Source organism: Apium graveolens, chromosome 7 (genome assembly GCF_009905375.1).
Source record: "Apium graveolens cultivar Ventura chromosome 7, ASM990537v1, whole genome shotgun sequence".
Classification (NCBI taxonomy): Eukaryota; Viridiplantae; Streptophyta; class Magnoliopsida; order Apiales; family Apiaceae; genus Apium; species Apium graveolens.
Window position 1 is genome coordinate 3,108,802 of NC_133653.1, and position 144,179 is coordinate 3,252,980.

The 144,179-nt window shown below is 33.1% G+C and overlaps 8 protein-coding genes and 1 pseudogene across 9 annotated transcripts; 5 read left to right on the forward strand and 4 right to left on the reverse strand.

The window, feature by feature from the left end:
- Positions 1-3,326: 3,326 nt before the first annotated feature.
- Positions 3,327-5,159, forward strand: LOC141672126 (xyloglucan endotransglucosylase/hydrolase protein 2-like). 2 transcript variants are annotated; one of them, XM_074478620.1, is made up of 4 exons: positions 3,327-3,513; positions 3,851-3,951; positions 4,056-4,270; positions 4,668-5,159. In XM_074478620.1, exons 1-4 carry the CDS (start codon positions 3,342-3,344, stop codon positions 5,092-5,094), a joined length of 915 nt encoding a protein of 304 aa, XP_074334721.1. In that variant the 5' UTR covers positions 3,327-3,341; the 3' UTR covers positions 5,095-5,159. The 2 variants fall into 2 exon arrangements, with proteins under 2 accessions (XP_074334721.1, XP_074334723.1); XM_074478622.1 differs by having other exon boundaries at positions 4,077-4,270.
- Positions 5,160-10,213: 5,054 nt separating this feature from the next.
- LOC141674022 (uncharacterized) lies at positions 10,214-14,979 on the forward strand. Its single transcript, XM_074480749.1, has 6 exons — positions 10,214-10,469; positions 13,127-13,191; positions 13,302-13,576; positions 14,059-14,130; positions 14,211-14,273; positions 14,659-14,979. Exons 1-6 carry the CDS (start codon positions 10,372-10,374, stop codon positions 14,701-14,703), a joined length of 618 nt encoding a protein of 205 aa, XP_074336850.1. The 5' UTR covers positions 10,214-10,371; the 3' UTR covers positions 14,704-14,979.
- Positions 14,980-18,190: 3,211 nt separating this feature from the next.
- LOC141671405 (RPM1-interacting protein 4-like) lies at positions 18,191-21,551 on the forward strand. The gene is made up of 4 exons (XM_074477643.1): positions 18,191-18,526; positions 19,701-20,255; positions 20,897-21,073; positions 21,160-21,551. The coding sequence occupies exons 1-4, from the start codon at positions 18,521-18,523 to the stop codon at positions 21,193-21,195; spliced, it is 774 nt and encodes a 257-aa protein (XP_074333744.1). The 5' UTR covers positions 18,191-18,520; the 3' UTR covers positions 21,196-21,551.
- An 815-nt stretch (positions 21,552-22,366) lies between these two features.
- LOC141675308 (uncharacterized) lies at positions 22,367-24,862 on the forward strand. Its single transcript, XM_074482026.1, has one exon. It carries the CDS (start codon positions 22,949-22,951, stop codon positions 24,737-24,739), a length of 1,791 nt encoding a protein of 596 aa, XP_074338127.1. The 5' UTR covers positions 22,367-22,948; the 3' UTR covers positions 24,740-24,862.
- Positions 24,863-25,262: 400 nt separating this feature from the next.
- Positions 25,263-28,226, reverse strand: LOC141671404 (uncharacterized). Its single transcript, XM_074477642.1, has 3 exons — positions 27,511-28,226; positions 26,138-27,219; positions 25,263-26,023 (listed from the first exon to the last, which is right to left on the reverse strand). Exons 1-2 carry the CDS (start codon positions 27,979-27,981, stop codon positions 26,605-26,607), a joined length of 1,086 nt encoding a protein of 361 aa, XP_074333743.1. The 5' UTR covers positions 27,982-28,226; the 3' UTR covers positions 25,263-26,023; positions 26,138-26,604.
- Positions 28,227-32,811: 4,585 nt separating this feature from the next.
- LOC141672314 (putative nucleoredoxin 1) lies at positions 32,812-36,099 on the reverse strand. Its single transcript, XM_074478885.1, has 4 exons — positions 35,710-36,099; positions 34,279-34,770; positions 33,657-34,154; positions 32,812-33,504 (listed from the first exon to the last, which is right to left on the reverse strand). Exons 1-4 carry the CDS (start codon positions 35,965-35,967, stop codon positions 33,001-33,003), a joined length of 1,752 nt encoding a protein of 583 aa, XP_074334986.1. The 5' UTR covers positions 35,968-36,099; the 3' UTR covers positions 32,812-33,000.
- Positions 36,100-42,164: 6,065 nt separating this feature from the next.
- On the reverse strand, positions 42,165-46,178 carry LOC141673109 (uncharacterized). Its single transcript, XM_074479843.1, has 3 exons — positions 45,894-46,178; positions 45,578-45,693; positions 42,165-44,793 (listed from the first exon to the last, which is right to left on the reverse strand). Exons 1-3 carry the CDS (start codon positions 46,176-46,178, stop codon positions 42,165-42,167), a joined length of 3,030 nt encoding a protein of 1,009 aa, XP_074335944.1.
- Positions 46,179-122,177: 75,999 nt separating this feature from the next.
- Positions 122,178-124,518, forward strand: LOC141673110 (uncharacterized). Its single transcript, XM_074479844.1, has 4 exons — positions 122,178-122,335; positions 123,295-123,379; positions 123,519-124,169; positions 124,252-124,518. Exons 1-4 carry the CDS (start codon positions 122,178-122,180, stop codon positions 124,366-124,368), a joined length of 1,011 nt encoding a protein of 336 aa, XP_074335945.1. The 3' UTR covers positions 124,369-124,518.
- Positions 124,519-125,585: 1,067 nt separating this feature from the next.
- LOC141673111 (ruBisCO large subunit-binding protein subunit beta, chloroplastic-like) lies at positions 125,586-139,178 on the reverse strand (annotated as a pseudogene).
- Positions 139,179-144,179: the final 5,001 nt, after the last annotated feature.

Sequence of the window (144,179 nt, forward strand, 5' to 3'; positions counted from 1 at the left end):
TAAATATTAAAATTAAAATTAACCGTAAATAAAATGACGTAATACCTTTACTTTTTTGGGTTAAATGTATCCACAAAGATCGAAAAAATTATTACATCCATGGTTAAAAACCTCTTGCAAGAGTATGTTATGCGGGTAAATTTATTTTTATTTTTAAATATTCGAACTATTGACCTCTCATAAGAGAGACAGAACTAATGCATCCAAAAAAAGTGTTTGAGGTAAAAATGTTTTATTAACGGAGTAAATCCGGTGTTTTAAAAATCCCCGATTTTTAAAAAAATCCCCGATTTTTAAAAAAATCCCCGATTAATCCTTAAAAAATATTTGGCCGATCTATTTTTTAAAATCCGATTAATATTTATAAATTAATTTTGAATTATATATTTCATTATAAATAAGGTAAATATATTAAATATTATTAAAATATTTAAATATATCCGATTTTTGTTCCGATTAATCCCCGATTTACCGATTAATCATTAATCAATACCTAAACCGATTAGTACCGATTACCGATTTTTACAACCACGAGTAAATCTAAGAAATATGCCGTAGTTGACTTCTGACAAAGGACATGATGTACAGTCAAAGGTGAAACTGTCTCAAAAATGGACCCACTTTCGTTACACGGATTCCGAATGGACTGCGTTGTACTTGTGACCGGAATATATCATTTTTTATTGGACCAGGTACCTAGAGAACAGGCCTGGCCCAGATGCAATGTAGTAGAAGCCCAAGTAGCCCAACACAGCAATGTCCACCTCATTGAATTGCATGGATCTGGCTGTTTAAAATATGTCGGCGTATGCATCTTTTCTCATCACTCAATTATCTTTTACAAAAAGGTAAATACGTACGAAACTGAATATCTATTCAAGAAACCAAAGCTTTTTTGTTACTCCTTCCGTCCCAAAATGATGTTCCTATATTGACTTTTGGTACTGTTGACGTTAAGCGATTGACTACTAATTTACGTCTAATCTATAATATCAAACATAGTCATAAGTGATCTCGTTGGATTCGTATTTATCAGTACTTTAATACAGTGAAATTTTTATATTTAATACTAATACGAATTTAAAGATATTAACGATCAAAAGTATGCATTGGCAAACGTGTCCAACACAAAGAGGAAACGTTTTTAGGGACGGAGGGAGTAGTTATTTACTTTAACATCATGATATAGACATACATTCTAGATGCATTGCGTCTCAAAACCAAGGATTCATATTTTTATGATAGTAATTTGGTTTTGATATATGGGTTATCTGGTTATAAATTTCGGAAATTTAAAATATTCGGTTGAGGTACCGATTTGTGATTTATCGGACAAATTTTAAAAAATCGGATGATTTATCGATAATTTATCGGAAAATCAGGCAAATTAATTAGGCAGATGTTTATGACCAATTTTTTAGCAATTTATCAGCAATTTTTAAAAAATCTGTCGATTTTTATAATAATCATGAATTTTATCATATTTTTTGGCGGATAGATTTAATATTGAAAAATTTTGTGAATCCAAGAACGGCGTCGTCGCTTAATGCACTAGTAGTAATTTGCTGTCCGCAAAAATTATAATGAATACTCCATCCGTCCCAATTTATCTGTGATGTATAAATTTTTGTGATTATACTGAACCAATTTTGTTCAAAAATTCCATAAAGTTTATAATTAAAAAAATGTATAAAAATTATATCATTAGAAAGTACATGTAATCTATTTTAATATGTATATTTCAGTTTTTTAAAATAATAAAAATTTGATATTTAATTTATGGTCAAAATTAGGTCAGTTTGACCGCAAAAATTGAAACATGACAAATAAATTGGGACTGTGTAATTGATTATGAGCAATAGTTTATTATAAACTAACTTATTTCCAATGTTTTAATCAAACACTAAATATTGATCACTTGTTTGTTTTTTTGACAAATATGGCTTATAACCTTACAAATGAGTATATGTTCTTATAAATTTTCTATTGATCACTTGTTTGATTATATTGATATAACCAACTTTAGTGAGTTTTTATAAATGGTAAAATAAGAGAAAAGTGCGCCAATATCAAACTCTTTGATGCAAAAAGCAATCTAGCTATAAGCATTCAAGTTAAGCAATTGATTAGGGTTTCCTCTTATGTGTAAGAAACATGAAATAGTGCAATTCACAGTAGTACACAAATTCGTTCTCCACGCAGAGATTAATATAATTACAACCTAGCAGGCTAAAGAATTTGTTACATTATTCCAACTTCCAAGAGTGTGTCGATATGGTTTTTAAAGATTTGAGGAAAATATATCATTTTTAACATTAAATGACAATTTTAGGCAAAATATTAACGATATAGATTGACGTCCAAAAAAAATTGAAATGCTCAATTTTAGTTAATCGTCACGCATGGGAAGAATTAACGGTAGACAAATTTAGTTTCAAATCCCGACTAAGGCTCCGCTTGAGAGTGCTGTTACAAACTGATGTGCGGTGAGAAAAAGTGCTGTCAAAAAATTTAGATAACTGTTTGAATTTTTTTTAATTTATGCATATGTTGAGATATAATATATAAAAATAATATTTTTGAGAAAGTTTGATGGTGAAAATAACAGCTTTTTTCAAAAGTATGGGGCTGTTTTTGCTAACAACAGCATTTAGACCAAAAAAGTTTTTCTAGAAAACAGCTTTTAGAATTTACCAAATACTTTTCTGACAGTTTTTCAGCAAAACACTGTTGTAGCTGTTTGCAACAACAATAACAAACAGGGCCTAAATCGAAAATTTTATAGATTTTTTTTGTCAAATTTTGAATTTTAGTTAAAAACTAGCGAACATTTTATTAAACCCCGGTTAGTATCCAACTATATTGAGGCGGGGAATCGAACCTTAATCCTTCCGGCAGCCTAAAATTTTATATCATATTACGTAATCGACTCATCTAAAATCTTACGATATTAGAGGAAGTGATTTATTTTTATATGTCTCATCTTTCTGATGTAATTTGTTGCGCCTTGGAACTTATATATCCAAGTCAAGCAAGTGACATGATGTTTGTATAATCCTTTTTTTTATCTAAAGTTATAAATTATTACAAGTTTACTTTTACAAAATTACCAATTAAGCCTAATAATATTGTGCATGAGCAGGAAGACAACAAGTATATAGAGTTTGTTACGGAAAGGTATATTTGTATAACGTGTGGGAAAGGTTTGAAGGGATGATGATTCACAACTTCACATTCTCATTGCTTTCACACCACTTAATTTGTAGTTTCACTCGTTTTTTTGTATATAAAGCCTCCAATTAAGGCCAAGATATGAGAACTACACACATACATATGTACAAATGGATTCGTTATTCTTTGCACTGATCATTCTTGATCTGGTAATTATTACTGGAGTGATGGGCGTCCAAGACAAAAGATTCGACGAGAACTATGCTGTTACATGGGGAAATGAACATGTTAAGTTTGTGAATGAAGGACGCGATATTCAGCTTTCAATGGATCCATCCTCAGGTGAAGTTCAACTACTTAGATCTCATGCATGCAGAAACAATATTGTCATGAGTTCGTGAACTACTTAGATATCTCTCTCTCTCTCTCTCTCCCCTCTCCCTCTCCCTCTCTCCCACTCTCTCTCTCTCCCTCTCTCTCGCTCCCTCTCTCTCTCCCCCTCCCTCTCTCTCTCTCTCTCCCTCTCTCTCGCTCCCTCTCTCTCTCTTTCCCCCTCCCTCTCTTTCTCTCTCTCTCTCTCTCTCTGTCTCTCCCCCCCCCTCTCTCTCTCTATGTCCCTCCTTCCCCCCTCTCTCTCTTTCCTAAAACACTAATCAAATATGTTACTATTACATTACAGGGGCAGGATTTGCCTCAAAGCTGAGTTACAGAACAGGGTTCTTCCATATGAGAATAAAGTTACCTGCAGGAGGCTGTGCAGGAGTTGTAACAGCTTTTTATGTAAGCAATATAATTCTATTCAATCACCTTTTTCACTTTCCAATTACTCAAGTAATTGAAACTCTCTACTAATGTCCAGAGCTTTATGATACTGCTAAGGTTAGAATGTATCTGTTTACATGCAGCTACATTCACATACTAACAAACACGATGAGCTGGATTTCGAGTTCTTGGGCAATCAGAAAGGTAAACCGATCACGTTACAGACAAATGTGTTCTCGAATGGACAAGGAAATAGGGAGCAGAGGGTCATTCTTTGGTTCGATCCAACTGCAGATTTCCATAACTATCAAATTCTGTGGAATGAACATCAGATCGTGTAAAGAACCATTAACCTTTACTTATATTTATAAATTCATACATGCTCCCTCCGTCCCATTCTCAATAATCGAAGTTTCGTCAGTAAAAAATTGAAAAGTCAAACACGTTCATTTAAGTGGAACGTTTCAAGAAAAAAAGCTAAATACGACCGAAAAAAGTCAGTCAAATTTAGCTTAATTCAACCGCGCGCGGTCGAATTTAACTAAATTTGACCGATTTTGAATCAGTTGTAATAAAAGGAGTCGAATTTAGCCGTGTCCAAAGGATTCGACCGTCTGTGGTCGAATTTAACCCGGTCGAATTTAAATCAGCTGTATTTAACCTTGTTTTCTTATAGTGAACGGAGGGAGTACTATATAATCGATATTTTTTAACTTTTGATAAATTTCGATCAGGTTTTACGTGGACGATGTCCCGATTAGAGTGTTCAAGAACAACACAAGCATTGGAGTAAACTATCCATCACAAGCCATGAAAATAGAAGCAAGCTTGTGGAATGGAGAGGACTGGGCAACAGATGGAGGCAGAACAAAAATAGACTGGTCTCTGTCACCCTTTAGAGTTCAGTTTCAAGACTTCAACATTGATGGCTGCTCTGTTAGCACTGGATATCAAAGACGAAACAAATCAATCACCACGAAGAGTACTGATCGGATTTGTTATTCATCTGAATATTGGTGGAATGCAGAAAAATACAGAAACTTGACTCCCAAGCAACAAGAAGAATATGAAAACGTCAGGGCACAATACATGAATTATGATTATTGTTCTGATCGTAATAGATATCCTGTACAGCCCCCAGAATGTGAATCAAACATTTGAAGGAATTAAGTTTAATACTTTAATTAATGGATTTTATTTATATAATAATTATTTTAACTTTTAATAATGTGGTTTCAATCTGTCAATAGTGGATTATACATCCTTCATGAAAAATCAGTCGAATTAATATGATTAGTTAATAGTAATATAGTTTACAAAATTCTGGTCCTTTTTACTAGGGAATGATATTGTTAGATTTTTGAAGTTCACGTTCATATTTCAATGACCAGGCGAGGTATTCCAAATAAAGCTTGCAAATATTTACCGATGTAGCATAATTACACAACCCGGGTCAAATTCCGAGTCTTTTTCGAAAATCGGGTCAAGTCCCGATTACGAGTCCGAAATAAGTCGAAGCAAACTGTCCCGAGTGCAGCCAACTTGGGTTACGAAAAGCCCACCACAGGCCCCCAAAAGATCATGATTTGTTGGTGCACATAGTAGTAGTACTTTGCCTTATAAACTGAACAGAAGTCCCAAATATCCTCGATGTGGGACTCGGGTGTTACAAACTCCGCCACTTAAACTCCTGACGTCCTCGTCAGGCCCGAACAGATAGCCCATAGGACCAAGAACATACCTCTCTAGTCATTGTGGGATAATACCGGCTGGCTTTGTGTCCCCGCCTCCGGCAACTTGACGCATCAAGCTTTCGAGAGTCGGCTCTGATACCATATATGACAACCCGGGTCAAATCCCGAGTCTTTTTCAAAAATCGGGTCAAGTCCCGATTACGAGTCCGAAATAAGTCGAAGCAAACTGTCCCGAGTGCAGCCAACTTGGGTTACGACAAGTCCACCTCAGGCCCCCAAAAGATCATGATTTGTTGGTGCACATAGTAGTAGTACTTTGCCTTATAAACTCAACAGAAGTCTCAAATCTCCTCGATGTGGGACCGGGGTGTTACAATAATACATGATAAATTTTAATCGAGGCGAATATGTATTCATGCGTGTTCCCATATTATTTTGTAACTAAGGAAATTGCCATCTTCATATTAACATCTCAGAGAAAAAAATTGAGATGCATGTGTAGTATTCATCTATTTCAAAATGTTTAGTTTATATACATGAGAGTATCTAGTCCATTATATATTGATAGAGAATTAAAATAACTTTAATTTTGTAATAAATATCGCATTAATTAGGCATGATTTGATCCGGAAAAAAGTCTGACTAATAAAGCTCGATAATTAATATTGTATTAATTTGGCTCTATATGCCCAAAATTATGGTCTGATCAAAACCCAATTAAGTTAAATGTCTTGGCCTACTACTTTACCAAGAAAAGGCTTGCATAAGGCCCACAAATCATGAATTTATTATAAAATTTGTAGGTCATAAATCAGCCAAAATTACAGCTGAGAAAATAATTCAGACTCAGATTCAAACTCTTAAAAAAGTAGTTCTCAAGCAAGACAGTGTTAAAAGAAAGCAAGTACCTACTTTCTATGACTTCAAAATCCATTTTAAATCAGAGACTTGTCCAACCCTAACCTAATTCAAAGTTACGGATACCTATGTAAGGTGTCTCACCCCATAAATCAGAACAACGTTTTGGAGTACAGCTATAAGCGTCACAATGACCGAAAAGGCTCTACAAGCTACAAGGCCACCACCTAGAGCGACATTTTAGACTTAATTCTCGAAAAAGGACGAATAAGTCACTACGTCCTTGGTGAGCCCTTATCGCCATAGCTCTGAGGACATCATCAAGAACTACGTTTTGGCTTGATACTTGGCATACACCAAGGTACATAGGCATCTTGTGAGAGTATATTCAAGCCACGAAATACAAGTGTAACCATTAAAACACGAAATTCTCAAATCATGATATTAATTATATGTAATAAATCGATCTCAGAATTTTATCCACAACATATATGTCGTATTTTTTTTGAAATCTAAAATAACTCATCCTATCTTTTCTAGTATCTTTTTTAAGGAGTTAATTATCCAATTTTCTTTCTTTGATTCACCATCACCATGAACATAAAATTGAAAAACTTGTATTAAAAGAAAAGGCTTTTTAAAAATACTTTGAATATAAAGTTAGAGCAGAGAAATAATCTGTGAAGAAAGCTTATGATGTATTGAAAATAACTATGATAGGGGGATAAACGAGGATAAATGAATTGTCAGACCAATTAGTTCACTCTTATGAGACATATCGATGTTTCTCGGAACACAAAAGTAAACTTTTTGAAGAATATTGATGGTTCGTGTGATGTCCATAAAGTTAATTAGAAGGTTCATCCTGATTATGTTGTCACTATTTTACACTCTATCACGTAAATTTGATGCTCAAAATCAGTTAATTTGGTATTATAGTAAAAATGGTAACTATAATGTGAAATGTGAGTTCAAGGTGGTACCCACGAACAAAAATAGAGTTTCGATTTCAAATGAGAGATGGAAGAATAAGTAATGGAAGATGCGCCTGAGTTTGTCACTGATTTTTAAAATAAAGTTATTTTTTGAAAGTTTTATAAGAACTGGCTCCATGTTAATGACATTCTGTTAAAAGGAGGTATGAATATTGAAAGCTACTGTCCTTTTTGTAAATGTGATGGTGATTCCATATCCCAAGTGTTGTGGGAGTGTAAATATGGTAAAAGTATTTGGAAAAAGTTTGATTTTTATAAAAAAAAATCTCCAAATCTTATTACGAATGATGCATTGAGTTTTTGTATGAATCTATTCCAGTGCATATAAGATGGAGTTTCTAAAATTTATTGTGATTTGCAGTATTATCTGGTTCTAACGTATAAGCATTTGAATGGTTTGCAGTACCCTTGCTTTTCGGATCTCATTAAAATGGGTTTAAGTTTTGTCCCTAACATATCGCTCTCCAATCCGGCATTCCAATTTGTTCTCAGTAAAAGTGATGTGATGTGACATTCCTCTTTACCAGATTCAGTTCTTGTTAATTGTAATGTTATCGTGCCTGAATGCAAATCTGATTGTGGTTTGGGATTTGTTGATATTGACAACAGATGAAGGGTTCCATTAGCGTAGGCTAGATATTTTGCTGGATAATTTTTCGGTGTAATGGCTAAATCAATGGCGTTATGATGTGGATTAATTTTGACTAAAAATTAATTTCTCCGACTATTACATTATTGTTGATGATATCTTAGCCGATTCTTCAAATATTGTACTAAGGTCTTTTATTCTCCTCGGTCAGTCAACAAGGTAACTCATAAGATTGCCAAAATACAATCTAAATAGGCGTATACATGAGTATTGATCTAAAGAGATCCATAAAAACTTTAAATACTAAATTATTTTCAAAATATGAATTTTTATTAAAATTAATTTTCAAAAATACGATATACAACTTTTCGAGTTCAAATATAGGTTAAAATTCATTTAAAAAAAATATTTCCAATTGATTAGGGTGACATACTTTGCATGCACTCTTGTATATTCAACTGTCTTGAAAATTAGTTGAACAAATGTAATAATAACTACAATTTATCGAGGCGTGCAAGCTGGTCTGACACCCGGTTATTAAAAAAATTAAATAAACGTGATATTTTATTTTTATATGACAGTTCATTAAAAAACTGAGATACATCGTCGATATACATGGTTGAAATCTATTGAGAACCCCAGATTAAGTTTACTTTCCGAACCCGCAATCAACAAAATCAATTAAAAACAATTTTGCAAGCAATTAAAATCAACCAAAAATTCATAAATAACTCATCAAATCAACTCAAATACAAATGACACATATCTAACCTATCGTTTTTAATATTCCCGAGATAGAAAATGAACTTATTAGTTCAACAATGATGTATTCGACATAATTTCAATACTGTTGTAACAGGTTCTAAAAAATAATTTTTAGTTTGAATTTTTTTAGGTTTTGTATTTAATTTATCGAATCTGAGATTGATCAAAACAAATACCATTTATTTATCAAATATATTAAAATTTTAGAAATAGATTTTTTTAGCCAAAGTCATGTTTACATATTGTGGAAATTAAAATTAATTGATTGAGTTTCCGATTTACGATCTATCACAGATTTTTTAAAAACTCAAATAATTTATCAATATTAATTTATTGAATGTGTCAAATATTCGTGACCTATTTATCGTGCTTTTTATATAACATAGTGTATAAATTTATTTAAAACATTTGACCTGATTGGCACAAGTGAATCGAAAGGCGCATTGAGAAATCTGGGTTTCCATTTCTAAACCAACCCGTATCTCAAAGTCCAAATTTGACTTCTCAATATGATTTCTTGATATTCCTTGACCCGTGACTCATAAAATATTTTCAATCTACATCATTATTTTTCATCAAACTGTTTATCTTTATTCTGAGACATGATCAGACTTGATCTTCTTCTAGAGATTTTTCCAAATTTGTTGGTTGTTTACTGCAAAATACTTCAGTCTAGTTTTTTTCAATATTTTTACATACGATACCATTACAGATTACATAAAAATTACAGGTTAACAAAATCTTAGAATATCAATAATGACCTAGTCATGTTATGTTAAATCATGTCTTACATAACAAACTGATATACATGATTGAGATCTATTGGGAAACTCAAATTAAGTACACTTTATGAACCAACAATCAACAAAATCAACTAAAAAGATTAAATAAGCAATAAAATCAACCAAAATTCATAAAATAACTCATCGAATCAACTCAAACACAAATGACACATATCTAACTTATCGTTGTTAATATTCTCGAGATTGAAAATAACTTTTCAGTTCAATAATGACATATTCGACATATTTTCATTAATATTGTAACATTTTCTAAAAAATAATTTTTATTTCATTTTTTTGAGGTTTTGTGTTTAATTTACCAAATCTGAGATTAATCAAAACAAACACCATTTTATATTAAAATTTTGAAAATTAATATGTTTACATATTTCAAAAATTGAAATAAATTGATTGAGTTACAGACATGCAACCTATCAATAATTTTCAAAAACTAAAACAATTTATCACCAATTTATCAAATTTATCAAATATCAATTACCTAGTTATCGCGATTTTTTGAAAAATCGACCCATTTCCGTAACTATACCGAGATATAAAAAATGTATTTAAAGTATTTAACCCGATTGGCACAAGTGACCCGAAAGGCTGAAATATTGGGTTTGCCTTTCCCCTTCCAAACCAACCCGCATCTCAATTCGCAACACCAATTTCACATATATATTATCTCTCACACACATAATCATATTCAAAAGATCAAATTAGGGTTAATTGGTTCAATCAAAATTCAGTTAAGAATGTACGCCGATCGAGAAGCCGGAGCCGCTAAGGTTTCAATCAAAGACCGTCTCAACATCGACGATCCCGGTCGCCGTCGTCGTATCTCCGGCAAGAGGTTCGCTAATCTTTAATTACTGTTATAATTACTTGTATATGATTATGTTCTTTTAATTGCTTAATTGTGTATGATTATTGCTGGAGTTTCGCAAATGAGTGTAAAGGTGCAAACTTTATGAGTTCTGTTAATTTCGGATAGTATGTGAATAATATCGGTAACGTGTGATTGTGTAATTGTTGCCTAGTTTATTTTATGATAAAGAAAAGAGTCTATTGTCAGTACAATTTTTTTTCGATACGGTGGATTTTCTTTGCTAAGTTGGGCTACATTGCTTAATGAGTGTAAAGGTGCATACTTTACAAATTCTGTTAATTTCGAATAGTATTTAAACAAAACCCGGAAAGTGCCATTGTGTAATTTTTGCCTAGTTTATTTTACGATAAAGAAAAGAGTCTATTGTCAGTACGGATTTTTTTCGATAAAGTGGATTTTCTTTGCTAAGTTGGGCTACACTGCTTAATGAGAGTAAAGGTGCATACTTTACGAGTTCTGTTAATTTCTAATAGTATATAAATAGTACCTGTAGCTTGCAATTGTGTTATTATTGCATCGTTTATTTTACGATAAAGAGAAGTGGATAATGTCCGTATGAATTTTCGATGTAGTGAATTTTCTTTGCGGAGTTGGGGACTTGGGGTACATTGATTAATATATCTGCGTAGATAGACTGTATGGAAAATGTATCCATTTATGATTACTTGTTCCTAGGGTTTGAATTTGTGTAATTGTATTATTGTGTTCTTTTTAGTGCCTAATTGTATGTGATTGTTGTTGGAGGTTTGCAGGCGAGAGTAAAGGTGCGTACTTTACGAGTTCTGTTGATTTCGAATAGCATATAAATAGTGCTTGTAACGTCTGATTATGATATTATCATGTCATTTATAAAATTTATTCTCCGTTATTTAGCAAAAAAAAATAATTTATTCTCCGTTCGAAATATTTTAGGTGTAGTGGACTTGACCTACATTGCATAATTTGTTTGTTAGTGTATAGAGTATAGACTGTATATAAAATGTAACCACGTGGTTATCTTGAATAATTTTGAACACAATGTCACTGTTAGATGTATAATTTGATTTTGATGTTTTGTTAGGTTATGGTACATTTTAAATGTAATCTTAGTGTCCGCATGTAATCTTCTTTATCACTAGTCTCTTTTTCGTTCTTGTTGGTTTCTTTGCTCCCTCTACGAAGATAACATTTTTTTGTTTTCTAACTATTTTACATAAAAGTGTTGTTTACAGAGTTCCTATATATTTTTTTTAAACTAGTCATATGCATATATCATTCCTTATGCTAAAATAAACACATGTTCGTCAAATGTAGCTGAGAAGAGTCGAAAGTTGTTTTCATTGGTCATATAGATCATAAAGGTTGATTCTTTGACATTAATGATTTACTTATAATTTTAGTTTAATGTTGTATTACCTTTTTCTTTATGGACTTGACCTACATTGCTTAATCTTTGAATTGGATTATATTTAAAAGGTAGTGAGAGGCCGTAAAGTTGTTATTCTGTCGAACTGCTAATTGTTATTAAAGTACCCCCGGTGTTTATCTACAATGAACTTTGCAACCACGATATTTGTATGTCATCTTTAGATATATAACCTGATATTTTGTGAATTATGATATTTGTTTTGTGTAAACATGGCGTCTGTAATAATTCTTCTTCTCAATATTCTATTTCTCGTCCGCTCTTGCTCCTTCAAGAAAACAAAGTTATTCCTCTTAATGTAGAAGTGTTAACTTACAAAGTTTCTACTATTAGTTAGTAATAAAAAGATGTGATGATGGCTTTTCCCAAAAAGAAATACCACATCTCCTAGCCCAGTAGTTCGACAACTACTATCACTGCTGTTGCCGACGGGGATCCTCCAATAGACCATATATCATGGAACAAATAGGGTTGATAGGCCCAACCGTTTTGCTTGAGCTTTTAATCCTTACCAGTCCCGACCAACCAGTGAATGGTGTGTTGACCTCATTTAGGCAAGACATCACAAACCCCTTTTAGGAAGCTACTTAGGGAGATAGCGTTTACCAATTCACTTTTTTTTTTACTTTCCCGCTGCCTCTGCTTCGCAGATGGGAGAAAGGCGATAGATATCTAAAGAACCCTGTATTTCTTCTAGAGGATCTCCTAATTGTTCCAGAACAATAAGAAAGCTGACTGATGAGTGCCGATTTAGCCTTTTTCTAATGGCTATCATGTGGAGCTCAGCTAAATATGAACATTTTTGTTCTCGGCTAACTACGTAATCATAGTTTAAGTGTAAACACGTGTACGTCAAATGTAGCTGTGAAGAGCTGGGAGTTAGTTTCATTGTCTTAAAAATCATTAAGATTAATTGTTTCACATTAATTATTTTCTTTTTTGGTTAAATGTTATATTTTATGTTGATATGTGAATTTTGAAGTGATCTTTTAGTCTTTACTGATGCTTAGTATTGGTACTGAAAGCTGAATCAGCTATATCTTGTTTGTATTTTGTTCATGAGTTTGGGTGGATAAGATAATACTGACTACTGAGATTATAATTTAGGATAGACTAGGAAGATTTGGATTATTCCTATTACGAGTTTATAAATTAACTGGCAGAGAAGGACAATAAATACAGATATTGAATTTCAACCTATGTTGTTCTGCTGCAGACAGAGACAGGATGATGACAAATGGGAACATGATCTCTATGATCGTAGAGATCCCCAAGTTTCAAGTAAGTTCGTTCAAGTATATTTGCACTGCCCACCTCCCCAATATACTATCAGTGTTTTGGACTTTCTAAAATACATGTAAAATATTTTATATATTTCTCATCCTTGACAGATAGCAGAGTTGGTGCCACTGATCTTCGTTTGAAGCTTCAGAAGAGAAGTATTCAAAATCACACCGGAAATGGGTCTGCCCAAGGAGGTATAAGGGACCTGCGTGAAAAGCTCTCAGGTACAGTATATTCACAACCAGCGGAAGCTGCTCGAGCAAAGCCAAGAGTGGTTACTGAGGGCCCCAGACCGGTTAGGAAAAGTGTCGTAACTGAAGCCTCTGCGCCAGAGACTAAAAAGGTTAACAACACAGTATCGAAGAAAAAGGCTGAGCAAAAGGTGTGTCTATATCAGTTTCACCCTATCTTATAGTAAATGGTTTTTCATTTCCTAAGCAGTCTTATTAAGAGGTGATTAAATTTTGAGATATATTTAATTGAATACAACTCAATACATTTTGCAAATCACTTGACTGTTGCACTCAAATCATTTTAACATGTCTCTTCTTGTTTCTGCCAACTTATCAATAGAATTCTTGGTACTTTTGAGCGCCTTCTTAGATTTAAGCGCCTAAAGTTATGTTTAGGAGTTTTCCAAATGTCAGTTTTGCTTCTAGCAGTACTATAGCTATATCAAACTTTAAGTGCTTCAGAGTAGAATTCAAGGCAAATTAACTTTTATGTAGCATCTTTTCTGGCTCATGCGTGATATTATATGCAGGCTATATGTGATAGATTACTTTTTGATCATCCACTCGTGAAATTATTCTATTGAAGTGCAGTGCTTTTTCCAGTATCTTAACAAGCTCTATTTTGCTGCAGTTCGAGTCAGTGGACAGTTTCCTGTTCTCCCTGGGTCTAGAGAAATACTCAAAAAAATTCAACGCAGAGGAAGTATGTAAACTGTTGTATATTTCTGCTCTTTATTTGTGTTCTGATGACTTCCCTTTTTTAACAACCATCAATTTTTGCAGGTTGATATGACCGCCCTTTTACACATGAATGACGAGGACCTTAAGGTTATGAGTATACCAATGGTGAGTTACTGCAATTTGAAATGTACAGCTTGATGCTTGATACTGTTTTTTGATTAAGTGCCGAGGAAACTTAAAAGTATTAATTTACATACATGCACAATCTTGTCATAAACTGTGGTTTGATGCTTTTGTGGTAGAGGACTAGAGGTAACGAATGTTCATAGTTGTGTAAAATGCACAAAAGTAAGCACCATACCTTACAGTGTTTTGACGGGGGTGAAAGCCTCATGGGGTATTATATTACTTGTTGGTCTCAAGAAATTTTTATTGGCATCACTAACATTCTAGTTGTTCATAGTTGTTTTCATATCCCGATTTATTAGTATGTCACTTCCACTTTGATTCAATTGCAGTTTGTTTTAGTTCACTTCTCTTTATCTTACAGGGCCCAAGAAAGAAGATACTTCTGGCGTTGGATTCCAAAGTCTGATTTTAAACAGCGGAGGTTCTTTCATTTGCTTGTGTAAATCCTCAAAAGGCTTTGGTAGCAATGTCCTTGCATATCAGCAAATCTCTGTCTTAAACTGAAGGTTCAAGCCTGAATTCATGTAACATTTGTTAGTGACTTTTTCAGTTTTATTTTGAGCATAAATAGTGTTCATTCGAGCAGGGACTTCAACTTCTCCGGGAGCCGTGGCATCCCAGATTCCCCAAGTACTCGTTAGTGCTAAGCTTTATTATTTATATCGAGAATTTAATTTTTTGATTGTACTTTTTAATTACATAAAAACAAAAATAGAGCCAGTTGCATAATGCATCCTTTGAGCTGAGTGCCGGCCCTCATAAATTAATAGAGCACTTGCACTTGCAAGGATTGCTTTTATATGGCCAAGTAGATAGTAGATTGAAGGTCACAAATGATTTTTTTTTTTTTTTTTGCTAAATTACAAATGAAAATTTCAATAATTGGAGTCACTAGAGATGTAACTAGTGGGGATCATTTGCAATAAAGACCTCTTAGTTAGAAATGTCAAATATTTGTATCCATTGCTTTAAATAGGGTTGGCTAGAGAGTTTTTGGGTTGGGGATGGGTTTAATGAAAACTATTGCAATTTTTTTGTCAACTCAAATTCTCAAATTATATTTGAAAATTAAATTTGTCAAGCTGATTAATCCGAACTACCTATTTAGCCTTCGGATAAGCTAGTTAATATAGTTAAATCTCGATAAATGAATATTTAGATCTGTAAATTAGTTCATGCATTTGTAAAGAAGAAAATTATTAATTTGATTTGACGAAATAAATACTTGTTAATTGTTCATTTATCAAAATTAAGATCAATAACAAGTTTAACAATAAATAATTAGTCATGATTATATATTTCGGAAATCGGAATCATTCAGTTAAATTATCGATTTGTGATTTGTTGGACGCTTTTTGAAAAATCGTTTAATTTATCAGAAGTTTAGTAAATCGATAAAATATTTTTAACTAATTTATCCTTGATTTTTTTAAAAAAAGACCGATATTTATAACAGTTGGACAGTAATGAATTTTAATCTTCATCGGAATCTATATTATACTATTATAAGCGAAACATGGTTTCGTTTGGTTGGTTGATTAACACCTTCGTAAAGGGTTTGTTAACACCTTCCAATTTTTTTTTTAAATAAATATGATTTACTTAAAAAATTAAATCATGTATCTAATATAACTATAAACACTATGAATTATTATCCAACATAATTTCTAATTGCACTCAACTTCTTTCTTAGCAGAGAATCAAACACTTCTAAAATTAATTTTTATTAATTCAAATTATAATATAACAAAATAATTAATAAATCGAGCATTTTTTATTTAAAAAAACATCAAATCATCAACATCTACCATTATTATTCAAGATTCACACTTTCCTGTAGCCTCTCCACCCGTGCAACGAAACGTACTATAGATTGCAGTATGACTTTTTAAAATTTTAACTATCTAAATTTTAAATCTGTCAATAATATAATACATACAAAATAATACGTAAATATTATAATAAAATAATAAAAGTATAAATATTATAATCAGTCCATGCTTCGTACTAGTTATAGCTAATATTACTGACATGTCTACAATAATAATAGTAGTGGTACCACAACCTTTTAATGGGACCGGAGATGAATAAAATTGAACGGCAAAACCTGAATATTTTGATATAAAATAAAGCAGAACAGCCCCAGCTAACTTATCCCCTATGCACATAATTTATGCACAGTGTAAACTATATTTTTAAAAACCCTGCTGGTGCTAGTTGAAACTTTGGAATGAGTTCTTTAATTTAACTTAGGAGTCGCTCATATGACATCCAGGACGGCCATCCGGTCTCATGATCGAAACTAATCGGTTGAGATACTAATTTACTATTTATCGGATATTTTTCAAAATTTAAATGATTTATCGATTTAATCAAGTATTTTCGGCCGATTTATCGATTTTTTTTTAAAAATTGAACGATTTCGATAACCATGCCTAGAACGCAATTCGATTGAACTTTATAACTCAGTTGTTAAATTTCCGAATCCCGGTTTTTAGTTTACTATTAATAGCAAATTTATGTTAAGTCTCGATTAACATCCAAAATTTATCGAAAATTCTGGTTAGTCTCGGCTATTTTCGTTTCGTGTTCCGTTTTAGACACACGGTACACGAACTGATTTTGTTTTAAATTTTTACGACACGAAACACGAAAGTATACGAAACAAAAATACACGAACGACACGAATGGTCAGCTGCAGTTTAAACAAATAACCATCTGCAAACAGGACAAGTTGTTGAGTAACCAGCTCATCTAAAACCTTAAGGTGTTAGAGGAAGACCCCAATAGGATCATATATTTAACACTCCCCCTCACTCGAAAGCCCATTTATGGGTCGAAGAGTGGAACACCGGCACCCATCTTTGGGGTATTAATTGCCTTTAGTGTCCACAATTTGGGGGTGGCTGGGAATCGAACCTTAGTTCTCCCGCCAGCCTAAGCTCTGATACCATGTTGAGTAACCAGCTCATCTAAAATCTTAAGGTGTTAGAGTAAGGCCCCAATAGAATCATATATTTAACACAAGTGTGAAACAAGCATGTTTTATTTGAGATATAAAAATGCTGATGCACAGAGAAAATATAGTTTAAACTAAAGCCATCAAGGAGATTTTCAATATATATATATATATAATATAATTCGATAGTAACACATGAAATTGAAACCATGAATTTGAAGTTTAGACTTTTTTGCTCATAAAAATAGAGTCAAAATTGTCAAAGTCTAATGAAAAGTCAAGAATCAAGGCCTCAATCTCTTCACAAAGTTGCTAACAATATGAATGACTATGAATAGTTAGAGTTGTTACCTGGAAGTTGGAGCTGGACCCATGAAATTGCTTACAAATTTTTACTTGTGCAAATTATAATCCTTGTTAGCTTCCTGGAAATAACTCCTCTTAATTCAACCTGTGTCAAAATATTGAAGCGGATGCTACACGATCAGCCGAGTCCGCGCTAAACGAGCAGAGTCCGAGCCGAACATACAAAAAACTCGGTCCGGCTCGCTTAATTATCCGAGCTCATTTTTATATTCATTATCGACTCTTTTAAGAAAACGAGCCAAGCCGAGTTAACTTAAACGAGCCGATTCCGAGTTTTATCCACGAACGGCTCTGTTCATGTAAAGAAAATCACGCGCTCACAAATTTATTTGATATTTCAAAAATCGTCAATAAATTATAAATTAATAGCTCATTTTTTTATTTACAATTTTCACAAATCTTTTATTTTTGATATAGCCAACAAGTGAGTCGCTAAAATTTTAACTAAGAAGAATACCGCGTAAAAATGTAAAATTTTATGTATCCAACTTTGGACACAAACGGATACTTTGCAGTTTATTACAAGTAATGGTAAGGTGGGAATAGTTGGTAAGAAATTGAAGGGAAAGTAGTAAATAAAACAGAACAGGAAGAAGAAGACTAGTACACAGAACATCAAGATAGAGAATCTTAACTTATATATAAACAGAGAGAGACAGAGAGAGAGAGAGAGAGATTAGGGAGAATAGTCAAACACAAATGATACAACCGGTGGCGCCGGTCAGACTTTAATAAACCTCCCAAACCCAACCCACCCTCTTCATTTCTGTGGTTCATCCTTTGTCTTTCTTTGTTTCTTCACAATCTTTATTTTTTTTAGTTTTCTTGATCATATTTTATTATCTCTGCTGCTTGCTTTGCTTTTTCTGGGATTTGATCACATCTTTATTCACTAAACATGACTGTAAGTAACTTCTTTTCTTGCCTTTGACTATTTTTTTTTATGATGTGTATTGTCATGATTTTAGATTTTGCTCAAGACTTTTTGTTGTGTTATGTTTAGAATCTTGCATGGTGTGCTTTGTTTTATATAGGGTTTTTATGAATTGTGCTGTATGTATTTGTAATTAGCTGTGTTGAATTATATGAATTGGTTTTGTTTTGTTTGTAATAGAATTCTTGATGAATTTTAGGTATAAGTTTTAGTATGTTGTTTTGTGTGTTGAATGATTTGGTGTTTTACTAAGAATTGGCTATGATTTATGAAAGAAATCTACAGTAAGGAGCTTGAGAAACTGACTATTAAGCCAGTTATTTGATTGTACTTTGGATCTTTATGATGTTGTTCCGTTTGTAGAAGAGTTATGAATTCGTGATGTAAAGGAATTTTTTGTTGATGGAATGTTTGGTTTCTCATCCGGTATTTGAATAATAAGTAGGTGGTTTCCGAAGGTTAACTTAAATTTGTGAAGTGAAAACAAGCATGCACAATTTATGCAAATTATGGATCTGTAAGAAAAAGCTTCTGTGTTGGAGTTCAAATGATAGCCGAACCCTATGAACATAGTCTGCATCACTGTGTTCTTATTTTTTGTATCTCTTAGTAGCTAGGCGGCTTCTAACTGAATGATATTAGTCGTTCCCTTGAATCAATTGTATCTTCTAAAATGTAACTTAAAATCTCACATCTTTTGTGTTATGCAAACATATGTTGTGTAATTGCTTCCATATCTGTACTTGCAAGTTTTATGGTGGCGTATAAAATTAGGTTGAGAAGCTAAGGTCGTTTTTCAAATTATAGTTCGTGTATATTTGTTTCTATTCAACGGCTAAGAACTCTCTGAAACACAAATAAATTGATAGATGACATATTAGTATATATGTTTCTGATTAAATGAGGAAATCTCATTAATTGAGAAGCCCCTTTTCACATTGTTTGACTTATTTAAGGAAGCTATTCTCTTATAATAACTTTATTATTAGCAAAAAGTAACACAGTGATGTTCATGGTCTACAATGATACTAATCTTAATCATACACTGGAATTTGTAAAGATTCAGTGTGGCATGTTTTTGACTCTTTGTTGGACTGAATATGTTTTAAGTATTATCATTATTGACTTATTGTTTTGGGTGCAGCAACGTCCCGTCGTACCAAGGTTTGGCAACTGGGAAAGCGAAGATAATGTTCCTTACACAGTTTACTTTGAGAAGGCGCGCAAGGGTAAAACTGGAGGAAAGATGATAAACCCAAATGATCCTCAGGAGAATCCAGACCTGTTTCCTGATTCAGTTCAAGAGCCACCAGCTAGAGCCAGACGTGCACCAGAGGAAATAGTAGGAGGGAAGGAAGCTAAACCTGCAACACATGAGAGGCAATCAAGCAGGGAGAGCGCTGATCCTAGGCAGTACCATGATGCTCCACCCCGTAATGAAAATACTGGTCGTCGAGGTAGTACGGGGTCAGCGTATCAAAATCGAGGAGGCCATGGATCAGGTTCTGGCCGACCTTCAAGGGCAAGTACTGGATCTGAGCATAGCATTGATCGATCACCACTTCATCCCCAATACCAGGCAAAACTCGCTGGGAAAGGCAGCTCATCTCCTGCTTTGGAAGGCAAACATTCTTATGATAGTAGCCATGGTACACCTGGACGATCAAGAATGAAGCCAGTTTCTCGAGGAGATGAATCTGTAAGTTCTTCATAAATTTTCTATTTGCCTTTGGATTTGTTTGTATTTTTATGAAAACCCTTTGATCCACTTCATGAGTACTGTTTGTCTATTTTCTTGATGTTTGATGAAGGGGAGAGTTTTGAATGTTGAATTCTTCTTAATGCTTTCTCCTTCCCCTTCTTCTCCGACTCCCTCTAAATCCATCATGATGTATCATTATAAGTCTTTACTAAATGTATTTTGTAAGGACTCTTCCATGTGTCACATATACACAGTATACATTACTGTATATTAAAGAATTCTTCCCTACACAGTATACCATTATGCTATCACTTACTTTCAGTATACTTTCACTTTATTTCAACTTGCTTCTCAAATATAATATGTTCACATTCCTTACAGCTTTAGCTTCCTTTCTTCTTGGCTTCATTTTTTGTGTCTGTACTTGTGCGTGTACAAGGTTGAACTTAAAGTTCTCTACTGAATGTGGATTCATATGGTTGTCTTCAAAATCTCTTTACTGAGCTTTCTATCTAAAGTGCTTGGCTACATAACACAGATAACGGAGTTCTTAAAAATTTAACACTTGTAGAAGCTGTATTAATACCTGCCTTCTGTGACAGATGATCAATAACAATTTTACTATTTTGTCATGCTAGCCCGATAAAGGTGCTGCAGTTCCTCGATTTGGTGAATGGGATGAGAATGATCCTGCCTCTGCTGACAACTACACCCACATTTTCAACAAAGTGCGTGAGGAAAAAATATCAGGCACACCAAATAACATAGCTTCAGACCCATCTTATGCCAACCGAAGAAAACAGAATGACCACAAGGTCCGTCATACAACATATCTTCTCCGAACTCCTAATTGTTTGCATCTACTGACCAATTTTTTCTTCTTGCAAAATTTTCCCTGCAGTCCAAGAGCAGCTGTTTTCCATGCTTCGGAAAGTAAGGGCTTAAACTCCAAGTACGTTCCACCTAAAAGGCGTTTGGAACCTGTAAATAGCTCTTAAAGTCTCCGTCCGCAACACTGCTTCTTTCAAGCAATATGCTGCTGCATTCTTTGGTATATGATTGTGCACTACTTTTTCCCCTACACCACCATACAATAAACAGGCCCCTAAATTTTAATGTTTGAACCTTCTTGTTCCCACTTTTTATTTTGTAAGGTTTTAATTTGGCTTCAACCATTTGTCTTTTTTCTAGTAGTACCAGTGTGTAATATACATATTCTTGTTTCCTCAGTTGCAAGTGGCTGAAAGAGAACTGGAGACATATTCTTTTATATTCATCATCTTTTTTGTATAATCTCTTGCCTTCTTCCTAGTCATTTAAAAAACACAGTTTCATTAAAAAATTATTCAGAAACACTTATTATGTAGGAACTGCACTATGTGCAGTAGACAGTGGACAATGAATTGTATGTGGCACTGTCCTGGTGTTAGAAGAAAGACTTGTCACTTGTACACATGGTTACAGATTTCGGAAATCGGAACTATTCGGTTGAGTTACCGATTTGCGATTTATTGGACGATATTTAAAAAATCAAATGATTTATCAACAATTTATTGAAAATTAGTCAAACCGGACAGATATTTTTGACCGATTTTTAAGCGATTTATATTTGATTTTTTGAAAAATCAGCCGATTTTTATAACCATGCTTGTATGACTCAAATAGGGAAATCACATATAGAAATTCAGTTAAAATGTAAATGATTTTGATCTCTAAATATGGCGCTGACATGTACCACATATAGAAATTCAGTTAAAATGTAAATGATTTTGATCTGTAAATATGGCGCGACATGTATTTAAATTCAGTTAAAATTTTATAAATAATTTTGATCCCTAAATATAACGCGTGTCGCATATAAATTCAGTTAGATTTCTATACATGTATTTTGATCATTAGATACGACATGACGCGAACTCAATTCAAAATTGGTAATAACAGAAAACAACATACTTCGTATTAAAATTATTTATCAATTTTCAATAAAGACTTTGCCATAGCAAGAGCCAATAGATGAGACATTTTGCTTGTAAATTAATTTTCAAAAGGAAAAAAAATGAAAGAAAAAGTGTAAAGCAGTGTTTGGATGATGTCATTGTCAACGTCTTGAAAAACAGATCTGAAATCAAAACCTAAACCTAAAATTAATTTTGCCCTCTTTCACCGCCAAATTTTCGCGGGCACCTCAAAATTTTAAAATTTCACTCAATTTTCAGCCTCATTTTGAATCAAACCCCTCGTTACATTCATATCTTTCTCATTTTCTATTATTGTACACAGTACTCAGAGAGAGAGAGAGAGGGGGAGATAGAGAAGAGAGAGAGAGGGAGAGAGAGGGAGATAGAGAAGAGAGAGAGAGAGAAGAGAGAGAGAGAAGAAAGAGAGAGAGAGAGATTAGACCAGCCCTTAATCAATCTAGAGAGAGAGAGAGAGAGTGGGTGGGAGAGAGACTCAGATTAGTCCAACCTTTTAATCAATCTCCTGAGGTAACTCTTTGATTCAATTTCTCTTTAATTACTATCCCAATTGCATATAAACATGATTTAATTATAGGGTTGTATGTGTGTTTAGGGATTGGTGGTATTTTAGGGGTTTTGATTTGATTTTAGGGATTGTATATGTGTGTGGGATGTTATATTGTTAGATTTTGATTCTTGATTGAAAATTAGAGAAGCCCATTTCGAATAATTATGGTGAGAGAGCAAAATATCGAAACTTTTTACAGTAAATTGCGGAAATCTGCGCTATCTTCAGCTTCTTCCACTCCTTTACTTATATTTCCTTCGACTTCTGATGTCGATTCGCTTTGTGCTTTAAAGATTATTGGGCATGTTCTTGAATCTGATTCGGTTAGGTATGCGTGTTATCCTGTTTCGACGTTTAAGGAGATTCATAAGTACGCGGGGTCTAGTTTGAGTAGTGTGGATGAGGACGAGTTTGTTACGATTTTGTTGATTAATTGGGGGTGTCATAGGGATTTAAGGAAGGTTCTTGATGTGGGTCCAATGGCGCGGGTTTTTGTTGTGGATAGTCATAGGCCTATTCATTTGCATAATTTGAGTGATTTGAATGAGAGGGTTGTTGTGTTGTATACGCGTGATGATGAGCATCAGGCGGATTTGGCGTATGATTTTGATGTGTCGGCGTTGGCTAATGCTGGTGATTTGGAAAGTGATGATGAGATTGAGGAAGAGGAGGATAGTGATGAGGAGGATGTGAGTGATGGGGAGGAGGAAGAAGGGAGTGGGAATAGGAAGAAGAGGAGGGTTTCAGATGAAGGGGAGAAAGATCCCGTTAAGCTTTATAGGAAGTTGAAGAAAGAGTATTATTATATGGGTACTTTTCATGGGAAACCGTCTGGGTGTTTGATGTATGAATTGTCTCATCTTTCGAGGAAGAATACTAATGAGTTGCTGTGGTTGGCTTGTGTTGCTTTGACTGATCAGTTTGTTCATGAGAGGTTGACAAATGAGAGATACCAAGCTGGGGTAATGGAGCTTGAACAGCATATTAATAGTTCTGGGAATTTGGATGGTGTTCATACAGTCACGCTTAAGGATGGAACAAAGGTTTCTGCACCAGATGCATCAAGAATTGCATATGAAGATGAGCCAAGGCTAATGTTGTTACAGGAATGGAATTTGTTTGATTCAATGCTATGCTCGTCATACATGGCAACCAAATTGAAGACGTGGAATGACAATGGGATGAAAAAGCTTATGCTGCTTCTTGCTCAAATGGGATTTTCTCTTGAAGAGTGCAAACAAAAGTTTCAGTACATGAGTATTGAGATCAAGCGCAAAATGAAGGGTATGTTCGAGCATTTTCTGCCAGAGTATGGCCTTACAGATTTTTACTATAGAGGTTTCTTGCTATTACATGGCTATAGTTCGAAGATATCTGCAGCTGATGTTGTGTATGGAGTTACTGCCCTATTAGAGTCTTCAGTAGAATCAGATGGCTCCTGTGCTTCCAAACAGTTTGGCGTGGCTTATGATTCCTTGTCCTTAAACAAGCTTGATAAGCTGGCAAGTGGAATGCAACATGCCATTAAGATACAAAGGGCAATTCTTAGACAAGGAAGCACAGCAATCACTAGGAAGGGTTCAATCAGAAGTGGCAGTAAATTTAGGTGGGTAAAGCTTGAAGATTCATCTGATGCAAAGCTTTTGGGGTATCCTCAGGCTTTAACAAAATTTGGGTACTTTCTAATGGATGCTTTGCGGGAGAAGGGAGCAAAGATGAAACCTCTAATATGTGTTTGCTATACTCATGAGAGAACTAAGGTACTGATGGTTGGAGTTTGTGGTAAACCCCGACTTGGGGCAATTCAAGGGAATGCATTCGGGATCGCTTTCAGAAATGCTGCCGAGGAGACTGGAGCTGAATTCTTTCACGAACTTTTTGAATCATCATGGCTTGTTTTGGATGCAGTCGCTGTAAATTCATTCATGATTAGGTTAACAGAGAAACTATGGTGAAGAGAGTCTCTCATAAGCTTATTTAGATGTAACTGTTTCACTTTATCTTTAAAGGGTTTGTTATGTATTTGATAATTGACATTTGTTTGTTTTTCTTCATACCAGCAACTTTCTTCATTTTAACCCATTTGTGAAATTCTCATATGGAAGTTCAAGATCTTGTCCCATATCATATGTAGGGTATCTATCTTTTTTTTGCTAAGCTGCATATGTATATTAAGAAATAGTAAAGAATGTTCATAGGTTGATCCTTGCTCTTGACATACCACAGAGAGACCTATCTATAAGCAATCTAAGGAAATAGATCTTGAATAGAGAGCAAAAAAAGGGCAAAACAACCAAGCAGAGTCAAGCTAACCTGCTTCATAATCCAAACAGAACTACAGAGTCTACTTCATAAAACTGTGAACTACTTCTCTGAACTGCCAAATAAAACTTTCATTATGGTCATGTATGCAGTAGGATAGATATTGCATAAGGTCTGAATGATTTTCACTGAGGTGCTTAAGTGTGGATTAGGCTTAATCTGTAAACCACACAACTAGGGTCTTTAAGCTATTTGCTTAATATACCTCTCAAACCAACTACAACATTCTTTAAGCTATTATAACTATATTGTGTACACAATGCAAAAGACTTTTGAATGAGCAGGCACTGAAGAATGTCTTGAAACATGTGGTAATCTGACATCACTCTTGTATTTCATGAAAAGACTATTTTCAGAGTTCTTGTAACCCTTAATAACTAAATACATATAAATAGCGCCATCTGACTGATTTAGCCATAAATCTGTCTAAACTTTAAAGAGCCGATCTCTACCTCTGCAGGAGAGTAAAAGAGGTTTTCCAAGTCCCATCCGTGCTCGTCTTTTAGTTCTTGATAAACCTCATCATACATATCAGCCTGTATAAATGGTGGATACTGAGAGACCAACTTATCATTGGAAGCTAAGTCTGATCTTTTTGTTTCTAGGTGCCCATTTACCCCGAAGGCTGCAATGGCAGGGAGGTGTGCAGATATGGGAAACACACACTGGAACAACGAAACTGCAACCTCTGGTTTAGACGAGTGTACCACCCAAGGCATTTTCTCGACAGTGCATGAGAAGGAAGTAGATTCTAAATTCATATCCAAATGAATGTAGATAATCTCGAAATCACCATCAGGTGGCTTGTTAACATACGCGTTCCTTATTGTAGACAAAAACGATTCCCACTCACAATTATGAGTCCCAAACAATAACAAGACGCGTCTACCATTGAGGTCTGAAACAGGGATCGCCTCCTGCTAGGCAGATTATTAGTACATGTTTCAGAGTATGTTTCAATAAAATAGTATATGATAATAAAAATAAAAACTATAATCATGCTAGATAGTTCTCACAAATAATGACAGTACCTCACTGCCTTGTCTATGTAAAATAGACTTGGACGAAAAAAATTCCTTCAGTACTATGTCGCCTTGTTCCTCCTTTGCCACCTGCACAGCGTTTTCTATGGTAAACGGGTAGGCATCAACTCCAAAGAGCGCAAGGATGTGCAAGGCAAAAAAGCTGACAGGAAGATGCTTATCGCCCTTGAGAATAACTAGATCACATGCTCCAGACGAACGGTACTTGTCCTTAAGGTTATTTTGGAAAACTTTATGCAAGTAGCGACACTTAATAGAGGAAAGAATGTACCAAGGGATACTACATTCAAGCTGGCTGCATTCGGCTCTGATCCATGACCAGGACGAATGGTACGATGTGATGATGGGAATTAAGACAAAATCATCTTTCTTATCCTCGCAGATACGTTTCAACTCCTCAAGGATAATACGAGATGGATATGGGTTCAGCATGTAAAGACCCACAGTCTTATTTTTCAAGTCAGAGGTAGGTATCTGCAAATATACACAAACACGAAAGGTGAGTCACAACATAGGTCAGTCACAACATATAATGATGAATCTGTGCCTTGCAAGCGAAATGGAAAATGTTTACTTGCCTTGTCTCCTTTCGGTGAAATTACATGAGCACCCAAAATATCAGGCAATGCTAGTTTGCCATCGATGATTTGAGAACGGAGTTTGGCAGCATCCTTGCCTACTTTCTTGATCTCTTCATGGGTAAAAGGAAAACCTAAGACACCATAAGCATTGATGTTGGTTCTGGCATTGTGAAGACACAATGAGCCGTCCTTGTCAAAAAGAAGGAAACACACAGGGCCTGGAAAGTCAAACTCCTCCGCAAAGACATTGATGGTTCTCTCATCCTTTGGCAAGACAGCAAGCCAAGGCATATAGATGAAGTGATCAGAGAACGCGTCCTTGTCGTCACCAAGCCAAAGAAACACAATCTCAAGCTTAGATTTGCCGTAGAATTGGTAAGTTTCTATCAAGTCAGGTATGATTTCTGGACAAGTAACTTCCACATCGTGGACAAATTCTCTCAAGAGATGGACAATAACAAATTTGCCCCTGAGTTGTTCAACATCAACCTGAGAGGAGAACACCATTAAAATCTACAAATAACTCCTCTAACGCTAATAATCAACGGTCTGTCTAGTGTGTACCCATGGGCACATGCTAAGAATTGTGATAGATTAGTTGTAAAAATTTGTAAAAATTTGATTGACGGAGATTTTTGTGTATGCGAGGGATCCATCATTATTAATGAGTTTTCCACCAATCAAATTTTTACAACTCATCTATCACACATGCTAAGAAAAATCCAATAATCAATTACAAAAATTTACAACTTATAAAATAAACTTAGCATTGAACTTTACCTCTTCACCTTTTCTAGTGTACAGGTATTGTGTTTTCGCGGCATCGAAAAGATGGAACAGGTTAGTGTTGCCAAATTTATCATACCCCCATGGATGATAACTTTTCTTTAAGAGAATATCTCTGACTGACTTCGCTGGACTGTCTTTTTCCGGAGACTCCTGTGGTGGTGGTGGTGGGGGTGGTCGTGGTGGTTCATATTTACGCTTCCCGTTCTGAATCTGTGCATCCATCTGTGCATCCATCTGTGCATCCATCATCTTTCTCATCCATTCAGTCTTACATGTATCAGCATCAACCTGTGCATCTTTTATTTTTTCCACCCATTCGGCCAGACATATATCAGCATCAGTCTGTGCATCTTTCATGTTTTCCACCCATTCGGCCAGACATATATCGGCATCAATCTGTGCATCTTTCATCTTTTTCGTCCATTCAGCCATACAAGTATGGCATCTTTCAGTAAGACTCATCCTTCGATTTCTCAAAACCAATACTCAACCCTGATTGTTTGTTGATAACATTGATTATACTGCCGCACACGGTGGGACTGGGATATATATATATTTTGTTCAAGGTTTTCAGTGCGTGTTTGGCCTATGTGCCGACGAAGGGTTGGTGTAATGGTTCACCTCTTGTACCGGGAGGTTGGGAGTTCGAATCCCCGGCGTATGCGTGTTTAATCGATTAGTAACAAAAAGATAATGGCATATCTCTATGATACCAAGCCCTAATTATATAGGTTTAATTTGATTATATTAGAATTATAATAATTTGATTTTATTAGAATATATCAAATTGGATATGAAAAGGGTACTAGTGATGCTCTCAGTGAAATAATGTCTTTCAGGATTCTTAGAGCAGCTCCAATGCTGCCCATTTGGGTGCATTGGGACACGAGAAAAAGAAAATGGGCTGGTCACTTTACATTTCATGCGTTGGAGCATATCCACACAAATGGGCACGGCCAATCATCTGGTCATGACCAACTCTGCCACTTTATATATTATAATACCTGCTTTTGCTTTTTAAGTTTACGTTAGTAATATTTTATCAATTCATTCAATTTGCTAGTGCCATATGAACGTTACATTTCTAACGTATATATTAAACGGTTATATTTTTTTCCTATAAATAATCAGCTCACAATTCATAATTTTTACTTCATAAAAAATCAAAATTATATAATATAATATAATATAAATAGTCTACAAAATTATATCTAAACAATTATTATAATATAAAAAATAAAAAGCTGTCTAATGCAAAGGTGAAATGGGCTTCCCATTATACATGATTGGCCAAATTTAATTCACTGTCCAGCTTTGCATAGGTGGACTTGAAGTGGGACCAGTAAATATGGGCAACAGCATTGGAGCTGCTCTTAAGCTCTAATTTTATTTGTAATTTTTTAAAACTTAATGTTCCTAAATCACATCTCTAAAGTTTTTATATTGCGGAGAATTTTCTTTTTTCGGGTGATTTTACTTTGGGCACCTTGTGCAGGCTCTCCTGAGGTTTAGGTTGGTTTGTTCTAAAAAATAGCCAATTTTTTTAAAAATTTAATCAAAATAGTCATTCCGAAAAAAGTGGCCAATTTTAGGCGATTAAATACTCCACTGTTAGTTGGGTATTCTAATTTGTATAAGATATTCCATTGGGAGTTGAGTGGATATTTCATATATGGGATACTCCACTGACAACTGGGTATCTCATATAAAATGAATACTCCACTGACAGTTCGGTATCCCATCGGCTAAAGTTGGTCAACTTTTCAGAAATTGGTCATTTTTGTTAATTTTGTGTAAAAATAGGCTAAATTTGATCTTCACCCTGATTATTTGGCACGTAAGCACAATGAATGAGCACCATCCAAGGAGGGGGTGTCACATATGATTAGGGGAAAGAGCCCAGGTTAACAATATTTATTAGCTGAGCAACACGATGTCGCTGAGGTACTAATGTAATGCACCTGCTTTCTGTGTGTTACTTAGAAAGATCTGGAATAGTATTAAGCGACGTAGTTATGCTCAGCCAAATATAAAAACCTGGCTTTGTGAATTTGCATGAATTGCTTTAATGTGATCCAGGGAGTTGCAGCCCTGCAGACGCTGTTTTTATCACCAGAGGTATTGAGAAGCTGAAGCTTTATGTTTGAAAGAAGCAATGTTATGGGCCAAAGACAAGAACTTATGCAAATGTGTTTTTGAAACTGATTCACAGATTCTTGCAAAAGCTTGCAAAGGAGTGGGAGGAAGGTCGTATTTTGATACAAGATTGTGTTGATTTATTTCAACACTTTGATGAAGTTTTATGTTTTACTCATAGATCTGCGAATGGGGTGGCTCATGCGTTAGCGGACGGCTTATTCTACATCAGATTTTCAGAATGGTATGTTAATGCTCCCGATTTTATTCATCATGTAATTTGTTCTGAAGCTTTATAAGAAATGCAAGTACGACTATTGTAAAAAAAAAACCCAACCAAGGTGCGTGATGTGTTTAAATAATGCAAGCACATTCAATATGAACTCTTTTTACATATTATAAAAGAAAGCCAATCAAATATCACATTATAAACTGAAATCCACCTAGTGACATGCAGATCAAATAATTCCAAGATTTTTACCTTTAAACATCTTTGATTCCAAGATTTTCTATGTGTGTTAGTGCTGGTAATTTACACAGTTGCTTTTATCGTCAATTTATTTAATTTTCTTTTAATTATCTAAATTAGTTTAATCTTCTTTGCATCATTATATCCTGATTTTTCTGACTTAAACTTTTAAATATTCAGGAAATAATATACCATATGCAAAAAGCTTCACTGGCCTGAGTTCGTATTGAATGTGTTTGTAGTATTTTAACACCTCGCTCACCTTGGTCGGGTCAATAATCCCAGCAGCCATCAAATCTTCTTAGTTTCCGGTGGCTGCATTATATCCATACTTCTGATCGTCTAAGGTAAGTACCTGGATTGCAAAATTTCGTGTAAAATGAAACGTACTACATCATAAAGCAGGAAAACCTAATCGAAATGAAAAATAAAATTAAAGCCAAAAGGTTTCAATTACCTTTTCACTGACAACATTTCCATTAACACCAGCATTTTTGGCGATTACCTTGAGAGGATAGCTTACAGCACTAACTGCAGCTACGTCTGCCAATTCACCATCTTCAACCTGAAACTTCATCATTAACATTGTAAGTTCTAACCATCACATATAATTTTAACACCTTCAGCGATAAGACCTTGTGCAAGAACAACAGATGTTGTTATCCCATTACCAGCCAAGTCATTGATCTTCGCAGCTCCTTGCCTCACCAAGTTTGCACCAATGTTTCTTCCAGTTTGACACGAAATGCATCCGATATAACAACACTTTGTCAACTGATTAATAAACTAAGATCTCATAATCCAGAAAAAAAACTACATGTGCACACATCATTTAGGTAGGACTATAATTTCATAAGCAGGCAGGTAAGAACTATCCTTAATATATCCATCAAAGGTATCAACCTATATATATACACTATGAAGGTTTTAAACAATACAAACAAGGTATTGATAAAATCATACTTTCTTACATTGAGTGCATGCTTAATAGCTAAGTTACCCGGACGCGGGTACGAGTGTCGGATACAGGTGCAAATCCAAGTGCCGGACACTTAGTTTTTAGAAAAATAGGATTGGTGGATATGGATCCAAAATTGGACACAGTTGCGGGGATTCGGCATATAATCTTCCCATTAGCGAAATTATACCTACTTTTTATACATTACATTTGTAAATTCTTGTCTTCTACCACATAAAGTGAGCATATATATATAATTGTTTATGTCGTATTTATAACATAAATTAAATGGATAACATGAAAATAGTAATTTATAGACATTCCTCCCAAGAATTAAGAGGATTAAGTTGTTGTGAGGCCTTATAAATTATTTTGAACTAGATTTTTTAAGATTAAAGTGTCCGATTTTCATACAAGGGATCCGACTCAGATCCTATATCCACACCCATGTCATCTCCGATGGACACGGGTATGAGGGCAAAATTGAAGAGTCCGGATCAATTAGCTTACTAGTTAAGGCAACCTCCCCCTGCTGATAGATATGACAAACTGTTAGATTTCTCTATTGGACTGCGCTGCAAAACGTACCACAAATACTTAGAAATATGCCCCAAGGAGCTGGTGCTTACTCCCTAATGCATGTAGGTGAATTCAGAACCAGACCAGAGTCACTCCCAGCTAATTCATAGTATTGGGTCCAGGCTCATACACAACAAATCACATATAGATGGAAGTAAGTTGTAGACATTCCTAGCTATGCCGAGTAGACCTGGCAAATCGGATAACCGGATCGGTTTCGGATCGGTTTTACTTTCGGATTATGATACAATTGAAGACCATTCGGATCGGATCGGATATGATTCGGTTCGGGTGTAATTCGGATTAAAAGCGGATGAAATTCGGATATAAATTCGGATATAGATGGAATTAAGTTGTAGACATTCCTAGCTATAAGAACCTCTTTTCCACACTCACATTACCCATGATCAGTACCACTGCCCATCTTCTTTATAGAAGAAAGTTCAAAATTTTCTTTTCTATTTAATAATTCATAATATCTATATTTTATTTTGTTCTGCCTTCTTGATGTTTTACCTATATGAACTATTTCCTTCTGACAAAACAATCTGTTCAACCCTAAAATTTAGAATTCCATATGACAGAATAATAGAATTAGATAGAGCACTAATTTCCAGCATATAAATTCCCATCTTCACTAATCTAAGCAAATTAACCAAATCCCAAATGCCACAAATTATGCAATTCACAAACAACAACCGATACTTTATGAGCCGTAATTAACCGGGAAAAAATAAACGAGACAAGAAGAAATAAAATACGGGAACAGATCATGCAATTACCTTGGACAGCCAGAGTCATGCAATTTACCCACATAATCCATTTACTCATCCACACTAACCCCACAGGCTGGTTCGGACCGCTCATCTGGCCACCTCTACACACAGCTCTACACCTACTACAACTCTCGATTCTCAGTTTTTAAACCTCCAACTCTGCATATGAAACCAGGCTATGCTAGCAAATTAATCTAAACACACTCTAGATCATCTTCTTTTCATCCTCCAGTTCCAAATGTCAACCCTAACAATCACAACTCACAAAGAGCAAAATGGGCTTTTCACAAGTATGGGCAAAACTATCATTTAATCTGATTAAAATGTCTCATGAATTTAATAATTAAAATGCCTCATGGGCCATTATTAATATAATAGATTCCGAAAGCCAATCAAGACAAGAACAGAAACACATTATAATAATCGCACATAAAAGGGTCAAACGCATAAAAGTAGTACAAATTTCCTTACAGAAATATCCTCGTAAAATCAATATTGTTTTAGTTTTTGCTGAACCTAAAGACTTTGATATCTAGATCCATATAAGTAGCCATCGGACTTTATTAGCCATAAATCTGTCTAAACTTTAAAGAGCTGGTCTCTGACTCCTCAGGAGAGTAAAAGAGGTTTTCCAAGTCCCATCCGTGCTCGTCTTTCAGTTCTTGATAAACCTCATCATACATATCAGCCTGTATAAATGGTGGATACAGAGAGACCGACTTATCATTAGAAGCTAAGTCTGATCCTTTTGTTTCTAGATGCCCATTTACCCCAAAGGCTGCAATGGCAGGGAGGTGTGCAGACATGGGAAACACACACTCGAACAAGGAGACTGCAACATCTGGTTTAGACGAGTGTACCACCCAAGGCATTTTCAGGATAGTGCTTGAGAAGGAAGTAGATTCTAAACTCATATCCAAATGAATGTAGATAATCTCGAAGTCAATATCACGTCGCTTGTCAACATACAAATTCTTCATGGTAGACACAAATGATTCCGACTTACAACCGTGAGTCCCAAACAATAATAAGACATGTTTACCATCGAGCTCTGAAACAGTGATCACCTGTTGTTGCCAGGAATATTATTAGAACAAGTTTCCAAGGACATTTCAATTAAAATAGTATATGATTGAAAATAGTGTATGATAATAATAACAGAAACTAGATTTTCAATAAAATAATATGCGAGCTAGTGCTCATAAATAATGATACATACCTCACTGCCGGCAGAACCTTGTTTACGTAAAATAGACTTGGAGGATAATATGTCTTTCAGTACTAAGTCTCCTTGTTGTTCCTTCTTTTCCACTTGCACAGCTTTTTCCATGGTAAACGGGTATGCATCAATTCCAAAGCACGCAAATATGTGCAAGGCAAACAAGCTGACAGGAAGATGCTTATCACCCTTAAGAATAATTAGATCACATGCTCCAGACGAAAGATACGGATCCTTAAGGTTATTATGGAAAACTTTATGCAAGTAACGACACTTATTATCGGGTAGATGGTACCAAGGGATACTAAGTTCGAGATCACTGCATCCGGCTCTAATCCGTGACCAGGAGGAATGGTACGATGTGATGATGGGGATTAATACAAAATCATCTTTTTTATCCTCACATATACGTTTTAACTCTTCAAGGATAATACGAGATGGATATGGGTTCAGCATGTAAAGACCCACAGTCTTATTTTCTAAGTTGGAGGTAGGTACCTGCAAATATACACCACCAACATGAATGGTCAGCCACAACATACATGGGAATGGAACTGCGAAATACATGTAATATTTTTTGGTACGAATGATCAATCAAGCGAAATGGAAAATGTTTACTTGCCTTGTCTCGTGTCGGGGAAATTACACAAGGACCCAAAATATCAGGCAATGAAACTAGTCCGCCATTGATGATTTTAGAACGGAGCATTGCAGCATCCCTATCTACTTTCTCGATATCTTCATGGGTAAAAGGAAACCCTTTGACACCATAAGCATTGATGTTGGTTCTGGCATTGTAAAGACACAAGGAGCCATTGTCATCAAAAAGAAGGAAACACACAGGGCCTGGAAAGTCAAACTCCTTTGCAAGGACATTGACGGTTCTCTCATCCTTTGGTGAGACAGCAAGCCACGGCATATAGAACTGATTAGAGAACTCGTCCTTGTCATCACCAAGCCAAACAAAGACAATCTCAAGCTGAGACTTTCCGTATTTTTGGTAAGTTTCTATCAAGTCGGGTATGATTTCTGGCCAAGTAACTTCCACATTGTGAACGTAATCTTTCAAGAGATGGAGAATAACATATTTGTTTCTGAGTTTGCCAACCTCAACCTGAGAGGGGAACACACAGTCAATCAATCAGAGAATTATCAATCATAGAATTGACGGAATCCTAGTTTTGGAACAACAAAAACAACAAATTTCAACAACAATGACAACGAACACGATTAAAATTTACAAATAACTCCTCCAACACGAATCTACAATATTCTAAAACAGAGTACAACCGATATGTCATCCTTGCTAATGTGTTATTATTATATGATAATGTGATGGTTGCTTATGTGTCAATTTCTTATTTAATCACATTTTTAATATTATTTTAAAATCTCCTCTTTCGTATTCTATACTTCTCTCTCCTAGATAATTTTGATCCTCCATTTCTCAGTTATTAATATCCACTAATTCTCTCCCATCCCCATTTTTCATCCCCTCTAATTCTAATTACTCACTCATTTTTCATTCTTTGGACTGATTCACAATATTATAAAATTTTAAATAAAATCATTTTATGACCTTTATATAACATTCACAAGAAATTATTTTTATAATATTACACAAATATTAATATATATAACTTTTTCTTTAATATATACTTAAAATAATTTTTTACTAAACTAACACGTTAATTACAAATAAACTAAGGCCCCGTTTGGTATTACTCATTGCAAACAGCTACGACACAAAGGGCTTTTGGTCTAAAAGCTGCTGATAGCAAAAACATGGGGACTTTTGGAAAAAGCTGTTTTTAGCTTTTACGATAAGTAGCTATCAGTTTCACCCGCCTTTTCAAAAACATTATTTTTATATATTATATCTCAAAATATGCATAAATTAAAAAAAATTACCAAACAGTTATCTAATTTTCCTACCAGCATATTTTCCACCAGAGCCTAAAATATTAATAGGGCATCGCCCGAGCTAAATTTAGTAACAATAAAAATTTAGAACACTTAAAACGTAGAGTTTGCAATTAGCATTAAACTTTACCTTATGACCATTGCTTGTGTGCAGGTATTTTGTATCCGCGGCATCAAAAAGATGGAATATGTTAGTGTTTCCAAGTTTATCGTACCCCCATGGATGACTTTTATTCAAGAGGATATGGCTAATCGAGCTCTTTGTAATTTTCGTTTCCGTCGACTCCAGTGGTGGTGGTGATTGTTGATTTTTGCGGTTCAAGTCCCGAATCCGTGCAAGTTTAATCTTCTTCTCCCAATCTTTCAGATGATTCTCCGTAAGACTCATCCTCGATATCTCAAAACCAAAACTCGACAATATTGATTATACTCGCAAGTCACAACCAACAAATATGGGAGATTTTATATATTTGTAATCTTACCCGTTTGTGATACTACAATTACAATACCAAAAGCAGATTTTGCCCTAAATTATATACTACAATTTAATTAATTAGAATTCTAATGGAATATGAAAAAGGTCCAAATCAATTACGTATTTAATTCGGTTTAATCTAATGTGTTGGTTTTTTTGGAATTTGAACCCGAAATTCTTGATTGTTTATTTAAGTATTTTGATCTAACACTTTTTATCAATAACATAAAAGCCGTTTTTATTTCAAAACTAGCATAATAACGAGCAAAATAACAAGTGCGAGGCATGGTTAATTTTTTAGATTTTTTTGTACTGTCATACAATTATGTTAGCAACATTCTTGATTATTTTCTTATTGGTAAATATTTTGTAACTTATAAGATATATCAAATATATGTTGAGTTTTTATCAATGTGTATGATTTTCATGTAACACATTAATAACGTACATAACATTTATAATATAGCTCATAAGTCAAATTATATATTTTCTTATTTGTGTCGTGTAATCTCTTTTATATGGATAATATTTTGAAATTAAAAAATCTCATTGAAAAGACTAAAATACCCCTGTTTTTAATATTTATATAAAAATTGTGTTTTATGAGAATCGAACTCGAGTTGCTTCATTTTTCTACACAACCTCGTACCACTACACCATATTGTCATATGTGTTTTTTTATCATACATATAATATGTAAGTGTGCTAAAGAAATATTTTATTTAACTTTAAAGATAACTACTTGAATTCCGCAAAAAAAATGATAGTTACTTGAATATTTTTACAATTAATTTTAAAGAACTGAATTACAAATATAAAGTTAGGCATAGTACATAAATTGATTTTTATCTTATTTTTTTTATTTTTTAGTTTGAAAATATATCTCATATATTTTTAACATATTTTTTATTATAAAAAGTAATTAAAATGTACATATATAATTTTTAAAGAAAATATTGAAAATAGAATCGCCTATATATAAATAATCTAGATTGATATTAAATATTGAGATAAGTTCGAATTATAATGAGTCAATGAATTTTAGTTTATTTTAAATTTGAAATCAGAATTTGGCCCATTATTCAAAAAATACTCGAAATTTGACTACATTACTAGCCGAAAACCATTGTCACATTCTACGTTTAGTAAATTTAAATTACAAGTTCGGCGAGAATATATTACCAATAATGTGAATTTTTTTGATATCTTATATTAATATAAATTAATGTGTTTGAGGTATTTATAAGATCACGTCAATTGATTATTTGTATTAAAATTACTAACTTCACGGGTAGCGCATTAGTGTTTTGGAACTTGTCCCGATTTTAAAAATATTTGAAATTTGATATGAGATTTCATGAGATTTGTTAAAATTACGATGATATATTAAATCGATTTATTTTTTATTTTTCACTTTAAAAAAACAAGCAATTTTAAAAGAATTCTTTTAGATAAACAATATTTATTTATCAAGATAATATTGTACAAATATTTTGAATTATTTTAATATTATGAATTATTCAAATAAAAGTTATCTATACTATATTGTAGCATTTGATTCAATATATTTTATACTATTTAAAAAATAAATATATATTGTTCAATAATTTGAAAAAATTAACCAGTTCAACTAATATTTATAAAACTTTATCGAATTTAAAAATATTTAATTTTAGGATAATAGTATACAATATTATCAAATAATTATATGAAGAAAGATTAGAGTTGTAATGAAAGAAACTTAAAAATAGTTTAAATAGCAATATAATTACAATTTTTTCTTCAAATTCTTGAAAAAAATCATGAAAATCAATAATAAGTCTTACAATATATAATTTATTTTTATGTTACATGATTGATACTCGGTCGCGTAAAAAACAGATATGGATTGTTTGTTAGTGATAATGTGAATACCATATATAAATTATTGCAATTTATTTATTACATAATTTTAATTTTTGAATAATTATAAATACATGTTATTTAAGTAATCAATTGCCTAACTAGATGTTAATAATGATTATACATGTACATAAATCAGATATTTAAACCATCGTTATTTCCTAAGAAATGTAACATACGATAATTCACATGCTAACATAGACATATATAACTTAATCTTATTTTGTTAAGAGTAATGTAAAAAAACTAACACTTTTCCAAACATACATACGTTAAATTTTAAAAACTAACATTTTTCATTAAAATTAACTTTTATATTAAAAGTAGTGTAAATTTTATATTATTTTATATTATGATTGCAAGTAATTCTGAATTTAGTTATTCATTTTTTATCTTTTTAAATTTAGTAAGTTAATTTTAAGTTAGTAGAGAACTAACTAATAATATAGACCAGTTATATAGTTTATTTAAATAAAATTCAAAATTTTTGGTCAACTCTGTATTCAACATATATGTTAATTTTTAACTTTTTATTTGTAAACATACCAACGACATTATACATATTAAGTTTATTTATTTCATTTTAAACGTACACTTACTACCCTGTTTATATTCATTCATTAAATACAATTATACAACACAAACAAATATATATTTTTTTCTTAATGAGCTATATTGGAAACGTTGTGTAATTTAGTAATGTCTTGTATGAAAATGATACACAGATAAATACGTTAGACATTATACAACATTTACAAATAAGAATATAACTAAAAACATTATAATTGCATTCATAAAAAAATCAGTGCCTCACACGGGTTATTATACTAGTTTATATATAATGAATGAATACATGTAGGTGTAGGGTAGTCACTGTACATTTATATGAAAAGAATTTAAAGTTAATTCATAGAATTTTTTCAGCATGTTCATAAAAATTAAATAGAAAAGTAACATATATGTTTAATACGGAGTCAAATAATTTTTTTGAGTTTTGATAAAATAAATCATGAGTAATAAGATATTTTATTAATAAAGTTAATACTAATTTATAATTACCTTACTTAATTTAAAAGGATTAGTAATGTACAACTAAAGTCGTCAAGACTTGCAATCGTATATTCAACAAAGTAGAATTTGCACTACCTTGAATATAAATTGATTTTTGATGTACAATGTTATTCTTTTTAAATTTAACGTCTATTTTGATGTTATGGCATTACTAATGTATTAATTCATCAACTAAAGTTGACACAACCAAATTTTAAATCCGTTGTACAAAGTTAATTTATAAGATGTTGGATTATTGTCAATGCCATAATTTATCCATTCAAAATTCGCATAATTCACCTAGTTTTCAACACATTGAAAAAACTAAGATTTAATTGATCATTCTCATTTTCACAACATAAAATATTTTTGTTATTTCTAATGTATCATTAAATCTGAATACAACATTAACATTGAATCTTCTAAATTTAGTAACGATAAAATCATATGTTCGTGTATATATATGTAATTATTGTTTGTTATATTTTTGAGTAGATTATGTTAGTATCATTTATTTATATGCTAGATATCTTAGTTATGTATATGTCTAATCATAGCCAATAAATTACTCAAATAACATGCCTTTATAATTATTCTAAAATTATAACTATCTAATAAGTAAATTGCAATTATTGTAATCGTAGTAGAACTGATAATAAATCCATATCTAATTTTACTAAACAGAGCATCACTGATTGATGCTAAAAATAATTCATATATCATAAAAACTAACTACTGATATTCACATATTTTTTTTTCAAGAATTCGAAGATAAATTTGTACTCATATCATTATTGAAATTGTTTTCAAGTTTCTATCGTATATGATTCTAATATTTTTTTCTAATAACTTGATACCATTGTATATTATTTTTCCAAAATTAAATATTTTTCAACTTGTTAATTTTTTTTAAAATATTAGTTGAACTCGTGGAAAAAAAGAAAAAAGTATTAGTTGAACTTGTTAATTTTTTATATTATCGACTAATATTATTTTTTTCCTTAGATATCATAACATGAATTAAATCAAATGGTACAATACATTATAGTTTTAACCTTTTTCTAATAATTCAAAATATTAAAGTAATTCCAAACAGCTGTACGATGTTTTCAAGCATTAAATATTATTTTCGTAAAATTATTATTGCCCGTCTTAATTTTTTTTTGAAAGATTGGATTTTATATTTTTTTAAGTTTCTTATATAAATATATGTGAGTTAAGTTCTATTGAATCATTTTCTTTTTGAGTACGGGAGTCCACATATGTTCTGCAATTAAATAATACATAAAATATTGTAAAACACATTAAAATGTGAATTATGTTCTACAAACATCACTATTTTAATGAAAGTCCTGCAAATCTAATACATTTGACAAGTTGAACATTGCTGAATATATGATTCTATAGAACATGATTAGTTTATAAAACATACATCTTCACGTTGTTGAACACGTACATGTTTAACTTGTTTAACATTAATAATACAACACCATAATACATGACGTTCATATCCTGGAGTTTTTTATTTTAGTTTTTTAACTTTTTAAAAATATTAGACATGAACCATTATATTGGATTGTAATATTAAGTTAGGATTTTGGACTCGAGGACTCTTAAAAATAAAAAGAGACTACATGGATAAGATTACTTATAAAAACCATATTAAATTTAACAATTTAAAATTTAAGATATCTTTCACAAATATCTAAATACAAATGTATTTTTAATTAATAATGCAATAAATAATCTATATTTTTGATGAAGAAACATCAAATATCTTATCATTTTTCAAATATATAACATGTTAATGAAAAATCTAATTTTTACTATTTAGTCGTGTAATTTTTTTTAAACATAATGAAAAAAAGTAGGACTTTGGTATCAACTTTTTATAAATTCACCATCGTTGAATAATTTCATAAACATAATTTTTTTTTTGTAAAACGTTAAAAAATAAATCGATTTAGTACATGTTGTAATTTTAACGGGTATTGTGACATCTAATGTCAAATTCTGAACATATTTAAATATTGGGTGAAGTCCTAAAAACAATAATGTACAACCAGTCAGTTAGTAATTTTGAAACATATTATCAATTGAATTGATCGTATAAACACCTCAAAAAATTAATTTTTATTAATATAAAATTTTACAAAATAATATAAATTTACTAAATCTAGATAATATCCATGTATTTTCGACCGGCCGGATCATCTATCAAATTTCGAGTTTTTTTTTAAAATGGGTAAAGTAATTTTGATAAATATTATCAATTGATTTGATTCGATAAAAATCTCAAAAATATTAATTTTTATTGACATAAGATATTAAAAAATTTCCCCTTATTGGTACGATTTTCTCGTCCGACTCATAATTAAATTTAAATCTAGATAGTAACTTTATATTTTCGACCGATCCATGTAGTCATAATGTGTGAAATTCTGATTTCGAATTCAAAATAAACTGAAATACAATGATTATTCATGACCCTAACTTATCTAAATATGTGATATACATATATATTCTAATATAATAATATAAATAATACAAATAGATAAGAATAATTAAATGAGAATAAATATGTTATAACAAAGTTTGACGATATTAAAGAAAATTAGGAATCACAAATTCTAAGTTAGTATTTTACTGAGATATGAGATTCAAGTTTGATGTTCTTTCCTGTACTTCAATGGTGTAAAAATAATGATAAATATTTTAACTTTTAATATAACGTCCATCTTATATTAGTATTATAGGTGGTGTAAAAACACTCATAATTATTTTAACTTTTTTTTGAATAGTTGTACTTGCATTAATCAAATAGCCTCTAGGGCAAGGTTACACATAATAAAATCAGGAGCAGTATATGACCATTCCTGAGGACCTGACACAAAATAAGCAGTCTGAGCTAAGCTATGAGCTACACTATTCGCAGATCGATTTACAAAATTGACTAACACTTCATCAAAGTGTTTAAGTAACTCTCTACAATCCTCCACATGAGTATGAAAAATTGATTTACCATGACCACCTCGGATTTCATCTACCAGCACCTTAGAATCTGATTCAAAGATACACTTGTTCTGTCTCCATGTTTTAGCCCATGACAACGCTTCCTTGAGACTTAGAGCTTCAGCCTCCCGTGCACAAGCTCGACTTCATACCAATGAACTTCGCGCCCGAACAAAACCACCTTCATCATTCCTCGCAACACAACCTGCACCCACATAATCTCTGTTCTGTCTATAAGCCACATCAATATTGATCTTTAACCAACCACTTGGTGGTTTAGACCATTTCCTTCTACTCGCCTGTGATCTTTCTTCTCTCCGTTCCGTCTGTTCATTAGCTTTCCTCCAGTATGTAAACATATTCAATGCCATAGACTTGATGCCAAACACTGACATATTGTGTTTATCCCAGACCCACTTATTTCTTCGCAACCATAGACACCAACACATCAAACCTACTAGAAGCACCTGTTCTTTACTTGCCGATTGAAATACCCTTTTTAAGACACTCATCACTGTATCTCCCTCTTCTGTACGAATTATTGCAGCAAGTCCTAGCATTCTCCAAACTTCTTGAGCAAATGTACATTCAAAAAATATGTGAACTGGTGTTTCTGAATCCTCTCGACACCAACCACATGTTCCATCAATGCTTACTCTCTTATCTTGCAATGCTACTGTTGTAGGTAAGACAGCACGCACTGCACGCCATAACAGATTAATCACTTTTCCTGGTAGTTGCATTCTCCAAACTCTCCTCCAAAAGGTCCTATCCGTACACTCCACTTCCCCTTGTAAACACCGATAACAGCTCTGAACTGAGAACTCTCCTTTGTCGTCTAACAGCCAATACCAAGAATCACTCTTATTACGTATCAGAATAGGCACCTGTTTTATCAACATTCTGTCACGTTCATTGCACAAGTCAGTGAGCATATTCTCATCCCACTGTCTCCGATTTTCATCCATAAAGCTTTCCACCCTTATATCTCCTAGCTCTTCATACATTATAGATGTCAAGTACCCATTCTCTAAACAGGGCAACCAAGGAACCTTCCATGCCATCGTATCTTTCCCGTTTCCAATTCTTATTCGACTTCCCCTCCTAATCACCTCTTGCGTTTCCATTATGCTTCTCCATACATAACTCGGATTATTCCCCAAATCTGCTTCCAGGAAACTAGACTTAGGATAATATCTGGCTTTCATTACATTAGTAACCAACGAATTACTATTATTTATCAACCGCCATGCTTGTTTGGCCAACATAGCAATATTGAACTCCCTCAGTTTTTTAAAACCCAAGCCACCTGTGTCTTTCACCACACATAATTTATCCCATGCCAACCAGTGTATGCCCTTACTGTTAGATCCACCATTCCCCCACCAAAATGCATTCATCCTATGTTTAATTTGCTCACACACTGCATTAGGAATCAGCATATTATTCATCCAAAAATTAGGAATAGCTTGTGCGGCCGTTTTAAGCAACGTAACCTTCCCAGCCTTCGATATTGTATGCTTATCCCAACCCTGCAATTTCTGATCAAACCACTCCAAAATAAAGTTAAACTTTGCTGCTTTATTTTTTCCAATACGCATTGGTAATCCCAGATAACGGTCAGGTGCCTCAGCCTCCCTTACTCCCAATTGATCGCAAACATACATTCTCGCTTCATGACTCATATTTGGTGATAATGTAACCAGATACTTGTTGAAATTTATGACCTGCCCAGATATACTCTCGTACCTGTTTAAGATCTGTTTCATCACACTTGCTTCAGAGTTTGTCGCCTTGAAAAACAGATAACAGTCATCAGCAAACAATAAGTGTGAGATATCAGGTGCTCCCCTAGCCACAGTACATCCATCCAAGACACCAGCTTCCTTATTTTTTCTGATGATTGCACTTAAGCCCTCTGCGCACATGATATATAAATATGGTGATATAGAGTCACCCTGACATAAGCTACGCTGAGGAAAAACACTCCTAAACTCCTCCCCATTCTGGAGAAAACTGTATGAAACTGATGTGATAAAACGCATCACCCTACCAATCCATAACCCACAGAAACCAAGTCTTCTCATCATATTTCTTAAAAAACCCCACTCCAATCTATCGTACACCTTGGAAATATCTATTTTTAATGCTGCAATCCCATTGCTTCCTTGAGTACGCCTTTTCAGATAATGATTTATCTCAAAAGCTATCATTGCATTATCAGTGAGCAAGCGTCCCTCGATAAATGCACTCTGTCTATTCAAAATAACTGATTTCAAGCTCTCCTTCAATCTATTAGCTAACCCTTTTGAGAGAATATGTACCAATACATTACACAATGATATTGGTCTTAGGTCCGCTATAGTTTGAGGCATCTTTACTTTCGGAATCAAACAAATAACAACTTTATTAGTTACAAGTGGAAGTGTACCAGTGTTCATAAATAGATGACAAAAACTCACCACATCATGCTTCACTATATTCCAAAAGGACTGGAAAAAAGCAGGATTTAATCCGTCCGAGCTAGGTGATTTATCAGGATGCATCGAGAATGTTGCATCCTTAACCTCTTCCTCCGTAATTTCTTTAACCAGCTCTTCGTTTACCATGTCAGTCACCTGCTGCACTACTTCTCCATTAGTTAAATCCCCGTCTATCGACGTTGATTGAAAGAGCTGTGAGAAGTAATCCTGTACTATTCCTTGAATTTCCTCCGGCGTTTCCTTCCATTCCCCTTCCTGATTATTTATGCGCTGCAACACATTATTTCTTCTCCTTTAGATGCATAATTATGAAAAAACTGAGTATTTCTATCACCTTCACGCAGCCAGAATTTTTTAGCCCTTTGCTTCCAATATATTTCTTGCTTTACTAACAAATTTAAATACTTCCACCTCTCCTCATTATACAACTGAACACCTTGAATATCTCTTCATGACCTAAGTCTCTGTATCCTTGCCCTATATTCCATAATGTTCTGCTTATACTCCTTGCTAATTCCCCCACCCCACTCTTGCAACTTTATTCCACAAAACTAAATTTTTTCCATAATCTCGACCTCTCCTGCCTCCTCCCAACCATTCTTTACTACTTGGTTGCATTCTTTTTCACAAAGCCATGTGTTTTCGAAAAGAAATCTCCTTTCCCTTCTCTGGTAAATTGTTTATTAAGATGCAAAAATAACGGAAGGTGATCAGATGTCGCAACTTCAACTACCTGTACTTCTGCTGATGGAAAAAGTTGACACCAATCTTGATTCGCTATCCCTCTGTCTAATCTTTCTTGAACCCAATTATAAGCCCCCCTCGACTTTTCCCATGTGAACTTTTCTCCTATAAAACCCAAATCCAATAAAACACAGTCTTCTACCGTTTCTGTAAAACCTTGCAAAAAATGACTAGGATGTTGTCTTCCCCCTCACTTCTCCGCAACAAACATCATATCATTAAAATCCCCTATCACACACCATGGCAGACTTGATCTAGTAGATAACTGTCTCAATAAGTCCCAAGATTCATTTCTCCTTTCTCTTTCAGGGCACCCATAAAAGCCCGTATACCTCCATCTTCCCACCTGATTGTTCTCCACTTCAAAATCTATGTAGTGTCTACTGCTTCCTCTAATAATACAACCTCCTTCATTCCTCCACAATAGAGCCAAACCCCCACTGTGTCCCTGAGCTTAAATAACAAAATAATCCGCAAAATTTAAACCCCTACATAAGTCACGTACTTTATTTTTTTTCGATAATGTTTCAGATAAAACAATAATACTGGGCTTTAGTTGTTGGGTAGTATCCTTAATAAACTGAATTGTTCGTGGTTTACCCAACCCACGACAATTCCAAGATAACAGACTCATTGATTTAGGCGGGCCTGCAAAACAGGTCCCGCCTCTGCCAAGTTCTTTGGCCCATCGCTGATTAAATTACCAAGCCCATCAGTTCTCATATTTGTTTTCTTACTTTCCAAAATTGTTTCCTTATCCCCTCTTTTCCGCTTCGAATCCGTAACAACTATGTCATTTTCAAATTCTTCCTTATCATTTATTTTGTCGCCCAACAATTCATTCCCCAACAGTGTATCCCTTTGATTTCGCTGAACATAACGAACAACACCTTCCCTTCCCGAAATTTCCGTAATCTTACCATCAATCTCCATGAATCTTGTTATATTCTGTTGCTCCCCCTGTACGGTGGTCGATAATGATTCCCCACCTGGCGACTACCACGAATGTCCTCCATCACCTCCATTTCTCAACTACCTAGCTCTAACATTTTGATTCTTAGCATTTCTCAAAGGTGCTCGAAGCCACGTTCCATAAGCACGATCAATCACCTTATCCGGATTTGCATACACCACCCCACACTCCCTATCTGAATGACCCATCATACCACAGACAAAACAGAACATCGCTAATCATTCATATTTAAAGTTAATCCATCCCCATTTCCCTCCTTCCCTTTTAATCTTCATCTTCCTTTTCAGTGGTTGCCTCACATCCATTTTTACCCTTATACGCATATACATCTTCCACCCCTCAGTAAGGTTCTTAGGATCTGTTTTGATAAACTCGCCTATATAATTACCCACACTTTGCAAGACTTTCTCTGTTAGCATTCCATGCGGTAACTCATAAACCTGGACCCATATATCCATATTATAGAGTTGAAGTGCATGCGGTAACTTTCTCTGTCACGCATTTTGCTCAAGCGTCCATGACTCCCCTTTCATCACCCTCTGTAAATCCAACTTATGCTAGAACACAAATGAAAATCTCTGGCCTCCTATGTCACGAATCTCTACTCCTTCTCTAGGCCTCCATAATGATGCCAAAACATTCTGCATGGCTGAGAAATTTATGTTCCTATCCGTCAAAAAATGCCCAATCAACACAAAAACATCCTTACTCTGCCCTGCATCCTCCTGTCCGATTATAATCCCCCCATCTCCCTCCTCTTCCAAACTTAGCCTTACATATAAGTCTTCCAGATTCATTCCTCCACTTGCTATAATTCTGATCCTATTACGATAAAAAACAAACGATAAACTTAAAACTTAACACTTGTTACATGAACAAGACATAAGAACTTGCAATGTACAAGACAGACAGTGAAATTCTCATTTTTTTTATATCACTTGAGTTTGGTTTTTAAGCATGCACTATGTAGCACATACAGGTTAATTATTTTAACTTTTAATATAGCGTCCATCGTATATTAGTATTATAGGTCCTTCCGCTATCCTAAGCTCTAATATTAAGCAATACACTCATCTAAAATTTCAGGGTGTGAAAGGCCATTTTTTATTGTAGGAAACCCGCAACCACTACCTTTGAATGCGCACTAGGTAAATCCATAGGTTCAAGTAATAACCCACAAATCATGTGAACCAAGGTGATCTTATATTAGTATTATAATAATTTTTACAAAATATAGTTCTCTTTCATTAATAAATGACTTTAATAAATTAATTAAAATCTCCTTACCCAAAATTATAAGTAAGGTAATTCGATAAAATTGACGTGTATCAAAAAAGGTACCGTACCAAAATTTTCATTATTTCGTCTCTTATAAAATACTGGTAATATGTGTGATGCACAACTTTTTTAATATAGTATAACATAGTACAATTCTTATTTCATACTATAGTGATAATAATAATAATAATAATAATAATAATAATAATAATAATAATAATAATAATAATAATAATAAGGTATATAATATAACCATTTTACACATAAATTTGAAATACTAATTTACTATAAAAAGATTGGAAAAAATGTATATAAGATACAATATGAAATTTCTAAAAAAAAATTAAAAAATTAACTACCCTTAAAAGTCAAGACAAAGATGAATTTCGGTGACTATAGTGAGTCTTCCGAACTTTGTCTTATCCAACTTTTGTTAGCAAAATCGATATTCTTCTGAATTGAAACCTATTTTGCACCATTTTTCTCAAAGTCCCACCAGTTTCGTTGTTGGATAGAGCTGATTTGAAAACCAGTTGCCTTGTATTAATAAAAAAACTGAAAATCAGAAGAAGTCATTATAAAAACCTATGCTGCTCATAGGTATTGTGCATGCACTACAAGAAATAAGTGATCATACAACAGTTTTCACCGTTGTGTAACTTGTATATTTTCCGTAGTCTATCCAACACTCGTGTGATAGAATATCACACAACGGTTGTTTAAACCCTTGTAATAAGAGTTACACAACCTTTTTTAGTAGTTATTACAATCAAGAACGCACAACGGGTATTCTATATTAACCATTGTCGGAACTTTCTTAAAACAACTGTTTCTTTATTCAACTCTTGTCTAACTAACTTAACAACAATGGTTTTGTAGAAAAACCATTGTTCTTAACTTATTCGATATTATCATAAACAATAGTATAGAAACTTCTTATATGAATGTTTTTTTTAAAAGACAATGGTGTAAAAGATTTAAACTGTTGCAAAAAACATCAACAAACAACAGTTTTTTTAAAAAAAATGTGCAGTGACACATACAACGGTTTTTATCATTTTTAAGTGACTTTCACACAACTGTTTACAAAATTAATCTTATTATTTAAAATAAACCAATTTTAAAATAAAATTATATTATGATAATTTAATTGTTATTTCATAATTGAAATTAAATTTACAATATAAAGGTTCTCTACAAGAATTACAAGTATAACTTAAAATCTATTTCTAAACATCCTCATCAAGGTACACAATAACTAATTTGCATACATATTCAGTTATATTTGCCCAAAAAGCAAGAGAATGTTCACTCCAATTGGCACGCCCCCACCAAGTTCTTGTTCCAAGTATCATTCATGTACGTTTGCTCTCATCAAGAATTACACACCTGACATTCAGAGCATGTTTCATGATTTCTTATATCATAGGGTTGAAGGGTGTATACAGATTTATTGCAATGTCAATCTTATAGTCCAATAGAAAGATCAGCTACAAAAGTAAATACCTTGCTTGTAACTCGTACTGCAATATCTACCTAGCCAACAGCCAACAACCAGTGCATCAGATCAGCACATCGCAATACTCACGATCCTCTTCAACAAGAATTTCATGCACACATATTAATGAGCTTATTTTATAACCTCAAAAAAGTTAATAGCAGCAAGCACATAAGATTGTTAAATTTATATATTGTTATTTACACGAAACCAATAAATACTTGAGAATACGAAAAATGTTATAACCAAACATGGTAGATAAAAAATGCAATACAACAAAAAACACTTATAATTAAAATTTTAAAGAGCATGCAGATCAGCTAGGCATATCTCTTTCTTCACTTCTAATTTAACAGAGCCTATTTTGGTGGGCGCGGAAGTAGGGGTTGTTGAAGCAACAACTACCCCATGAGCTGATTGTATAATCGTACATGTTCATTAGGAACCTGCGCAATCTCCTGGAGCTGCAGCACACGAAGACAAGATGCATTAATATGCAAATAAAGCAGATAACTGAGTCATAACATATATCTCTCTCTTAACTTGAGCTTGCTAAAAGGTAAAATTTATTAGCATTTTTTTGTGAATGACATTATATGGAGTAAAGACACCCTCGTACTATAAGCTATCTCTGTACAATGGGATTAAATATTAGTATTCTACAGAGATAGAAATATTAAATCTGTAACACATTATATTATTCACACTGAGGGAAAAAAAGTGATGTTTTGAGTATTCTTCTATTGCTGGAAGTAAGTTGCATTTAAGAAGTTTAAATAAGAAAGGGTTTTTGGACCCTACAATGCTTCCCCCATTGCACTGACATACAAGCCCGAAAACATATTTAGTAATTTGAGGAAAACATATTTAAGCTTACTTCCATTTGACAACCCCTATTAATAGTTGCATTTAACTAACCAAAAAAATAAATATTAAGTCTATATGCATTACATAATATAAGTTTCCATAAACAAGGTACCAGATTTTGTATAAACCAGTGTACAAAAATGAATAACTAGCTCTATTCAGGCAGCACCAACACCTCCAGTCCTCCATAGCTAACATTTGTAACAAATTAAACTCAACGCAGTTAAAAAAACTACAATTGCCTAACAAACACAAAACACAATAGTATTAAAACTAAAAAAACATCAATCATGATACCATAGGGTACTTGGGTAGTCGCTGGAGCTAGCATTAGCCAACTTGCAAGCAGAAGGAAGCTAGAGCAACCTAGATTCTTGAATTTCAAGGCTCTTCAACTGAGGGTTAGAACCTGTGTGTGCATCTGTTGTATTATGTAACAGAGTCAAACAGGTTTAGAATCTTTGATTGCGCCCACAGACTTGCAACATCCTCCAGTTGGGGTGGATCCTTTCCCCGTGGCAAAACCCAGACACTCTGTCAATTTCTGAAAGTTATATGCCAGAAGTATAATTAAGCTCTAAAAACAAAATTGTTAAAACTTTTAGATAATTCCCAGGTGAACAAGGAACTAATACATACTATGTCAATGAACAAGTCTTTCACTCGCCAAAGCAATATATTCTCTTGTGTGATTGAAACTTATTGTCCTCACCGGCCATCTGAGAGCATGTAACACAATTATTTTCTAGCAGATAATGTGACCAAAGACCAATAAATAATTCTTTTAATTAATACCATTATTATAACATTACACAACTAGAAATTAAATTTATATATACGAGCAGAACACCAGTAGATGACACATTCAAGTTTGGTGAATATTTTCACACACAACATCTCTGAGATATGCTGCTGGCCAAAACAACAACCCCTTCCTTAGCCAACATAATCGAAATACACATTTTAGTCTTGAAAGAGCATCAAACAAAAGGAAACTAGTGATATTTTCTTTGACACATTTTATCAAACTATTGGTGAGCTACATAAAAAACATCAAAATTATCTTAGAAAATCAAATTAGACATTACCAAAAATCAGATAAGAGTAAATAAATGTGAAATCAAAGTAAAGTATGTACATAGATGATTGTATTTGTATCTATAGATACAAAAACTAACCTGTATATGGTTTGTATCTATTCTTGAGTTCCCGAGAAGAGAAGTTCAGGACCAAATATGAAACCAATATGTTTGACCAAACCGATCCAAATGCCTTTTGTAGTTGTAAAGATAACAGGTAAAAAACCGGAGAGATAACCTAATTTTGTAAACCGGGAATGAGTTTCGTTGTCGGGAGGGGTAATTTTACCGGATTTTTCTAATCCTGACATGCAAGATGAAGTTCATATTTTTTAATAATTTTTTCATATGACTAAAATTGATATATCTTAACATCCATACGGTTGGATCGTCGAAAAAATCATTTTAAAAATTAATCTTGTAAACCGGGAACGAGTCTCGTTGTCGGGAGGGGTACTTTTACCGGATTTTTCTAATCCTGACATGCAAGATGAAGTTCATATTTTTTAATAATTTTTTCATATGACTAAAATTGATATATCTTAACATCCGTACGGTTGGATCGTCGAAAAAATCATTTTAAAAATTAATCTTGTAAACCGGGAATGAGTCTCGTTGTCGGGAGGGGTACTTTTACCGGATTTTTCTAATCCTGACATGCAAGATGAAGTTCATATTTTTTAATAATTTTTTCATATGACTAAAATTGATATATCTTAACATCCGTACGGTTGGATCGTCGAAAAAATCATTTTAAAAATTAATCTTGTAAACCGGGAACGAGTCTCGTTGTTGGGAAGGGTACCTTTACCGAATTTTTCTAATCCTGACATGCAAGATGAAGTTCATATTTTTTAATAATTTTTTCATATGACTAAAATTGATATATCTTAACATCCGTACGGTTGGATCGTCGAAAAAATCATTTTAAAAATTAATCTTGTAAATCGGGAACGAGTCTCGTTGTTGGGAAGGGTACTTTTACCGGATTTTTCTAATCCTGACATGCAAGATGAAGTTTATATTTTTTAATAATTTTTTTATATGACTAAAATTGATATATCTTAACATCCGTACGGTTGGATCGTCGAAAAAATCAATTTAAAAATTAATCTTGTAAACCGGAAATCTCATTTATAGAGTAATACTTTTACAATGGTTTCCTTGAAACACCATTGTGTAAATATAAAATAAGACAACGCTTTTTTTTATTATAAAACTGTTGTGTGAGCATATCAGCTTTTTTCAATCTAACGGCTAATATCTAATCTCATTTCAATCAAGGGCTATCATTCAGACACTTCAGCAATCCGAGTAAAATGTTTACAACCAATCATGGGGTGCCACCTCATCAGGTGGTGCCCATTGAAATTATAAAATAACTATTTCAGACAACTGTTTTGTTCCGTTGTATGAAGTTTTCTAAGACAACCCTTGTAAAAACTGTTGTGTGAATTACACAACGTACTATCTAAAAGCTTGTATGAGATCAACTAAGACAACACTTTTGTTTTAACATAAAACCATTGTATAAGAATTCGGCTATTTTTCGATCTAACGGCCAATATCAAATCTCATATCAATGAAGGGCTTTCATTTCGCCACGTCAGCAATCCTTGTGAATGATTTACCACCTATCACGTGCTGGCACCTCAATATGTGGTACCCATTGAAATTCCTCAGACAACGGTTTCATTCCGTTGTTTGATGGTTTAGAGGACAACCTTTCTAAAAAACCGTTGTCTCAATTACACAATGTAATTTCAAACGGTTGTCTTATATCCCTATACGTTAACATAGTAACAACGGTTTGTAATCGTTATGTTAAAGATCTACAACAACACTATATTTAAAAAACTGTTGTCTGACTCGATGAGAGGATACAACTTGTACAACAGTTTAAAAAAGATGAATATCCGTTGTTTGTTCTGGAGCTCACACAACTATTTTTTCTGTAAAATCAATTCACCGTTGTATGATTTTTTAGGACGACGGTTTTTTTTAACCGTTGTTTGTCAAGCGTTGTCTGATTGCAAATTTCTTGTAGTGATGGCTCATTCATTAATTCTCCACTTTATATTACCACCTCCGTGCAGAATTTTATATTTATCTTCATTTCATGCCATAGTACAAAGATCAAAATTTTGATTCGGATATAAAATTCTAAGCATTTTGATACATTACTCACCACTTTCATACCATTTTTTAGGGTAAAAACATAATTCATTAAAAATAAAAATACATAAACTGTGCGAGTACATAGGAGGTGATATCACTTGGAGTATTATTAACCTAACCCTTATCGTTCATCTAAGGAACCTGAGCAACTCTATTATCATCTCTATTAACATGCGGCCAAACTAATAATTCAAAACCTGAACTAAAATGTCATGTAGGAGAACCTCTAAATATGAGCCACACACACTCTTTCTCACCTTGTTGATCAAACTTTGACAATCAATTTCCATATAATATTATTAAAACCAACATGAATAATTGTATGAATAATTTACCTTTTTAGTTATTTTAATATGTTGTGATTTTAAATTATTAATAATTTACTTATTAATAATTATATTAATAAGTTTTGACGGTACATGACAAAATTTTGGACAAGAAGTTCCCTATGCTTATTATATATAACTAGGGTTGTCAATGGATCTGAAATCCGATCTGATCCAATCTGAATGCTAATGGAGTGGATATGGATCATTAAAAAAGAAATCCGATCCGGAAAAAATCCGATCCAATAATAATCCGATCCGATTAGTAGCATATATGGATTTAGGCCGATCCGATCCATTAACGGGCCGACAAATTTATTATATATATTTATAAATATATATATATATATATATAGGGGAATGATCAAATACAAACTAAAATGAAAATGGAAACTAGGAACTAATCTAAACCATTACAACCTAATCTAATGGTCCCCCCTTAAATCACCCCACCCAACTACTCTACACCCTCCTACACCCAATTTCAGCTTTTCCTCTCCGTTTTTAATTTGATTTTTCCCGTCAAACCGTAAGTTTTTTTAAAAATCCGATTTCACTGTATTTTCTACATCTCTCAACGATCGATTTGCATACCATATGTGTTATATTTCGAAGTAATTTTTTTAAAAAAATTATTTGGTCACTACGTGAAAAATTGGAATAGACATCACACTTTTTACATCAGTTACAAAAAAAAAACCGATGTAAAAATAATTTTTGACATTAGTTGCTCTCAAACCGATGTGAAACAACATTATTCAAATCAGTTTCATGGCCGACCGTTGTATATAACTGCTTTTTAAAAAATTAAAAAAACACGGAACAAATTGTTCCCCCTTTACAACTAAAAAAATACGGGGGAAATTTTTACTTAAACAAAATTCATTTCCCCCCTTCTCTCTCACTGCTCTCCCTCCCCGACCTCTCTCTCTCGGTACACTCTCCCTCCCCAACTTCTCTCTCTCTCTCTCTCTCTCCATCTCCGTCTCTCACCTCTCAACTATCACTCTCCTCTCTCTTTCACCTCTACCCGTTACAAACCCTAAAACAAAGTTAAACCGTCTAATTACAGATCGAGCAAGAAGGTTGACATGCAGCCCTGAGAAGTGTTCATACAACCCGAATCAAGCAAGTTCATACATCGGTCAGGATTTTTTTTTACATCGGCTAATAACCGATGTCTATTCCAGTTTTTCACATAGTGGGTTTCTAGTTTCTATTCTAAATTGGTTTCTATTGGAGTAGCCCCTATATATATATGATAATAAATTAGATATAAAATTTAAAATCGACAACCCTCAAATGGTTGTCTTTAAAATATGGAAAAAGAAGAAAAAAAGCAGAGTAGCAATGTAATAAGTAGCACAATATGATACAGATTAATAAAAAAAATCCAGAAGCAGAAGCCATATCAGCAACCATACTATTGTGTGTTATATGATAAAGATTAATAAGTAGTGAGTGGTAGGGCTGAGCATTCGGGTGGTTCGGTTCAAAATCGAACCGAACCGAAAAGACCAAAAACCGAAGTTTTGTTTTTTTTGGAACCGAACCGACCAAATTTGTATTATGGACCGAACCAGAACCGAACCGTAATAATTCGGTCGGTTCGGTTCTGTTCTTAAGAACCGAATTTGTTTAAAAAAATATTATTAAATATATGCAATATGTAAGTTAAATTAAAAAAACCAAAAATATGCATCCATTACTAAGTCGTGAATTATCAAAACTTCAGTAATTTTACAAACAACATAAAAAGAAATAATTTAAAAGTTTAAACCAAACATAATTTCATAGTCATTACAAGTTTAGTGCAGTACTATTGGAAATACTATTGAACATATAATTTTTAAATATATGTAATCTTCTCTGCAACTCAATTGTGGTATGTTGTTGTATAAATTAGAGAATAGAGATTGTTCAGCGACTTCGATCATTTTTAGTAATTTAATAATATTCTTAATTTATTATGTATTTTTAAGATATTATAATATATATATAATATGTCTAATTCGGTCGGTTCGGTTCTACCCGAATTATTTTAAAAAGGAACCGAACCAAACTTAATTTCGGTTTGGACTAAAAAAACCGAACTGACCAATTTTTTTAAAATTTCGGACCGAACCGAACCGAAATTGAACGGTTTGGTTTGGTTTTTCGGTTCCGGTTCGGTTTTGCTCACCCCTAGTGAGTGCTAGTGATAGTTGATGTTTATTGGATAAATAATAACATTGTCTTGGGATTGTGACTTTTTCTGAACATATGCTATCGCACTCCATTTTGTTGATTATACAGATTTTTGATTGTCGATCGTACGGTTTTTCATTAGTATAAAAAATAATCGCACCATGTTCTTTAACACAATCTTTTTCACAGTAGTTTTGTATTGTATTGTGTTTATATTATATTTTTTTAAAAAAAATATAAATGGATCGGAGTTCCGATCCATGATCCGGTGATCCTAATGGATCAGGATATTGATTAGGTTATAAAAAATCCGACTAAAATATGTTCGGTATCCTAATTCGGTAAAATTAAATGGATCAGGATATGGATAAAGGCCGATCCGCTCCACATACGATCCATTGACAGTCCTATATATAATGATGTAATTTGATTTAACCAAAACATGATCTAATTACAAATATTACTATAATCACAAGACACTAGACCGACAAACAACAAAACTTTCATAATTTCGTTTTTAATATTATACTAGCATAAAACTACTGCGATGCACAAATTATTTTTTAATATTATATAATTTTTTTGAATTCAATTTGAAGTGAAAATTTTAATATCTGAAATTTATTTATATGAAAATTTGTATAATATGATTTGATAATAATTATACATATACACATAGGAGTATAAGTTAGTGTTATTTTAGGTTTAAATAATTATTTTAATGATTGAAATATATAGTTCTATTGATATTTATAGATGTGATTATAAAAGATAATTATGTTTTAATTAAAAAAAACATTTTAGCTCAGATCAGTAGTATATGAATTATCTTTAGTTTGACAAATTTATTTGTATTAGCTTAGGGCTCATTATATTAGATTTACCAAATCAATTATATTTATATTTATTTTAGTTTATTTTTTTAAATCCACATCAATTGTAAAAAAAAATTGTATTAATGGTAAAAAAATTATGTTATCCCGAATAAAATACATATTATTTTAATTCAACAGTGTTATATATTTTGAGATTTTTTATAATTGGCATACCTAATTTTAAGTAATAAAAATATCATTATGCAATTTATATAATGGAGAAATAGATAATTTTGAGTTTCTTTTTTAAAAAAAAATCTTTCTTGTACCTAATTTTTCCAAATAATTTTTGGATCGTATTGTTGAAAAAGGATGATGGAGAAACTGTAATAACGAAAAAAAGAGACACCGTATTTTTGAAAAACTAGATAATTTTTTTTAATTATTCTCTAATTTAAATTATAATTTATAAGATAGTAATTGATTGAAATAATGACAAAAATAATATTTTTTTGGGACTAAGTGACAGGAATGCCTATTTTCAAAATTCTGGCCATTTTTACCAATCAAATACCCATTCTCAGATTGGGTATCTCAATTTTTTTTTTGTAAAAAAACATTTTTCAAAAAAAAATTAAACAAATTTTAGTTGAAATACCCAATTTGAGAATGGGTATTCGGGTATATACCCAATCTGAGAAAGCGTATTTCATATACCCAATCTCAGAAAGCGTATTTCAACTTTAAAAAAAATAAAAAAAATTGGTTGAAATACCCAATCTGAGAATGGGTAATCGGGCATATACCCAATCTGATAAAGCGTATTCCAAATACCCAATCTGAGAAAGGGTATTCTATCGGTATTTTTGGCCGCATTTCTCAAATTTGGTATTTTGGTCACAAATTTCAAAAAAAGTGGTATTTTTGGCCATCATCCTAATTGATTTGTGTGAATTTTATTGTGAATATCATTATTCATGATCCTAATTTCAAAACAAAACAAAAAGATGGTAAGTAAATGTTAAGATTGAGTTTTATATAATTTTAGGAAAAATATTTTATGATTAAACTCAAGATGCTTATTCTCTTATTTTACTATAAATCTCCGATATTTGTGGGTTAAAGATTTGGTGCCTAGCATAGCATGGGTAAATGCTAGTATAATATAATAATAATAATAGTAAATAATAATAAAATATATGCAAAATTTCTCACAAGCATCGTGATATGCAAAGAAAACTACAACCATTGTCGTTCATGTTGCTTGGTAATACACTTGAATATAAATGAAAGGATTTCCTTCTCAAAAAATTTTGAGCTTTAAGCAAAATGTGTACAAATGTTTTGTTAGGTCACACACACTGTAGAAGGGGGTTGAATACAGTGTATAGTACAATCAAGTCGATTTAAAGAACACAGATAACAAATCACAGATCTTATTTAACTCAATAATCTCTGTTACAATGCGAAACTGTCTTCTCTCAGTGATGAACAAATATCACGAGAGCTGCTAGGGTTACAATGAATAATATTCTCGATTATGATAACACGTATAGTGTAAACCCTATGTCTGTGTTTATATATTACACAGTTACAAGATCTTCTAATTGATATGGAATATAATTCTGCTTCCTAAAATATATCAATCAGATCTTCTTTCACAAGTCTTCTATTCTTCATAGAATTCCTTCTTCATGCACATCTCTTCTTATGTTTGTCTTGATCTTCTTTCGTTTCAATCAGCCTTTCCTTTTCTGTTCGTCCTTCAGCACTTAAGTTCTGATATCCATCTTCTGATAATTATCTCCTGATAATTTAAGTACTGATATCCTTAAGTTCTGATTCCAGTAAATGCTGATTTCAAGTTAAGTACTGATCCTTCTTGCTAAGTAAGATTTGTAAGACTAAACATGAAACACATAAGACATGACATTATCAAATATATCTAACAATCTCCCCCAACTTGTAAATTAACATAATATATAAGTTCAATAGATATTTGATGATGTCAAAAACATTTAAGTACAAATGCATGAGAATTTAACTAGATAACTACAACTTACAGTCCTTGTAGCTTTTACCAATCTGACTAAGTCAGTTTGAATCCAAAATGATTCTTGACAAAGTTTGATATCAGCTTTTCTTCTTTAATCCTCAGGACCTGAGACAGTGTAGTCTTGACTTGCTTCATTTCTTCATTCTGACTTCCAATATGATAGATTGCAGTCCTTATTGCAGAAATATGGTTTCTTTCTAAACCATCATTCAATCTGATTACCTTTGGACGAGTTGACTACCATCATCTTCAACTACCATTTCAAAATCATTTCAAGCTTTGCAGAGTCCTTCTTCATTGGAATCTCACTACCATCATCTTCAACTATGTGTTAGATATATTTGATAATGTCATGTCTTATGTATTTCATGTTTAGTCTTACAGATCTTGTTTAGCAAGAAGGATCAGTACTTAACTTGAAATCAGCATTTACTGGAATCAGAACTTAAGGATATCAGTACTTAAATTATCAGGAGATAATTATCAGAAGATAGGATATCAGAACTTAAGTGCTGAAGGACGGACAAGGAAGGAAAAGCTGATTGAAAGGAAAGAAGATCAAGACAAATATAAGAAGAATTATGCATGAAGAAGGAATTCTATGAAGAATAGAAGACTTGTGAAATAAGATATCTGATTGATATATTTTAGGAAGCAGAATTATATTCCATATCAATTAGAAGATCTTGTAACTGTGTAATATATAAACACATACATAGGGTTTACACTATATGTGTTATCATTATCGAGAATATTAATTATTGTAACCCTAGCAGCTCTCGTGATATTTGTTCATCACTGAGAGAAGACATTTCACGTTGTAACAGAACTTATTGAATTAAATAAGATCTGAAATTTGTTATCTGTGTTCTTTAAGTCGATTTGATTGTGCTATACACTGTATTCAACCCCCTTCTACAGTGTGTGTGACCTAACAATTGGTATCAGAGCCTTCTGTTGACACACAAACAGTTTAAGATCCAAAAACAATCATGTCTGAAGAACCAAAAACTCCAACCAAGTCCAACATAACTGAGGAAACTTCAAAGACAATAACCCATAGTCGATATGAGACTATTAGGGTTCCCATGTTGAGACCTTCTGAGTATCCTATATGGAAGGTGAAGATGGCTATGTTTCTGGAAGTTATAGATCCAGAATATCTTGACAGAATCTATGAAGGACCACATACGCCGACAAAGCTTTCTGTTATAGTTGCTGACAAACCAGCACAGTCTGTACCAAAGGAGAAGAGTGAATACACGCCTGCAGATATCTCATCGATTGCCAAGGATGCAAAGGTAAGACACTTGTTGCATAGTGCCATTGACAATGTTATGTCAAATAGGGTAATCAATTGCAAAACTGCAAAGGAGATATGGGATGCTCTGGAAACAAGGTGTCAAGGAACTGAAGCAGTCAAGAAAAACAGGAAGACAATACTCACTCAGGAGTATGAACACTTTGACTCAAAACATAATGAGTCATTAACTGATTTATATGATAGATTTGTTAAACTCCTGAATAACTTGTCATTGGTTGACAAGGAGTATGATCTTGAGGATTCAAATCTTAAGTTTCTATTAGCTCTTCCTGAAAGCTGGGATTTGAAGGCCACCACTATAAGAGATAACTATAATCTTGATGAGACAACTCTTGATGAAATCTATGGAATGCTCAAGACTCATGAACTTGAGATGGAACAAAGAAGCAAGAGGAATGGGAGAAAGTCAAAGACAGTTGCTCTTAAAGCCGAGGAGGAGATCCCTAAAGCTGCTGCTTCAAGAAAAGATAAAGGAAAAGCTCTCATCACAAAGTCTGATTCTGAGTCATTAAGTTCTGATAATACTGATGATTCAGAAACTGAAAACTTATCTGAGACAGATGCTGATGAAGAGATGATGAAGCTGTGTGCTCTTATGGTGAAGGGAATCACAAAGATTGCATACAGGAAATTCAGGAGAGGGAAGAAGTTTTCAAGGAAAGGCTCAAGTTCTGATAAGAAGAATTTCAGAAAATCTGAAGGCAAGGGTGGAAAGTCTGACAGAGGAGATTATTCAAATGTCAAATGCTACAACTGTGGTGAGAAAGGCCACATATCTCCTGAGTGCAAGAAAGTGAAGAATGACAAAGGCAAGGCTCTTGTCACTAAGGAGAAAAGCTGGACAGACACTTCAGATTCTGAAGATGAGGTGAATTATTCCCTGATGGCAAATGCTGATAGCAGTTCTGACACTGCTGATTTAAAGGTACCTCAAACAACTTATGCCTTTCATACTGATGATATAAATGAGTTGAGAAGATATCTTAAAACCATGTTTATTAGTTATAGAGATCAAACTTTGACATGTGAGAGATTAACTTTTGAAAACCTAGATTTTAAGAAAAGAAATGATTTCTTAGAAAAAGAATTAGTCATGTTCAATCAAACTTAGAAAGATAGAGATGATGCCTTTTATGTTAGGGATGAAGTACTAAAAATGAATGAATCTCTAAAAACTGAGTTAGAAAAGGAGAGAGAAATGATCAGGACATGGACTAATTCTGGTAGAACAACTCAGAATTTGTTGAGTAGTGGAAACTGGAAAGAGGGCTTGGGTTATGGGGATGAAAAAGAAACTGAAAAAATTGAGCCTATAGTTGTTAAACAAAAGCCCAAGGTGAAACCTGTTAAGTTTGTACCTGTAAAATCTGATAATGATAAATAAGAAGTTAAAGAGGAAATAACTTCTGACAAACTAAAACAGGTTAAGCCAACTGAAGTTAACATAGGCTTAATGACAAAGAAGCAGCTTAAGCATAAGCTGAAAGATGTTAAGAATGTGAACAAGGTTAAGTCACCTAGGAAAAATAGGAATGGAAAGGAAGGTGTGAATAAAAGCAGTGATTATAAGCCTGTTCCTAGTGCTCCTAGAAAAACATGTTATAACTGTGGAAGTTCTAACCATCTGGCTTCTTTTTGCAGGAAAAATAAGAACTTAAACTCCTTAACTGTCAAATCAGGAGTTAAGAGTCAGTCTGTTAGATATAAGCCACAAAATCCTTGTTTTCATTGTGGTAGTTTATGGCATTCTATTTATACTTGTAAGGAATATCATAGTTTGTACTATGATTATTATGAAATAAAACCTTCTTTAAAGAAAGTTAGCACTGTTCCTTCTAGTATAAGTACTATTGCAAAGTCTGATAGTGTAAATTATGATAAGAAAATTGTTAACACAAATTCTGATGTCAAATCCGCTGCAAAAGTTAACAAACTTAAAAAGGCCAAAGGATCCAAGCAAGTCTGGGTCCTCAAAACTAACCATTAAAGGCCTTTGTGATGCAGGGCAACATGAAAAATATCCTAGTTTTGGACAGTGGATGTTCAGGACATATGACTGGAAATAAAGCCCTGCTATCAGACTTTGAGGAGAAAGCTGACCCAAGTGTTTCTTATGGAGATGGCAACATAGGAAAAACCTTGGGATATGGCAATATCAATCTTGGGAATGTCATCATTAAAAAAGTAGCTCTGATCTCATGACTTAAACATAACTTGCTAAGTGTGAGTCAAATCTGTGACAGAGGTTATCATGTGGATTTCTTTGAAGAACACTGTGAAGTTGTAAGCAAATATACAGGCAAAGTTGTTCTGAAAGGATACAGGCATGGTAACATTTATGAAGCCAAGCTTTCAACAAGTACTGATGGTTCTGCAATTTGTCTACTGAGCAGAGCATCAATTGAAGAAAGCTGGAATTGGCACAAAAAACTCTCTCATTTAAATTTCAACAATATAAATGAGCTTGTCAAGAAAGATCTTGTGAGAGGATTGCCAAAATCGGTATTTGCTCCTGATGGCCTTTGTGATTCTTGTCAGAAGGCTAAACAAAGAAAATCTACTTTCAAGAGCAAGACTGAGTCATCAATTCTTGAGCCTTATCACTTATTGCATGTTGATCTATTTGGTCCAGTGAATGTCATGTCTATTGCAAAGAAGAAGTATGCTATGGTCATAGTAGATGAGTTCACCAGATACACATGGGTGTATTTCTTACACACAAAAAGTGAGACTGCATCTATCTTGATTGATCATGTCAGACAGCTGGATAAATTGGTCAGAGATTCAGTGAAAATAATAAGGAGTGATAATGGCACAGAGTTCAAGAATTTGATAATGGAAGAGTTCTGCAAAGCCTATGAAATAAAGCAGGAATTTTCTGCTCCTGGAACTCCACAGCAAAATGGAGTTGTTGAAAGAAAGAATAGAACTCTCATTGAAGCTGCACGAACTATGCTTGATGAAGCAAAGTTACCAACTTACTTTTGGGCTGAAGCTGTGCAGACTGCTTATTTTACTCAGAATTCAACACTTATAAACAAGCATGGAAAAACACCATATGAGATGGTGAAGAAAAAGAAGCCAAATCTGAAATATTTTCATGTATTTGGATGCAAGTGCTTTGTTCTTAAGACTCACCCTGAACAGCTATCCAAATTTGATCTAAAAGCTGATGAAGGAATTTTTGTTCGATATGCACTTTCCACAAAAGCATTTAGAGTCTACAATCTAAGAACAAGGGTAGTCATGGAATCTATCAATGTCTCATTTGATGATAAGAAGATTACAGGACTTGAAGATTTCGATGATCATGATCAGTTGAGATTTGAGAATGAACTTTTAAGTTCTGAAAATGTAAATTCTGACAGTCTAAATCCTGATACTGCAAATTCTGATGGATTAAATTCTGATGTCATTGAAACTGTGATAACTACGCCAAAGGAAGATGCACCTGTGCAGGGGGAGCATATTGAAGATTCAATCACGTCTCAAAAAGCATCAGAACCAAGAACAGGCTCTTCAAGTTCTGACTCGTCAAGTTCTGATACGCCAAGTTCTGATAATTCCGAAAACACAAATTCTGAAAGATCCAACTCAGAGAGCACTATTTCAGGGGGAGCATCAGAAAATGCTGATGGAGACAGCATGGATTATGGGGGAGCATCCAATTCTAGAGATCAACTTCCTTCTGCAAGGAAGTGGACCAAAGCTCATACACCTGACTTGATTATTGGAGATCCTGATGCAGGTGTCAGAACTAGAACATCAACATCAAATGAATGTCTCTATCATTCCTTTCTCTCTCAAACTGAACCAAAGAAAGTTGAAGAAGCTCTTCAAGATGCTGATTGAGTGCAAGCAATGCAGGAAGAGTTAAATGAATTTGAAAGAAATAAAGTCTGGACCCTGGTGCCAAGACCAAAGAACAGATCAATAGTTGGTACAAAATGGGTATTCAGAAACAAAACTGACAGTGACGGTATAATTACAAGGAATAAAGCAAGGCTGGTTGCAAAAGGTTATTCTCAACATGAAGGGATTGACTATGATGAAACATTTGCACCAGTTGCAAGATTAGAAGCCATAAGAATCTTTTTGGCTTATGCTGCTCACAATAAGTTTAAAGTCTTTCAAATGGATGTGAAGAGTGATTTCCTCAATGGGGAATTGGAGGAAGAAGTATATGTTGAACAACCTCCAGGCTTTGTAGATCCAAAGTTTCCAAATCATGTCTACAGGCTTGATAAAGCACTCTATGGACTTAAGCAAGCTCCCCGAGCATGGTATGAGACATTAGCCAAGTTCTTACTGGAAAGTGGATTCACCAGAGGAACAATTGACAAGACATTGTTTTATCTCAACCATGGGAAGGACTTACTTTTGGTGCAGATATATGTTGATGATATCATTTTTGGTTCTACAAACGACAAACTCTGTAAGAAGTTTGCCAAACTGATGCAGTCAAGATATCAAATGAGTATGATGGGGGAACTTAGCTATTTTCTGGGCCTTCAAGTCAAGCAGAGTGATGAAGGAACTTTTATCTGTCAATCTAAGTACACCAGAAATTTGCTGAAGAAATTTGGAATGCAAGACTGTTCAAGTGCATCCACTCCCATGGCCACTGCAACAAAATTGGACAAGGAAACTGGTAAATCAGTAGATATTACTGATTACAGAGGTATGATTGGCTCATTACTCTATCTAACTGCAAGTAGACCTGATATCATGTTTGCTACCTGTCTTTGTGCAAGATTTCAAGCAGATCCAAGAGAACCTCACTTAATAGCTGTGAAAAGAATTTTCAAGTACCTTAAGGGTACAGTTGATCTATGATTGTGGTATCCTAGAGAATCAGACTTTAAGCTAATAGGTTACTCAGATGCAGATTTTGCAGGTTGCAAAATTGACAGGAAAAGCACTAGTGGAAGCTGCCAATTTCTTGGAGGCAGATTAGTTTCTTGGTTTAGCAAGAAACAGAAGTCAATTTCCACATCAACTGCAGAAGCTGAGTACATTGCTGCAGGGAGCTGTTGTGTACAGATTCTTTGGATGAAGAATCAGTTACTGGATTATGGGTTAGAACTTTCTAAAATCCCTATTTACTGTGATAATCAAAGTGCTATTGCTATGACAGGTAATCCAGTTCAGCACTCCATGACAAAGCACATCAGCATAAGGTACCATTTCATAAGGGAACATGTGGATGAAGGTACAATGGAATTGCATTTTGTTCCAACAGATCAACAACTAGCAGATATCTTCACAAAACCACTGTGTGAAGCTACTTTTACAAGATTGGTACATGAACTTGGAATGATTTCAGGTTTTTTTTCTAAGTCTGCCTAGTTTATGTTCTGATAGATCATATATTATGATCAGTATTTACAGATAGTACTCTACTTGTATATTCTGTGCATTACTGAATATTTTCTAAGTGCTGATTGTTGTCTGATGTGTGTTTCTAAACTCTAATAGTGATATGAATGTTTCTGTGATTATTCAATCCAATGAGGATAACTGTGCTAGATACTGGCTTAGTATTCTTTAATATACTAAAGATCCCATGTTTGAAGTAATTATTTATGTGGAATCTTCTTAACACAAGCAAATTCTGATATTGAGCATAGTTCAACTTTACTTTGTGTATCTTCCTACTAAGTCAAAAACTAGAATATTCCTTCTTATCTGCTAAGTTCTGATATTAGTAAATCTGATGAATGTACTAAGTGCTGATAAACCTCTCATATCACAAGAAAAGAAAAAGAAAAAGAAAAGAATAAATATCAGGTACTCCTTTGAGATCTAGAGAACAATTTGTGAAAGGGAAGACCCAAGTGCATTGCTGGTATTAAGTAATATGCATTAGAAAAGCAAATAAAATTTTCTTGGTGACTTTTCACATTCTCTGATTACTGGAGAAATACTCTGAAAAACAGCATACATTCTGATAAACAGTCGTAACTCACTTACACTGAGAAGCCACTGTAAAACGGAATTTTAAAAAGATGCATAAAATGAGCACAAAATTGTTGAGGTGGACTTATGCATGAACTCATTCAAAAGTAGATTTCAGAATCATAACAGATTTTAAGCAAAGTTCTTAGTTATGCCTTATTTTTAAGATGTACTGAAGTAAATCAGACTTTACTCCTTGTCTGATATTTCGCTAAATGCACACACTTACACTCCATATGAATGATAAAAATTACTGTGGTGATCAATGTTATTTTAGATGAACAGTTAATGTGTCATTTGCTTAAATTCTGAGGACAAGTTCTGATGGAAGTTCTGATGATTAAGTTCTGAGGAAACCATATCAGTATTTGTGTGAAGAACTACAGAAATAAAACATTCACTTTTCGAGTTGTGAAGTCATGTTCTGACGACTGTGAATCTTTGCTATAGGTCTAAGTTCTGATAACAAATTCTGATTATTTACTTGGCTTATATGTGCTTAAACTCTGACACAGTTGTAGTTTAAATCAGAATATGTACGAATGAAATATTAAACAATCAATTCACTTAGGGTTAGTGGCACATGCCTTGGCACAGTATTTATTACTTGTTCCTTGTGCGCATTAAACTCTGTTGTTCATTTCCAATGACTGTTTGTATTTTCCTAAGTCCAGGGAGACGAGGTATAATTAATTGTACCTGTAAACTCTTCATATTCCTTGCGTCTCCTGATAGTCTGTTGGCTATTTAAACCAACATCTACATTCAGAAAACACATCTATCATTTTCTCACAAATTCTCTTTACATAAACATACAATCATGGTTCTGTACAATCTTTTCCTGAACTATGGAACCTACAATGTTGTATTGAGCTGTGCTGAATGGCAACAGGAGTGGCATATCACTGCCATTCCTGTAGAAGTTTGGAACTCTGTTCCACAGGAGGTCCATACAGACCTCTTGTTCTTCGAAATGGATTATCAGCTTCATCTTGACCGATTGGAGGAAGAGAGAAGAGCTGATCTTCTTCAGCAAGAACGGATTATTCGTCTTGCCGTGCTTTTCGTCAACAGCAGGAGAAATTAGTCAACTAGGTTTTCTTAGACTAGGACTAAGGCTGTTGATGTTAAGTACTGTAGCATAGGACTTTCTTGTAATGTTTGCTTTTAAATGCTAAATTTCATGACATGTAATTCTCTCATATCTCAATGAAATTTCTTTTACTTGCAAGATTTGCTCTGTATTTCTCAAATTATTTGCTTGTGCAATATTATTAATCTTTACTTCATCGATTTTAATTTTATCTACTGATGGATGTTTTGATTAACTTCTGTTGATTTGAGAAGAAATTATTGCAGCAACAGGTTTTCTGTTGAAAATGAAGCAATATTCTGATGACCTTTAAATTCTGATAATAGTCAAGTTCTGATGCTGACGTGGTGGTATTTTTACTTGATTTTTTATTGGTCATTTCTACACAATTTTATTTAGTCAGAATATTGAGATAGTGGTCATAATTATTTCTGAGTGGAAACGGTTTTAATTCTAGACGTGCCTCGATTAATGGGATTACTTGGTAAGTGCAACAGTTTTTTAATGCAAAACCGCATATGCTGTGTAATGATTACTGTTTTCACGTGCATTTTAACCATGTTCACACGGATGTCTGACAGGTGTCCAACGTTACTTTTCCCAAGTATAAGTAAGAAAGAGAAAAGATTTTAACATTCTTTTATTCACTTTTCAAAACTCTCTCTCTTTCTTTACTTTTACTCTCTCACATCCTGACGTCATTTTTCAGCTAGACATTTTATCAAACACCTTTCAGGCACACTGCTTCTCATTAAATTCTGATGGCACCTAAAGATACTCTTTTTGACGGAGCTAAATTTGTTCCTACTAATTACTCCGCCATACTGAGCAACTCTGAAGCTCCATCCGACTTTCACTTCGTTCAGGATTTTTTAAAGTTTTCTGATATTGGGTTTTCTTTAACTCAACCAGATTCCATTTATGGACCGCAAGTGCTGGAGTTTTGGAGAAGTGGCACTTATGATGATGGTGGTGCTCAAGGTTCTCCCAGTATAATCTTTACAGTAGGGGAGGATGAGCATGTTGTCACCTTGACAACAGTGCGTCAAGCATTGCAGTTACCCGAGAACAGCGTCTATACAACTGCTGATGAAGCTGTTCTTCAGAACTTCATGACTAGTTTGGGATATGAACAGTCCGTGGCAAAGCTTGGTTAGTTAAAGCGAAATAACATTAGGAGGGAATGGAGTTTCTTCTTTGACTGCATCACAAAGGCTTTTGCAAACAAATGTTCGAATTTTGATGCAATTCCCATTCTAAGTCAGCAAATCGGGTATGCTCTTATCCATCAAACAAATTTTGATTATGCAAATGCAATTTTAGGCTTTATTGGGGATAGAATGACAGAAGATAGAAATACTATTTATTTTGCAAGATTCTGTCAGCTTCTATATAGTTATTGCACTGATAATAAGCCTCAAGCTGCTCATAATCATATTTCCCCATTTCGATTGGCCAAACGGGCCTTTACTGACTTATTATCTACTGATAATAAGAAGGCTGTGTTAAGACCCCTCTCAATTCCCTTAACTGTCAAACAAGCCTTGATCACATATGATCCTGTGAAGTATACAAAATTATATCCTGATGTCCAACCAACTACTTCACAAAATCTACCTCCTACTGTGTCATCTCAACCTTCAGAACCTACAGTGAATCCTTCTACATCTAAGAGGACTAGGAATGTCCCTCAGCCAAAGCCAAAGAGAAGGAGGTTTGTTTTGCGGGATGAGTCTGATACTGAAACTGAAGCACAAGTTCCTGTTTCTGAACCAGTGGTTGTAGAAGCTGAGAAGATCTCTTCTCAGAAAGATACTGATATTGGTGGATCTAAGCTTCTCAAACGGCTAAGAAGAATAACTTTTGCTGAACCACCTCAGGTATCTCCACCTTCTAAACGAAGGAAAAAGCAAAGAGCTCAAAGACCAGTTTCAGAAGATGAGGAAGCAGCTAAGGAAGGAGGTCAGGAATCTCTGATCTCAGAAGAACCAGAAATTGATATTGGCGCTGCTCAGGATACAGTCTCTTCGCCAACTGTGTCTCCTCTTCCTGATTTGGTATCTACTGAAGATCCAGGACTAAGTGCTGAAATAGATATTCAGAATTTAGTTGTTCCTGAGGTTCTTTATCTGGAAGCTCCACAAATCATTCCCTCATCAATACCAACTCCTGATACTTCTATTCATGCAGAAATGGCTACTACATCTTTTCTACATCCAGTTGTTGAGGATCAGAATTTAGGTGAAAATCAGGATTTAGTTGATGGTCAGAACTTAACCATTTTTTCAACAGTAGAGGATGAAGCTAATGATTCTATTACTTCTCATACTGTTCCTTTATCAGAAGATACTACTTCTGTAAGTTTTGATGCGGCAAATGATGAAATTACTGGTGATGCTGCAAATGCTGATGCAGCTGGTCCTTCAGGACATGCACCTCGACAAATTGTTTCTAAGGCTGACTTTGTCAGGAAGTTTGTTAGGGAAGAAGCACCAGTACCTTGGAGTGAAACTCCTGCTGGAAAGGAGTGGACTAAGGAATGGAACTCAGTTTCTAGTATTCCTTCTGAAAAGAATCTTACTGAACAATTGACAAAAGCTGATAAAATGTTAATTTCTGATGATTTTAAGACACAGCTTAGAGTTAATACATTGAGTGTTAAACATCTACGAGGTCTTCATTCTACAACTCATGCCGAGCTTCATAAAGTTCAGGAGGAATTGCTTAAACATGATATGATTCGGAAACTTGAGAAGAAATCATTCTTTCAACCTATCTCTGATAGAGTTTTGTCCATTGAGAAAACACAGGAGAAGCAACAGGCACAAATTGATGTTGTTATTGCTAATCAAGCTTCTCAGAAAGCTCAATTGGATGAAATCCAATCTTCAGTTGAACTTTTTCTTTCTCTCTTACTTCCCGATGATGCCAAAAAGGGGGAGAAGGTAGTTAAGTCCAAATGCTCACTTACTCAAAGACTGAAGAAAAAGGATGATGATATGGATGACCAGGGAAACCCTGGAATGGGTGGAGGTCATGGTCAAGTTAGTAGTCTCTCATCAAGAAAAGTTGACATTACAAGTCAAAGGACAAAATCTGATACTGGGAAAAGAATTAGTTCTGATACTAGTAAGAAGATAAGTTCTGATGAACTTTTTGATCTTGATGGAGAAATTTCAAGACAGTTATTTCTCAAAGAAAATCCAGGAATGGACTTGGAAAGTCTGATGGAAGAAGAAGCTAGACTTAAGAAAGAAAGAGTTAATTCTAAATCTGAAGCTTCTGTTGGTAAAAAGACACTTCCTAAGGCTAAAGGAATTGTGATACAAGAAAGGATAAATCCTGAAGCAATCAAGTCTAAATCACAATTGCAGATAGATCCAAGGTCCAAGGGCAAGGAGAAAATTGGTGAACCTATCAAGGTTTATGTGCCTCCTGTGGATGAAGAAATTACTGTTGAAAATGCTGATCTTGATCTGATTTCAAGAAAAATTTCTAAGACAACCTCTGACATGGCTCAAGTTGTTCAGAGTAAAGATATTGTTAGTTCTGATATCTCAAAGAAGCAAGCAACCTCTGACGCAGCTCAAGTTGACTTGAAATCAGAAGTTAAGGAAAAGAAAACCTCTGACATTGCTCATGTTAAACCTTCAAAGATACTACTACCAGGATTCACCAGAGCTAAATAAACTCAACCTTTGAATACTGCAACTCGTGGTTTTGAAGTAAGAGTTGTTACAGGAAAGGAAGCAAGAGATAAATCAGGATTGGGTAGTTCTAAAGAAAGAAGAATGAGCAACACTACTAATGATCCAACTTCCTTGAGTGGACCAGGTGTAGGTGCGACTCTAGAAGGATTAAATCGACTTGAATCTGTACAGATGGTTTACCATACCTTCTTGAAAGAACACATATTGTTATATTTCATGACAGATGGAAGGGTATACCATATTAGGCAGAATGCTATACCACTGAAGTATTTTGAGGAACTGGAATATGTTCTATTTCTGCTTCAAGTGAAAGAAAGATTAACAGATAGTGTTGCAGGATATTTAAAGTCACAAATTCAAAGACAGAAGAATCTTTATTCTGTAAAGTCTGACAGCACATACTGTCCAAAGTACAGAGATCACAAAGGTGATATAGTCGAGATGAAGCCTAACACTGCCAAGATTACTACTTTTCTGGGTGTTAAGGGTGTGGAATTTAATTTGGAGTCTGATAAAGCTTATATGATCAGATTAGATCAGGGGATAAGAAAAGCTAAGATAAATGATCTCAGGGCTGCTATCTTTCAGATAGAGAGGATACAGCTGAATTGAAAGATGCAAAAAGGAGGATGGTTAATGAACTTGAATATGCTGAGAGAAGTCTGTTAAAGAATTATCTCAGAACAACTCCTGACATTCAAGAGATCACTAAAAGAAGCAAGTCGAAGATCTACAACTGCTTAAATTCTGAAGTGTATACAGACTGAAGCTGATATCAGACTTTAAGGATGGTAAAACTACAAGGGCTGTAAGTTGTAGTTAACTAGTTAAATTCTCATGCATTTGTACTTAATGTTTTTGACATCATCAAATATCTATTAAACTTGTATATTGTGTTAATTTACAAGTTGGGGGAGATTGTTAGATATATTTGATAATGTCATGTCTTATGTATTTCCTGTTTAGTCTTACAGATCTTGTTTAGCAAGAAGGATCAGTACTTAACTTGAAATCAGCATTTACTGGAATCAGAACTTAAGGATATCAGTACTTAAATTATCAGGAGATAATTATCAGAAGATAGGATATCAGAACTTAAGTGCTGAAGGATGGACAAAGAAGGAAAAGCTGATTGAAAGGAAAGAAGATCAAGACAAACATAAGAAGAATTATGCATGAAGAAGGAATTCTATGAAGAATAGAAGACTTGTGAAATAAGATATCTGATTGATATATTTTAGGAAGCAGAATTATATTCCATATCAATTAGAAGATCTTGTAACTGTATAATATATAAACACAGACATAGGGTTTACACTATATGTGTTATCATTATCGAGAATATTAATTATTGTAACCCTAGCAGCTCTCGTGATATTTGTTCATCACTGAGAGAAGACGTTTCACGTTGTAACAGAACTTATTGAATTAAATAAGATCTGAAATTTGTTATCTGTGTTCTTTAAGTCGATTTGATTGTGCTATACACTGTATTCAACCCCCTTCTACAGTGTGTGTGACCTAACACTATGCATGGAGTGAACACTGTAAATCTTGAACTAGAAATTCTTGCTTTATCTCTGATGGTCTTCAATATAAATTCTGACCATCTCCTGGTAATATCAGATTTTACCTCTAAAAGGTAATGAAAGTGTTAGATATATTTGATAATGTCATGTCTTATGTATTTCATGTTTAGTCTTACAGATCTTACTTAGCAAGAAAGATCAGTACTTAACTTGAAATCATCACTTACTGGAATCAGAACTTAATGATATCAGTACTTAAATTATCAGGAGATAATTATCAGAAGATGGATATCAGAACTTAAATGCTGAAGGACGAATCAAAAAGGAAAGACTGATTGAAAGGAAAGAAGATCAAGACAAACATAAGAAGAGATGTGCATGAAGAAGGAATTCTATGAAGAATAGAAGACTTGTGAAATAAGATATCTGATTGATATATTTTAGGAAGCAGAATTATATTCCATATCAATTAGAAGATCTTGTAACTGTGTAATATATAAACACAGACATAGGGTTTACACTATACGTGTTATCATTATTGAGAATATTATTCATTATAACCCTAGCAGCTCTCGTGATATTTGTTCATCACTGAGAGAAGACAGTTTCGAATTGTAACAGAGATTATTGAGTTAAATAAGATCTATGATTTGTTATCTGTGTTCTTTAAATCGACTTGATTGTGCTATACACTGTATTCAACCCCCTTCTACAGTGTGTGTGACCTAACAAGTGGTATCAGAGCTTTCTGTTGACACACAAACAGTTTAAGATCCAAAAACAATCATGTCTGAAGAACCAAAAACTCCAACCAAGTCCAACATATCTGAGGAAACTCCAAAGACAATAACCCATAGTCGATATGAGACTATTAGGGTTCCCATATTGAGACCTTCTGAGTATCCTATATGGAAGGTAAAGATGGCTATATTTCTCGAAACTATAGATCCAGAATATCTTGACAGAATCTATGAAGGACCATATATGGAATGCTCAAGACTTATGAACTTGAGATGGAACAAAGAAGCAAGAGGAATGGGAGAAAGTCAAAGACAGTTGCTCTTAAAGCTGAGGAGGAGATCCCTAAAGCTGCTGCTTCAAGAAAAGATAAGGGAAAAGATCTCATCACAAAGTCTGATTCTGAGTCATTAAATTCTGATAATGCTGATGAGTCAGAAACTGAAAGCTTATCTGAGACAGATGTTGATGAAGAGATGATGAAGCTGTGTGCTCTTATGGTTAAGGGAATCACAAAGATTGCATACAGGAAATTCAGGAGAGGAAAGAAGTTTTCCAGGAAAGGCGCAAGTTCTAATAAGAAGAATTTCAGGAAATCTGAAGGCAAGGGAGGAAAGTCTGATAGAGGAGATTATTCAAATGTCAAATGCTACAACTGTGGTGAGAGAGGCCACATATCTCCTGATTGCAAGAAAGTGAAGAATGACAAAGGCAAGGCTCTTATCACTAAGGAGAAAAGCTGGACAGACACTTCAGATTCTGAAGATGAGGTGAACTATTCCCTGATGGCAAATGCTGATAGCAGTTCTGACACTGCTGATTTAAAGGGCAACAGGAAAAATATCCTAGTTCTGGACAGTGGATGTTCAGGACATATGACTGGAAATAAAGCCCTACTATCAGACTTTGAGGAGAAAGATGGCCCAAGTGTTTCTATGGAGATGGCAATATAGGAAAAACTTTGGGATATGGCAATATCAATCTTGGGAATGTCACCATTGAAAAGGTAGCTCTAGTCTCAGGACTTAAACACAATTTGCTGAGTGTGAGTCAAATCTGTGACAAAGGTTATCATGTGGATTTCTTTGAAGAACACTGTGAAGTTGTAAGCAAATCTACATGCAAAGTTGTTCTGAAAGGATACAGGCATGGTAACATTTATGAAGCCAAGCTTTCAACAAGTGCTGATGGTTCTGCAATTTGTTTACTGGGTAGAGAATCAATTAAAGAAAGCTGGAATTGGCATAAGAAACTCTCTCATTTAAATTTCAACAATATAAATGAGCTTGTCAAGAAAGATCTTGCGAGAGGATTTCCAAAATCAGTATTTGCTCCTGTTGGCCTTTGTGATTCTTGTCAGAAGGCTAAACAAAGAAAATCTACTTTCAAGAGCAAGACCGAGTCATCAATTCTTGAGCCTTATCACTTATTGCATGTTGATCTATTTGGTCCAGTGAATGTCATGTCTATTGCAAAGAAGAAATATGCTATGGTCATAGTAGATGAGTTCACCAGATACACATGGGTGTATTTCTTGCACACAAAAAGTGAGACTGCATCTATCTTGATTGATCATGTCAGACAGCTGGATAAATTGGTCAGAAATTCTGTGAAAATAATAAGGAGTGATAATGGCACTGAGTTCAAGAATTTGATAATGGAAGAGTTCTGCAAAGCCTATGGAATAAAGCAGGAATTTTCTGCTCCTGGAACTCCACAGCAAAATGGAGTTGTTGAAAGGAAAAATACAACTCTCATTGAAGCTGCACGAACTATGCTTGATGAAGCAAAGTTACCAACTTACTTTTGGGTTGAAGCTGTGCAGACTGCTTATTTTACTCAGAATTCAACAATTATTAACAAGCATGGAAAAACACCATATGAGATGGTGAAGAAAAAGAAGCCAAATCTGAAGTATTTTCATGTATTTGGATGTAAGTGCTTTGTTCTTAAGACTCACCCTGAACAGCTATCCAAATTTGATCTAAAAGCTGATGAAGGAATTTTTGTTGGATATTCACTTTCCACAAAAGCATTCAGAGTCTACAATCTAAGAACAAGGGTAGTCATGGAATCTATCAATGTCTCCTTTGATGATAAGAAGATTACATGACTTGAAGATTTTGATGATCATGATCAGCTGAGATTTGAGAATGAACTTCTAAGTTCTGAAAATGTAAATTCTGACAGTCTAAATCTTGATACTGCAAATTCTGATGGATTAAACTCTGATGTTATTGAGACTGTGGTAACTATGCCAAAGGAAGATGCACCTGTGCAGGGGGAGCATGTTGAAGATTTAACCACATCTCAAGAAGCATCAGAATCTAGAACAGGCTCTTCAAGTTCTGACTCATCAAGTTCTGATAAGCCAAGTTCTGATAATTCTGAAAACACAAATTCTGAAGGATCCAACTCAGAGAGCATTATTTCAGGGGGAGCATCAGAAAATGCTGATGGAGACAGCATGGATTATGGGGGAGCATCCAGTTCTAGAGATCAAATTCCTTCTGCAAGGAAATGGATAAAAGCTCATACACCTGACTTGATTATTGGAGATCCTGATGCAGGTGTCAGAACTAGAACATCAACATCAAATGAATGTCTCTATCATTCCTTTCTCTCTCAGACTGAACCAAAGAAAGTTGAAGAAGCTCTTCAAGATGCTGATTGGGTGCAAGCAATGCAGGAAGAGTTAAATGAATTTGAAAGAAATAAAGTCTGGACCCTGGTGCCAAGACCAAAGAACAGATCAGTTGTTGGTACAAAATGGGTGTTCAGAAACAAAACTGACAGTGACGGCATAATTACAAGGAATAAAGCGAGGCTGGTTGCAAAAGGCTACTCTCAACAGGAAGGGATTGACTATGATGAAACATTTGCACCAGTTGCAAGATTAGAAGCCAAAAGAATCTTTTTGGCTTATACTGCTCACAAGAAGTTTAAAGTCTTTCAAATGGATGTGAAGAGTGCTTTCCTCAATGGGGAATTGGAGGAAGAAGTATATGTTGAACAACCTCCAGGCTTTGTAGATCCAAAGTTTCCAAATCATGTCTACATGCTTGATAAAGCACTCTATGGCCTTAAGCAAGCTCCAAGAGCATGGTATGAGACATTAGCCAAGTTCTTGCTGGAAAGTAGATTTACCAGAGGAACCATTGACAAGACATTGTTTTATCTCAACCATGGGAAGGACTTACTTTTGGTGCAGATATATGTTGATGATATCATCTTTGGTTCTACAAACGGCAAACTTTGTAAGAAGTTTGCCAAACTGATGCAGTCAAGATATCAAATGAGTATGATGGGGGAACTTAGCTATTTTCTGGGCCTTCAAGTCAAGCAGAGTGATGAAGGAACTTTTATCTGTCAATCTAAGTACACCAGAAATTTGCTGAAGAAATTTGGAATGCAAGATTGTTCAAGTGCATCCACTCTCATGGCCACTGCAACAAAATTGGACAAGGATACTGGTAAATCAGTAGATATTACTGATTACAAAGGTATGATTGGCTCATTACTCTATCTAACTGCAAGTAGACCTGATACCATGTATACCAAGCAGATCCAAGAGAACCTCATTTAATAGATGTGAAAAGAATTTTCAAGTACCTTAAGGGTACAGTTGATCTAGGATTGTGGTATCCTAGAGAATCAGATTTTAAGCTAATAGGTTACTCAGATGCAGATTTTGCAGGTTGCAAAATTGACAGGAAAAGCACAAGTGGAAGCTGCCAATTTCTTGGAGGCAGATTAGTTTCTTGGTTTAGCAAGAAACAGAAGTCAATTTCCACATCAACTGCAAAAGCAGAGTACATTGCTGCAGGAAGCTGTTGTGCACAAATTCTTTGGATGAAGAATCAGTTACTGGATTATGGGTTAGAACTTTCTAAAATCCCTATTTACTGTGATAATCAAAGGGCTATTGCTATGACAGGTAATCCAGTTCAGCACTCCAGACAAAGCACATCAGCATAAGGTACCATTTCATAAGGGAACATGTGGATGAAGGTACAGTGGAATTGCATTTTGTTCCAACAGATCAACAACTAGCAGATATCTTCACAAAACCACTGTGTGAAGCTACTTTTACAAGACTGGTACATGAACTTGGAATGATTTCAGGTTCTTTCTCTAAGTCTGCTTAGTTTATGTTCTGATGCATCAGATATAATGATCAGTATTTACAGATAGTACTCTACTTGTGTATTCTGTGCATTAATGAAAATTTTCTAAGTGCTAATTGTTGTCTGATGTGAATTTCTAAACTCTGATAGTGATATGAATGTTTCTGTGATTATTCAATCCAATGAGGATAACTGTGCTAAATACTGACTTAGTATTCTTTAATATACTAAAGATCCCATGTTTAAAGTAATTATTTATGTGGAACCTTCTTAACACAAGCAAATTCTGATATTGAGCTTAGTTAAAGTTTACTTTGTGTATCTTATTACTAAGTCAAAAACTAGAATAATGCTTCTTATCTGTTAAGTTCTGATGTTAGTAAATCTGATGAATGTACTAAGTGCTGATAAACCTCACATATCAAAAGAAAAAGAAAAGAAAAGAATAAATATCAGGTACTCCTTTGAGATCTAGAGAAAAATATATGTGAAAGGGACGACCCAAGTGCATTGCTGGTATTAAGTAATATGTATTAGAAAAGCAAAAATAAAATTTTCTTGGTGACTTTTCACATTCTCTGATTACTGGAGAAATACTCTGATAAACAGCATAAATTCTGATAAGCAGTCGTGGCTCACTTACACTGAGAAGCCACTGTAAAAAGGAATTTTAAAAAGATGCATAAAATGAGCACAAAATAGTTGAGGTGGACTTATGCATGAACTCATTCTAAAGTAAACTTCAGAATCCTGACATATTTTAAGCAAAGTTCTTAGTTATGCCTTATTTTTAAGATGTACTAAAGTGAATCAGACTTTACTCTTTGTCTGATATTTAGCTGAATGCACACACTTACACTCCATATGAATGATAAAAATTACTATGGTGATCAATGTTATTTTAGATGAACAGTTAATGTGTCATTTGCATAAATTCTGAATTTCGAGTTAAGAAGTCATGTTCTGATGACTGTGAATCTTTGATATAAGTCTTAGTTCTGATAATAAATCCTGATTATTTACTTGACTAATGTGCGGTTAAAATCTGACACAGTTGTGGTTTAAATCAGAATATGTACGGGTCAGATATTAACAGTCAATTCACTTAGGGTTAGTGGAACACGCTTTTGCACAGTATTTATTACTAGTTCCTTGTGCGCATTAAACCCTGTTTTTCACTTCCAATGACTGTTTGTATTTTCCTACATCTAGGGAGACGAGGTATAATTAATTGTACCTGTAACTCTTCATATTCCTTGCGTCTCCTGATAGTCTGTTGGCTATTTAAACCAACATCTTCTCTCAGAAAACACATCTCTTATTTGCTCACCAACTCTCTTAAACAATGGCACACTTTAGCTGGTTTTACTGCTATGGTACTGAAAGAGTGACCATCTTTCGTAATGGGATTCCGACCACATATCCCATCCTCAACATTCCTTTTGACCTCTGGATTCAACTTCTGGAGGTGATCAAACATGATCTTTTGTCCTTTCAAAGGGAAGTTCGTTTTCGTGTTCTTAAGCAACAGGAACAAATCATTCGCCTTGCTGTTCTCTTTGTTGAAAATAGGAAGAAACAGTAATTGACGCCCAACATCAGCTTTGTCAGGCTTCTTAGAGTAGGACTAAGGTTGTTGATGTTAGGAGTTGTAGCATAGGACTTTCTTGTAATGTTTGCATTTAATTGCTAAATTTCATGAAATGTATTTCTCTCATATATCAATGAAATTTCTTTTACTTGCAAGATTTGTTATGTGTTTCTCAAATTATTTGCTTGTGCAATGTTATTAATCTTTACTTCATCAATTTTAACTTTATCTACTGATGAATGTTTTGATTAAATTCTGTTGATTTGAGAAAAAGTTTTTGCAGCAACAGGTTTTCTGTTAAAAATGAAGCAATATTCTGATGACCTTTAAATTCTGATAATAGTCAAGTTCTGATGCTGACGTGGTGGTATTTTTACTTGATTTATTTGTTGGTCATTTCTAAATAGTTTTATTTATTCAGAATATTGGGTTCGTGGTGATAATAATTTGTGAGTGGGAACAGTTTTAAATTCTGAAATAAAACCGAAGGACCTCGATTAATGGGTTTACTTGGTAAGTGGGACGTTTTTTTACTACGTGTAGTAAGTAATGATTACTGTTTTCACGTGCCCATTAACCATTTTCACACGCATGTCTGATAGGTGTCCCACGGTTACTTTTTGTGTAAAAGTAAAAGAGAAGAAAGATTGTCAAATATTTTATTTACTTTCATATTTTCACTCTCTTTACTTTTGTTTTCTCTCATCTACTGATGATTTTTCAGCTAGACATTTTATCAAACACAACACAGGCAACCAAAATTCTCACAAATTCTATGGCACCCAAGGACATAATCATTGATGGAGCTAAGTTTGTCCCCAATAACTACTCTGCTATCCTTAATAAGGATGAAACTCCGTCAGACTTACACTTTGTTCAAGACTTCTTGGTACAAAGTGAGATTGGATATGCTTTAACCTCACCCCAATCTATCTCGAGTACACAAGTGCTGGCGTTTTGGAGAACTGGACTTTTTGACAATGGTGGTGCTGCTGGTACTCCAAGTATTGTTTTCACATCAGGAGATGTCGAGCATGTTGTTACTCCTGGGGTTGTTCGTAGAGCTCTTCACTTACCTGAGGATTGTACATTCTCAATAGTGGAGGAGCCTGAATTACAACAGCTTATGGCTCACTTGGGCTATGAGCAAAGTTTGGGAAAGCTGGGTCAACTGAAAAGAACACATATCAGGAAGGAATGGAGCTTTTTCTTTGATTGTATCACCAAGGCATTCGCAAACAAATGCTCCAACTTTGATGCTATTCCTATTCTGAGTCAGCAAATTGGGTATGCTCTTATACACCAAACTCATTTTGATTATGCAAGTGTTGTGCTAGGTTTCATAGGGGATAGGATGACAGAAGATAGGACTGTAGTTTATTTTGCTAGATTCTGTCAACTTATATACAATTTTTGTTGTGATGATGAGCCCCATCTAGCCAGTAACTCAATTTCACCTTTTAAACTTGCAAAAAGAGCCTTTAATGATCTGTTAAATGCTGATAATAAGAAAAAGGTGTTAAGACCTTTACAAATTCCTCAGTCAGTAAAACAGGTTTTGGTAAATGCTGATCCAGGAACTTATTCATCCCTATATCCTGATGTCCATCCAACCACTTCACAACGACCATCTACCACCTCTAAACAATCATCTAAATCTAAACAGCCACCTCAAACTTCTGAATCTCAACCTTCAGAATCTACAGTGCAGCCTTCATCTTCCAAGTCTAAGAGGACTAGGAATGTACCTCAGCAAAAGCAGAAGAGAAGAAAAATTATATTGAGGGATGAGTCTGATAATGAAGATGAAGCACAGGTTCCTGCTTCTGAACCTGTGGTTTCAGAAACTGAGAAGGTGTCTTCTCAGAAAGATACTAAAATTGGGGGATCAAAGCTTCTTAAAAGACTTAGAAAAATGACGTATGCTGAGCCTTCTAAAGAATCCCCACCTTCAAAAAGAATAAAGAAGCAGAGAGCTCACAGGCCAGTTACAGCTAATGCGGTTGTAGAAGCTAAGGAGATCAGGAATCTCTGATCTCAACAGAACCAGAAATTACTAAAGCTACAGCTTTTACACCTACATTGTCACCAATTCAGGAAGCTGTTACACCCCTTGTGTCTCCTATTGTTGAACGAGTAACTACTGAAGACCCAGGCCTAAGTGCTGAAATTGATGTTCAAAATTTAGTTATGCCTGAGGTTCTTTATTTAGAAGCTCCATACATCATTCCATCAACAATATATACTCCTGATGCTACTACAAATGCAGATATGGCTGCTACATCTTCTCTGCATCCAGTTGTTGAGGATCAGAATTTAGGTGAGAATCAGGATATAGTTGATGATCAGAACTTAAAAACTTTTCAGACAGTAGAGGATGATGCTGATGTTTCCATTACTTCTCATACTATTCCTTTATCATAAGATGATGCTTCTGTAAGTTCTGATGCTGCAAATGATGATGTTACTGGTGATGCTGCAAATGCTGATGCAGTTGGTCCATCAGGACTTGCCTCTCAATAGACTGTTTCCAAATCTGAACTTGTTAAGAAGTTTGTTAGAGGAGAAGCACCAGTTCCTTGGAGTGAAACTCCTAGAGGAAAGGAGTGGACTACGGATTGGAACAACATTACTTTTGTTCCATCTCAATCAATTTTTGCTGAACACTTGACTAAAGCTGATCAGATGTTTATTAATGATGATTTCAAGACGCAGCTTAGAGTCACTGCATTGGGTACTCGACATTTGCAAGGTCTTCATTCCATAACTTATGCAAAGATACATAAAGTTCAGGAGGAATTGATTAAACAAGAAACAATTCGGAAACTTGAAAAGAAATCATTCTTTCAACCTATCTTTGATAGAGTTATGTCTATTGAGAAAACACAAGCGAAGTAACAAGCTCAAATTGCAGAAGTTTTGGCTAATCAAGCTTCTCAGCAATCTCAACTCAATGAGATTCAATCCTCCATGGAATTACTTCTCTCTCTTCTTTTACCTGCTGATGCCAAAAAGGGGGAGAAAGTAGTTAAGTCCAAATGCAAATCAATTAAATCACTGGAGGGAAAAGATGATGATATGGATGACCATGGAAAGTCTAAGAAGGGTGGAGGTCATAATCATGGTAAAAAAATTTCATCAAGTAAAGCTGAATTTACAAGTCAAGGAACAAGTTCTGATACTGGGAAAAGAAGAAGTTCTGATACTGGTAAAATGATAAGTTCTGATGAACTCTTGAATCTTGATGAAGCAATATCAAGACAGTTATTTCTTAAAGAAAATACAAGAATGGACTTGGAGAGTCTGATGGAAGAAGAAGCTAGACTTAAGACAGAAAAGTTCAATTCTAAATCTGAAGCTTCTGTTGGTAAAAAGACACTTCCAAAGGCCAAAGACATTGTGATACAAGAAAGGACAAATCCTGAAGTGACAAAGGTTAAATCACAATTGCAGATAGATCCAAGGTCTAAGGGCAAAGAGAAAGTTGGAGAACCTATCAAGGTTAATGTGCCTCCTAAGGATGAAGAGATTTCTGTTGAAGATGTTGATTTTACTCTGAGTTCAAAGAAGATTTCAAAAACAACCTCTGACAGAGCTCAAGTTGTTCAGAGTAAAAGTGAATTATGTTCTGATATAACAATGAAGCAAGCAACTTCTGACATTGCTCAAGTTGGCTTGATATCAAAGGATGAATTGAAGGGTAAGTTAACCTCTGACACTGCTCATGTTAAACCTTCAAATGTACTCCTACCAGGATTCACAAGAGCTAAATAGATTCAACCTTTGAAGACTGTATCAAGTGGTTTTGAAGCAAGGGTTGTTACAGGGAAGGAAGCTAAAGACAAATCTGGATTGGGTAGTTTCAGAGAGAAAAAAGTAAGTAATACTACAAATGATCCAATTTCCTTGAGTGAACCAGGTATTGGAGCAACTCCTGAGAGATTAAACTTATTGGAGTATGTACAAATGGTTTACCATACATTCCTGAAAGAGTATATAATGTTATATTTTATGACTGATGGAAGGGTTTACCAGATAAGACAAAGAGATATACCACAGAAGTACTATGAAGAATTAGAGCATGTACTATTCTTACTTCAGGTGAAGGACAGATTTACAGAAAAGGCTGCAGAGTATTTGAAGACTCAAATTGAAAGGCAAAAGAAGCTTTATACTGTAAAGTCTGACAGGTCTAATTGTCCTATGTACAGAGATCATAAGGGTAATATTGCTGAAATGAAGCCTAATACTGCGGTGATCAGAACATATCTTGGTATTAAGGGGCTTGAGTTTAATCCAGAGTCTGATAAAGCTTTTGTCATCAGACTGGATCAGGAGTTAAAGAAAGCGAAGATAAATGATCTCAGAGCAGCTATTTTTCAAAGTGGTGAAGATACTGCTGAACTAAAAGATGCAAAAAGGAGGATGATTGATGAACTTAAATATGCTGAGAGATGTTTATTGAAGAACTATCTCAGAGTAACTCCTGACATTCAAGAGATCAGAAATTGAAAGATTTAAAGCAAGTCAAAGATCTACAACTGCTTAAATTCTGAAGTGTATACAGACTGAAGCTGATATCAGACTTTAAGGATGGTAAAGCTAAAAGGACTGTAAGTTGTAGTTATCTAGTTAAATTCTCATGCATTTGTACTTAAATGTTTTTGACATCATCAAATATCTATTGAACTTGTATATTGTGTTAATTTACAAGTTGGGGGAGATTGTTAGATATATTTGATAATGTCATGTCTTATGTATTTCATGTTTAGTCTTACATATCTTACTTAGCAAGAAAGATCAGTACTTAACTTGAAATCAGCACTTACTGGAATCAGAACTTAAGGATATCAGTACTTAAATTATCAGGAGATAATTATCAGAAGATGGATATCAGAACTTAAGTGCTGAAGGACGAATAGAAAAGGAAAGGCTGATTGAAAGGAAAGAAGATCAAGACAAACATAAGAAGAGATGTGCATGAAGAAGGAATTCTATGAAGAATAGAAGACCTGTGAAATAAGATATCTGATTGATATATTTTAGGAAGCAGAATTATATTCCATATCAATTAGAAGATCTTGTAACTGTGTAATATATAAACACAGACATAGGGTTTACACTATACATGTTATCATTATTGAGAATATTATTCATTGTAACCCTAGCAGCTCTCGTGATATTTGTTCATCACTGAGAGAAGACAGTTTCGAATTGTAACAGAGATTATTGAGTTAAATAAGATCTGTGATTTGTTATCTGTGTTCTTTAAATCGACTTGATTGTGCTATACACTGTATTCAACCCCCTTCTATAATGTGTGTGACCTAACAGAAAGAATTGAAGTTCTTTTACAGTTTTGTTCAGTACATCTGATTCTGACATCTGATATGTCCTTCCATCTTCAAGAAATAGAATCAGAATTTCTTCGTCTTCACTCCCACAATGTATATCCAGTACCACTTGCACATATATGACCTTATCAAGATGTTTCTGTGCAACATCTTCAAGTGGTTTATCAGTTAATATAAATGGATCTTTAGTAGCAACTTCAACTCCTATCATGATCTTAGCATTATCAGAACCTAGTCCAGCCCTGTTCCTTGCTTCTCTGGCTTTCAATCCAACAGTCATGAAATCAGATAACAATTGACTTTTCTTTGGATCTGATGGCTTGACATTCTTCCATAAGAGTTTCTTTTTGTCAGCTACTTTCATCTTGTCCAAATCAACTTGAGCACTGTTAGAGGTTGATTTCCTGACTTTATCAGAACTTGCTATTTCTGTTGTAGCTTGATGTTTCTTACTCTGAACAACTTGAGTTTTTTCAGAGGTTGTCTTTGAATCTTCAGAAATCTTCTTCCTTTTCAAAGTTTGAACATCCTCTTCTTCAGAAATAGTATCATCAGTAAATTGAACCATGTTAAAAACTGGTTTCATTAGGATTTGAGAACTTTTCATCTCCTGTGTATTTACTGATTCATCAACTTTTCCTTTCCCTTTATCTTTGAAATCAATCTGTGATCTTGTCACTAGCTGTGAAGCTTCTGAATTTGACTTTTCTCTGATCACAATTCCTTTCTCCTTAGGCTTTGAAAGTTTCTTTTCAACAAAATCTTTTGACTTTAGATTTTTCTTTTCAGTTTTAAATCTAGCTTCCTCTTCCTTAAGAGTTTCCAAATCCATTCCAGGATTATGCTTCAGAAATAATCTTCTTGCAATTTCTTCATCAAATTTCTGAATCTTTGGATCCTTGTAGTGAACAGTAGTCTGCCTCCCTTTGTACTTAAGAGTTTGCATGAACTGTTGTGAATCTTGACTTCCACCTTTAATCAGAATATCAGAACTTGATTTTCCAGAAGATTTTCCCTGTTGACCTCTTCTCTTATTAGAGTTTCCCTGGTCATCATCTACATCATCATCTTTTTTCAATTCTTGAGTTGGTGAGCATTTGGACTTAACTACCTTCTCCCCCTTTTTGGCATTATCAGGAAGTAAGAGAGAAAGAAGAAGTTCAACTGAAGATTGGATTTCATCCAATTGAGCTTTCTGAGAAGCTTGATTTGTCAGAACCTCAGCAATTTGGGCCTGTTGCTTCTCTTGTGTTTTCTCAATGGAAATAACTCTATCAAAGATAGGTTGAAAGAATGTTTTTTTTTCAATTTTCTTAATCGTTTCCTGCTTGAGCAATTCTTCCTGAATTTTATGTACCTCTGCATGAGTTGTGGAATGTAGACCTTGCAGATGTCTAGTACCTAATGCAGTAACTCTAAGTTGTGTCTTGAAATCATCATTAATAAACATCTGATCAGCTTTAGTCAAGTGCTCAACAAAAATTGATTCAGATGGAACAAAAGTAATGTTGTTCCAATCCTTAGTCCACTCCTGTCCTCTAGTAGTTTCACTCCAAGGTACTGGTGCTTCTCCTCTAACAAACTTCTTGACAAGTTCAGATTTGGAAATAGTCTGTTGAGAAGCAAGTCCTGATGGACCAACTGCATCAGCATTTGCAGCATCACCAGTAACATCATCATTTGCAGCATCAGAACTTACAGAAGCATCATCTTCTGATAAAAGAACAGTATGAGAAGTGATTGAAGCATCAGCATTATCCTCTACTGTCTGAATGGTTTCTAAGTTCTGATCATCAATTACATCCTGATTCTCACCTAAAGTCTGATCCTCAGCAACTGGATGCAGAGAAGATGTAGCAGCCATGTCTGCATGAATAGTAGCATCAGGAATATGTGTTGATGATGGAATGATGTGTGGAGCTTCTATGTAAAGAACCTCAGGCACAACTAAATTTTGAACATCAATTTCAGTACTTAGGCCTGGGTCTTCTGTAGATACTTGTTCATGAATAGGAGATACAGGTGGTGTAACAACTTCCTGAATTGGCGACAATGTAGGTGTAGAAGCTGTAGATTTAGTAATTTCTGGCTCTGTTGAGATTAGAGATTCCTGATCTCCTTCCTTAGCTTCTTCATCCTCATCAGCTGTAACTGGCCTGTGAGCTCTCTGTTTCTTGTATCTTTTTGAAGGTGGGGATTCTCTAGTAGGGTCATCAGAAATCATTCTTCTAAGTCTTTTAAGGAGCTTAGATCCCCCAAGTTCAGTATCTTTCTGAGAAGTCAACTTCTCAGCTTCTACAATCACAGGTTCAGAAGCAGGAACCTGTGCATCATCTTCAGTATCAGATTCATCCCTCAAAACAAACTTTCTTCTCCTCTGCTTTGGCTGAGGTACTTTCCTAGTCCTCTTAGATTTGGAAGATGAAGGAGGTTCTGAAGGTTGAAATGAAGAGGTTTGAGGTGGTTGTGTAGAGGTGATAGGTGGTTGTTGTGAAGTGGTTGGTTGTACATCGGGATATAGTTCAGTGTACTTAACGGGATTGTAAGTTATTAAGGCTTGTTTGACAAATAAAGGAATTAAGAGGGGTCTTAACACAACCTTCTTATTATCAGTAGGTAATAAGTCAGTAAAAGCTCGCTTAGCTATTCGAAAATGTGAAATTAGTTCATCAAATCCATGAGGCTTATTATCAGTACACAAACTATAGACAAGCTGACAGAATCTTGCAAATTAACAGTAGATCTATCTTCTGTCATTCTATCCCCAATGAAACCTAAGATAACACTAGCATAATCAAAATCAGTGTGATTTATAAGAGCATTCCCGATTTGCTGGCTGAATATGGGAATTGCATCAAAATTTGAGCATTTGTTTGCAAAAGCCTTGGTAATGCATTCAAAGAAGAAACTCCATTCCCTCCTTATGAAAGATCTCTTCAACTGACCCAGACTTTGCCATCATGTTTTGAAGAACTGGCTCATCAACAGTAGAGTAAACACAGTTCTCAGGTAACTGTAGTGCTTGTCGAACCGTAGACAAAGTCACAACGTACTCATCCTCCCCTGAAGAAAAAATTATGCTTGGGGACCCTTGAGCACCACCATCATCATACACACCGCTTCTCCAGAACTCCAGTACTTGAGTACCAGAAACTACGTTAGGGTGAGTCAGAGCATACCCAATATCAGAACTAGCAAGAAAGTCCTGAATGAAGTGAAGTTCAGAGGGTGCTTCTGACTTGCTAAGAATAGCAGAGAAGTTATTAGGAACAAATGTTGCTCCATCAAAGATTATTTCCTTGGGTGCCATTAGAATTTGTGATTAATTTGGTTTCCTGTATTGTGTTTGATAAAATGTCTAGCTGAAAAACGTCAGTAGATGAGAGAAAACAAAAGTAAAGAGAGATAAAATATGAAAGTAACTAAAAGATTTTACAATCTTTCCTCTCTTTTACTTTTACACAAAAAGTAACCGTTGGACACCTATCAGACATGCGTGTGAAAATGGTTAATGGGCACGTGAAAACAGTAATCATTACTTAGCACATGCAGTTTTTTACGGGAAAAAAAACTGTTCCACTTACCAAGTAATCCCATTAATCAAGACATTTCAAGAATTAAAACCGTTCCCACTCAAAAATCACACGAAACCAATATTCTGAACAAAAAGACTGTTTAGAAATGACTAAAAAATAATGATTCAAGTAAATATACCACCACGTCAGCATCAGAACTTGATTATTATCAGAATTTAAAAGTCATCAGAATATTGCTTCATCTTCAACAGAAAACCCGTTGCTTCAAAAACTTTTTCTCAAATCAACAGAATTTAATCAAAACATTCATCAGTAGATAAAGTTAAAATCGATGAAGTAAAGATTTTGCTCAAGCAGATAATTTTAGAAACACAGAACAAATCTTGCAATTAAAAAAAATTTCATTGATATATTAGAGGAATACATTTCATGAAATTTAGCAATTAAATGCAAACATTACAAGATAGTCCTATGCTACAAATCCTAACATCAACAGCCTTAGTCCTAGCCTAAAAAGACCTAGTCGACTAATTCCTCCTACTGTTGATAAAAAGCACTGCAAGACGGATAATCCGTTCTTGCTGAAGAAGATCAGCTGTTCTCTCTTTCTCCAATCGGTCAAGATGAAGCTGATAGTCCATTTCGAAGAACAAGAGGTCTGTATGGACCTCCTGTGGAACATATTTCCAAACTTCTTCAGGAATGGGAGTGATATGCCACTCCTGCTACCATTCAGCACATCTCAGCTCTATGGTGTAGGTCTCATAGTTCATGAACAGATTGTACAGAACCATGGTTGTGAATGAGTATATAGAGTGAGTAATAATTTGAGAAAGTGAAAGATGTGCTGGTTGGTATGAAGTGATTAGTTTAAATAACCAAGTGAATACCAAGAGACTCCGGGGTCATTGAATGCTGATAGGTAGAAATAACTCTACCTCGTCTCCATACACTTAGGAAAATACAAACAGTCATTGGAAGTGTAAAACAGGGTTTAATGCGCACAAAGAACAAGTAATAATTACTGTGCAAAGGCGTGTGTTCCACTAACCCTAAGTGAATTGACTGTTAATATCTCACCCATACATATTCTGATTTAAAACACAACTGTTTCAGATTTTAACCGCAAATAAGTCAAGTAAAGAATCAGGATTTATTATCAGAACTTAGACTTATATCAAAAATTCAAAGTTATCAGAACATGACTCCTGAACTCGAAAAGTAAATGTTTTATTTCTGTAATTCTTCACACAAATACTTATATGGTTTCCTTAGAACTTAATCATCAGAACTCCATCATTGTCCTCAGAATTTATGCAAATGACACATTAACTGTTCATCTAAAATAACATTGATCACCACAGTAATTTTTATCATTCATATGGAGTGTAAGTGTGTGCATTCAGCGAAATATCAGACAAGGAGTAAAGTCTGATTCACTTCAGTAATCTTAAAAATAAGGCATAACTAAGAACTTTGCTCAAAATCTGTCATGATTTTGAAGTCTACTTTTGAATGAGTTCATGCATAAGTTCACCTCATCAGTCTTGTGCTAATTTTATGCATCTTTTGAAATTCCTTTGTACAGTGGCTTCTCAGTGTAAGTGAGTCACGACTGCTTATCAGAATTTATGCTGTTTATCAAAGTATTTCTCCAGTAATCAGAGAATGTGAAAAGTCACCAAGAAAATTTTATTTTTGCTTTTCTAATGCATATTACTTAATACTAGCAATGCACTTGGGTCGTCCCTTTCACATATATTTTTCTCTAGATCTCAAAGGAGTACCTAATATTTATTCTTTTCTTTTCTTTTTCTTTTGGTATGTGAGGTTTATCAGCACTTAGTACATTCATCAGATTTAGTAACATCAGAACTTAACAGATAAGAAGCACTATTCTAGTGTTTGACTTAGTAATAAGATAAATAAAGTAAACTTTAACTAAGCTCAATATCAGAATTTGCTTGTGGTAAGAAGGTTCCACATAAATAATTACTTCAAATATGGGATCTTTAGTATATTAAAGAATACTAAGTCAGTATCTAGCACAGTTATCCTCATTGGATTGAATAGTCACAGAAACATTCATATCACTATCAGAGTTTAGAAATACACATCAGACAACAATCAGCACTTAGAAATTTTTTATTAAAGCACAGAATACACAATAAGAGTAATATCTGTAAATACTGATCATTATATCTGATGTATCAGAACATAAACTAAGCAGACATAGAGAAAGAACCTGAAATCATTCCAAGTTCATGTACCAGTTTTGTAAAAGTAGCTTCACACAGTGGTTTTATGAAGATATATGCTAGTTGTTGATCTGTTGGAACAAAGTGCAATTCCACTGTACTTTCATCCACATGTTCCCTTATGAAATGGTACCTTATGCTGATGTGCTTTGTCATGGAGTGCTGAACTGGATTACCTGTCATAGCAATAACACTTTGATTATCACAGTAAATAGGGATTTTAGAGAGTTCTAACCCATAATCCAGTAACTGATTCTTCATCCAAAGAATCTGTGCACAACAGCTTCCTGTAGCAATATACTCTGCCTCTGCAGTTGACATGGAAATTGACTTCTGTTTCTTGCTAAACCAAGAAACTAATCTGCCTCCAAGAAATTGGCAGCTTCCACTTGTGCTTTTCCTATCAATTTTGCAACCTGCAAAATCTGCATCTGAGTAACCTATTAGCTTAAAGTATGATTCTCTAGGATACCACAATCCTAGATCAACTGTACCCTTAAGGTACTTGAAAATCCTTTTCACAGCTATTAAGTGAAGTTCTCTTGGATCTGCTTGAAATCTTGCACAAAGGCAGGTAGCATACATGATATCAGGTCTACTTGCAGTTAAATAGAGTAAAAAGCCAATCATACCTCTGTAATTAGTAATATCTACTGATTTACCAGTATCTTTGTCCAATTTTGTTGCAGTGGCCATGGGAGTGGATGCACTTGAACAATCTTGCATTCCAAATTTCTTCAGCAAATTTCTGGTGTACTTAGATTGACAGATAAAAGTTCCTTCATCACTCTGCTTGACTTGAAGGCCCAGAAAATAGCTAAGTCCCCCCATCATACTCATTTGATATCTCGACTGCATCAGTTTGGCAAACTTCTTACAAAGTTTGTCATTTGTAGAACCAAAGATGATATCATCAACATATATCTGCACCAAAAGTAAGTCCTTCCCATGGTTGAGATAAAACAATGTCTTGTCAATAGTTCCTCTGGTAAATCCACTTTCCAGTAATAACTTGGCTAATGTCTCATACCATGCTCTTGGAGCTTGCTTAAGGCCATAGAGTGTTTTGTCAAGCCTGTAGACATGATTTGGAAACTTTGGATCTACAAAGCCTGGAGGTTGTTCAACATACACTTCTTCCTCTAATTCCCCATTGAGAAAAGTACTCTTCACATCCATTTGAAAGACTTTAAACTTCTTATGAGCAGCATAAGCCAAAAAGATTCTTATGGCTTCTAATCTTGCAACTGGTGCAAATGTTTCATCATAGTCAATCCCTTCCTGTTGAGAGTAGCCTTTTGCAACCAGCCTTGCTTTATTCCTTGTAATTATGCCGTCACTGTCAGTTTTGTTTTTGAACATCCATTTTGTACCAACAACTGATCTGTTCTTTGGTCTTGGCACTAGGGTCCAGACTTTATTTCTTTCAAATTCATTTAACTCTTCTTGCATTGCTTGCACCCAATCAGCATCTTGAAGAGCTTCTTCAATTTTCTTTGGTTCAGTCTGAGAGATAAAGGAATGATAGAGACATTCATTTGATGTTGTTGTTCTAGTTCTGACACCTGCATCAGGATCTCCAATAATCAAGTCAGGTGTATGAGCTTTGGTCCATTTCCTTGCAGAAGGAAGTTGATCTCTAGAACTGGATGCTCCCCCAAAATCCATGCTGTCTCCATCAATATTTTCTGATGCTCCCCTGAAATAATGCTCTCAGAGTTGGATCCTTCAGTATTTGAGTTTTCAGAATTATCAGAACTTGGCTTATCAGTACTTGATGAATCATCACTTGAAGAGCCTGTTCTAGGTTCTGATGTTTCTTGAGATGTGGTTGAATCTTCAATATGCTCCCCCTGCACAGATGCATCTTCCTTTGGCGTAGTCACCACAGTTTCAATAACATCAGAGTTTAATCCATCAGAATTTGTAGTATCAGGATTTAGAATGTCAGAATTTACATTTTCAGAACTTAAAAGTTCATTCTCAAATCTCAGCTGATCATGATCATCGAAATCTTCAAGTCCTGTAATCTTCTTATCATCAAAGGAGACATTGATAGATTCCATGACTACCTTTGTTCTTAAATTGTAGACTCTGAATGCTTTTGTGGAAAGTGGATATCCAACAAAAATTCCTTCATCAGCTTTTAGATCAAATTTGGATAGCTGTTCAGGGTGAGTCTTAAGAACAAAGCACTTGCATCCAAATACATGAAAATACTTCATATTTGGCTTCTTTTTCTTCACCATCTCATATGGTGTCTTTCCATGCTTGTTAATAAGTGTTGCATTTTGAGTAAAACAAGCAGTCTACACAGCTTCAGCCCAAAAGTAAGTTGGTAACTTTGCTTCGTCAAGCATAGTTCGTGCAGCTTCAATGAGAGTTCTATTCTTTCTTTCAACAACTCCATTTTTCTGTGGAGTTCCAGGAGCAGAAAATTCCTGCTTTATTCCATAGGCTTTGCAAAACTCTTCCATTATCAAATTCTTGAACTCAGTGCAATTATCACTCCTTATTATTTTCACAGAATCTCTGACCAATTTATCCAGCTGTCTGACATGATCAATCAAGATAGATGCAGTCTCACTTTTTGTGTGCAAGAAATACACCCATGTGTATCTGGTGAACTCATCTACTATGACCATAGCATATTTCTTCTTTGCAATAGACATGACATTCACTGGACCAAATAGATCAAAATGCAATAAGTGATAAGGCTCAAGAATTGATGACTCAGTCTTGCTCTTGAAAGTAGATTTTCTTTGTTTAGCCTTCTGACAAGAATCACAAAGGCCATCAGGAGCAAATACTGATTTTGGCAGTCCTCTCACAAGATCTTTCTTGACAAGCTCATTTATATTGTTGAAATTTAAATGAGAGAGTTTCTTGTGCCAATTCCAGCTTTCTTCAATTGATGCTCTGCCCAGCAAACAGATTGCAGAACCATCAGAACTTGTTGAAAGCTTGGCTTCATAAATGTTACCATGTCTGTATCCTTTCAGAACAACTTTGCCTGTAGATTTACTTACAACTTCACAGTGTTCTTCAAAGAAATCCACATGATAACCTCTGTCACAGATTTGACTTACACTCAGCAAATTGTGTTTAAGTCCTGAGACCAGAGCTACCTTTTCAATGATGACATTCCCAAGATTGATATTGCCATATCCCAGAGTTTTTCCTATGTTGCCATCTCCATAAGAAACACTTGGGCCAGCTTTCTCCTCAAAGTCTGATAGCAGGGCTTTATTTCCAGTCATATGTCCTGAACATCCACTGTCCAGAACTAGGATGTTTTTCCTGTTGCCCTGCAATCACAAAGACCATTAATGGTTAGTTTTGAGGACCCAGACTTGCTTGGATCCTTTGGCCTTTTTAAGTTTGTTAACATTTGCAGCGGATTTGACATCAGAATTTGTGTTAACAATTTTCTTATCAGAATTTACACTATCAGACTTTGCATCAGTACTTATACTAGAAGGAACAGTGCTAACTTTCTTCAAAGAAGGTTTTATTTCATAATAATCATAGTACAAACTATGATATTCCTTACAAGTATAAATAGAATGCCATAAACTACCACAGTGAAAACAAGGATTTTGTGGCTTATATCTAACAGACTGACTCTTAACTCCTGATTTAGAAGGTAAGGAGTTTAAGTTCTTATTCTTCCTGCAAAAAGAAGCCAGATGGTTAGAACTTCCACATTTATGACATGTTTTTCTAGGAGCATTAGGAACAAACTTATAATCATTGCTTTTATTCACACCTTCCTTTCCATTCCTATTTTTCCTAGGTGACTTAACCTTGTTCACATTCTTAACATCTTTCAGCTTATGCTTAAGCTGCTTCTTAGTCATTAAGCCTATGTTAACTTCAGTTGGCTTAACCTGTTTTAGTTTGTTAGAAGTTATTTCCTCTTTAACTTCTGATTTATCATTATCAGATTTTACAGGTACAAACTTAACAGGTTTTACCTTGGGCTTTTGTTTAACAACTATAGGCTCAATTTCTATAGTTTCCTTTTCATCTCCATAACCCAAGCCCTCTTTCCAGTTTCCACTACTCAACAAATTCTGAGTTGTTCTGCCAGAATTAGTCCATGTCCTGATTATTTCTCTTTCCTTTTCTAACTCAGTTTTTAGAGATTCATTCATTTTTAGTACTTCATCCCTAACATAAAAGGCATCATCTCTATCTTTCTGAGTTTGATGAAACATGACTAATTCCTTTTCTAAGAAATCATTCCTTTTCTTAAAATCTAAATTTTCAGAAGTTAATCTCTCACATGTTAAAGTTTGATCTCTATAACTAATAAACATGGTTTTAAGATATCTTCTCAACTCATTAATATCATCAGTATGAAAGGCATAAGTTGTTTGAGGTACCTTTAAGTCAGCAGTGTTAGAACTGCTATCAGCATTTGCCATCAGGGAATAGTTCACCACATCTTCAGAATCTGAAGTGTCTGTCCAGCTTTTCTCCTTAGTGACAAGAGCCTTGCCTTTGTCATTCTTCACTTTCTTGTAATCAGGAGATATGTGGCCTCTCTCAGCACAGTTGTAGCATTTGACATTTGAATAATCTCCTCTTTCAGACTTTCCTCCCTTGCCTTTAGATTTCCTGAAATTCTTCTTATCAGAACTTGCACCTTTCCTGGAAAACTTCTTTCCTCTCCTGAATTTCCTGTATGCAATCTTTGTGATTCCCTTCACCATAAGAGCACACAGCTTCATCATCTCTTCATCAGCATCTGTCTCAGATAAGCTTTTAGTTTCTGAATCATCAGTATTATCAGAACTTAATGACTCAGAATCAGACTTTGTGATGAGAGCTTTTCCCTTGTCTTTTCTTGAAGCAGCAGCTTTAGGGATTTCCTCCTCTGCATTAAGAGCAACTATCTTTGACTTTCTCCCATTCCTCTTGCTTCTTTGTTCCATCTCAAGTTCATGAGTCTTGAGCATTCCATAGATTTCATCAAGAGTTATCTCCTCAAGAGCATAGTTGTCTCTTATAGTGGTGGCCTTCAAATCCCAGCTTTCAGGAAGAGCTAATAGAAACTTAAGATTTGAATCCTCAAGATCATACTCCTTGTCAACCAGTGACAAGTCATTCAGGAGTTTAACAAATCTATCATATAAATCAGTTAATGACTCATTATGTTTTGAGTCAAAGTGTTCATACTCCTGAGTGAGTATTGTCTTCCTGTTTTTCTTGACTGCTTCAGTTCCTTGACACCTTGTTTCCAGAGCATCCCATATCTTCTTTGCAGTTTTGCAATTGATTACCCTATTTGACATAACATTGTCAATGGCACTATGCAACAAGTGTCTTACCCTTGCATCCTTGGCAATCGATGAGATATCTTCAGCAGTATACTCAATCTTCTCTTTGGGTACAGACTGTGCTGGTTTATCAGCAACTATAACAGAAAGTTTAGTTGGCATATGCGGTCCTTCATAGATTCTATCAAGATATTCTGGATCTGTAGCTTCCAAAAACATAGCCATCTTCACTTTCCATATAGGATACTCAGAAGGTCTCAACATGGGAACCCTAATAGTCTCATATCGACTATGGGTTATTGTCTTTGGAGTTTCCTCAGTTGTGTTGGACTTGGTTGAAGTTTTTGGTTCTTCAGACATGATTGATTTTCGATCTTAAACTGTTTGTGTGTCAACAGGTAGCTCTGATACCACTTGTTAGGTCACACACACTGTAGAAGGGGGTTGAATACAGTGTATAGTACAATCAAGTCGATTTAAAGAACACAGATCACAGATCTTATTTAACTTAATAATCTCTGTTACAATGCGAAAATGTCTTCTCTCAGTGATGAACAAATATCACGAGAGCTGCTAGGGTTACAATGAATAATATTCTCGATTATGATAACACGTATAGTGTAAACCCTATGTTTGTGTTTATATATTACACAGTTACAAGATCTTCTAATTGATATGGAATATAATTCTGCTTCCTAAAATATATCAATCAGATCTTCTTTCACAAGTCTTCTATTCTTCATAGAATTCCTTCTTAATGCACATCTCTTCTTATGTTTGTCTTGATCTTCTTTCCTTTCAATCAGCCTTTCCTTTTCTGTTCGTCCTTCAGCACTTAAGTTCTGATATCCATCTTCTGATAATTATCTCCTGATAATTTAAGTACTGATATCCTTAAGTTCTGATTCCAGTAAATGCTGATTTCAAGTTAAGTACTGATCCTTCTTGCTAAGTAAGATCTGTAAGACTAAACATGAAACACATAAGACATGACATTATCAAATATATCTAACATATTTGACATTGCCTAAGATGTCCAATGATGCAGAAGAGTATGTGTGTGTTCAAGTAGATGACCACCAAATATAGTTTAGTTCAGTATACTAATGAAAAATAACTTTCAAAAAAAATGTAATATGATCATATTTTTAATTTAACTTATGTCACTACGCCATAGATGACCTATTTGTAAGTTTTTTCCTGATGTTGCCTTAGAAAACATTGCAATATGTATGAAATTATGGCCCTATCACGACATCTAGATTTTGGTGTTGCGATAGACATAATAACATGTTGCAGTAGCTCAATAAATCTTTGTTGTTGACATAGATGTCTTCTCTATTGCAACACATAGACCGTGTTGCAATAAGTGGTTGAATATTTTTTTTAAATTTGAATTTAAAATTAAATTTATCTTTAAAAGTAGTATGTTTGAATAAAATAGTTTGTAGAGTTTCTTAGAAAGTGAAACCCCAAAATATAAACAAATTATTCTTATTTATAAAAATTTATCTTTAAAATTAAGTGATTTGAATTAAGTCATTTATCAAGCTTTGCAAAAAGTAAACTTACGCAAAATAAATAAGTTATTAATATTGAAAGATTTTATTTTAATTTAAAATTAAAATTAATAAGTTTTAATGATAATTTTTTATAAAGTCTTTAATATCTTTTAATATTTAAAAATAAATCATAATAAAATTAATTTTAATAAATACAATTTGTGCAAGTTAAAATAATTCCGATAAATATTAAAAAAAGAGTAAATAGTAAAGTTGGGTTGCTAAGTTTGGATGAGCGGGTACTGAAATTTTCAACAAAAGCAAAAGGGGAAATCAATTAAAGAAAAAGGGGAAATCAATTATGGAAAGTACCACATTCGATTTACTCTCCCTTACTCTCATTAACATTCAACAAGCAACGGGTTAAATGGATTCAGGCAACACATACAAGCAATTAAGGTTCAAAGGATTCAAGGGTTCGGGTTTCGAGCAACTGATTCATAAATCATTATTCAGAACATGTCAGGTAAAGTTTAAGATAAGCAAATTATAATAATATTTGGTTAAACATAAAGGCTGGAAATGTCATAAGATAAAAATTAAAATATATCAGTTTAAAATATATTACACAATATTTGTTAGTCGTTTGCAGAAAAATTCACCTTCTTCACAGTACTTGTAGTCGAAAAATTAATTGCAGCGTGCAAAGCACAAAGCCTGAGGTGTTTAATAATATTATAAATAGAAAAAATAGTTAAAACTCACTCAAATAATGATTTTTTCGCATTTGTAATTTGTTTCACATGAATTTTACTCGATATAATTGTATCTGATAATCTTACTCGACGTCGCCTCCTGGCGACATCTCGTATTTTATATAAGACATGTTATTTTTTCCCGTGTTAGTATGTCATAACATGAAATTTAGTAAAACTTTAATATGTTTAGTAAAATGTTAATAAAATTATATTAAAAATTTATACAAATATGTAATTTTTGCTAATTTGTAATTTGTTTAAATTTAAAATATTTGGCTAAATATAATTATATCGGGCAACCTTTTTCAAAAAACATCAGGTAGAGTTTAAGATAAGAGAATAACAATAATATTTGGTTGAACATAAAGGTTAGAATTGTCATTAGATAAAAAAATAAAATATTCCAGTTTTGAAACATATTCCGCAATATTTATAAGTCGTTTGCAGAAAAATTCACATTCTTCACAGTACTTGTAGTCGAAAAATTATCTGCACTCTGCAATGCACAAATCATGAGGTGTTTAATAAAATTATAAATAGAAATGATAGTTAAAAGTCAGTGAAATAATGATTTTCTCGAATTTATAATTTATTTCAAATGAATTTTACTTGATATAATTGTATCTGGCAATCTTACTCGACGTCGCTATGTTGTTTTTGTAGAAAAGGAGCGTTGCTATGCCATACCATGAAATTGAGTAAAAATTTAATATGTTTAGTAAAATGTTAAATAAAATTATATTAAAAATTTATACTAATTTGTAATTTTTGCAAATTTATTTTTTGTTTAAATTTGAATTTGGCTAAATATAAATATAATATAAATATATAAGACAACATTATTCAAAACATATCACGTAAAGTTAAGATAAACAAAAAACAATAATATTTGGTTGGACATAAAGAATGGAAATGTTATAAGATAAAAAATAAGATATTTTAGTTTTGAAACATATTATACAATATTTGTTAGTCGTTTGCTGAAAAATTCACTTTATTTACGGTACTTCTAGTTGAAAAATAAAATTGACTACACTCTCCAATGCACAAATCCTGAGGTGTTTAATAATATTATAAATAAAAATGATAGTTAAAAGTCAATGAAATATTGATTTTCTCGATTTTTTAATTTGTTTCACATGAATTTTACTCGATATAATTGTATCTGACAATCTTACTCGACGTCGCCTCCCGACGATGTCTCGTATTTTATATAAGATATGTGGTTTTTTCCGTGTTAGTATGCAATAAGATGAAAATGAAACTTAGTAAAAATTCAATATGTTTAGTAAAATGTTAAATAAAACTATATTAAAAATTTATACTAATATGTAATTTTTGCTAATTTGTAATCTGTTTAAATATGAATTAGCCTAAATATAACTATATCACACAACCTTATTCAAAATATATCAGGATAAAGTTTAAGACAAGCGAATAACAATAATATTTGGTTGAACATAAATGCAAGAAATGTCATTAGATACAAAATAAAATATTTCAGTTTTGAAACATATTACAAAAAAGTTATTCGTCGTTTGCTGAAAATTTCACCTACTTCATAGTACTTGTAGTTGAAAAATTAATTACACTCTACAATGCACAAAGCATGAGGTGTTTAATAAAATTATAAATAGAAATCATAATTAAAAATCACTGAAATAATGATTTTCTCGAATTTATATTTTTTCAAATTAATTTTACTCAATATAATTATATATGACAATCTTATTCGACGTCGCCTCCTGTGACGTCTCGTATATTTTATTAGATATGTTGTTTTTTCCACAAAAAGAGCGTTGATGTGCGATAACATGAAATTGAGTAAAAATCAATAGGTTTAGTAAAATGTTAAAGAAAATTGTATTAAAAATTTATACTAATATGTAATTTTTACAAATTTGTAATTTGTTTAAATCTAGATTCTACTAAATATAATTATATTAGACAACATTATTCAAAACATATAATGTAAAGTTTAAGATAAATAAATAACAATAATATTTGGTTGAATATAAAGACCGAGAACGTCATATGATAAAAAATAAAATATTTCAGTTTTGAAACATATTACACAATATTAGTTAGTTGTTTGCTGAAAAATTCACCTTCTTTACAATACTTGTAGAAAAATAATAATTGCCCTTTGCCCTTTGTAATGCACAAAGCCGATGTGTTTAATAATATTATAAATAGAAATGATACTTAAAAGTTCCTCAGATAATGACTTTCTCAAATTTTTAATTTACTTTACACAAATTTTACTTGATATAATTGTATTGATAATCTTACTGGATGTCGCCTCCCAGCATCTCATATTCTATATAAGATATGTTATTTTTCGTAGAAAAGAAGCGTTGGTATGTCATAACATAAAATTTAGTAAAAATTCAAATGTTTAGTAAAATGTTAAATTAAATTATAATAAAAAAATTATAATAAAATATTATTTTTTCTAATTTGTAATTTTTTTAAATCTAAATTTGGCTAAATATAATTTATATCAGACAACTTTATTCTAAACATATCAAGTAAAGTTTAAGATAAGCAAATAACAATAATATTTGGTTGAACATAAAGGCTGTAAATGTCAACTGATAAAAAATAAAATATTTCATTTTTGATTTTGAAACATATTACACAATATTTGTTAGTCGTTTGCTCAAAAATTCACCTTCTTCCCACTACTTATAGTCAAAAAATTAACTACACTCTGCAATGCACAAAGCCGAGGTGTTTAATACTATTATAAATAAAAATGATACTCAAAAGTTCCTCAAATAATAATTTTCTCAAATTTATAATTTATTTCACATGAATTTTAGTCGATATAATTGTATCTGACAATTTTACTCGACGTCGCCTCGGCGACGTCTCGTATTTTATTTAAGATATGTTATTTTTTGTGAGTAAAAGGAGTGTTGGTATGCCATTACATGTAATTTAGTAAAAATTCAACATATTGAGTAAAATTTTAAGTAAAATTATATTAAAAATATATATATTAATATATAATTTTTGCAAATTTGTAATTTGTTTAAATCTGAATTTGGCTAAATATAAATATATTAGACAACATTATTCAAAACATATTAGGTAAAGTTTAAGATAAAAAGATAACAAAAATATTCGGTTGGGCATAAAGTATGGAAATGTCACAAGATAAAAAATAATATATTTTAGTTTTGAAACATATTACACAATATTTGTTAGTCATTTGCTGAAAAATTCACTTTTTTTTACAGTACTTGTAGTCGAAAAATAAAATTGACTGCACTCTCCAATGCACAAATCCTGAGGTGTTTAATAATATTATAAATAAAAATGATAGTTAAAATCACTGAAAAAATGATTTTATCGAGTTTTGAATTTGTTTCACATGAATTTTACTCGATATAATTGTATCTGACAATTTTACTCAACGTCGCCTCCCGACGATGTCTAGTATTTTATATAAGATACATTATTTTTTCCATGTTAGTATGCAATAACATGAAACTTAGTAAAAATTCAATATGTTTAGTGAAATGTTAAATAAAACTATATTAAAAATTTATATTAATATATAATTTTTGCTAATTTGTAATTTGTTTAAATCTGAATTTGGCTAAATATAATTATATTATACAACATTATTCAAAACATATCACGTAAAGTTTAAGATAACAAATAAAAATAATATTTGGTTGAACATAAAGGGTGGAAATTCATAAATAAAAAAAATAAATATTTAAAATATTTCAGTTTTAAAACATATAACACAATATTTGTTAGTTGTTTGCTAAAGATTAACCTTATTCACATACTTGTAGTCAAAAAATTAACTGTGCCTAAGGTGTTTAATAATATTATAAATAGAAATGATAGTTAATAGTCACTCATTTTCTCGAATTTGTAATTTGTTTCACATTAATTTTACTCGATATAATTGTATCTCACAATCATACTCGGCGACGCCTCGTATATTATATTAGATATGTTGTTTTTTTCGTGTTAGAATGCCATAACATAAATTTTAGTAAATATTCAATATGTTTAGTAAAATGTTAAATAAAATTATATTCAAATTTATACTAATATATAATTTTTGCTAATTTATAATTTGTTTAAATTTGAATTTGCCTAAATATAATTATATCATACAACCTTATTCAAAATATATCATGTAGAGTTTAAGATAAGCTAATAAAAATAATATTTGGTTGAACATAAAGGCAAGAAATGTCATTAGATAAAAAATAAAATATTTCAGTTTTGAAACATTATACAAAAAATTTATTCCTCGTTTGTTGAAAATTTCACCTTCTTCACATTACTTGAAGTTGAAAAATTAATTGCACTCTTCAATGCACAACACATGAGGTGTTTAATAAAATTATAAATAGAAATCATAATTAAAAATCACTGAAATAATGATTTTCTCGAATTTGTATTTTTTTTTCACATTAATTTTACTCAATATAATTGTTTATGACAATCTTATTCGACGTTACCTCCCGACGACGTCTCATATTGTTTTATAAGATATGTTATTTTTTCCACAAAAGGGCGTTGTTGTGCCATAACATGAAATTGAGTAAAAATTCAATACGTTTAGTAAAATTTTAAATAAAATTGTATTAAATTTTTTTACTAATATGTAATTTTTACAAATTTGTAATTTGTTTAAATCTGAATTCTACTAAATATAATTTTATTAAACAACCTTATTCAAAACATATCAGTTAAAGTTTAAGATAAATAAATAACAATAATATTTGGTTGAACATAAAGAACATGAATGTCATATGATAAAAAATAAAATACTTTAGTTTTGAAACATATTAAGCAATATTAGTTAGTCGTTTGCTGAAAAATTCACCTTATTCACAGTACTAGTACTTGTATTAAAAAAAAATCCCTTTGTAATGCACAAAGCCTATGTGTTTAATAATATTATAAATAGAAATGATACTTAAAAGTTCCTCAAATAATGATTTTCTCAAATTTATAAATTGTTTTACCCGAATTTTACTTGATATAATTGTATCTGATAATCTTACTCGAGGCCGCCTCTCAGCGACGTCTCATATTCTATATAAGATATGTTATTTTTCGCAGAAAAGAAGCGTGGGTATGTCATAACTAAATTTAGTAAAAATTCAAATGTTTAGTAAAATGTTAAATAAAATTATATTAACAAATTATAATAAAATATTATTTTTGCTAATTTATAATTTTTTAAAATCTAAATTTGGCTAAATATAATTATATCAGACAATTTTATTCTAAACATATCAGGTAAAGTTTAAGATAAGCAAATAACAATAATATTTGGTTGAACATAAAGGCCGTAAATGTTAACTGATAAATAGTAAACTATTTCAGTTTTGATTTTGAAACATATTACACAATATTTGTTAGTTGCTTGTTGAAAAATCCACCTTCTTCCCACTATTTATAGTCAAAAAATTAACTACACTCTGCAATGCACGAAACCTAGGTGTTTAATAGTATTAGAAATAAAAATGATACTGAAAAGTTCCTCAAATAATGATTTTCTCAAATTTATAATTTATTTCAAATGAATTTTACTCGATATAATTGTATCTGATAATCTTACTCGGAGTCGCCCCCGGCGACGTCTCGTATTTTATTTAAGATATGTTATTTTTCCCATAAAAAGGAGCGTTTGTATGCCGTAACATGTAATTTAGTAAAAATTCAACATATTGAGTAAAATGTTAAATAAAATTATATTAAAAATATATAGTAATATATAATTTTTGTAAATTTGTAATTTGTTTAAATATGAATTTGGCTAAATATAATTATATCAGACAACATTATTCAAAACATATGAGGTAAAGTTTAAGATAAACAAATAACAATAATATTTGGTTGAACATAAAGGCCGTAAATGTCATTAGATGAAAAATTAAATAGTTAAATATTGAAACATATTACACAAAATTTATTAGACATTTGCTGAAAAATTCACCTTCTTCAGAGTACTTGTAGTCGGTTAATTAACTGGCCTTTCAATGCACAAAGCCCATGTGTTTAATAATATTATAAATAGAAATGATACTTAAAAGTTCCCCCAATAATGATTTTCTCGAATTTATAATTTATTTCACATGAATTTTACTTGATATAATTGTATCTGATAATCTTACTTGACGTCGCCTCCCGGCGACGTCTCGTATTCTATATAAGATATGTTGTTTTTCGCAGAAAAGAAGCGTTGTATGCCTTAACATAAAATTTAGTAAAAAATCAACATGTTTAGTAAAATGTTAAATAAAATTATATAAAGAATTTATACTAATATATATTTTTTGAAAATTTGTAATTTGTTTAAATATGAATTTGGCTAAATGTAATTATACCAGATAACATTATTCAAAACATATCAGGTAAAGTTTAAGATAAACAAATAACAATAATATTTGGTTAAACACAAAGGCTGAAAATATCATAAGATAAAAAATAAAATAGTTGAGTATTGAAATATATTACACAATATTTGTTAGTCGTTTGCTGCCTTCTTCACAGTATTTGTAGTCGAAAAATTTAGCAATGCACAAAGCTTGAGGTGTTTACTAATGTTATAAATGGAAACAATACTTAACTCACGCAAATAATGATTTTCTCGAATTTGTAATTTATTTCACATGAATTTTACTCGATATAATTGTATCTGACAATCTTACTCCACGTCCCCTCCGGGCGACATCTCGTATTTTATATAATATATGTTATTTTTTTTAGAAAAAGAGCGTTGGCATGCCTTAATTGACATGAAATTTAGTAAAAATTCAATATGTTTAGTAAAATGTTAAATAAAGTTATATTAAAAAATTATAATAAAATATAATTTTTGCTAATTTGTAATTTGTTTAAATCTGAATTTGGCTAGATATTATTATATCAGACAACTTTATTCAAAACATATCAGGTAAAATTTAAGAGAAGCAAATAACAATATATTTGGTTGAATATAAAGGCTGTAAATGTCATCAAATAAAAAATAAAATATATCGGTTTTGATTTTGGAACATTTACAAAATATTTGTTAGTGGTTTGCCGAAAAATTCACATTCTTCACAGTACTTGTAGTCAAAAAATTAATTGTACTCTGTAATGCACAAAGCTGAGGTGTTTAATAATATTTTAAATAAAAATGATACTTAAAAGTTCCCCAAATAATGATTTTCTCGAATTTGTAATTTGTTTCACATTAATTTTACTCGATATAATTGTATCTGACAATTTTACTCGACTTCGCCTCCCGGCGACGTCTCGTATTTTATATAAGATATTATGTTTTTTCGAGAAAAGAGTGTTGATATGCCATATCATGAAATTTAGTAAAAAATTAATATGTTTAATAAAATGTTAAATAAAATTATATTAAAAATTTATACTTATATAAAATTTTTGCTAATTTGTAATTTGTTTAAATCTAAATTTGGCTAAATATAATTAAATAAATATTTTATAGCGTTATTAATGAAGTATGAAGAATGGTCTTACTATATAAAAATATACGATAAATATATTTGTTCAACAACTTACTGTGTAATAACTTATCAATTTTATCTTTATTAAAAAATCAAGAGTTCTGTGTTCATTAAGAAAAATACCCGCACCTAGGGGTTAATAATGAAAAATATGCACTTAATAGTGGAATTTAGTTATATTAATGGAGACGTGCTTCTGAAAATTTTAATATCCTTTTTGAAGATTATTTTAAAATACATGTAAAATCAAATAAAAAATTCCTAAAAGGACATAACTAAAAATACATTTATTTTTTCATTTGAAATGTTAAAAAGATATAAAAACCTTTATTACCCAATAGTGTTAAATCACATGTAGATGTACAAAGAATAAAAACATAAGTATTATTCACAATATATAATATTAAAGATATTATTTATTATAAATAAAATTATATTATATTTATAAATCATAGTTAATTTCTTAAAATTATCGAAACCTGAATTTCTAAAATTGGGTTATAACAATCGATTGAGAAAATTTATCACTTCTCGATGTCCTTTGGGATGGAAGATCTAGTATTTCTGCAAAACAATCTGAAAATCACAAGACAATAAGGTTAAAATATTGAACTTAACATAGAGATCGGAGAGTGTTAGTATAAAGAAATCATATAACGCAATACTCAAAAGTACAAACACAAACAATAAGAATTTCAAGATAAACCAATTATTTCAGTCACAAACAAACGAACCATGAATTGTACAATGCAATATTGCATAAGCATAAAGCAATAAAAATACAGAGTATACATAATTTAAAACTTTTTAAGTGACTGTTCTATGTGAGATTGTTCTTCGCGTTGGTCCTACAAGTTGATATGCCTGAGAAAATATAAATCAAATCAGAGTTAAATACTCTAAATAATGACATCAAATTTAGGCCTCGACATCAAATTACACGTTTAAAAGTCTTTGAATATAAAGCATACATAACATACCCATATGTAGTTGAAAACTGGTTGAAGCATTTCATTAAATAATTAACATGTACATTAAACAATAATGAATTACAACATTACATGAACATAAAGCAATCAAATTATAGAACAAAATGTATCTATAATCAGAAAATAAATAACAAGCCTCTGTCAAAAACCCGTAAATAATGACATGCATAAATCAAATAAGTCATTAAAAATCTGATCACTAAAGAAAACCGCAAAAGAAATAACTGATACTATAATCTTGATATCGTTGTTCAATATTTTAGAATGTATACCTGCCTTGGTTAACACCCATAACCAAAATTTATGATTCTTGCGTACAACATTGTACAACATATATCATTAAAACAGAGATTAGAAAAACAATCATTATTTATAAATGAAAAGGAGAAACACATATATAAACAAACTAATAACGCACATATATAAACATGGGTATATATATCTCGATAGCATAAATTCACAGACATATAAAAAATAATTGAGAAGATAAATATCAGTGTAATTGTAATGGACCATCAATGGACATACGTTTTTTGCTATCCATATCTACAAACAGAAGCAAACATGCTAAAGCAACCACCATATCAATAGGTTTTATTAAAAATTGGAGTCTAAAATCAAACTTCTGGTGAAAATTTCGTCAAACATGTAAAGCTCATAAACAAAATTGATATAATTTTCAGATGTTTAAGAACTTTTACCTGATTTGGTTGAACCCACAATGAAATTTTTGGCTCCACATAATTGTTCTCAGCCGTAATTGTACCAATACAATTGAAAAAACATGAAAAATATAATCAAATACACATAATGAAAAAAACTTAAATATATTTATCAACTATGCATACTAATCGAATCAAGCACCATAAGATTACAAAGAAATTGGACACATATATATACACATGAATACATATACATGCTCTAAAGTATAGATTCATAGACCTATAATAACGAAGAAAAAAAGATGAAAATGAAATTACATATTCAATTTTAATATAGATGCGGGTAATCAAAAATATAAAAAATATAAATTAGTTAAGGATTTAAAGGTTGAAGAAGAGATTGATTATGATTTTTGAATTTGATTCAATCCGATGATGATGATGTATATAATATGAAGAAGATAATGATTATCAAGGAAAGTAGTAATGATTTTTCAATTTGAATTACTGTAACCATGAATTGTGGATCTATAATTGATTTGGTTAATAACAAATTTATTTTAATAATATGTTTGATCTTTTTAATATTGATAAATGATTTTTTAATAATTTTATATACCATTTAAGATATGGATAGTCTATGGATCTATGCAAATTTGTATAAGAATTAGTCCGCTGGTCAAATTAAAAAATATGGGTACTCATTAATATATAATAGATAAGGAGATTGTGTGTAGTAGTTTGGTAATCTAATAGTTTAGTAAATATATAGCATTATCATTTATTTTTAATAACCAAAATAAATGGATAGTCGTTGAACCAGATAATAATTTAGTATAAATTACTTGTAATATTATTTTATGTGATGAATAAATGTGTGAATTATCATATATAATTAACAAATAGCATGATAACCCGGGGAAAGCACTTATATTTCATATTAAGATAATGAGTTCATTTTTCACAATAACTTCCACATGTCCATTAATTTAAATGTTAATAGTTGGCAATAGTTCCTTTCTACCCCAAGTATGAAATAGAGTTTAACAAAATGTTATTACATCCTCTTGGTCACATGTATAAGGGTTGTTAATTATGTTTGCATCTCATCCTTTAAATTTATACATATCGTCTAAATGACATTAATTATAATTTTTATTTATTTATTTCAGTCGCAACGTATAATATATGAAAATTTATAATGTCAACATATTGTTTATTTGTTTATTAAAAATAAAATTAAGTCTAATTGTTTACTTACATGTAAAATTTGCAAAGTAAGTAACTTTTTATGCTCAATTTACCGCAAAAGTTGAGATTATAATTAATGAAATATGTTCATGACAATCTTGTATACTTTAGCTCCGTCAACTATTATATTATATTAGTTAGGGGATAAATTATATATATTATTTTATTTTAGCCCGAGTCCATTATACTGACCTCCAATTTCTATTTTAATTTTAATTTTAATCTGTCTTAACTCGGTTCCACATTATAACTTTTTTTAGTCGGATCAATTGTATTAATTATTTTATTTTAACCCAAATCATAATATTATTCAAATCACGGTAATTATATTTAGTATGCTTGTTTTATTTTTAGAATTGATCAATAAGATAGTTTTGTTTTAGCACAGATGAATATTGTATATTATTTTATTTGATCTTGAGGTTATTATAATGAACAACGAAGTATGTTTTGATTTTAATTTTTTAGCCTGATCCAATAGTTTCTTTTTTGGCCAGGTGAATAATGTATATTAGCTTATTTTAGCCCGATTCAATTATAACGATCAACGAATTATATATCTTCGATTCTGTTTTAATAAAATAGTATCAATAATATAAATACAGAAGTAAGCCCGTAATCATAATTACAATTAATTGGGATCAGAATTGGAGTTATTAATTAATAATAATATAATATTTTATTAAATAGAATTGATCATATTTTTTAGTTGAAAAAAGTAACATGTATTAGATTAAAACGTAACTAATTAATATAATAATTTAGATTAAAGTTCTAAAAATATTTAAGTAAGAATAATTTAGTAAAAAAATTCTGTTGTTCTTGCGTTAATGCACGAAGATGGAGAAGATCAAGCGGGTAAAGATCATCCCTTAATGCTTTATTTAGTTCAGTCTCCAAGAACTTCGCCGGGCTAACGGTGTTCATAATTCCCATGCAGGATTTTAAATTTTTGATGTGGGTCTATTCATGACTTTTCTTGATTTTGTAATGAAAAAATAGAATATTATTAATTGGTGAAAATATTGATTGGCTATGGGTAATTAAGTAATTTAATGAAGAATTTTATCAACCAAATTTTTAATGTTTCGTATTATATAGTAATATAATTTGTAATTTTTTGGGCGAAGATTTTTTCTGGTGTGTGTCAAGCAAGTTTCATTTATAATACAATACAAAGCAGATTTCGGGCCAGGGATTTGTAGTAGATTCTAAAATATAAAAGAGTCCAAATTAATTACATATCCCATTATATTTAATTACCTCTTACACTTATTACACATCTCTTGTATTCTCTCCATAATTTTCTCCTTTGTAAACACGATTTTTTTATTAATAAAAGTTTCAAGTTCGTCTCGATTCTTGGTATGCATTTTTTATTTTCTTATATCATGATGGTCTCGATGATGTTTAACTAAACCCTTTCTAAGGGGATGATGTAGTTTGCTAATTAAAGAAATCCGATATCATGGTCTATGCGCTTTATTTGTAAAATATTTGTTTACTAATTATCTCTAATATCATGTCTATGCGGGTATTTCATGCGAGCCACACAAGTAGAGTTGAGAGTTCGTATAGTTAGGATCCATATGATTTTGAGAGTTGATTTAATTGATAAAATTGATGTAATATATTTTTTTTGGTTTTGAAGGTAACTTGATTTGGAGTTATTGGATATCTTTACTCCGAATACTTGTGAGTTTATTTGTAATAAAAAATACATGTTTATGCCATGATGTTCATGTTTAGCCGATTCAATCCATTCCTTAGATCTTTTATAAGTGATATTTATATAAGTGCTAGTTAATTGTTTGTGTTAGTTTATTAAATTGAAAACTTGATTCCCGTTCTCTGTGATTCGACCCGTACTTGCTCCCATACTCACATACGTCCATGCACTTGCAGTTTTATTAGTTTCAAATTTTTTCCCAACAAGTTTTTGGCGCAGCTGCCGGGTAATGCGTTGCTAAATTTTTAGTTTAAAATTTATAATCAGACATGTTTTTCTATTTTTTCCAAAAAAAAGACACGAATATTTACATAAATTCATCAGTTTTGTTAATTGACTATAGTTTACTGAAGTACTAGCAGGTGTCATTGTAGTGTATCCGTTAGTTGACTAAATAAATTGCCTCGTGCCATGTCCTTGTTTCAGCCAATTTCATCTTGTAGTTAATTAAAAGAAAAAAACGTGCAAGCGGCAACAATAGAGTCAATAGTATAACTCGTTAGTTTTTCGGTTAATTAGTTTAGTTTGTTAATATAGTTTTAACTGCAATATCTGTGAAGTAGAAGAAACCCACAAAACTTATAACAAAACCAAAACTCAAGCTAACATTTATTATGCTAGCCCTACCTCCAGACACCAGTCCGCCGTTAAGTGCACATTATTTGATTATTAACTTAAATTAACTTTAAGCGAACCATAAACCCTAATCGATCGTCTCTCTAAAATCATGATTCCTTCAAAGAGAAGAGATTTTCTAGTCTGCCGACCGAGATGTTTTGACTCGAATTTCGATGTACAACCCCATCATCTTGTCATCATGGTTAATGGTATCATCGGAAGGATATTATTGTTTTGTATACCTTAGTTCTGCTGCCGATTCTAAATATCACAAGGATTGAGCGAATCCTTAATTCATGTGTTTGGTGTTAATTGTAGTTAAGAGAAAAAGTTGCGGATAAATGGGATGTGGCAATAAGTGTGAGTTTTTGGCCAGGATATACCTTTTCCTGCCACGTGGCAATTGACACAGCCTTTTTCCTACCAGAATTGGTAGATTTTGAGTGAGTATTTCCTACCATAATTGGTAGGTTTTGATTGACGAATGATAGGCTTTATGTCAGAAGACATGAATATCAACATTTCCTACCAACCATTTCCTACCACTGTTTAGCTTGACTGTGGTAGGAAATGGCTTTAATGTGGTAGGAAATGTTGGACAGTTTTTTTCAAAAAATTTATTTCATTGATATCAATGTAGAACAAGTTGTACATAAATTAATTGCTAAATCATAAACATACAACAATAACCAAAATTGAAAAATTCATCATAAACCATGATCCGTACATATCGCCATTATAACATGAAAAAGAAAAGGTTACATCTTCACGATAATTTCATATTATAAATAATAATTCATTACAACAATTAATAGATGTTTCAAAAGTTTAGACTAATCATCTTCAAGTTCTCATCATTGTTGAATCATTTTCCTTCATTCTTTATAATTTCTTCATTATCGTTGTTGAATCATTTGCCTAAATTCTTTGTGATTTTTCCATTTTCGTTTTTGCTTGTTTCATTGCCTTTGTATAGAGTGAATAAAATCTACATAAGAAGAGTAAATAAATGTTAGTAGTCATTAACACACATGAACAATTAATACATGTACTAAAAAATAATGAAATAATTACATAAATGAATCAAAATTAAAAATATATTAAAAATATTGAAATGCATACATATATAGGAGATGGTTAAAATGAAGGAGATGAAAATATTTACCAAAAGAAAAGAAGAAGATGGAGAAATTGTGAAATAAAATTTTAGTGGAGTAGATGAAATTGAAAGTGAAAAGAGGAAGATAGTGGTTTATAGGTTCAAGTCACCTATTTCCTACCAATATTGGTAGGTTATGGGTTTGGGCGCAATTTTCAAATTTTTGAGTTTAATTTTGGCTCCGTATTTGAAATTTTCATTTTTGATTTTGGCTTCACATTTGAAATTTTTGTGAAATTAAGGTTCATTTCCTACCAATATTGGTAGGTTTTGAATTTGGCGAAAATTTTGAATTTTTAATTTTGACTCCATATTTGAAATTTTTGGTTTTGGTTCCATGTTTGAAAGTTTCGTGAAACTAAAGTTCATTTCCTACCAATATTGGTAGGTTTTGAGTTGGATATCTTTTTTTTAATTTTTTGGTTTCCCTCCAGATTTAAAATTTTTGATCTTGCTTTCATGTTTAAAATTTTCGTGAAACTGCAACCAATATAGGTAGGTAATGGGGTTTAACGATTTTTTTTTGAATTTTTAGTGTAAGTGCAATTATTAAAAAAAATTAAAATTAAAAAATATCGAAATATCAATATAGGACTAAACACTAGTAAAATTGACTAGTCAAACTAATGGTTCACTCTTAAAATAGTAAAATAAATACATTTATTTTTTTCCAAAACTTTTATCATATCACTAAAATATATAAATCTTGATATCTATACGTTTGCGTCATTCATAAAAAAATTTTAAAAAAATGAAATATCAATATGGGAATAACCACTAGTTATAAGAAGTACTATTCAAACAATTGGTTGATTGTTAAAATAACATACAAAATAAATTAATTTTTTTCAAAGGATTTTTTCATGTCACTAAAATATATAGATATTAATGTATGGTTGGATAATTTATAAATATTTTAAAAAAAATTGAAACATCAACGTGGGACTAAACGCTAGTAAGAAAAAATAGTTAAACTACTGGCTGACTATTAAAATAACAAACCGAATACCTTTTTTCTCAAATAATTTTATCATATTACTAAAATATATAGATTTTGACATTTGTACGGTTGAATCCTTCATAAATCTCTAATTTGTTGCCTAGTTTAGAAGCCGACAACTTGAGACTACTTTATTTAGCACATGTATTGTTGTCGATCAATTCTCAATCTAGCCCTAATATTATTAGGACTTATTAACCTTTTGGCCGTAAAAGGTTATAATGTACATTTTTCTTGAACGTAAAAATGGCTAAATGGTTAATTTTCAATTTTATCATAAATTCTTGAATTACCCAAAAATCAAAATTCAGCTCAGCCACTACTTATTGAACAACATTATGTGAAGTTACTTTTACTCAAAACGATAATCTTCAAAAGTAAAATGCGTTGCCGACAATTAATAGCTTTTATTTAGCGAAGAACAGAGTAGAAATCTTTAACTTTTTAAAGTGCCACGTTATGAATCTTCAAAATTTGAGTTAGCGTATCAACCTATATTTATAACACTACAAGAAAATAAGGCTAAATACAACTGCATAAATACAACCGGGATTAAATACAACCATATCTGGTTGAATTTAAGAGGCGCGGCTAAATTCAACCGAAATCAGTCATATTTAAAAACGGTTGTATTTAGGCGGTTGAATTTAGAAACAAATACAACCGACTAAATACAACCGAATTTAAGTACAACCGAAAACGGTTGAATTTAGCCGCTCTACTTAATTCAACCGAATTCGGTCTATTTTTGCCCTGCCTAAATACAACCGGATAATTACAACCGACACCTATTACAACTCTAAAAGGTTGTATTTAGCCGCCCCTCCTAAATGCAACCGCCTAAATACAACTGTTTATAAATATGACTGATTTCGGTTGAATTTAGCCACACCAAAAAAATTGGAGGGAACTTTCCCGCCAATGAAATTTAGCCAGAAAATTGGAGCCAAATATCAGCTCAAAATTTTAAAAAACAATTTTTTTAAAATAAATTTTTTGAAAAAAAATCAGAAAAATAAATTTATTATTTATAATATTGCTAAAATACGTAAATAGACAGTAATAATATATTCATCCTAGATCTTGTAATTAACATTTTATTATTTTTACATATATTTAACTATTTTCAATAATTTTCGAGTAGTACTTTTTACAAATGTCAAGATCAATATATTTTAGTAATATGATATTTTAGAAAAAATAAATGTATTTGGTTTCCTATTTTAAAAGTAAACTATTAGTTTCACCAGTACTTCTTACTAGAGTTTAGTCTCATACTGATGTTTCGATTTTTTTAAAAATATTTATGAATGATCCAACCTTAAGGATGTCAGTATCAATATATTTTAGTGACTTGATAAATTTTTTAGAAAAAAATAAATATATTTAGTTTACTATTTTAACAGTCAACTAGTAGTTGACTATTAAAAAAGGCAAACCAAATATATTTATTTTTTTCTAAAATTTTTGTCATATCACTAAAATATACAGATCTTGACATCCGTACGGTTGGATCATTCAAAAATATGTTTTAAAAAATTGAAACATAAATATGGGATTAAACACTAGTTAGAAGTACAGGTCAAACTACCAATTGACTATTAAAAAGGCAAACAAAATATATTTATTTTTTTCTAAAATTTTTGTCATATCACTAAAATATACAGATCTTGACATCCGTACGATTGGATCATTCAAAAATATTTTTAAAAAAATCAAAACATCAATATGGGATTAAACACTAGTCAGAAGTAATTGTCAAACTACCATTTGACTATTAAAAAGGCAAACCGGATATATTTATTTTTTTCTAATTTTTTTGTCATATCACTAAAATATACGGATCTTGACATCCGTACGGTTGGATCATTCAAAAATATGTTTTAAAAATTCGAAACATAAATATGGGATTAAACACTAGTTAAAAGTACTGGTCAAACTACTAGTTGACTATTAAAAAGGCAAACCATATATATTTATTTTTTTCTAAATTTTTTGTCATATCACTAAAATATACAGATCTTGACATCCGTACGGTTGGATCATTCAAAAATATGTTTTAAAAATTCGAAACATAAATATGGGATTAAACACTAGTTAGAAGTACTATCAAAGTACCATTTGACTATTAAAAAGGCAAACCAAATATATTTATTTTTTTCTAAAATTTTTGTTATATCACTAAAATATACATATCTTGACATCCGTACGGTTGGATCATTCAAAAATATTTTTAAAAAATCAAAACATCAATATGGGATTAAACACTAGTAAGAAGTAATGGTCAAACTACCATTTGACTATTAAAAAGGCAAACCAGATATATTTATTTTTTTCTAAATTTTTTGTCATATCACTAAAATATACAGATCTTGATATCCGTACGGTTGGATCATTCAAAAATATTTTTAAAAAAAATCAAAACATCAATATGGGATTAAACACTAGTAAGAAGTAATGGTCAAACTACCATTTGGCTATTAAAAAGGCAAACCAGATATATTTTTTTTTTCATAATTTTGTCTTATCATTAAAATATACAGATCTTGACATCTGTACGGTTGGATCATTCAAAAAATAATCAATAAAACTATATTATTATTAACCAAAAATTAACTTTTAACTAAACATAATAATTATTATTTTTAAAACACACAAAAAATGATCAATAAAACTATATTATTCAATCAGTACTATTATCTTTTTTAGATAGCTATTATAGTTTATCGATTAAGTAATAACCTCTCTAAAATAATGTTTTTGTTAAAGTTCCAACATAATAGAAATATTATATTTTTATTCTCAAAAAACTATAAAATCGCTATAATAATATTTTTAAAAAATTATGAACATGTACGTGTATTAATATAATCATCACGAAGTCATATCATATAAAAAGATAGAAATAAAAAAAATTAATGAACAAATTTAAAAAATTCAATTCAAGATATTTTAGTTTAAAAAATTATATAATATTAAAAAAGATTTATGCATCCGTGCATAACACGAGTTTTAAGCTAGTAATAATAATAAATTGACACTCCTAAATTTAACCGGATGCGATTGTATTTAGAGCCATGTCAGCGATCCGTGTGAATTATATCTAACGTACCAAAATCAACTAGTATCATAACAATCCAACGGTTGGAGTTACATTTTATAATAAATATTTATAAACCAAAACAAAACCAAATTATATATATAAAAAATTTAACCCTGACCCCCTATCCCTCACCCATATCCCTCACGCACTACTCCCTCCCCCTCCCCTGTTTCCGGCAGTCCTCCTCCTCTCTCTCTCTCTAGTTTTCTGTCTTTTGCACCAGTTATCAGTAAATAATAATGGAAGGAGTTCAAGAAGATTATACATGTAGCATGCAATGTACAGAATATACATACAAAAACAATAGCCCTGCTGGTGGTATATGTGTGTTTTGCCGGCAAGAAAGACTCGGAAAATTAGCAGTTTCTTCTCCTTTTCCTGTTTCCAACACTACTGTTAGCTTTCATTCTTCTCCTTCATCTTCTCCTTTTCGTCCTCCTTTTACATCCAGCAAAAAATCAAGAATCCCATTTCTCACAACCGAGAACAAAAATGACCCACCTTCCTCTTTAATACGGATGTCACTCTAGAAAAGCACGTGACAGCTTTGATCAGTTTAAAGCCTCAGCACAAGTTTGTTATCACTAAGGCAATTGGGTCACAAATCAACAAGGAGCTGTTATCTGTTATGTGGACCTAGACATATAGCTGCCAACTGTGATATAGTTTGTTAGAATTGTTTGTCTATAAATACTTTCACAGACTCTGTTTTCACTTACTTGATTGAAATACATATTACTTTCTTCTTCATCTCTTCAATACTCTATCTGTTTAAGCTACACACACAGATGTTCAAGCTTCAATTTATAATTCTTTTATGGTATCAGAGCCAAACATAATGAATGTCGATCCTATCGCTACTTCGTCTTCTTCGTTACTCGTTTTGGATTGTTACAACATCTACAATCTCCATTGAAGATCTCTTCAAACCCTAATTTTCAGGTTTTCTCATTCTTTTATCAATTTTCACGAGTTGTCATTCTCTGAATCTTCGATTCATAGTTTTTAGAACTGTAATCGTTAGATTAGATCTGATTGTTAAATCGTCAATTAGACTTGTTTCCGTAAACAAATTGACGTTTTATCAAACAGTTTATATACAATTAGTCATGTCGAAACATGATTTTGTAAACGCTGTTCATGCTTCGTCTTCAAATAGTCATTCAGATGACGTTGTTGATGATAATAATGAACAAGAACAGGTTACAGAACAATTGTACAATAATGTACCAGTGGATAGCAATGCACATCCTTTGTTTCTTCATAACAATGATCATCCAGGCTTGCTTTTACTTGCTAAGAAACTAACTGGTCCAGACAACTATGCGCCTTGGAGTAGGTCTATGCAAATTGCTCTTACTGCTCGTAATAAGTTTGTTTTGGTAAATGGATTGTATCCAAAACCAGATGTTAATTCTCCGTTGTGTGCGCAATGGGAGAGAGTGAATGATTTAGTCATCACTTGGATTCTCAATTCTGTTGCTGATGATATATCTGATGGATTAAACAATGTCACTACAGCAGCTGAAGTTTGGAATGAATTAAGAGAACGTTTTTCTGGTGTTAGTGGACATAGAATTTTTCAAGTTCTCAAAGATATTCACAGTTTAGAGCAAGGGAATAAATCAGTTGAAGTTTATTTCCATCAATTGAAAGGTTTATGGGATGAATATGTTGTACTTGAGCCAACTGTAGATTGTGTTTGTGGTGCTCATAAGATCCAGATTGAAAGGGATCAGAAAAGAAAGCTTTTGCAGTTTTTAATGGGACTACATGAGAGTAACTCTACAATTCGAGGACATATACTCATGATGAGTCCATCGCCTTCACTATCACAGGCCTATGCTTTTGTCAAACAAGATGAAAGGACACGTCAGGATCATCAGGCTTTCTCTACACCTGTTAGTCCTTTTGCTAATGCTTTAGTAGCAAATGCTGATGTTTCTAGCACAGCTGGAGGATTTAAGAAATCATTTACTCCTAATACAACCAAGCCTGTCATAAAATGCTCACATTGTAATTACAATGGGCATACTAAAGAGAATTGTTTCAAGCTGATTGGCTATCCTCCGGGATGGAAAAAGAAGAAGGAGATCTCTAATGTTATACAAGGAACTTCTTCACAGTTCAGGGCTTTGCCTAAGCAACCTCAAGTCAATTCTGTTTTGCCTGGTTCATCTGGATCATCTTCTGATCAGATACATCAAATGCAGAATCAAATCAACCAGATAAGACAAATGATGAGCCTCTTCATGGGCAATACTAAGAGAACAGGCAGTCCAAAAGATCATTTGGCTGGGATGGTTACTTCACGAGTTAGCCTTGTTGTTTCCAAGACTTCTGCTTATATTCGGTTGGTCGACACTGGAGCAACATACCATATCTGTTGTTTGTTAGACTCATTAACCAATGTTCAGACTCTTTTGCAGCCTATTAATTTGGCCCTGCCAAATGGTGCTACCATCTTGGTTACACAAAAAGGTACATATACTGTACGACCTCAACTTGAGTTGCACAATGTCTTATTTGTGCCTATATTTGAATATAATCTGTTTTCTGTCTCCAAATGGTTGGCTGATTCCCAAGGTCGCGTGGTGTTTTTGCCTAATCAGTGTGACTTTTATGATAACCAATATGTCGTTCCTTTGATTAATGGATTGTTAGTTGATGGTCTCTACCATTTAGATTGTTCTTTGACTAATGAAGATAGGCACGATACTTCCCAGTTTGTGAATAGTGTTACAAAACATAAGCTTAGTGCACTTTGGCATTTACGTCTAGGACATGCTTCTACAGATGTTTTACATCATATTTCTGACATCAAAAACACTATTTTGGAGAAAAGTACTCAAAGTTGTCCTATTTGTCCAATATCAAAACAAACTAAACTGCCATTCTCATTAAGTAACAGTCGAGCTGAGTGTGCATTCCAACTTGTTCATATGGATTTGTGGGGACCGTATGCACATGAAACACATCAAGGTTGTCGTTATTTCCTCACGATAGTGGATGATCATACAAGAATAGTTTGGACATTCTTGTTACCCAATAAACAGTTTGTGTTTAGTCAAATTTGAGATTTTTTTGCGACAATTGAAACTCAATTTGGCACTAAAGTTCAGCAAATTCGCAGTGATCATGGTACTGAATTCTTCAATGCTGTTATGAATTCTTTTTTATCTGATAGGGGGATTTTACATCAGGCTTCTTGTGTTGGTACACCTGCTCAAAATGGCAGAGTTGAGCGGAAACATCGACATAGTTTGTCTATTGCTCGTGCTATTCGTTTTCAATCTGGACTTCCCATTCAATACTGGGATGAATGCATTTTAACAGCTACTTACATTATCAATAGGCTGCCCACTCCTATTCTTGGTAATAAGACTCCTTTTGAATGTTTGTATGGTAAGTTGCCTGACTACACACAATTTCGTGTGTTTGGTTGTTTGTGTTACTCTTCCATTCATAGTGCAGATAAGTTCAGTCCTCGTGCCATACATTCAGTTTTTCTGGGTTATCCACCTGATCATCGGGGATTCAAACTCCTAAATCTAGCCACTAACGAGATTTTTATATCTCGTCATGTTGTGTTCCATGAAACTCAATTTCCTTTTCATGATGCAACTACAAGCATTTCTCAGGATGATCCTAATCATTTGCATCATTGGTTAGAGACTCCAGCTGATTCTGGTCATCTTTATGGAGGTCCTATTTTACCTTCTATTTCTTCAGACTCTTCTATTGATCCTGAGTCATCTACGATGCATAATGTTGATGCTAATGAAGATGCTCATTCCTTTTCTGATTGGCATTCTTTGCCACCAGATGAAGATAATTTTGTTAATCTGTCACATGATACTACTTTGAGTGATGCTCATGATCATTTTGTTCGTAAATCTGGTAGAGAACGTAAACCCCCAGTCTGGTGGACAGATTATCAGCTCAATTCTGTACAAGGTCTTTCTAATGGCAAGTATCATATGTCTGATTTTCTTTCTACCGGTTCTTTTTCTACTACACATGCTATTTTCTTCAGTCAGCTTGTTCAGAATCATGAACCTAAGTCTTTTGCTCAAGCTGTGAAAGATCCTCGTTGGATTGCAGCCATGAACAAAGAGCTGGATGCCCTTGAATCTAATCATACCTGGAATTTAGTACCACTTCCAACTGGAAAGCAGACTATTGGATGTCGTTGGGTATTCAAAATCAAATACTTAGCGAATGGAGAAATTGACAGGTTCAAAGCCCGGCTGGTAGCCAAAGGGTATACCCAAGAACCAGGTGTTGATTTTCATGACACATTTGCTCCTGTGGCAAAAGGGGTTACTGTTAAATCAGTCATGGCACTTGCAGCATCAAAGAATTGGCTACTTTTTCAGTTAGATATTAACAATGCTTTTTTACATGGTGATCTTAGTGAAGAAGTCTACATGGATTTACCACAAGGATACATTGTGGATTCTGATTCGTTGCATCTGGTTTGTCAATTGATTCGTTCAATATATGGTCTACGACAGGCTTCTCGTCAATGGCACAAGAAATTATCTGATTTTTTGATGCTTCTTGGTTTCACACAGTCATTGGCTGATTATGCTTTGTTCACTCATCAACACAGAGATTTCTTTACTGTGGTTGTCATTTATGTCGATGATATCTTGTTGACTGGAAATTCTACAAACTTTATTACTTCAGTCAAGGATGCTTTACATGCTAAATTTAGCATCAAAGATTTGGGTCAGGCCAAATATTATCTGGGGCTTGAGATTTCTCGAACTGATGCTGGTTTATTGTTGAGTCAGCAGAAATTTTTTCTCGATATGCTTGTTCATACAAATTTGCTTGATTCCAAACCTCTATCTATCCCATTAGATCAACATACCAAGCTTTTTGTTAATATCAAATCCGGACTCCCTATCAAGAATCCTTCTCTTTATCGTAGTTTAGTTGGCAAGCTTTTATATTTGACTTTTACACGTCCTGACATCAGTTTTTCAGTCCATTTACTTAGCCAATTTATGCAAGCACCTCGTGCCAAGCATTTGGCAGCTTTGATCAGAGTTCTTCGTTACTTAAAGTGCACTGCTAGGATGGGTCTTTTCTTTCCTGTTCATACTCCTTTAATTCTCAAAGGCTATTGTGATAGTGACTGGGGAGGATGCACTATTTCTGGTCGGTCTGTTACTGGTTACTTGCTCCAGTTGGGTTCTTCTCTCATCTCTTGGCAGGCTAAGAAACAAACAATTACTTCTCAAAGTACTGTTGAGGCTGAGTATCGAGCATTGGCTTCGATTACTACTGAGATTATGTGGCTTCGGTATTTGTTGTCTGATTTACATGTTCCAGTTGATTACATTGTTGATGTCTGTTGCGATAATCAAGCTGCTATTGACATAGCCAACAATCCAGTTCAACATGCTCGTACTAAACATATTGAACTGAATTGTCACTTCATCAGAGAAAAGGTCCAGGCTGGTATCATTTTGCCACGAAAAATTCCTAGCAAACTTCAGTTGGCTGATATTCTAACCAAGGCACTTGGTGGGACTGCTCATTGGTTTATTTGTTCCAAGCTTGGTCAATCCTTGCGTTCCTCAAGCTTGTGGGGGAGTAATACGGATGTCACTCTAGAAAACCACGTGACAACTTTGATCAGTTTAAAGCCTCAACACAAGTTTGTTATCACTAAGGCAATTGGGTCACAAATCAACAAGGAGTTGTTATCTGTTATGTGGACCTAGACATATAGCTGCCAGCTGTGATATAGTTTGTTAGAATTGTTTGTCTATAAATACTTTCACAGACTCTGTTTTCACTTACTTGATTGAAATACATATTACTTTCTTCTTCATCTCTTTAATACTCTATCTGTTTAAGCTACACACACAGATGTTCAAGCTTCAATTTATAATTCTTTTACTCTTCCACCTTTTCTACCTCCCAAAATATCATTTTTAACCGCAGTAAATCCTCAGTCATGCATCGGGTTTGTGCAGCAAATTTTACATATTCTGAGAATACTGAAGATTTAAACACACCCTAGAAATCAAGATTTTGGAAATACATTCATTTTTCTCGGCGGCATAAACACAAACAGTTGTGTGTACGATAAGAGAATGTACAGCTTCTCTTTGTAATTTGAGTTTAATTTGCTTCTCGCCGGAATCTGATATTTTTCCGGCGAGATTTTTTTTAAAAAATCTGGTGCTCGTTAATTCGACCGTATTCGGTCGAATTTAGAACAATACTTTTAACCATATACGGTTGAATTTATAGTTTAGGCGGATTTTTAAATTTTTTCAAAAATTCAAATTTTTGGGCGGGATTTTCAAATTTTAGGTAAAAAATAAATTCGACCGCTTTCGGTCGAAGTTAAGCGGTTGTATTTAGCCGCTCTTATACTAAATACGACCGATTTACTAAATATGACTCGAGCATTTTCGACCGGTACCAAAAACGGTTGTATTTAGTTAAATACAACCGAATCCGGTTGTATTTTAACTAAATACAACCGTTTTTTGGGCGGTTGTATTCAGGCGTTTTTTTTGTAGTGTAATACAATGGAGTTGGGTATTATCATTTTGTTTTGCTCCATTCTATCCTCTGGCTTGATAAACCCCAAGGCAGGAGACACCGTCAGAACACATAAGACTTTTGACACTATCACATCAGCAGGTGGAGAGTTCGAACTTGGATTCTTCAGCCCAGACAGTTCGATGAATCAAGATCTGGGCATCTTGTACAGGAAAATGTCAAGAGGGACAGTTGTATGGGTTGCTAATAGAGACCATCCTCGAAAGAATACCTCAGGCTTGGTACAGGCCAATAGCAAGAGAATTACATTGCAAATGGTGGATAGTAGTATTGGGATAATCTGGTCATCGAATACGACTTGATCAATGAAGAATCCTGTTGGAGAACTCTTAGATACAGGAAATCTGGTTCCAAGAGATGAGGATCACGACTTAAGTAACATAGAAGATTTTAGATGGCAGAGCCTTGATCACCCAGAAAACAATTTGCTACCAGCTGGCATGAAGTTTGGAATAGAGACCTTGTAAGTGGTATACACAGGATATTTTCATCATGGAGAAGTGTGGTTGATCCATCCCAAAGCAGTTTTACCAACCTGACTTGATCCTAATGGTTTTCCTAGCTCCTGTGTCAGAAGGTGCAGCAACTGAACAACTCAATGGTTACGGTTTTAAAGGCCTTGCCAGCTCGAAAGGAATTTTTGAAGACTGCATTTGTTTTCTGTGAAAATGAAATCTGTTATAGGTTTCATCTCATCAAATAAGTAAAATTAAATTTCAAGTAGAAAAATATGGTAAGGAGGTGGAAATTCAAATACTTATCGAAATTAAGAAAATATTTTAAATCTGATTTGTGATATAAAACCAAAGTCCATCATATTTTTTTCCTATATATATGGGTTCCCCTATTGTATTTAAGTCACATAGAAATTTTATAGTTTTTACAATGGTATGTAATTTTTCCGACCATACACTCTTCCTCTCCGTATTATTAATATGTTGTTTTCTTGTTTGTTTATATGTCTCCCTGGTTTTCTTTGTGGTGCCTGCTTATAATATGGTCGTGATCAGCTTTGTTTACTTTAAGTCTATAGTCACTTCCGTTTATAATATTTGTTTTACTTTGTTAGTTTATTAATACTATAACACAATATTAACACTGTGCAGTCGCAATTATTTTACATACCAATTATTGTGAATAACTGAATGTGATGATGCAGTGTTAGTGAGAGAAGTTAGTTTTTGATTGTTTTATTTATGTAAGTTTTCTTTTTGACCATTATCTACGTATTGTAAGTTACGAAATATGACTGTTGTGAAAGTTGATGAGATTTTATTTATTTTTCTAACTCTTGTGAAAGTTGATGAGATTTTATTTATTTTTCTAACTCAACTGATGTTATAGCCATAATATAATATGTGATTCGTTATTTCAGAATTTGGCGAATAGCTTCATTGTTCATGCCTTCTTTTGGGTACCCAGCATTAATATCGACTCCAATGACGAAGAACTTGAAAAGAAAATCGAGTTGTTGACTGAAAAAGGAATCTGGTTTGCACAACACGGAGTTTTTCTCTGGAAGGATATGATGACGTATATTATCAATTAACGGTATGTTTCGTTTGTTGTAATTTGTTCTTGATTGTATATGCTCAATTTATATGCTTTATTATTGATATATACTTTTGTTTGGACATCTTGTATAGGTATATCTCAACTCATTGACGGCTTCCGAACGACAAAGGATATATGATATATGGTCAGGAGTAAAAACATGGAATGCTGACTACGATTACGATGATAACGAATTAGACATTGGTTTTGTAAAACAAAATTTCCGGTTCTTTATACAAGAGTATGGTAAACATGGTTTGGAATTGGATCTCAATGTACAACATTACCTGGAGTTATCTCTATACTTGTACAACAACAATTGTGATGAAATTATGCATATATTAAAGAATTTGGACTTATTTAGCGACAAAACCGGGTCAAATTTTGCATTGAAGTTGGTGGATGAGGGGAACGATAAGGCGGTTGATGTAGCAAATTATGTCAGCACCGCAGGTTTTGAAAGATTTTGGCGCAGTGCGAGTCAAACTTGCCCAGTTCCATCTGCTGTTCATGTTAGATGCACGAAAAAGGTTGGACATGGTGATAAAAAATTGTGCGTGGTACAAGAAATAAAGTATACAGTTCCGTATTCGAATCTGAGAGGCAATGGTACTGAAAACACTTATTACACATGCTTCTCTGAACCTGAAGCCGATCATACAAACACAAATCCGGACCACAATGTAATGTTACTTGTAAATGCAGAAGACCGGAAGATTTTGAATAGACATACTAAAGAATTGGTGAGCCATACTAAACAATTTGTGTTTCATTTGTATGTAGTTGTATTTTTTAATCATATTTTTGGTATGCTTGTTTTCTCAGGGTGGCAGGGCCGCACAGGCTAGAGAAAGCACAAGTAATGGAAGTTTCACAATAAGCATGGAGAATCTACTCAAATTTGGGACAAAGAACAAACGAAAAAATAAAAATAAGGCATAAGTAATTATTTTCTTACGTATGTGTTTGTATGAGCACACTTATGTTTTAATGTCTTTGTGTGTTGTTCACTGCTACTTTTTTTTATACGTTTGGTTGTCGGAGGTGGATTTGCTGATTTACTAATAATGGTAGGATGGATTTAAAATTCTATGTTCAACAACTCTCTGTTTGTATTGTAATCTTCTAGTTTACAAAATATTCTCTTGAAGTTTAATCAAAATAGTACCAGACTAGCAGATTGGCCTTTATGTATTACATTTACAAGCCAGGTAAATGAATGAGACTTCCTGACTTCACTGCACAATATATCAACTAATATATATATATATATATACATATATATATATATATGTATATATAAACTTAAAAATTGTGCTGTACGGACTGTTTTGAAAATTGTAAGTCTATTTTTTTTGCTAATTTTGAATATTGTAAATCTATGCTGATGATAAATGGAACTTATTCAAACCAACATGAATTAATGAAACTTGCTGATATCTCTGCACATACTTATAAAAATATTGTGTATTTACAACTATATTTGTCTAGTAATTAAAAATCATGTAATTATATTAAACTAAAAGAAAATTCAGTACACTTGAAACAAAATAATTCAGTGCATGTAAAATTAAAATACAAATGGGGTATACTTTTAAAAAATAGTATTATTTTTTAAAAAATATCTCACTAATTCTAAAATTTTGGATATTTCATCCGCATAATTTCCCTAATTACTTTTATGTACAATATTTTATTTGGTGAATGAGATTATTTGTAAAGATTCTCGTAGTTGAATACCATATTAAAAAAACGGGTTGAGTAATAAGTTATTTCAAGTGAAATGGTTGTAAGAATTTTCAGAAATTGACTTCAACATGGAAAAATATATAGGTACCTAAAATTAACATGGAATCACGATAAAGAGGAAGTACACAAAAAAATAATTATATTAAGATTGACGAGAAAAGCAACTATGTAAATTACCAGCACTAACATAAATACAAAGTCCTGGAATCAAAGATGTTTAAAGGTATAATTCTTGAAATTATTTGATCTGCATGTCACTAGGTGGATCAGTGAATGGATATCAGTTTATGATGTGATGTTTGATTGGCTTTCTTTATATTTTGTACAAAATTTATTTAATTTTCTTCTAATTATTCAAATTAGTTTAATCTTCTTCATATCATTACATCCTGATTTTTTTGACTTGACTATTAAATATTCAGAAAATACCATCGGCAAAAAGCTTTATTGACCTGATATTGAATGTGATTGCAGTATTTTAACACATCCCTCACCTTGGTTGGGTCAATCATCCCAGCAACCATCAAATCTTCATAGTTTCTGATAGCTGCATTATATCCATACTTCAGGTCGTCTGAGATAAGTACCTAGATTGAAATTTTTTATTTCAAATGAAAAGCACTACATCATAAAGCAACTATACCAAATCGAAATGAAAAATAAAAGTAAAATCAAATGGTTTGAATTACATTTTTCACTGACAACACTTTCTTGAACACCAACATTTTTGGTAATTAACTTGAGAGGATAGCTTAAAGCTCTTTTAACTGTATCCGCCCCAACTTGTAAGTCACATCTAAGTGTTACTTCTCGATCACTTAGAGGACGGTTTCCCATAAAGTACTCCATAAATTTCTCTAGCATTTTTAAAGGTGGGGAAAATGAAATATACTTTATCAAATTATTTATATAAAGTTAACAAAGTTGCAAAGAGCATCGATTTCGACGTGATCTTGAAAATTTATTTTATACACCCGAGTATTGTCAACTGGTGAAATTAATAAAAAAAATTACATTTTCCTCATCATTCTCCACACTGTGCTTAATGACATCAACCTTTGGAGTTAGCCTTAAAAGAGTAAAGCTTCCCCAACAAGACCTTCCTCAATAGCTGCGTGAGAAATGTTTGGATAGATACCTTGGTTAGCCTCCCAATTTTGAAGCAACCATGTTCACAGTTACAACCTTTTTTTTTCCAGCAAAATATGCATACCTTTGTTGCATTGAGACTTAAGAGTATCATCTACTCTTACGTTTTTTTCTTCAACTCTGTTTCAGTTTGTATTCCAACCTATATATAAAGTGATTTAAAAGAACTATATTTTAGCGTGTCACCAATTAATAATCTTGAGTGTATTATTTCAGATTAAACATGCCTGAATGACAGCAACACCTCCAGAGAGCTCTGCAATTCATTCGTTAATCTTTTCCTTTCCAAACACAAATCCGAACCACAATGTAATGTTACTTGTGTAGAAGACCAGAAGATTTTGAATAGACATAGTAAAGAATTGGTGAGTCATAGTAAGCAATTTGTTTTTCAATTGTATGTAGTTATATTTTTTAATCACATTTTTGATTTTCTTGTTTTCTCAGGGAGGCAGGCTAGAGAAACCTCAAGTAATCGAAGTTTCACAAAAAGTGTTGACGGAGGAATTTAGTAACAACAAAGTTTGGTGAATGAGATTATTTGTAAAGATTCTCGTAGTTGAATACCATATTAAAAAAACTGGTTGAGTAATAAGTTATTTCAAGTGAAATGGTTGTAAGAATTTTCAGAAATTGACTTCAACATGGAAAAATATATAGGTACCTAAAATTAACATGGAATCACGATAAAGAGGAAGTACACAAAAAAATAATTATATTAAGATTGACGAGAAAAGCAACTATGTAAATTACCAGCACTAACATAAATACAAAGTCCTGGAATCAAAGATGTTTAAAGGTATAATTCTTGAAATTATTTGATCTGCATGTCACTAGGTGGATCAGTGAATGGATATCAGTTTATGATGTGATGTTTGATTGGCTTTCTTTATATTTTGTACAAAATTTATTTAATTTTCTTCTAATTATTCAAATTAGTTTAAGCTTCTTCATATCATTACATCCTGATTTTTTTGACTTGACTATTAAATATTCAGAAAATACCATCAGCAAAAAGCTTTATTGACCTGATATTGAATGTGCTTGCAGTATTTTAACACATCGCTCACCTTGGTTGGGTCAATCATCCCAGCAACCATCAAATCTTCATAGTTTCTGATAGCTGCATTATATCCATACTTCAGGTCGTCTGAGATAAGTACCTAGATTGAAATTTTTTATTTCAAATGAAAAGCACTACATCATAAAGCAACTATACCAAATCGAAATAAAAAATAAAAGTAAAATCAAATGGTTTGAATTACATTTTTCACTGACAACACTTTCTTGAACACCAACATTTTTGGTAATTAACTTGAGAGGATAGCTTAAAGCTCTTTTAACTGTATCCGCCCCAACTTGTAAGTCACATCTAAGTGTTACTTCTCGATCACTTAGAGGACGGTTTCCCATAAAGTACTCCATAAATTTCTCTAGCGTTTTTAAAGGGGGGGAAAATGAAATATACTTTATCAAATTATTTATATAAAGTTAACAAAGTTGCAAAGAGCATCGATTTCGACGTGATCTTGAAAATTTATTTTATACACCCGAGTATTGTCAACTGGTGAAATTAATAAAAAAAATTACATTTTCCTCATCATTCTCCACACTGTGCTTAATGACATCAACCTTTGGAGTTAGCCTTAAAAGAGTAAAGCTACCCCAACAAGACCTTCCTCAATAGCTGCCTGAGAAATGTTTGGATAGATACCTTGGTTAGCCTCCCAATTTTGAAGCAACCATGTTCACAGTTACAACCTTTTTTTTCCAGCAAAATATGCATACCTTTGTTGCATTGAGACTTAAGAGTATCATCTACTCTTACGTTTTTTTCTTCAACTCTGTTTCAGTTTGTATTCCAACCTATATATAAAGTGATTTAAAAGAACTATATTTTAGCGTGTCACCAATTAATAATCTTGAGTGTATTATTTCAGATTAAACATGCCTGAATGACAGCAACACCTCCAGAGAGCTCTGCAATTCATTCGTTAATCTTTTCCTTTCCAAACACAAATCCGAACCACAATGTAATGTTACTTGTGTAGAAGACCAGAAGATTTTGAATAGACATAGTAAAGAATTGGTGAGTCATAGTAAGCAATTTGTTTTTCAATTGTATGTAGTTATATTTTTTAATCACATTTTTGATTTTCTTGTTTTCTCAGGGAGGCAGGCTAGAGAAACCTCAAGTAATCGAAGTTTCACAAAAAGTGTTGACGGAGGAATTTAGTAACAACAAAGTTTGGAGTTCGTTGCTGGAATCAAGATCTAAGATGGTGGTTCTTCACCGAAAAATTGAGCGGAGTATGGTCGTTGTGATGAATTAGGGGTTGAGATTGATTAGGGTTAGTAGTGACTCCTTTTTATCTCTCAACTTTCAACCCCTCTCAATGTGCCTATGTACCCTTTATATAGGGATCAAGCCTGACGTAGTTCTTGGGGAATAAGAAATCTAATGTGTTTAAACTTCTCATTCCTAGGCCCGGTAGAAGTCCCTCCAGAATCCATCTTCCACTAGCTTTAGGAATGTACAACTATAAGTCCCAACCGCGATGACCCAAGGCTCGTCCGTAATCGAAGGACTTCACGGATAGTGCATCTCCCTGCGCAAGGATAACACTCCTCTACAGCTATCTACCTTGATTTACGAACGCAGTATAGCCACGGTTCACCCCAAATACCGGACGTGTTCCTGTCCCCCGAATAACCCACCAGATAACAGGACAGGTGATCCCAAGTTCTTGGGTGCAAAATGAAGGATGACTTCAAAGTTCTCCAACGAGGACATCCGTTGAATGCAAGAACAGATCTCCCAAAGCACACACCAATATTAAACCCCGCATCCCCAACGAGGATATCCGTTGAATACAGGAGGAGGTCTTCAATCATCAGACATACCCCTGGAGGCCTTCAAGATTTTCCCGGATATCCCCCTCCTTGACCGACTCAAGGAGGGAATTCTTCAAAGAGTACCTACAACAAATATGTTAGTGAAAATAATCTCCATTGCTCTCTCCATGGTTGCCTTGTCATGAGGTTGTTCTTGTTTTCCTTGTCCCAGGTGAGGACAAGCTCATTGCGTCGTCCTGAGCGAGGACAAGCCCTTTTACCTTATCTTGAACAAGGATAAGCCAGTTGCGTCGTCCTGAGCGAGGAAAAGCCTTTTGCCTTGTCCCGAGCGAGGACAAGCCTGTTGCGTCGTCCTGAGGAAGGACAAGCCTTTTGTCTTGTCCTGAGCGAGGACAAGCCCGTTGCGTCGTCCTGAGCGAGGACAAGCCCGGAGCGGGGACACGCTCATTGCCTTGTCGTGAGCGAGGACAAGCCCGTTGCGTCATCCTGAGCAAGGACAAGCCCGGAGTGGGGACACGCTCTTTGCCTTGTCCTGAGCGAGGACAAGCCCAGAGTGAGGACAAGCTAAGCAAATAGATGCCTTCTATAGCTAGACAGTATAGTCTCCAGTATTGCAAAGAAACCTCCGGCACGTCTAGTTGTATAGTCTTATATGCAAGTAGTTAGTAGCCGCGCTCTCTAGCAACCCTACCAGACTTCTATTCTAAGTAAATTTATCTTTATGCAAGGTCATAATCAATTATCAAGTACTGTTATATTGTATAGAGTCTTGCTAGCAACAACCGGAGTAGCCATACACGCTATGTAACTAGCTTATTCCCGGAGCGAGGACAAGCCCGGAGAGAGGTCAAGCCCTTTTCCTTGTCCTGAGTGAGGACAAGCCCGTAGCGAACCTTTGCCTTGTCCTGGGTGAGGACAAGCCCGGAGCGAGGACAAGCCTTTTTCCTTATCATGAGCGAGGACAAGCATGAAGCGAGGACTAGTCTGTTCATCCAAATAAGCTATGGAGTGCATTCCACTTGATTAGGGCGCGTCCTACCCCTAGGACGCATTCACTTCTGCTATGTTGTAGCTATGTTGTTGGAGAAAGGTATGATTTTTAAATTTCTTCCATTATATGATTATTCTGTTTCCTTGTGTCAATGTTTTCTTTTTGAAAAATGAAAAACTCTAAAGGTGCAGTTTTATATATTTTTTCATTTAGACTTGTTGGGCGGGCCGCATTCATCGGAAACTATTTGGATTTTTTCCCAGAACTATTTCAAAGAATTCCATCCACCGGAGGTATGACATTATACGATAATTTAGTCTGATAATGACTAACTGTTATAATTAGGAAACATAATATATATGCTCTAATTGCAATATGAAGTTTGAAATTCGTATGGACAATAAGGGGATCCGATAGGTTTCTTTTCCTCATCAGATTATAGCTGAGAACGTATATTTCATTAAAGAGTCTTATAAGACAGATTATACACTACGAGTCTTGGTTGTTGGTCCATTAGGTATTAAAATTTTACAACCGGCATTGTAAAACTCCATTTGGGTTGTTATAGTCTCTGTTTCTACTGTCAATAGAATTTCTTTTGATCTATAGGTGCCAATAATATGATATATCTTAGTTGAAACTAGAGTAGAAAAGTTGTATATTCTTTATCCACTTTGTAGAAGGCTTTATTTGTTCAATTTTGCCTATAAATAAGTTATATAATTATATTCATCTTAAAAGTATTGTGCAAATGTTTAGACACTGGGTAGCCGCAATATTTAAAAGCAAAGAATATAAAATGCAGGTTGGCATTTTCATTGGTATTTCTTCTACACTTAATCACACCCGTATCATGCTTACGTATAAGATGATTGGAACTTTTACACACCCGTATAATTATGCATCAATCTTCAATTCTTGGATGTAAAACTCGCATGCATTCCACAAGTTCTGGGATTCAATATTTGGATCATCATTCATCATTTTGTATTTTTACCCAAGCCAGGTCATATTTGTTACATTTAATATTGGGCTTGGAATAGAACTATTATAATTTCTACTTGATTAGAGATGTGATACACATGATCATGAAGAAAATTAGTATATATATAAAGGTCTCAGCTGTAGAAAACCTTATATGATACACTTAAGTTATAAATTAGTCTTAAGTACTTGCTACAACATACAAAAACAATTCAAGTCTACCCTTAAGCCAATGCAATCTACCTGATTCAAAAATCACACTTAGTTTTATGTTTTGGAACAGAATAGATATCTAGCAAACTTCTTTCTGACTTGTTACTAAAGCATTTCCTGTAGGTTACTTTAGTGGAACTTTCAAGACCATCGTTGAGCCTGCCAGAAATTTTAAGTAGCATAGAGAGTTCTGTAATTCGGGTTGACGGTAAATACTAATTCACGTATAATTAAAGATATGATTTCTAGCATTATATTGCTATAATAATGAAGATGAGGATTATTATTATTTTCATAATCTTGTCTACTTAGTCCTCTAACTTCAAGATTTTTATGTGAATTAATATTTTGGTTTGGGTTTGGACAATGCTGCTTTTGAGCAAATAGGGTCTGCCAAAGTTCTAGAAACATTGTGAAGCTACAAATGAGTCAAGGAGTGTCAAGGAAACTGCACTACAGACACATGGTTCATTAGCAGCTAAAGATCAACTATATAAACCGGTTTCTAAAGTATGTAATTTTATTTAAGTGGAAAGTTTAGGTGGTAGTAATTTGAACTAGTATGTACTTGAAAGTTTATGTTGGTATGACTTGGAAGTTCTTTAAATATGTATTTATATTATATTTCTTTAAGTTCAATGAGTCAAATCTGGTTTTTATTTTTTGGATTAATTTAATTTATATTATGATGTTTTTTTATTAGATAACAAGCTGCCAAAAAAAATTCACTAAACATGTAGCTATAATCTGATAAGGTGTTGGGAAAAATAAATTAACCGGTGTTGCTATAACATGATAAGGTGTTGGAAAAAAAATAAAAAATATTATTTAAATAGTGTTGGTATAGAGGGAGAAGATGTTGCAATAAGAATTATGGCAACATCAACATTCTTATTGCAACGTCAACATTGTGTTACTATTGACGTAAGGGTGTTTAGTCAAAGTCGACACTAGCGCTGGTGTTGCTATTAAGTAAAAAATATTGTTATAGGACCGTAAGGCAACATATTATGAATGTTGGCATAGTTCTATAAAATGTGTTGGCATAACATCAAATGCCACATGCAAATTTCTAGCACCCTCAAAATTGACCAAAGTGTTGCCTTACGACTTGTGGCTACATTTTTAGCATTTTTAAAAATTATTTTGAATGTTGATGAAGGTCATTTATGTAGTAGTGAGTATACTATTATTACTGTTTACCACTTAAAATTATAGTGCTCTTTTATGAATTATTATCTTCGACCATATCTGGAGTCTAGTTGTGCTCTACTACCATTACAACAAATCTAAACATTTACGACGATAACTTTACAACAGAAAAAAATGTGCGCCTAACTTATGACGAAATATTATTTACGACGTAAATCATCACCTGTCGTAAGTTTCTTATTTTATTATTAAAACCTTCCGTCAAATGAATAAAAAATGTGATAATCAGTCCTGCGGGAAAATGACGTTGTGTGAACCTTACGACGGAAATGTTAGTTTGTCGTAAATTAAATATTTTATTATTATTCCATAACTAAATTTAATTACAAAAAGGAAAATAAAAGCTTCATTGGATTCGATGACATCGTTTAACTATAAATTACGACGGAAATGTTTTCCGTCGTAAATTTGCCCATCTTCTAAAATAAATGACATCTACCAGCATTTATTATTAGCCATTCAAAAATAATGTTTTTTTAAATAGAACTTACGACGGAAAATCAATTCCGTCATCATAAGTTAATATGTGCAAAATGCTACTGCCTCTTTTGACATTTCATTCTTTCCGCCTTTTTTTCTAACAAAAAACATATCTACATATTAGTCAAAATACATGATGGCATAGCAACAACGATTTTGACAATCTCCAATGTAAGTATTCAATTTTAATCTCCTCTTTCATTATTTATATGCATTTAATTGTGTAATTTATTGTTACGTTTAGTTGCATGTTCAACATATATATATATATATATATATATATTTGTGTGTGTGTGATTATATGTTATTGTCTTAGCATTTTTTTTTCATTTGTAGATGTCTTACTATACTAGTTGGATCACTAAACGAATTATTCTCGCTGATTATGTGTAATACCCCTACTTTTCAGATAATAAATTATACTTAAATATCAAACTAAAACTACAAATTTTATTCATGCCTAAAATAAGTCTCAAATAAGCCTATACGATTTTTAATTCCAAACATAAATAACATCATATAGCTGAAAATAAAACAAATCCTGGGAGACGCAGCTCCAAAATAAACATAATCACTAAAACATTATTGCAAAACAAGCTCAAATCAGGTCCACCTTTAAGATATCCCAAAAGCTAAGCACCTAAAAATTAATAAGTAATGAGCCAAAGAGCCCAGCAAGAAAATAATTCTAAACTAGTGGATCAAGTATCATAATTTTATAAAACCAAAATCTTTGCAAAAATATTTAAAAGATTTCAAATAAAAATAAAAGTGTGAAAAGTTAAATTACCTTAATAGCAATATCTCCCAAGTTATGTTGCCAAAATAAACCTCAAAATAGAAAAAGTTATACAAAGATAAGTGATATGTTAATAGCCAATTTATACACAAGGTTGTTTCAACTAGTACTCGGCATTAAATGGATTAGTGGGTACGTGATCACAAATTTAAACAAAAAATATCTATTTGTTAACATGTAGTGTTTGACTGAATTTTTAAAATACACAAAACACTTACTAATATATATACACACAACATAACTACACCTATTTTTAAATCCTAATCATAAAATAAATATGTATTAAATTAAAATTATGCACATATAAATTAAAACAGTTATTTTTAACCTTACTTAAATATTTTAGATAACTAGAAATGTTTATACCTTTAATATAAAAATATAAGTTTTCTTATTTTGTAACTAATCTATATAATAAAATATTATTTTCTTATCTAACCAAATAATGCGAAAAATGTAGGGTAAAAAACCAAAATACCCACCATTTGGGGGTCTGGTGCCCAAAATACCCACACGCGGGAAAACTGCCCATAATACCCACTGAATGCGCATTCATATCATGCATACCCTTTTTAAAAAAAAAATTACAAAGGATACGCATGTCAGACATGGGTTGTATCCACTGCTACAGTAAACAGTGGATACGCATGTCTGACATGCGTATGACATGCGTATGACATGCGTATCCTTTGTAAATTTTCAAAAAAATAGGATAGGCATGATACAAATGCGCATTCAGTCGGTAAAAATGGCAGCTTTCCCGCATGTGGGTATTTTGGGCACTTGAAGCTGGAAAGTAGTGTATTTTGGGCATTCTTTCAAAAATGTATATCCATATAATTACAAAAATCGTGGTTATTACTTTATGGTTTTACGGAAAAATTTAACAAAGGGGTCAAAGATTTCTTAGCATTTGAAAAAAAAATTGCAAGGAACCGGATTATCCAAAACTTTTGATTAGATGTCCGTGTTATACATGTAACAATCAACTCTTTCAACTCATTCACTATGTCGAGTTTCACTTATATGTCGTCGGTTTTCTTGAGACTTATTCCATATGGCATATTATTATGAAAAAGAAGATGGCTCAAGGCATGAAGAAATGAATGATTATGAAGATGTATTCAATGAATATGAGATGTTGAAGGATGCTTTTAGAGGAGAAGATTTTGGAGATGTCAATAATATTCATGAGGAGAAGAACGAGCAAGCATCTAAATCTTATACAATGTGAATAATGTCGGAGAACCAATATATCCGGGAAATACCAAGTACACGTAATTGAAGTTTATTACTCCCTCCATAGTTTCCGGTTGCTACCTTAGATCCATATTTATGGTCGTCTGAGGTAAGTAACTAGATTGCAAAATTTTGTTTAAAATGAAAGGTACTACATCACGGAGCAACTATACCTCATCGAAATGAAAAACAAAAGTAAAAACAAATGGTTTCAATTACCTTTTCACTGACAACACTTCCTTGAACACCAGCACTTTTGGCAATTAACTTGAGAGGATAGCTTAAAGCTCTTATGACTGTATCCGCTCCAACCTGCAAGTCACATCTAAGTGTTACTTCTCAATCACTTAGACGATGGTTGCCCGTAAAGTACTCTGTAGAGTTCTCAATGCTTTTAAAGGTGGGGAAAATGAAATATACTTTATCAAATTCTTTACATAAAGTTAACACAGTTGCAAAGAGGATCGATTTCGACGTGATCTCGAAAAAAATATTTATACATCCGAATATTGTCAACTGGTGAAATTAAAAAAAACTACGCTTGCCTCATCATTCTCCACACTATGCTTAATGACATCAACTTTTGCAGCTACCCTTCAAAGAGTAGAGCTCCCCCCCCCCACCAACAACACCTTCCTCAACAGCTGCCAGAGAAATGTTTGGTACCTTGGTTAGCCTCCCTATTTTAAAGAAGCCATGTTCCCAGTATAACCTTTTTATCCAGAAAAATATGCATACCTTTGTTGCGTTAAGACTTAATTAGAGCATCTTCTACTCTTACGTTTTTTTTCCTTCCAATGTTTCAGTTTGTGTTCCAACCTACACATAAAGTAATTTGAAATAACTATAAATTAATTTTAATGTGTCATCAATTAAGAAGCTTAAGTGAATTAATCATATTAAACATGCCTGAATGACAGCAATACCTCCAGAAAGCTTTACAATTCTTTCATTAAGTTTTTCCTTTTCATAAGCTTGTTTTGCAGCCAGCATGATGAAGAACAAGTTGTCAGGATTAAAGTGAAGCTGTGGAATTGAAAAAATCAAAAGGAGGGCTTACTAACTTCGATGAGGTTTCTAATATGATACACGCTTATTAATTGCTTATTGCGTACTTCCATCCCCGATAATTGTGGTTGCATCCTTTGTCAGAACAACATTGGCTGCTTGACACAGTACATCTTTGTCAACTTTGTCTGAAGTAAGTCCAACTTCTTTTCTAATCACATTCCCTATAAATGAAAAAGGTTATAAAATGAAACATGGAAAATGAATACCCAACCATGGTAAATATTAAATGGGAAAGGTAGGATGGAGCCATAAGATACAAGACGCAAGGGCCACGTGAGTGTATGCGTGTGAGTGTGTGTGTGTGTGTGTATGTGTGAGAGAGAGAGAGAGAGAGATAAGGCACTACAAGAAAAATACCATCAGACAACACCCATCAGACAACGCTTGACCAAAAAAGTGTTGCCCAGAAATTTTACACAACAGCTTTTTAAAAACCAGAAAATGGGTGTTGTGTGAATCCCTTTACTACAATAGATTTAAAACTGTTGTCTAGCATATCGTATCAGACAACCGTTTTAAGAGATAAGGTGTTATTTAAATCAAAAGATTTCATCATTCCTACAATGCTTTAAAAACTATTATCTAGGTAATCGACACAGACAAGCTTTTCTAAAGCTATGTTGTGCAAATGAGGTAGTTTGTACAATAGTTTAATTTTGCATTGTCTAAAAGTAATGAAGACAACGTTGTGAAACACCGTTGTTGGAATGAGACAAGTGTTTTCTCAATGGATTAGTTAAGTTGGAATCAAACAACGTACTTTCATTGTGTTGTCTGAATATCACTTGACATACAAGTGTTTTTCTTCTGTTGTATGTCACGACATCACACAAGCGTTTTGCTCATAAAACCATTGTCACTTGTATTGGTGAGCTGGTGTAATGAGAGACGTTCATTGAGAGGAGATGAGGTGGCACCATGTGATTGGTGAAAAAACATTCACTTGGATTGTTGAGTTGGTGTAATAAGAGCAGTTGATTGAAAGTATATTTAATATCAGCCGTTAGATTAAAAAACGCTGTTATGCTTACACGACAGCTTTTGTTCGAATAAATGTTGTCAATGTTCATCTAAGACAACCCTTTTTCATAGAAAACCGTTGTCTGTAAGTCTGATTCTTGAAATTTCTGAAGCGTTGCTTATGATGAGGTGGCACCATGTGATTGGTGAAAAAGCATTCACTTGAATTGTTGAGTTGGTGTAATTAAAGCCGTTGATTAAAAGTAGATTTAATATCAGCCGTAAAATTTAAAAAAGTTGATCATCTAAAACAACGGTTTTATTCAAAAAAACTGTTGTCACAATTTATTTCAGACAAGACTTTTTCATAGAAAACCGTTGGATGTTGCCTCGTACTAGATTTTTTTTTCATACCTGATGAAAAAGATAATTTTTTTAATGTTTTTTTAGACGATCCAACCGTACTGATGTTAAGAAATACTTAATTTAGTCACATGAAAAAAGTATTAAAAAATTTCAAATTCATCTCGAATATCAAGATTAGAAAAATCTGGTAAAAGCCCTACTTCCCAACACGAGATTCGTTCCCGATGAACAAGATAAATTTTTTAAATGATTTTTTCGACGATCCAACCGTACGGATGTTAAGATATACTTATTTTAGTCACATGAAAAAAGTATTAAAAAATTTCAAATTCATCTCGAATGTCAGGAATAGAAAAATCTGGTAAAAGCACTACTACCCAACACGGGATTTGTTCCCGATGAAAAAGATAAATTTTTTAAATGATTTTTTAGATGATCCAACCATACGGATGTTAAGATATACTTATTTTAGTCACATGAAAAAAGTATTAAAAATTTTCAAATACATCTCGAATGTCACGAATAGAAAAATCTGGTAAAATCACTACTTCCCAACACGGGATTCGTTCCCGATGAACAATATAAATTTTTTAAATGAATTTTTTGACGATCCAACCGTACGGATGTTAAGATATACTTATTTTAGTCACATGAAAAAAATATTAAAAAATTTCAAATTCATCTTGAATTTCAGGAATAGAAAAATCTGGTAAAAGCACTACTTCCCAACACGGGATTCGTTCCCGATGAACAATATAAATTTTTTAAATGACTTTTTCGACGATCCAACCGTACGGATTTTAAGATATACTTATTTGAGTAACATGAAAAAAGTATTAAAAAATTTCAAATTCATCTCGAATATCAGGGATAGAAAAATCTGATAAAAGCACTACTTCCCAACACGGATTCGTTCCCGATGAACAATATAAATTTTTTAAATGAATTTTTCGACGATCCAACCATACGGATATTAAGATATACTTATTTTAGTAACATGAAAAAAGTATTAAAAAATTTCAAATTCATCTCGAATGTCAGGAATATAAAAATCAGGTAAAACCATTACTTCCCGACATGGGATTCGTTCCCGATGACCAAGATAAATTTTTTAAACAATTTTTTCGACGATCCAACCATAGGGATGTTAAGATATACTTATTTTAGTTACATGAAAAAAGTATTAAAAAAATCAAATTCATCTCGAATGTCAAGAATAGAAAAATATGGTAAAAGCACTACTTCACATCACGAGATTCGTTCCCGATGAACAATATAAATTTTTAAAATGATTTATTCGACGATCTAACCGTACGGATGTTTACATATAATTACTATAGTTACATGAAAAAAGTATTAAAAAATTTTAAATTCATCTTGAATGACGAAAATAGAAAAATCTGGTAAAATCACTACTTCCAAACACAAGATTCGGTCCCGACTACCAATATAATTTTTTTGTATAATTTTTTCAACGATCCAACCGTGTGAATGTTAAGATATATTGATTGAAGTCATATACACAAATTATCAAATATAAATATATGAATATATATATATATGTGTAAAATAGTTTTTAATATTTAATTTACTTAAATTTTAATAAAAATTCTATTGAAATATAAGTTGTATAAGGGCAAAACATGTGAAAATTGAAGCAGCAAATGGACCGCTCTTTCCCATTTTTCTCCAAATGACACCCCTCCTTAACAAATAGTGCGGTCTAATTGCTTCACAGATCTGAATATCTTTTCATTCTCTCATCTCTCTCTTCCCTTCTCTCTCCCCTGCTCTTCTCCCTCTCTACTCTCCTGGTTATGCAAAATTTATACATACATAAATATTTATTTTGATTTTAGCCTTGTTTTGATTGATTTGTATGTTCATTTTACCCTAATCTTCCCAATTCTAGGGCTCAAACTCAAAATTTTTTCCATTAAAATCAATGGCATCTTCACTCTCAAGAACTCTATTTTGTTCTCTTTTCTCAATATCTCGTACAAAACTATCTCCTATTACTACTACAAATCTCTCCTCTCTCTCGTATTGCACTGACTCGTCAAGAAACGCATCCGATTTAGAAGTGGAAAATGTACCTGACTCGCCACTTGACTCAGTAGTTGACTCAGTAACTGACTCAGTTCCCAAGGTGGAAGGCTCTCAGAGACCTGCTTCTGTTGAGTACACGATCGAAAAGGGCCTCGATTACGGCATTTATAAGGTCTAAATTCTTCTATTTAGGGGGCAATTGATCTTCTATTGGTCGTATACAAGAGGAAATTTAAGTTTTTAGGGGGTTATTTGACCTATGGATGTAAGGTATGCATACTGTCTTGAACTGAATTCATTGTTTTCTTAACATTGTCTTGAACTGAATTCATTATTTTCATTAACTGAAATGGCTTCTTATCTTTTTGTTGATAAAAATTATGCGAGAATTATTTTTAATTACCTAGCAGGACTTCTCACCTTATACCTGTCAGTAGATTACTAGAGAGTAGGATGAATCTTAACTTGGTTAATAAAACTGATAATTAGATTTCAGTATAAGCTTGTATTAGAAGAATCTCATTTCCATTGAACGGGTTTAAATCTCATGATTCGATTGCTAGCTAAATGAAAGGTTTGTATGACTAGTTCTTGGCCTTTAGACAAATTGGATATGCTCTTGTGCCGATGATTGTCAGAGGAGTGATGCTGGGTGTTGACCAACTTGTAATCCTCCACATGCTCGATATTCCACCAGCTGCCAAGGCATTGAATGGAGTGAAAATGTAGTTGGTGGATGCTGCGTTTCATCTCTTAAAGGGTTAATTCTTACACTCTTTGGTTGTAAGTTGTAACTTATAAATGAAAAAGAAATAATTAGAACATCGGTATAACTTTTTATTTAATACCTTTCTGTATTATAACTTGTAACATGTGTTGTTGCAACAACTGATGTTGTCGAGGCATGCACTGGAGTTAACTGTGCAGTAATGGTTGGTGGATTCCCTAGAAAAAAAGGCATGGAAAGGAAGGATGTGATGACAAAAAATGTGTCCATTTACAAGAGTCAATCTTGGCTCTTGAGAAGTATGATGCTGCAAACTGCAAGGTAACTGAAATTCCTTCTTATCATCATAATCTGTAACTTGAATCTTAGTGAAGCCAAGCAAGAGATATTTGTGTACAATTGTTTTATCTGAAGATGTATGCATTTGACGTACAGAATAATTTAGGGAGAGGCATTTATATTTAAATGCCAAAAGAAACTAGTACGCAACATTCTACTTGTTCCTGATTATCTTATGCACTCTATTAGGAACTGAGATGAGGGATAAGAATTCAATTTGTATGATTACTATATAGCTTCTGATGTATAATTTTGATTTTGATTGTACGTTTAAATTTACATATTTTTATAATGTTTGTTGTGGTGTTCTTATATACACATGTGTTGCTAGTTTCACATTCTTTTTATCATTGGTTTTGTTCTAATTTGAATAGTCTCTTAATTTAGGTCTTGGTAGTTTCTAACCCTGCCAACACCAACGCATTGATCCTAAAGGAATTTGCACCATCAGTTCCATAGAAGAACAAAATATTTGAAAAACGAGCTCGGTTGCATCAAGTTTTGTTTGTGTTAATAACCAGACCTATACCGTGGTGTGCTTTAATACAATATTTGTTGCCAATAAACAGAAATAAAAACTTGATTATCCAAGTACACATATAAATCAAATAAATGCATTTTTCAATATATAATGTTTTGGGCTATCACTTCTATGTTTTCTACAAATGAAACTGAGATCTTTAATGTAATTGTCTTGTTTTCTGATAACTATTCCAGAGGCAATTTCAAAGAGTCAAGCGTGATATAGCTCATGTTCATACAGAAAGAGGAAATGATATCAGTTCTTTGATTTTCTTATTATGCAGGAAGAAAACATTAACTTAGAGTGGTTATCGATTTATTTTGAAGATTGTTTTCTCCATATTGGGAAATTGCCTACCACATGCTGTAATGATATTGCAAGGACAACATAGCTCTTACGGGAGACGCCAAGTGAAGCTGAAAAGGCTAAGTGAGCTTTGAGTAACCAACGTCAAATCCTTGTAGACTCTGTATTTTCTTTAAGTTGTAGTAGAAATCTTAGACTCACGAAGGCAGGGATATGAATATGCTTTTAGCTTTTGTATAACTATGTTGCCATGATTTTCAATCATAGATTAAATTTAGAGTTTTTTTTCAGATTTGCAAAGTTACATTTATTTAATTACTTGTTATATTTTGAGAAAGGCAACGCTTTTAATAACCAAGCTTCATTAAAAATATCATATCTTTAATAGTAAAACAATGCTTTCATAAACAAAACCTTCGTGCAAAATTAACTCATACAACATCACCATCAAACCATTGTCTATAAAATTTTAATATATTGTATCAAAGGTATTCATACAACACGTTGGGACAAGTAAACAGTTGTATGTATCAGATCATGTCATACATTAAAATATAAAACCGTTGTGTGTAGAAATTTATTACAAGAGTTCTATGAGCTCATTTTCATTTTTGTTGTCTATCTAGGTACACAACAAAGTTTATACAACAATAAGTGTTGTAGGATTGATTTTAATGTTATACTCTCAGTGACAGCCTACACAACGGTTTTATGAGTTTGTGAGAACCCCTGAGTAATGTCGCTTGTTACGACAAAAATAAGCAAAAAATATTGTCTTTTCTGGATGTAATACAACGGGCTTAATCCACAATCATTGTGTGTACAATCTCACACAACATCTTATACCTGTTGTCTGATCCAACTAACAGACGGCGGCTCAATAGTCAACGGAAAAATAGAGTATCAGACAACGGAGCTACCTCCAATGGCATCTTCTCAGACATTTACAAAGATCCCTTGCATTTGTTACTTTCTTGCACTACAAGAAATTTGCAATCAGACAACACTTGACAAACAACGGTTAAAAAAAAACCGTCGTCCTAAAAAATCATACAACGGTGAATTGATTTTACAGAAAAAACAGTTGTGTGAGATCCAGAACAAACAACGGATATTCATCTTTTTTAAACTGTTGTACAAGTTGTATCCTCTCATCGAGTCAAACAATAGTTTTTTAAATATAGTGTTGTTGTAGATCTTTAACATAACGATTACAAACCGTTGTTACTATGTTAACGTATAGGGATATAAGACAACGGTTTTGACATTACATTGTGTAATTGAGACAACGGTTTTTTAGAAAGGTTGTCCTCTAAACCATCAAACAACGGAACGAAACCGTTGTCTGAGGAATTTCAATGGGTACCACGTATTGAGGTGGCAGCACGTGATAGGTGGTAAATCATTCACAAGGATTGCTGACGTGGCGAAATGAGAGCCCTTCATTGATATGAGATTTGATATTGGCCGTTAGATCGAAAAATAGCTGAATTCTTATACAACGGTTTTATGTTAAAACAAAAGTGTTGTCTTAGTTGGTCTCATACAAGCTTTTAGATATTACGTTGTGTAATTCACACAACAGTTTTTACAAGGGTTGTCTTAGAAAACTTCATACAACGGAACAAAACAGTTGTCTGAAATAGTTATTTTATAATTTCAATGGGCACCACCTGATGAGGAGGCACCCCATGATTGGTTGTAAACATTTTACTCGGATTGCTGAAGTGTCTGAATGATAGCCCTTGATTGAAATGAGATTAGATATTAGCCGTTAGATTGAAAAAAGCTGATATGCTCACACAACGGTTTTATAATAAAAAAGTGTTGTCTTATTTTATCTTTACACAATGGTGTTTCAAGGAAACCATTGTAAAAGTATTACTCTATAAATGAGATTTCCGGTTTACAAGATTAATTTCTAAAATGATTTTTTTCGACGATCCAACCGTACGGATGTTAAGATATATCAATTTTAGTCATATGAAAAAATTATTAAAAAATATGAACTTCATCTTGCATGTCAGGATTAGAAAAATCCGGTAAAAGTACCCCTCCCGACAACGAGACTCGTTCCCGATTTACAAGATTAATTTTTAAAATGATTTTTTCGACGATCGGACCGTACGGATGTTAAGATATATCAATTTTAGTCATATGAAAAAATTATTAAAAAATAGGAACTTCATCTTGCATGTCAGGATTAGAAAAATCCGGTAAAAGTACCCATCCCGACAACGTGACTCGTTCCCGATTTACAAGATTAATTTTTAAAATGATTTTTTCGACGATCCAACCGTACAGATGTTAAGATATATCAATTTTAGTCATATGAAAAAATTATTAAAAAATATGAACTTCATCTTGCATGTCAGGACTAGAAAAATCCGGTAAAAGTACCCCTCCCGACAACGAGACTCGTTCCCGATTTACAAGATTAATTTTTAAAATGATTTTTTCGACGATCGGACCGTACGGATGTTAAGATATATCAATTTTAGTCATATGAAAAAATTATTAAAAAATATGAACTTCATCTTGCATGTCAGGATTAGAAAAATCCGGTAAAAGTACCCCTCCCGACAACGAGACTCGTTCCCGATTTACAAGATTAATTTTTAAAATGATTTTTTCGACGATCCAACCGTACGGATGTTAAGATATATCAATTTTAGTCATATGAAAAAATTATTAAAAAATATGAACTTCATCTTGCATGTCAGGATTAGAAAAATCCGGT

What these genes read in the sequence shown, in the direction of transcription:
- LOC141672126 (XM_074478620.1), top strand. Translation starts at nt 3,342, where the DNA reads ATGGATTCGTTATTCTTTGCACTGATCATTCTTGATCTGGTAATTATT. An exon ending in TTCAATGGATCCATCCTCAG is followed by an intron (nt 3,514 to 3,850) that starts GTGAAGTTCAAC and finishes ATTACATTACAG; the next exon opens with GGGCAGGATTTGCCTCAAAG. An exon ending in GAGTTGTAACAGCTTTTTAT is followed by an intron (nt 3,952 to 4,055) that starts GTAAGCAATATA and finishes TGCTAAGGTTAG; the next exon opens with AATGTATCTGTTTACATGCA.
- LOC141674022 (XM_074480749.1), top strand. Translation starts at nt 10,372, where the DNA reads ATGTACGCCGATCGAGAAGCCGGAGCCGCTAAGGTTTCAATCAAAGAC. An exon ending in CGTCGTATCTCCGGCAAGAG is followed by an intron (nt 10,470 to 13,126) that starts GTTCGCTAATCT and finishes GTTCTGCTGCAG; the next exon opens with ACAGAGACAGGATGATGACA. An exon ending in TAGAGATCCCCAAGTTTCAA is followed by an intron (nt 13,192 to 13,301) that starts GTAAGTTCGTTC and finishes CATCCTTGACAG; the next exon opens with ATAGCAGAGTTGGTGCCACT.
- LOC141671405 (XM_074477643.1), top strand. An exon ending in TTTCTCGAGGAGATGAATCT is followed by an intron (nt 20,256 to 20,896) that starts GTAAGTTCTTCA and finishes TTGTCATGCTAG; the next exon opens with CCCGATAAAGGTGCTGCAGT. An exon ending in GAAAACAGAATGACCACAAG is followed by an intron (nt 21,074 to 21,159) that starts GTCCGTCATACA and finishes TTTTCCCTGCAG; the next exon opens with TCCAAGAGCAGCTGTTTTCC.
- LOC141675308 (XM_074482026.1), top strand. Translation starts at nt 22,949, where the DNA reads ATGGTGAGAGAGCAAAATATCGAAACTTTTTACAGTAAATTGCGGAAA.
- LOC141671404 (XM_074477642.1), bottom strand. Translation starts at nt 27,981, where the DNA reads ATGAGTCTTACTGAAAGATGCCATACTTGTATGGCTGAATGGACGAAA. An exon ending in ACACTAGAAAAGGTGAAGAG is followed by an intron (nt 27,220 to 27,510) that starts GTAAAGTTCAAT and finishes TTCTCCTCTCAG; the next exon opens with GTTGATGTTGAACAACTCAG.
- LOC141672314 (XM_074478885.1), bottom strand. Translation starts at nt 35,967, where the DNA reads ATGAGTCTTACGGAGAATCATCTGAAAGATTGGGAGAAGAAGATTAAA. An exon ending in ACACAAGCAATGGTCATAAG is followed by an intron (nt 34,771 to 35,709) that starts GTAAAGTTTAAT and finishes TTCCCCTCTCAG; the next exon opens with GTTGAGGTTGGCAAACTCAG. An exon ending in TTTCCCCGACACGAGACAAG is followed by an intron (nt 34,155 to 34,278) that starts GCAAGTAAACAT and finishes GTATATTTGCAG; the next exon opens with GTACCTACCTCCAACTTAGA.
- LOC141673109 (XM_074479843.1), bottom strand. Translation starts at nt 46,178, where the DNA reads ATGGAGATTGATGGTAAGATTACGGAAATTTCGGGAAGGGAAGGTGTT. An exon ending in AGGCGGGACCTGTTTTGCAG is followed by an intron (nt 45,694 to 45,893) that starts GCCCGCCTAAAT and finishes ATTTAAGCTCAG; the next exon opens with GGACACAGTGGGGGTTTGGC. An exon ending in AATCAGGTGGGAAGATGGAG is followed by an intron (nt 44,794 to 45,577) that starts GTATACGGGCTT and finishes ATGCATCTAAAG; the next exon opens with GAGAAGAAATAATGTGTTGC.
- LOC141673110 (XM_074479844.1), top strand. Translation starts at nt 122,178, where the DNA reads ATGAAGAATCCTGTTGGAGAACTCTTAGATACAGGAAATCTGGTTCCA. An exon ending in AAGTTTGGAATAGAGACCTT is followed by an intron (nt 122,336 to 123,294) that starts GTAAGTGGTATA and finishes TTGGGTACCCAG; the next exon opens with CATTAATATCGACTCCAATG. An exon ending in ATAGACATACTAAAGAATTG is followed by an intron (nt 124,170 to 124,251) that starts GTGAGCCATACT and finishes TTGTTTTCTCAG; the next exon opens with GGTGGCAGGGCCGCACAGGC.